The 137915-nt window shown below is 39.3% G+C and overlaps 1 protein-coding gene and 2 non-coding genes across 7 annotated transcripts; 2 read left to right on the forward strand and 1 right to left on the reverse strand.

Annotated features, from left to right (window-relative positions):
• The first annotated feature begins 6888 nt into the window (after positions 1–6888).
• Positions 6889–83568, forward strand: Arhgap5 (Rho GTPase activating protein 5). 5 transcript variants are annotated; one of them, XM_036205773.1, is made up of 8 exons: positions 7151–7204; positions 8900–9088; positions 20139–24024; positions 50171–50318; positions 71494–71571; positions 74099–74230; positions 76231–76336; positions 80883–83568. In XM_036205773.1, exons 3-8 carry the CDS (start codon positions 20305–20307, stop codon positions 81208–81210), a joined length of 4512 nt encoding a protein of 1503 aa, XP_036061666.1. In that variant the 5' UTR covers positions 7151–7204; positions 8900–9088; positions 20139–20304; the 3' UTR covers positions 81211–83568. The 5 variants fall into 5 exon arrangements, with proteins under 5 accessions (XP_036061670.1, XP_036061669.1, XP_036061666.1 ...); XM_036205772.1 differs by lacking the exon at positions 7151–7204 and adding an exon at positions 7471–7604; XM_036205777.1 differs by lacking the exons at positions 7151–7204; positions 8900–9088 and adding an exon at positions 6889–6983.
• A 35385-nt stretch (positions 83569–118953) lies between these two features.
• LOC118595975 lies at positions 118954–119060 on the forward strand. Its single transcript, XR_004946645.1, has one exon. It is a non-coding gene; the product is annotated as a U6 spliceosomal RNA (small nuclear RNA).
• Positions 119061–119712: 652 nt separating this feature from the next.
• Positions 119713–119819, reverse strand: LOC118595976. The gene has a single exon (XR_004946646.1). It is a non-coding gene; the product is annotated as a U6 spliceosomal RNA (small nuclear RNA).
• Positions 119820–137915: the final 18096 nt, after the last annotated feature.

Consider the following 137915-nt stretch of genomic DNA (forward strand, 5'->3'; position numbering starts at 1 on the left):
GTGGAGAGGGATGCAGCAAGAACAAAACTAAAAAGGAAGCCAAAGCCAGGAGCCACAGCTTCAGCCAAAGCCAGGAGCCACAACTTTGTCCTGGGTGTGGCAGTGGGTGTGGGTGAGTTCCATTCATAGTAAACCAGGAAGAGCTGAAGCCTGGTCTGTGGGTTCACTGTTGAAGATAACGTCACCAAATAACACCAGAATGGATAGACGACTGTTGCCTAGATAAGCACAGATATAGCCAAAGACCTCTGAAGATCCCAACAGCAAGCAGAACCTGAGCTACAATTTGGCTTTTTATCTGAGGTCTTCTGCTTTTCCAGTTCAGTGTTCTTTCATGACAGATTCGTATAATCCTTTTGCACTGTAGTTAAGACCATTTTTTTCTTTTCCTAAACTGGCGCTGTGTTCAGGAGCATGCACTAGTACAGAGAGCTGCAGAATAGCCTCAGCTTAGAAGAGCAGCCCTCATTGACATGGGGTAGTGGAATGCAAAAATAAACTATATGTAACAATTCATCTAAATGAAATATATTCTGTGGTAAATCCTTCGTTCCAAAAGAGAAAGATGGAAATTCCTGGAAGGATCCATTTTTTTTTTTTTTTTTAAATCAGCATTTGTGTAAACTATCTAGTAGATGTTCCAAGAGATCATCTTCAGTCTGGATAATGCTATTCTTGAAACAGGGTCTCATGTAGCCCAGACTGGCTTTAAACTTGATGTATAGCTGAGGATAACGTTGAACTCCTGACCCTCTTGTCTGTGCCTCCCAGGTGCTAGGATCACAGACACTGACTGCTTATGTGGGGCTTGATCTTGAACTGCATACATACTAGATAGACTAGCACTCTACCAACTGAACCACATCTTCCACCTTGGATAATACTATTGAGTTCAGAATTTAAAAATAGAGTTGAATCCTCAAATATAAGCATGTCCTTTGGTTGGCATAGTGTGTTCTGTAGAAACTTAAAAAAGCCATCAAAGCAATATTATCTAGAATCAACATGTGGCAATAATGTGCTTACCAAGGCTGTTTCATTTTGCTAGGAGTTACCGTAAATAGAACCAGAAAATGCCCCAAAGTGGCCAGCCTGTAAGAGACAAAGAGAAAGATGGAAAATCTAAAAGCTAGAAGACAGAAAAGTGGAAGGAACACCTAGAAGCTGAGTAAATGGATAAAAAGAAAAGAGAAGACCAATGAGGAAAAGAAGGAAGCCAACACTAGCTACAATTCCCCAGTGTGGATTAAATATTAACATATTGGTCAATAATGTTGCCTTCTTGTTTGTGAACCTTTTCTATTTACACAAACCATTATGGCATTATTGCTTTTTAGTGAGACTTCACTCTTCATAAAATACTGTGGTTATTTTTCTCAGTGAATATATGCTTCTAAAATATAATTTTAAACATCTGCTTGCAGGGCTAGGTGTATAGATCAGTGACAAAGTGCTTGCCTAACATTGTGAGTCCTTGGGTTCCATCCTCAGCACTGCAGAAAAGATGATGATGATGATGATGATGACGACGCCGACAACGACAATGATGAACTCCATTTAAACTTTTTTTTTTGAGCTGAGGATCAAACCCAGAGCCTTGCACTTGCTAGGCGAGGGCTCTTACCACTGAGCTAAATCCCCAACCCCCATTTAAACTTAATCTTGTAAGAATTTGACTTATTTGATGTAAGGGGCACATGAAATGCTTCATTTGCCATGTTAAAAAAATCTCAGAATTAATAATGTAAATACTTTTATGGGAAAAACAAAAAGCAATTATTTAATATCCATTCCCATATGAACAAGAGTTAGAAACAAAGTATGTGACATGGGCCTGTTCTGGGCTCTGCTAAGGAGGGATGGAAAGCCTGATTATGGAAAGACTTTGATTAATATTCCTTACTGTCTAACAGTACTAAGGAGGAGGAAGTATTCAGGGATAAATGTAGGATAAGATATGAAATCCTGTCTCAAAAAAAGCATTTAGAAATATATAATAATAGAAGAATCATACTATTTTTGGTTTCTTTTTTTCCTCAAGAAAATGCATAAGCATGGGCAGGCGAAGCAAATATTTACCATCTACTGTGGTTTATAATAAGGAGAACTGATAGAGCCTTAATTGCAGAGTGATTAGCTACCTTATTGTTGATTACAGAAAGCAAGCTCGTATGCTGTACCAGTTCTTTAGCATGGCCCTTGATGTTTCAGATTCAGTTATCTGTTGCCAGTGACTCATACTTACCTGCTAGAGAGATGTTATGTGGAGAGGTGTGGGCTGTACACTGGGTAGGACAACTAACTCAACTTGTATAGGCCTTTTCCCCCGTTAAAGTGATTATCTCAGCTGGTACTTCAAAACATCATCTAAATCCTTCTGTCAGTAACAAATCCTAGAAATCCATAAAACCTAGGGTGTTTCATATTAGCAAATATTTACAAAGCTTTGGACCAATAATCATGTATTTTATTATTGTATAGAGCCAAACACACATTCATAATTCCCATCTGGAAGAGCTCACAATCTGAATTTGGTCTACACTAAGGATGAGAGAATTCACAAAAACTAAAATGTGCCCGTGATCAGACTGTCAAGCAATATAGTTTCTGCTTCTTACTTAAAGGATTTGGGAATGACAGAAGAAACAACCTAAAAGAAAGAGTGAACCCTTTCTTTACTCACCTTTTCACTTATTTTTCAGCTTTATAGAGTTAACCTGATTGGGGTTGATTAAATTCAAGCTGCGCTCTTTCATAAAAAAACGCAATGGAGGGTCCAGTTGGCCTAGCAATACCCCGTTTGTGACGGGAAATAACTCGAAGACCTTTTTGTCTAAAGTATTTGTGCTGGTGGGACCTGAGTGAATTATTATCACCTTAAGAATAGGTCTGCATTTCAAATACTTGTTAGAAAATAGTGATTGTTTTATAGTAGAGTGCTATGTTGACAATTTCAGTTATATCCTTGGACTAGAGTGTCAGGAACATGACATTTTGAAGCTAGACTCTGATGTCATCTTTGGGATTTCAGTCTGAAATTATGGTTCTGGAGAGTCAACCGGACAAGGCTCAGTGCAACACAAGGCCAGGAAGGTCATTGTATTTACTCCTCCTCTGTTCCATCCCCATACTCATGATTACCTTAACTCTTGTCAAAATATTTCCTACCATAGCAGCCAAGACATAATTAGCACTCTTTCTTCAACTATCATTGGGAGCAGTAAACCAAACACGAGGAAAGCCCTATGCATCTTAACTCATCAGAGGGCTCCCGGGGCTTCATACGCCATCATTTTCCAGCTGCAGGAGCAAAGCCCTATCTTGCCATGTCTTTCCGAGTCACCCGCCTTAACTGTCAGAGACAGAAGATTCTAGTGAGCAGATGGGATTAGGTTAGGAGGGTTGGAAACAAGTTGAGAAATGCAGCAGACACTATTGCATGTGCTTTGGATTGGCCGTTTGTATCATTAGTCTCCATCTTCTTCGTGTATTTTGCCTGTAAGCAAGACAATATTCCGAGATAGGCTCTTCTCGGAAAACCCATCTTGTGCGAGCTAGGCAAAAATACTGGTTACTTGCGTCACGGGTGGAAAAGTCCTGTTTGACTTTTTGTGTGTTCTTGGCAGAGGCTACCAAAGACAATGGTGTTATGATCAAAGATTCCAGCAGGGGGTGTATCTATAGGGTAAGTTCCTGTGAGGACATCATAGTTCACGCATTTCCAACAGAGGTGGAATTCTGGTAACATTTTTATGACTGTCTTACCTTTTGGTCCAAAAACAACAATGCAAATTAATACTCTGTTAGGATATGTTGAAGAACTAGATATTGTACAGACCAATATTTAAATTAAAACCCTAAAATGCCCGACTGGAATGTTATTCTGCCTCCCCCTCCCCCAAGTAAAAAAAAAAGAACAAAGCTCTGGATGATTTTAATTATCCACTACAGCAGAAGAAATGTTTAAAATTTTAATTCCAGATAAGAAGAGTAATAGATTTAACAAAGCTGGGTAATATTTATTCCAGCTCCCCCACAGTACCATGAATGAGTTTAAAGACAATTTCCTCATGTTTCTGGAAACAGTCACTTTTGGGTGGGGAGAGTGTTTCAAAGCTCTGGTTTACGGGAGGGCACCTCGCACACACTATTCAATGCCTCTCACTTATAAATAAATAGACATGATCAATCACAGAACTTTGGCCTCTAACCCCCACTTTCAAATTTCTATGGCATCAGAAGACCATGCTTCATTTTTTTAGAGAGAAATAAGTAACAGAGAGACAACAGCAGTGGTAACTTATGTAATTAGTAAATCATTTACTATTAATAATAGGCAGAGTTTTACATTTCCAGATCTAAGTCAAGATGGATGATGCAGGACTAAAAATAATGTCAGCTATGAAAATTATTGCTTGAAAAACCATGGCAAAATGGGTGGGTGGGGTTTTCTAATTAAGAAATTAGATTTCAAGTCCTTTTCGCACCTAGTATCATATCCTACAGCTGAAAAATTACACCCTCTTATACTAATATTTTCCTTTATGAGTCCTGATTTATTTGACTTCAGATATGCTTGATAAATACCCACGGTTAAAGATTTGTGTGGTTGTTTAAAAGTAATTCCAAAATTTTCTCAGTATATGGGTACAGTACTTGATATTTTATTCAGGTTATGTTTTTTAACTGGCTCCGTTCATAAGGGCTTTCACTACAAAGATAAAAAATACACAAAACACATTCAGCGCAAGCCTACAGAACTTCTGTGTTCCCCTCTAAGGCAAACACTCCTCAGCTCTCTCCTGTTGCAGTGTTTGTAAGCATCGGCAGACCACAGCCTACCCGTACCTTCTTGGTAACATTCAGATGCAGCAAGGGATGGAATCAGATTTTTTGAGAGGAAGGAGTGAATTATACACAGAGAAATTAAAGGTCGTTTCTGCCTTTAAACTATTTTAACTTGAACCTTTGAGGAATTTGGACAGTGGAAGGACACGGGGAAGGAACAAACGAACAGATCTTTCTGCTAGAATATTCTGACAGAAACACTGACAAATATTGTCTAACAAATGTGTACCGACAGACAGCTTTTGTTTCCTTCCCTGACAGAAAACTGTAAATATACTTCCGGGTGGTAGCAGCTATGCCATTATAAGACTAAAGCGACCTTGGCTAGCTTCAGTACCTTATGTAGCGTAAGAATAACTTGAATTTTAAAGCATCTTTATAAGTTTACTGACGATAAACTATTTTCAGTGCAGGAAATAAATCTTTCCCCAAAGAGAAATTCTTCCCCAAATTACTTTACATGAACCAATGAACTGGAGCAGATTTGTGTTTTTCCTTATTCTTTTATCTTCTGGCAGCTCCTGTAACATCCCTGTATAAACTTGGGGTGACCTTGGGAAAGTCACAGATAGCTTTTTTCAGAGATTAAAGGCCGAGATTTCTATCGTTCATTCTATCTTTCTATGCACAGAAGAAAAAAATACATGGAAAGCTCAACGTACTCCCAAACTTGTGATATTTCTAGAAGTCTCAAAAAAAGACTGCATACATTTTAAAGCAGTATCAGGAGAGCCAGGAGGCAGATAGTTTCTGAAGTTGAGCTGGTTGTGAGCTGGGGCCCTTGGGGTCACCCTAAACCACCCAAATCTCGGCGTCTCACTCAACTTCCCTAAAAATGGCCAGGATCAAGGGCCTGTGTCACTAGGTCGTGCCCGCGGAGACACACAAACACACACGAGGCAAGTCCTGCCACACACACACACAAGGCTTACACACAGAGATATCACACACACTCACACACACACACACACACACACAGCAGCTCCACACGAGGCAAGTCCTGCCACACACACACAGAGCTTACACGGAGCTATCACACACACACACACACAGCTTACACACAGAGCTCACACACACACACACGGAGCTATCACACACACACACACAGCTTACACACACAGAGCTTACACACACACACAGAGCTTACACGGAGCTATCACACACACACACACACACACAGCTTACACACAGAGCTCACACACACACACACACACACACACACACACACACACGGAGCTCCACACGAGGCAAGTCCTGCCACACACACACACACACACACACACACACACCACACACAGGGCTTACACACAGAGCTATCTCACACACACACACACACACACACGGAGCCCCACACGAGGCAAGTCCTGCCACACACACACACACCACACAGAGCTATCACACACACACACACACACAGCTTACACACACACACACACACCACAGAGCTATCACACACACACACACACCACAGAGCTATCACACACACACACACACACACCACAGAGCTATCACACACACACACACACACACACACACACACACACACACGCAGCTCCGGGGCATTCTTTCCTCCTTTGCATTCCTCGGGGCTCGGGGAGAGAGAGGAGAGGGACCTTAGCCTCCAAGGCTTGGGGGGGACATAATCGGGGAGCGGTGGGCTCCCGGGCCACGGCTCACACAAGTTCCTCCGCAGGACTCGGAGTTAGCGCCGGACGCCGGGAACGCAGGCCGGCGAGCGGGCCGCGGGGAGGCCCGGCCACGGTGCACGGCGGCGTGCGGGCGCCTGGAGCGTGGAGGAGGATGGGACGGAGGAGGAGCAGGGCGGCGGAGAAAGGGGAGCGCGGCGGCTGAGCGCTCACGCCAATGGGTGACCGGGAAAAGGTGAGAAGGAAGGGAGTCGGAGCGGGAACCAATGGCCGGGAGAGGCGGAGACGGCGCGGGGGAGGGGCCGAAGCCAATGGGGAGCGGGGGCCGAGCGGGGACGCGGCCGGCGCGCCCCCTCCCTCCCCCCTCTCCCTCCCTCCCTCCCCACTCCCCACTCCCGCCCGCGCGGCCCGCTCGCGCCTCCCCGGCTCCCGGGAGACCAGGGCAGGGGCGGGGCCGGCCCGGGAGCGCGGTCCGGGAGGCGTCTGGAGGTGAGCGCGGCGGGGCGGGGCGGGGTGGGGGGGTGCAGGGGAGGGGGCGGGAGGTTCTGGGGCGGGCACGCACGCGCGCCCCCGTGCTGCCCGCGCCGCCCCCCGGCCGGGTGTGAGTGTGTATGTGTGTGTGAGTGTGTGTGTGTGTGTGTGTGGCTGGGCGCGCGCGCGGGTGCGCGGGTGCGCGCGTTCCGGCGGTGCGCGCCGGGAGAGATGCTAAGGTAAAGTTCGGGAGAGAGAGGGAGAGAGAAGGAGAGGGAGCCGGGGGGAAGAGATCCGCCAGCGCGAGGGAGCCCGAGTGGCCGCCATTACTGAGCCGAGCGCGACGGCGGGCGCGGAGGGACCGGGGGGAGGGTCGGGGCCGGCGCTGCCGGCGGGCGGGCGGGTTACCAGGCAGCGGGAGCCGCCGCCGCCGCCGCCGCCGCCGCCGCGGGGCTCGGGCTTTCGGGGCGTGTGCGGCGGCGAGGGCGGGGGGAGCGCGCCGGGCGCGAGAGGCGAGCCGAGAGTGGAGGAGGCGGCGGCGGCGGGAGCGCTCCCCAGGAATGTCGCTGCTGCCGCCGCCACCGCCACCGCCGGGGCCGCTGCCGTTGAGGAGGCGACGGAGGAGACCCGCGTTGTTAGGTAGGAGCTCGGGAGCCGGCTGCGCGGGGCCTGCCGCTCCCCTCCCTGCCTTCCCTCCCTCCCTCCCGCCCGCCCTCCCTCCCGCCGGGGACCCTCGCTCGCCGCCGCCGGTTGTAACCAGTTCAAGGGGCTGGGGCCCGGCCGGCTCGGTGCTCGCAGGGCCGGGCCGCGGGGAGACGGGCGGCTGAAGGGCAGAGAGGCCGGGGACCGGGCCGCCGTGGCCACAGGTGACCGGGCCGGGGTCGGCGGAGGCCTGCTGCTGCTGCTGCTGCTGCTGCGGCGGCGGCGGCGGCTGCTGGGCGCCGAGCTCGCGCCGGCCCCGCCAGGCGTCCGCTCCCCCGCGCCACCTTCACTTGTCCGGGGCTCGGAGGGTGCGCGGGGAAAGGAAGGTGGCGGGGTCTGGCGCTGGCGGCCAAGGCTAAGGCTAAGGCTAAGGCTGCTGCTGCTAACGAGTTCCACCTGGAAGGGCGAGCGCGGGGGCCGCCGAGAGGCGCAGCCACCCGAGCTGTGGGCTGCAAAAACTTCACCGCCTTTCCCGGGGATCGGCCCTTGCACTTTTTCCTCCTCATCTCCCCGGCTCCTCCCTGGGTCCACCGCCACATTCCCATCTGCTCACAGCTCGGGGTAGGGAGTGAGAAGTTGCACTGCGCAACCCAAACACAGGACTCCTTCCTGTGGTGGCTGGCTGGCGTTGGGCTGCTTCCCCGGGCCGCGGCTTTGATCCCGACTTTTCTTGCGCTGGAATAACCTCTAAAATTTCCCTCGGTTCCCAGCGAAGAAAAAGTATCGGGGTGGGGGTGGGGAGCGGCTCGGGAGCGCGCGTGCACTTATCCACACTGAAATACACTCGCTCACACCCTCCCTCTCCGGCGTTATTGGAAATGCAAGGGAGGTGCAAGCTGTGTGTGTGTGTGTGTGTGTGTGTATAGCTGAGGCTGGAGGGTGCTAGAAAGTAAGGACAAACTCTTAGGGCGGCAGATAAAATTCCGAGGAAGTTGCAGGGGAGACACGTTCATACTTTTACCATAGGATGGAAATCCAGTTTGGGCCAGCGCTTAGTAAATCACAAGTAAAATGTACCAAATCTGAACCAAAAGAGTGAGACGAGTGGATTTTTTTTTTTTTTTGCAAGCGTTTCTAAACTTAAATTTTATCAGTCTAGTTGTGTGTGTGTGTGTGTGTGTGTGTGTGTGTGCGCGTGTGCGCGGAAGCAAGGGCAATTTTCAGAATGTTCCAGTGTGAAACAGTGACGTGCCTCTCTGTTTACTAGTGTTTGTGCATGTTGTCTTCTGCAGGTGTTTGAGGTGGGAATTGCCCATTCTCCTTAAATCCAAATCCATATCCAGTTTGAACAGGATGTTAGGAGATGTTTCCCTGCATCGAGGAGACCACTCACTTCATGGACTAATTATCTCAATCTCCACTTAAAACGATTCTTCCAGCAACCATTTCTGAAAAATATTTTGGTTTCAATATGGACTTAGGTAAAATGTCTTTGGAGATGTTTTTGCTGTCAATTCCAGTTTATACTGCATGATACTCCTTTTCAGTATTTTTACATATTGAGGTTAATAGTGTAGGTAAACTGCAGCTTCCAGAGAAATTTTGCTTTGATTTTAAATTTCTCATTTTGTGCTCTTTTGTCTTTTGTAATTGCCCTACATTCCTCTCACCTATAGAAGGTGGAGCAGAGGGAGAAAGTTAGAAGTGTGGGTCGCAAAAACCTGCTAAGGCATTAGAGAAGGTTATATAATTTGTGGATTGAAAGGCTAGGGCTGTATGGGCTTTTTAATGTCAAGAAATTGATCTGATTGATTTGAAGCAGAATCCAACAGTATAGGTAATTAGATAACTATTGATTTGGTTGTCTTCTTTAGGCTACATTCTTTAACCCAGGTCAGCATACCTATACCATTCTTTGCATACATATTCATTATTAAGAGCATTGAGAGTGGGCTTGGTTGCATGTGGATAGAAAAAAAAACTGTCACAAAATTGTGCTTATTAGTTTTCTAAAGTACCTTTTTCCATTTAACTGTTTTGGCAATTAGATTTTTTCTTCCTGTGGTGCTGGACATTGAAACCAGGACCTTGCACAATGCTCTACCACAGGGCTACATCTCCAGCTCCTTTCAAAATCATCCCAATATCTGAATATCTTAATTCTCTTACATGGTATTTACCTTGACTATTTTGGAGACCCATTAGAATAGCAGATGTAGCACACTTTTGTTGGAGACAATAATTTTCACCTTGAACGTTAAGGTTTTTGTTTTTTTTTTTAGGAAATAAAATGCTGTATTTGCTTTTTGGGGGTTATTGAAAGTTATGTTTCAGCTTTGAATAATAGTTATGTCTCAACCCCCTCCCCCCCACACACACTCTGCTGGGAATTGAACCCAGGTCCTTGAGCATACTAGGCTGTCACTGCCAACATCCTTAGGCCTTAACTTTTTAAATTGGACAAAAGTGTGTTTCGTGAATATTGTACTAAACTTTTCCAATTGTTTATTTGGATTACTAGTTTTTTCTTTGCAAATCAAGAAGGCACTGTGGTGAATTGACTCAAGAAGCATTCTGTAGTATTTCATGTTTCTAATATTAAGTACAAGAAAGAAATGTGTCTAAAAGAATAGTGAAGAAATTTTAATAAAGTCATGTCATCCATTTGCTAATTTGTATAATGAACCCTTTAAGTGCAAGGCTTTGTTGATTATATCAAACTGGGGAAAAATGTTAGATTGTGTTGGGTTGGTGTAGAATACTTATCTAGCAGGTATGTGCAGGGCCCTTGGTACATTCCCTAGTACTGCAAACATACTAGAACGAAAGGCTAGACTTTGAGAAAAGTCAACATATGAATTTAAAATATGCTCTTTGAATTTCATACCTTCCCCTGCATGCCTTGAGACTTCCTCTGACAAGTCTCCCTCCCAAACTAAGGCAGTTTCTGTCTTTAACCCATTTAAGTAGTCTGTATTAAGAAGTGTTAAAACCTCTGGTATATTATTTAATAATCTGATTATTTTTATTTAGCACTTAATTACGTGCTGTGGGGATAAAATGATGAATTAGAGGTTAGGATTGTTCAAATTTTGTTAAGAGGTAGAGACTGAAAAGGACTAACCAGATAAAGAACCTGAGGTACAGAGAAGCGGACAACTCGTTCTGTCATTGTCTCTGGGAATCCTTCACAGAAGATAACATTGGGAGTTCTTTTAACCCCGTCTGTGTTCTGGAAGCTGACTCTCCACAGGCTATGCAGTAAAACACTTAACTTTTCATCTTACCCTCAGAATTAGAAGTTAGGAAAAGTTGTATGTAACTCTGATTTCATGATTAAACCATGACTAGAATTGGTCACATATTTTTCCTCCAGCTTTTTTGTCATGCACAGTTACTGTCAACCATGAGTTTGAATTTTACCCTTTAACTTCAGGTTAATGTTACTAACTTCAGCAAATATGTTGAGCGTCTGGGCCCTGTCAGTAGCACGAGAAAGGGCTTGAACTATAGCCTTACCTCCTTTCAGAGCTTGCAGTTTGTTCACTCTTAATTTTGAAGCCCCCCCCTCCCCTCACGTGTGTGTCTATGCACATGTGCATGCAGATGCCCTTGAAGGCCAGAAGAGGGCATCAGCTCTCCTGGAGCTAGAGTGGTGGTGAGCTTCTGGGAACCAAACTCCCAGCCTCTGCAAGAGCAGTACCTGCTCTTATCTGCTGAGCCATGTCTCCGCCCCTAGGGCTTACAGTTTTGAGGGAGAGAAGGAATTTGAGACATGAAGCAATATAAAGATAGTGAAATGTGAGTCGAACACATTACAGGTGAATTTGGCTATAGAATAGTACATTGCTGATTTAAAATTTGCTATAAAGGGTTAAAGATTGGGCTTAGCAGTAAGAGCACTAGCTGCTCTTCTGGAGGATCTGGGTTCTAGTCCCAGCACCCATATGGTAGCTAACAAGATCTGTAACTCCAGTTCCAGGGGAATCTAATGACCTTTTATTGCCTCCCTGGGCATTTCATCCACTCAGTACACAGACATACATCCAGGCAAATTACCCATACACATTAAATAAAACTTAAAAAAAAAAACATAAAATACGGTATAAAGAAATTTCTATAAAAGAGGTACTGTCAGCCGGGCGATGGTGGTGCACGCCTTTAATCCCAGCACTCAGGAGGCAGAGGCAGGCGGATCTTTGTGAGTTCAAGGCCAGCCTGGTCTATAGAGCGAGATCCAGGAAAGTTACACAGAGAAACCCTGTCTCGAAAACAAACAAACAAACAAACAAAAACCCCAAACAAACAAAAAAGAGGTACTATGTGCAAGTAGTATATAGTTAGGATAGTGAGGAGGAAAAAAAAAGACACTGAAGTAGTAATGAAGGTGTAGGCCAGATTGGTAAGTGAGAAGAAAATGCAAGGTAAAAGTGTAAGAACATCAGTTTGAACCTCATGAGTAAGTTGAAGTGTTAGGAGAAAATACAAGAGTAATAAAGAGATTGTGGAGAAATAAGCTGTCTATTCTCACTGTATTTGACATCAGATTGCCCTGGGGAAGATAGACCACGTTCTTGGCTTCTGGTTTGGTGTAGTTTGTCCATTTTCTTATTGATTATGCCCTTTTACTGATTAAATACTGTGTTTACTATTTCTATTACTTTTCAAAGCCAAGGTGACACTTCTTTTCGGCTGTTGACTATTTAAAGAAATGGCTGGTGTATGGGATTCTTCAGATATTTCTAAGAATACCAAGGAGGTCTTAAAATTTTCTGAACTTTATGGTCTTGTTAGTCATCTTGCCCTTACCTCATTTCATTACTAAGTTCCGTGTCTTTGGAGCTAACACCTGAAACTCAGGTGTTATCACCATCTGTTGCTAAAACTGATTAGCTTTTCATTGAGAAACGTTGACTCATTTATTTCATGTCTAGTGCCAGTCATGCAGCCCTCTGTCTAGCATTGTTCTCAGTTTTGCTGAGATGGTTCCGGTGCTTAAGCGTACAATATTTATCCGTTTTGTGGACTTTGTAAGCCCGTCAGATTCCATCTTGTATTCTACTTTCAGACTCTTCTGTTTCCTTTTACAAGGTCTACCTCCTGTTTGCCCTTTTAAAGGATGCTTTAAGCATATTTTGTATCTAACTGTGTTTGTCTGATTTCCTATGTGGTTGCTGTGTTCAGTTTATTCCACATGAATCACACTTCTAGAATGTCTTCTCTTTGAAAACCAAACCCCATCAAATCTTTTATTCACATCTTTTTTGGTTACAAAAATTCTTCATCACAGGGCTAGAGAAGTAGCTCAGTGAATAAGAGCACTGGCTACTTTCGTAGACGACCTGGGTTGATTCCCAGCGCACACATGGCTGCTTACAGTTGGCCTGGCACCCTCTTTTGGCTACCACAGGCACTGGTACACATGTGGTGCACGTACATACATAAGGCAGAATGCTTAAACACATAAAATACAAATAAAAAATTTATCTAAGACTTACAAACTTTGGCCTTTGGGTCAAATCTGCCTATTTATTTCTCTGTAATGCCCTTTTACATTGTGGAATAGCTGTCAAAATTGTAAGAATAATATTTTGGAGTGTATGAAAATTATATAGACTACAAATATCTGTCTAAATAAAGTTTTATTATAATATATCAAGATCACTTTCTCAAGTAGTAGGACAGACTTTAGACAGCATGCAAAACCTACTTAGTGCCTAACTCATTATGGAAAAACATTTTCCAAACATTGGCCTATTATAGCTTGTAACTTACCTTCATTATTTGAATTTATACTGCATTTTTCAACTCCTTGATCTATGTCATTAGTTTTATCTCCTTAGCTATAGTAATGTATATGTGTTTGTGGGGGGGGACGTCAGTGTTGTTAGTGGTATGGGATTTTGTTTGTTTGTTTATTTTTAAGACAAAGTCTCATGTATCCCAGGCTGGCCCCCAGGTCGCCCTTTAGCCAAGGATAACTTTGAGTTTCTGACCCTCCTGTCTTTGCTTTCTGTGATTGTGTTATGACTACAGGTACATGTCACTGTGCTTGTTTATTTGTTTATTTTATTTTATTTTTTCCCTTGTTTTTTTAGAGTTACTGAGGCTATTCCAAAACTCACTATGTATACAAGACTGGATGTGCCTTCTGCCTCGACTTCCCATGTGATGGAATTACAGGCATTGGGTCACCTTGACCAGCAAAAGTCTGTATCTAGTGTGGAAAATGTCTTTTAACTTCCTGACCCCTTTTTAGAAATGTCCACCATGTCCCTTCCTATGATTATCTGGCTTGCTACTGTTCCCTTTGTCAAGTTTCCCTTCTTTCCCAAAAAAATGATGACACCGAGGACCACTTAGATGGCTCAGTGTTTGTAAAGGTACTTGCTGTCAAGAATGACAGCCTGAGTTTGATCCCCAGGGCCCATATGATGGGAGAAGAGAACTGACTTCTGCGAATCTTCCTCAGATCTGTACACACACCAATGGCATACATACCCACACACACACAAAATGAATGCAAGTTTAAAACATTGTGGAATCTTGTTTACAGTCATCCACATAATGGGTCGTCTTCTGTGTAGCATTACAAATACAGAGAGTAAAAGTATTCCCTTCTCCCACTTTTTGGTGTTTCCAGGAGGGGTGCGCCTATTCATAGTACTGGCTTTAGTGGATTTCTAGAGCCTTTGGACCTTCTGAGTCACTGCCATAAGCTTAAGTAGATAGTGGCTAAACTTAGGCAATGCAGCTTGTTCTCTCAGGCTAATAGAAATGAGATGGCCTTGTATGCTTTAATTTCCGCTCTAGAATAAGGAAATAGACTAGTATAAATGTGGAATAACTTTCTTTTAAAGGCATAGGAAAACATGTTATCAGAGAAAGGTAGATTAAGTAGTAAGGTCCTCAGTTGGTTGGTTTGGGAATAGTTTACCTGGCTTGCAGTTGCTTTCATCGATGAAACCTCTGTTGTGTGAAGTACTTTTAGGCTTGTGGGTTAGACTAGTCTAGTGAACATAGATTTGTGCCTTTTTGGCTCTTTAGTTAAATCTAGAATGAAATGGGAGAAGGGTAGAGCTAGTGACATGTAATTATTATGTTATATAATAGTTTTGGAAATAATAGGGCAAGTGCAAAGGCAAGAATGTGTTAAGCATGTTGTGTGCCTCAGTGGGACTGAAGCAGAATGTGAATTTAGGGAAGTGTTATTAGAGTAGCTCAGGTATGAGAACACTCTGGAAGGCAGAAAGTGTAGTAGTAGAACATTAAAGATTTGGCTTTTCCTTTGAAAAGTACTGGAAAGTTTTGAACAAAAGGCTCTGGTTTATATTTTAACAAGAACCTGGCTACTCTGATAATAACAGATCAGAGAAAGGGAACAGAAATTATGCAAGGAAGTGAAATTGGAGTAATTTACCAAACCTGATAATGAATAGAGCCTAGGTTGTTGTAGTAAAGGTGTCAGGAACTGCTAAGTTCTATGTGAACTTTAAAGATGGGGCCAATAGGACAAAGTGCGACAATGTAAAGGCATAAACATTGTGAAAATTGACTTCTATTACTAATTGCAACAATTGTATGAAAAGGGATTAAAATTTTATTTAAAGGTTAGTGGTTATAGATTTGTGTGTGTCTTAATTGACAGAAATTGTGTGTATATGGAATCCAGTGTGGCATTTTAGTATACATGATAAATGATTGGTTCATGGTAATTGACGTATCTTTGCCACTTTAGGCTTTTTTTTTTTTTTGGAGAATAGTTAGAATCTCTTGTATTGGTTTGCTGCTTAATACTGTTATAAAATGTGGTCTAAAACCAACTTGAGAAGAAAAGGATTTATTTGGCTTATGCATTCCCGTCACAGTCCATCACTGAGGAAATCAGAGTAGTAATTCAAGAGGAACAGAGGCAAGAACCATAGAGGAAACTTCTAGGCTTATTTCCATTGGCTTGCTCTGTTACCTTTCTTATAAAGTCCATGCTCGTTGACAGTCTAATGGAGGCAGTCCCTCAGTTGTGCTTCTTTCTTAGGCATGGCAGGCTAACAACCAAGATTGGCTGTCACAGATGTGTTACTTTGACAAACACATCACTGTGACATCTGTAACCCTTCCTTTCTTTGCTCCCTATGGCTTATGCTAATATTAATATCATAATATAAAACACAGTCCAACTTTTAACGCTCAATCTTTAAAATTTTCAACATATTTAAAGTCCAGATTCTCTTTAAAAATCCCAAGTCTCTTTTTTTAACTGTGTATTTCTGTAAAATCTAAAATAAATGATGTAATTTATTTTAAGAGGAAAGAAGAACCTGAACATAGTTTTAATCAAATAAAAGCAAAACCGAAGTCCAACGAAAGCTCTACATCTTAACATCTGGGATTCACTCATGAGCTTCTGGGCTGCAAAGGGCTTGGATAGCCCCACACCTTGATTCCACCATTCACAGCTCCTGCAGCTTGTCTCCTAGTCTCAGGCCAAGTCTACTATGCACCTTTCACTGTCCTTGGTCTTCATCCTAGTATCTAGTCTCTACTGTATACTAGTCTCTACTGTAACAGGCTGTGTCTTTTACCAGTAACCTCTCTTGGCTTCATACAGTGTTAGCCACAGCTGTTGTCCATGACTCTTTCAGTCCTGGGGTTTCTACTGCAACTGAGACTGAACTTTCACCAATAGCCTCTCCTGCCTCTTTTCAGGGAATCTTTGACCTTCCCATCTAGTGCCAGGCCTCAGCTGGTCTCTGTGACCTCTTCATGCCTTCAAAACCAGTACCATATGGAAGACTTACACATTGTCACGTCTTCTTTCAGCTTGAGATAGAGCTCCTACCCCTATTTCAACTGTGTGCTGACCCTGAGGAACTACTTCCCAGATTTCACCTCAGTGATGCTGGTCTCTTACTGATTGATCATGGCTAATTTTTCAGCACCAGCTAACCAGCACTGATTGTCCCAGTAAAGGAAAGATTTTTACTTATATAGATTCTTTATTAAAATATCACAGGAACAGTAGTAGTCTTTGAGAGACTCCTTCCTATGAAACGTCACAAGCCAGGACTTGGTCTGCATTTCTGTCTACATTTGCATCTTCTAAGCTCCAGCAACAGTTCAGTAAGTTCTGAGCACTCAGTGGTTTTTCTAGCCAAAAGCTCCCAAAAGAGCCACAGTCCTCCTCCAAAACAACATGGTCAGGTTCATTACAATACCCCACTTTCTTGGTACAGTTCTGCTCAAGTTAGTTTCTTTGTTACTGTGATAAAACACTGCCCAAAGCAAACTTGAGGAAGAAAGGGTTTATTTGATGGACAGGTTACAGTTTATTATTGAGGTAAGTCAAGGCAGGAACTGCAGAGGAAAGCACAATAATGGCTTATTTCCCCTGTCTTGCTCAGCCAGCTTATACAGCTCATGCCCACCTGTCCACAGTAGGTAAGGTCCTCCTGTGTCAATTAACACAGTGTCCCTCCGGTATGCCCACAGCCCAGTCTAAGGCAGTTTATTGAAGTTCCTTTAACTAAAATTAGCTATCACATCTCTCTATTAGCTATTTTAAAATACGTAATTGTCGATTCTTATTAATCTGCTGTAGTGTAGAACATTAGAAGTTATTCCTACTATCCAACTGTATCTCAATACCCATTAACTGTCCTCTGTCCATTTTTCTCTACCCTCACACTTTACCCAGGCTCCAGTTAATAGTATTATAGTCTCTAAAAATATTTTAGGTTAAATTGTGAATTCTTAAAAATCTTTTTCATTTTTTTCTGGATTTCTTGTATAGCTTTTAATTTGTAAAAAGCCACTTCTTGTTATTCAGCCTTACTTAAAAGTGAATGCAATCTATGAATGCCCTAGTAAACTTTTAGAAAGCTTAGTTCCAGGAAATGGCTTCATTTTAACAGAGGTATATTTCACCCAGATATATGTATTCTCATTAAATTCTGTAAAGATAATTGACTTTCTTGACATAAACCTAAGTTTCTAAGATAACCTTAAAGGAAAAGGAGAACGCTCACTATGTACTACTAAAAGCAAAACTGATTGAATGTGTAAAAACTGATCCAAACTGTATTTTTCATGCAGGCCATTATTATTTTCTTGCTTTCCTCATAAGTAAAAATAAGTTTACTAAATGTTATGAGACAAGTTACTGTGTATGAAAATAAAGTTTCATAAGAAATAAAGATGCTATATGTGTTAGTGACTCAGTAACATTATTACTGGTCATATTTGAAAGAAAGCTTCAAATTTAATCTAAACACCACCTTCATAGTTGAAGAACAGTGTGTTTGGATCATTAGTTTATTAGAGACTTTGCTCTTTGCCCTTAAAAATACCAAAATCACATTGACTAATTAATGGAGGATAATTTTGATCTGGTTATTAGAGGTCAATGGAATTCAGATGATAATACAATTTTATTTTCTAGACAGCTTTCTCAAACTAAGATTTCTGGGTTAAACTTGCTAGTCAGTAAAGAAGACTGATGAGGATTGAGAAAGGGAGGCCTACTTGCCTAATGCTATCCCTAGGTGAGTTCCTAGATACTATCCCTAGGTGAATTCCTAGGTGAATTTTTTCAACCATAATTTAAAAACCACTATATGATGATTCATGTCATAAGCTCTGGAGTTGACTTCAAAGTAGCTTACCTGAGCTCTGCTGGAAGGGTGGATTAGGATGTTCCTCACTGTGTCTAATTGGCAGTTTTACTCTCGAGAATTGTTGTGAAAACCGTAAAAGTTATGGAGACTTCCTTATTTTAATATAAATTTTATATTTATGATTCAGAACTCGTCACTGTGAAATTAAGTAGGATATGCAGAAGCTTTAAAATTAAACCCCAATTGATTCAGCCTCAATATAAGTTTTATTTACCTTTTAGATAAAAAGCTTTTCACTTCCCAGTGACCAATGAATGATGTGATGGCATATATAAAACTCAGATATACTCATTTTCATTTAATATTATCACCCTTTACTTTTTTTAAAACTTTCAAAATACCTTTTATGGTAATGCTTTCTTCTGTTTCTTAACTTTTTCATTTTAAGCTATAGAGTACACTCATAAATGTAAATATGTATATACATATATATATGTACACACATGTCTATGTATATGTATGTATATTAAGTATGTATGTAAATATATTTACATATATGTCTACATGTATGTGTGTGTATATTCATTGTTTTGGGGTTGCTATAGGAGAACAAAGTGAATTTGCTGTTTGGGGCATCAAAACCAGGGACCCATAAATATTAGGCAAGTTGTCTACCACTAAGCTATGTCTTCCAGCCCCAAGTCTGAACTCTCAGTAAGCCATGATATCCAGAGTTACACTGTATTTGGATAAGCACATGTAAGAGATATTACTAAAAAGTTTAAACATTTTGATAGAGAATAGGTTGGAGCTGGAGTTTTTCTGGTCCTGCCTGGCCCACCGTCAGGATAAATCTTTTTCACCCACCAGTCCCGCAGCCGCTCAGACCCAACCAAGTAAACACACAGAGACTTCTACTACTTATAAACTGTACGGCCGTGGCAGGCTTTTTGCTATTTGTTCTTATATCTTAAATTAACTCATTTCTTTAAATCTATACCTTGCCACATGGCTTGTGGCTTACCAGTGTCTTACATGTTGGTACTCATGGCAGCAGCTGGCAGCAGTCTCCTGTCTCGGCCTTCTTCCTTCCAGAATTTTCCTCCCTTTTTGTCCTGCCTGTACTTCCTGTCTGGCTACTGGCCAATCAGCACTTTATTTATTAACCAGTCAGAGCAATACATTCACAGCATAGAGAACATCCCACCGCAATAGGTTTTAGTTAGAAGTTTTCTGCATTATTAACTTGTTCCCTTTTCCTCTCCTCTTTGCTCTGCTATGCTCTCTCAATTTTGGGAGGAACATGAAATCTAATAGACTTCACAGAAGCATTGGAAGTTACTGGGGGAAAAAGAAACCTAAAATTCAAAAATGTTGGGAAAGTAGATTTTGCGAAATTCTGTTACCTGAAGCCGGTTATTTCACACTTTGAAGTCATGAGGCTGGAGAGACAGCTTTAAGAGGACTTGCTTAGAGCATGCTGGAGTTAGGGCCTTGGTTCTGTTGCTGACACAGTCAAAACAAAACTGAGTAAGGGTTGTAAGGCAGTTGATAAAGCAGCACAGTGTAGTTACTACTAACATGTTAGTACAGAAAGAAGGAAAATTTATTTCCTCAAATCTATAGGATAGAGTAATTAGAAGCAGAATTCATGTTTGGTTAATAGAGGCTGTAGAGAGTTCATTTTAAAGTTAGTGAGCCATCAGCTTTACATATTTAATAATTTATTGTTAGCTTTACCTTAAAATTTGAGGCCACTGTGCATTTATAAAAGTAAATTATAAATTGTTTATGTGGTTTCTTTACATAGATTCAACAGTATTACAATTACTGGTTTCTGTAATACCTTGTTATGGACATTTTTACTTTGTGTACAATAACTCACATAAGATTTTTTTATCTTTTTTTCTCTTTGTAGGAAGATGATCCATATGATCTTGAAGACCTTTCTTTGGTGATGAAGGAATTACAAAGAACCAAATATAATTCTGAAATTCAGGATCTGTATTTTGAGATGGTTTTATTTTCAGAATGAAAAATATATATGGTTACCTTTATGAATGTAGAGACATGAGAAAAGAGTTATGATGGCGAAAAACAAAGAGCCTCGTCCTCCAGCCTATACTGTCAGTGTAGTTGGACTCTCTGGGACTGAAAAAGACAAAGGGAACTGTGGAGTTGGAAAATCTTGTTTGTGCAATAGATTTGTACGCTCAAAGGCAGATGAATATTATCCAGAGCATACTTCTGTGCTTAGCACCATTGACTTTGGAGGCCGAGTAGTAAACAATGATCACTTTTTATACTGGGGTGACATAACTCAAAATGGTGAAGATGGAGTAGAATGCAAAATTCATGTCATTGAACAAACAGAGTTCATTGATGACCAGACTTTCTTGCCTCATCGAAGTACAAATTTACAACCATATATAAAACGTGCAGCTGCCTCTAAATTGCAGTCAGCAGAAAAACTAATGTACATTTGCACTGATCAGCTAGGCTTGGAGCAAGACTTTGAACAGAAGCAAATGCCTGAAGGGAAGCTCAATGTAGATGGATTTTTATTGTGTATTGATGTAAGTCAAGGATGTAATAGGAAGTTTGATGATCAACTTAAATTTGTGAATAACCTTTTTGTCCAGCTGTCAAAATCCAAAAAGCCTGTGATAATAGCAGCAACTAAATGTGATGAATGTGTGGATCATTATCTTAGAGAAGTTCAAGCATTTGCTTCAAACAAGAAGAACCTTCTCGTAGTGGAAACATCAGCACGATTTAATGTTAACATTGAGACATGTTTCACTGCATTGGTACAAATGTTGGATAAAACTCGTGGCAAACCTAAAATTATTCCCTATCTGGATGCTTATAAAACACAGAGACAACTTGTTGTCACAGCAACAGATAAGTTTGAAAAACTTGTACAGACTGTGAGAGATTATCATGCAACTTGGAAAACTGTTAGTAATAAATTAAAAAATCATCCTGATTATGAAGAATACATCAACTTAGAGGGTACAAGAAAGGCCAGAAATACGTTCTCAAAGCATATAGAACAACTCAAGCAGGAACATATAAGAAAAAGGAGAGAAGAATATATAAGTTCCTTACCACGGGCTTTCAATACTCTCTTGCCTGATCTAGAAGAGATTGAACATTTGAATTGGTTGGAAGCTTTGAAGTTAATGGAAAAAAGAGCAGATTTCCAGTTATGTTTTGTGGTGCTAGAAAAAACCCCTTGGGATGAAACTGACCACATCGACAAAATCAATGATAGACGAATCCCATTCGACCTCCTGAGCACTTTAGAAGCAGAAAAGGTTTATCAGAACCATGTGCAACATCTGATATCAGAGAAAAGAAGACTGGAAATGAAGGAGAAATTCAAGAAGACTTTAGAAAAAATTCAGTTCATTTCACCTGGGCAACCATGGGAGGAAGTGATGTGTTTTGTTATGGAAGATGAAGCATTCAAATACATCACTGAGGCTGATAGCAAAGAAGTATATGGTAGGCATCAGCGAGAGATAGTTGAAAGAGCCAAAGAAGAGTTTCAGGAAATGCTTTTTGAACATTCGGAACTTTTTTATGATTTAGATCTTAATGCAACACCAAGTTCAGATAAAATGAGTGAAATTCATACAGTTCTAAGTGAAGAACCTAGATATAAAGCTTTACAGAAACTTGCACCTGATAGGGAATCTCTTCTACTTAAGCATATAGGATTTGTTTATCATCCCACTAAAGAAACCTGCCTCAGTGGCCAATATTGTACAGACATTAAAGTGGAACACTTACTTGCCAGTAGTCTTTTACAGTTGGATCATGGCCGCTTACGCTTGTATCATGATAGTACCAATATAGACAAAGTTAATCTTTTTATTTTAGGGAAAGATGGCCTTGCCCAGGAACTAGCAAATGAGATAAGGACTCAATCCACTGATGATGAGTATGCCTTAGATGGAAAAATTTATGAACTTGATCTTCGGCCTGTTGATGCCAAATCGCCTTACCTTTTGAGTCAGTTATGGACTGCAGCCTTTAAACCACATGGGTGCTTCTGTGTATTTAATTCCATTGAGTCACTGAGTTTTATTGGGGAATTTATTGGAAAAATAAGAACTGAAGCTTCTCAGATCAGAAAAGATAAATATATGGCTAATCTTCCATTTACATTAATTCTTGCTAATCAGAGGGACTCCATTAGTAAAAATCTACCAATTCTCAGGCACCAAGGACAGCAGTTGGCCAACAAATTGCAGTGTCCTTTTGTGGATGTACCTACTGGTACATATCCTCGTAAATTTAATGAATCACAAATAAAGCAAGCTCTAAGAGGAGTATTGGAATCAGTTAAACACAATTTAGATGTGGTGAGCCCAGTTCCTATCAATAAGGACGTGTCGGAAGCTGACTTGAGGATTGTCATGTGTGCCATGTGTGGTGACCCATTTAGTGTGGATCTCATTCTCTCACCCTTCCTCGAGTCTCACTCCTGCAGTGCTGCTCAAGCTGGACAGAGTAATTCCTTAATGCTTGACAAAATTATTGGTGAGAAAAGGAGGCGCATACAGATCACAATATTGTCATACCACTCCTCAATTGGAGTAAGAAAAGATGAACTGGTTCATGGGTATATATTGGTTTATTCTGCAAAACGGAAAGCATCAATGGGAATGCTTCGTGCATTTCTGTCAGAAGTTCAAGATACCATTCCTGTGCAACTGGTGGCAGTTACTGACAGTCAAGCAGATTTTTTTGAAAACGAGGCCATCAAGGAGTTAATGACTGAAGGAGAACACATTGCAACTGAGATAACTGCTAAATTTACAGCATTGTATTCTTTATCTCAGTATCATCGGCAAACTGAGGTCTTTACTCTGTTTTTCAGTGACGTTCTAGAGAAAAAAAATATGATAGAAAATTCCTATTTGTCTGATAACACAAGGGAATCCACCCATCCAAGTGAAGATGTTTTCCTCCCATCTCCACGAGACTGTTTTCCCTACAACAACTACCCTGATTCCGATGATGACACAGAAGCACCACCTCCTTACAGTCCTATTGGGGATGATGTACAGTTGCTTCCAACACCCAGTGACCGCTCCAGATACAGGTTAGATCTAGAAGGGAATGAGTATCCAGTTCACAGCACCCCAAACTGTCACGATCATGAACGTAACCACAAAGTGCCTCCGCCTATTAAACCTAAACCAGTTGTACCTAAAACAAATGTGAAAAAACTGGATCCAAATCTTTTAAAAACAATTGAAGCTGGTATTGGTAAAAATCCAAGAAAACAGACTTCCCGGATGCCTTTGCCACATCCTGAAGATATGGATTCTTCAGATAACTATGCGGAACCCCTTGACACAATTTTCAAACAGAAGGGCTATTCTGATGAGATTTATGTTGTCCCAGATGATAGTCAGAATCGAATTATTAAAATTCGAAACTCATTTGTAAATAACACTCAAGGAGATGAAGAAAATGGGTTTTCTGATAGAACCTCCAAAGGTCATGGGGAACGTAGGCCTTCAAAATACAAATATAAATCTAAAACGCTGTTTAGTAAAGCCAAGTCATACTATAGAAGAACACATTCAGATGCAAGTGATGATGAGGCCTTCACTACTTCTAAAACAAAAAGAAAAGGAAGACATCGTGGAAGTGAAGAAGACCCACTGCTTTCGCCTGTTGAAACCTGGAAAGGTGGGATCGATAATCCTGCGATCACATCTGACCAGGAGGTAGATGATAAGAAGATAAAGAAGAAAACCCACAAAGTAAAGGAAGATAAAAAGGTAAGTTTAGTTTATCTTTATAAAAGTGCTTGCTTTTGCCTTAAAAGGAATACATACATGCATATATAAGATAGTGAGTTTGCTGTTAATAAGAACTTAAGACCAGTAAGTAAATATAGTATCTCTTGAATTTTTAAAAATTTAAAATATTTTTTAGGAGCAGATTTATTTTTTTAGTTTTAGTACATTTTATTTCTTTATACTTTATTTGGAATAGAAGTTTGAGTTTATATTCTTCAGTGTGAAAATTGTGGGTGGTTGTTTATTTTCTTTTTTATATTTTCAATAACTTAATTCATCTAATAGTATTAAACATTAGACCCTTTATGTGTATCAGATTTGTATTAAAGTTACATTTAATGCTTTCTACTTGTTTTTCACAGTAGTATTTCAGGAATTTCTATTACTATGTGATTTGATTTCATATAAGCCTTCATTCAAGGATTTTATGGTTATTAAGATAGTATTCAATATATTTTTATTCTATTGTATTGAGCATTTCATCAGTTTGATTTATGGTCTTGATTTAAATTATTAATGTGAAGTTCCTACATCTGATTGCTATTTATCAGACCCAATTAAGGATATTTCTAGTAATTATAATATTCTATTTTTTCAGCATATAGTAAACTGCTCATTATGCTTTAGATAGACGAGGCAGGTGGATCTCTCTGAGTTCGAGGCCAGCCTGGGCTACAAAGTGAGTTCCAGGAAAGGTGCCAAAGTTACACAGAGAAACCCTTTCTCGAGAAAACCAAAAAAAAAAAAAAGACTTGGATAGACATTTTAAAAGTTTAAGCTATAGTATTTAGTTTCTTTGTTTTGGTAGACTAAACATTTAAATTGTCTTCTTATGTAGCCTAGACATGTAACAAATATTCTTATGACCTCATGACACATGATACTGACTGTAAAAATCTCCAGCATCTTACACACACCACCTTTTATTGTTAGTCCAGTCTACAATTCTGAGGTGGGTGTTTTTGTTTGGGTTTTGTTTTTGAAATAGGGACTTATGTTTCTCAGGTTAGCCTTGAACTGTGTACTCTTCATGCAATTTAAATAAGAAATACTCAACTTTGTTATTCAGACTTTCATAAACACCAAGAATCTATAGCGTTGGTTCTCCACCTTCCTAATGCTGTGTGTGACCCTTTAATACAGTTCCACATGTTGTGGTGACTCCAACCATAAAATTATTTTGTTGCTACTTCATAACTGTAATTTTGCTACTGTTATGAATGTAATATAAATATCTGACAAGCAGGCTATCCCCACTACAGGTTGAGAACCACTGGTTTATAATCTTTCCACTTCAATAGTGTCTTTAGGTGTATTTTCTGTTTTGATTCACAAATTCTGATTGTTTTGCTGTCTTTTGAGAGAGAAACAGACTATGTGTGTGTATATGTGTGTACATGTATGTTTGTGGAAGCCAGAGGTTGATGTTTGGTGTCTTTCTGGCCTGTTTTCTGTCCTTTAAGACAGGTCTCTCACCTGGAGCTCACCAGTTAGCTAGGCTGTCTAGTCATGAGGCTAGCTTTTATGTGGCTGTTGATCAGAATTCAAGTCTCTGCTTATGCAACAGGCACTTTACCAACTGGCCCAACTCTCCATCCCCCAGTATAATTTCAGCTTAATATTATTGCAGGAATAGCCAAAAGTTCCTGTATGCCCTTCATCGGCTTTCCTGGTTGTTTACATTTATCCCTTCTTGCTTGAGCATGAAGTGCGGGTATGTTTGTTTGCTTGTTTAAGCATTTGGAGGTTAAGTTGAAGGTACTGGGATCTTTGCTATTAAGTACTTTATTGTGTTTTCCCTATGCAAAAATTTCTCTACCAGCAGCAGTGTTTCAATGTTTTCCATGTAGTAAATTGATTAAAACTGGCAAGTTAGTTTTCCAAGGTTTTAATTTTACCATCTTTTTGTTCCTACAATGAATAAGTCATTTTTCACAAAAGTTTGTTCTAGGCTTGTCTTTCAGAATACATTTGTAATCACTAGATGCAAAAGACCTATATTTTAGTGATTCAGTATTATTCAGTTCTTTTAGTTACATTCTCATGAGCGCAGGGTAAGAATATACCAAATATATTCTGGAATTTATAACATTGTCTATTGTGCCAACTGAATAATTATACAACTCCTTGGATTGAGTGTTACTTCTTCAGTTTCATTCACCTATGTAGTGCTTCTTCAGCTGTCTAATTATTTGATTGTTAGTCCTTTTTTCCCCCTTCACTTCTCAAATCTAATAGTGGTCAAGAGTTTGAAAGTCTATCATAACTGAAATGGTGTAGGAGTTTCATCTTTTAATAGTATATAAGATAATAGTTTTGTTTATAATCACTAGCATCTTAGCAAATAGGATACTTTGCCTTTAATTTTTGTTATTTGCTAATTACCTCCATTGAAGTCAGTCTTTTCTACACTTGCTCTATTGTTGAATTAGCTTTAAATTATACCTTTACTCTCCTTCTGTTTGATTAAAGTCACCTCAGCCATCTTTCAGATTTCTTTTCCGAAATGTGTTAGACTTTGATGTAACATTGCTTTAATTATTAGATCCATAGGGTGTGTATTAGAACTTTTAAAAAGTGAAGAAATTGTTTTTTTAGGTTTGTAATGTTTTTAGTTATATAAGTGGTTCTAGTGCATAGTTTTCAAAAGGTAAATATAGGTTATGCAACTTCAGACAAGAACAGGTGCAGGCAGTGTGGTTTTCTGTAGACCCAGACTTCTCTGGTTTTGAATTCAGACTCAACTGCTTACTCTTCAGCCTCTGCATTGCCATCTAGGAAAACAGAGACATCATACTTAACATTGCTGTGATAAAAAGAGCAATATGTATTTCCAACAGTAGCGAGGATACATTACATTTGTTGGAGAGGAAAACAAAGAATTGTTATTTTGTGATACTGCAGTCTAAACATTTTTTTAAATGTGTACAGAGTAGAAAAGGATCACCATAGAGTGCCATAGAGTAAATCAGTGGTTTTCTTTTTGATATGTTTTAAGAAACAGTTTTAGATGGAGAAAAATTTTCAGTTATGCAGAAGCATCAAATTGTCTGGATAAAGTGAAAGATGATATAGAAATTGTCTTAATTTTGGGGTACTGAAATATTAATAATGCATTTATAAGCTTTTATTGAAACTGTAGCACTAGTTTGGAGCCAAGCAAGGCCTGTGATCCATAGGATTACAAAATTACCTTTGGACTATGTGAAACAAGTATAAGGTATATGTGAAACAAATGACTTTGATGTTTAGCCTTGAATCTCATCCTCAAGATAACTGCAGATACTACAAAATTAGAAAAATGTTGAGATGTGAAACACTCTTGGTTCCAAGCATTTCAGATAAAGAATATTCAAGGAATTGCTGTTAGGAAGAGATTTGGATCATATATGTAGATAGACTAGGTAAGAGAAATATGTAAACATTTCATTATAAAGTGATCCAGATTCAGAGACCACATGGGAAATCAACAGCTAAAAGTTGATTCTTTAGAAAGACTAGAAAATAGATAAAGTTAGCAAGATTGGGAAAATACAGAAGCCATAAATAACACTTCAGAATAAAAAGGATGGCATAGGTGAGTATCAAGACAAGTACCAAATGCTCAATGAACTAATAAAAGTATACTTTAAAAATTTTAAAATAAACCCACACATATAAAAAAGGATATACAATTAGAGGTTCATGAAAATAAAAGATACCTGAGAGTGCTGTCAGTAGTGTTGTGTATACTACTTTGAAAATTTGAAACAAACATCTAAAAGCTACAGTTTGATAATTTGCCTAAATAAGAAAGCTTTGATTTAATTGTGAGGTAGCAGTTAAATTTTTCCACCAGAGAAATATCTGGTCTATATAATTTTATGGGACAGGTAATTGTGGTGTTTACAGAAGTTACTTCAGAGAATAGAAAGCAAAGGAATATATTCTTCATTCTTGTATTTGTCCTTAATTTTATAACCAGATAGCAAAGGTATAAGAAAGAAATTTTGTTTATACAAAATTCTTAAAGTAATAGGTCCACAGACCCCTTTCCTGTAAATTTGACTTTCGTTTTGAGACAGGGTCTTATTAGCAATGGCTAGTCGTGAACTCGATCCTCCAACCTCTATCTCCCAAGTGTTAGGATTAAAGGTATGCCTCACAATGCATGGCTGGCTTTCAGATGAGGGATTAAGGACCTGTTAGTGACCAAAAAACATTTAACAATATAGAAAAGGAAAATCTTAGTCTATTTGGATTTATATTGCATATACAGAAGATAGCTTAATATTAAGAATTCGATTTATGTAGTTCCTCTATAAACAAGGGAGAAAAAGTATCATGATAGTGGTACATGGGGGAAAATGCTTGATAAAATTTTATCATGGAAAGACTACTAATTTAGGAATAGATGAGAACTTGGCAAAGTACATGCTTTAGAATATAGTAAGTCATAGCTTTAGAAATAAATGCCTTTAGAACCTCAACAGTCTTTGTTAAATAAACTGCCTTTTTAAAATAAATACTATTGGACCTGAATACGTTCACATCAGATGGGGTCCCAGCACTGAGTGGGAAGTAGACAAGGGGGTCTCACCCCTAACCAAGAAGCTTTTTGCAATTGATACCCACTTGCAAAGAAAAAAAATCAGTTTTCTATAATGGAGTGTCACACTGTATGTCATACCAGAGGGCAGGCCCCATTCCCACGAGTAGTTAGCTAGCACAGACTCCATGATTTTTGTTTTTGCTTTTTGTTTTATTGGCTGTTTGTTTTGTTTGAGCTCTTCCCCCATCTGGGAGGGGGAACAGAGCACACAGAAAATGGAGTGCGTAGGGAGGTCGGGGAGGATATGGGAAGAGATAGGAGAGGAGAAAATATGATCAGACTATACAGTATGAAAAAAAATTTTAATGAAGTACTTTGTTATCTCAGTGAATCTCAGTCTAGAGGTAGAAGCTGCAGTTTCCAAATTTTTGTGCCTCTTTACAATGACTTTTACAGAGACTCATAGATAGTTAAAGGAAAGCATTACTTTATTCAGGGAAGATAACAAAGGAGCTGGGAAGTACACTATATTCCACCTGCCGACTGTCACCCGGAGGACAAAAGGGGAAAGGCCAAGGTGCCCCTCTCACATTCCTGTAATGTGGACTTTGCAGAGCATGCTACCATGTTTGACTCAACAGCGGATAGACTGAGCTACCAGTCTAAGAAAGAAATGCTGTGCCATCTGCTTTTGATGCTAATTTCTAGAACCTACCACCAGGGCAGCCACCATTTTCACTTGACATGTAAATCTTCCTTTTTAGGTATAAAGGCAGTAAACTATATAAAATTTTTCAAGTTTATATCCAATACAAATTTAGGCACAGCTTTTAGTCTGTCAGCTAACATCCTGACATCTGACGAAATTAGGGCCTTGAAGGATGTATCTCATTTATGTTTTTTGTTTTGTTTCTGGTGGGGCTGGGAATTGAACTTACTGCAGGTCTTCATTTAACAAAACTTTGAAACTGTTTAAAGTTTATTTTTCTATTAATTTTTAGCCTATTTGGGGGAATATTTATTCCTAAATTACCAGTTGAGGAAGGTATCAATTACTTAACCATTATTACTTTGAAGTTCTGCTCTTAAGGATCCAGAGTCACCTTTATGAAGGACATATGTTCAGGAAAATGAGAAAGGTTTGTTTTTTTCCCCCCATCAACCCTCCAGCTAACATTGTTTTGAGTCTTTTTTGTCTTGTATTGAGTCAGAGGAATACTAAGTTTGTGTCTGAGTTTTTATCCCAAGAGCACTGAGTAATTTCTAAAGGATAAACTATAATGCCTACTATGGGAAAAATTGATACCATATTTACAATTCATGTCCCTGACCTAATAATATATTGCAGTATGATCAGCTGAATTCAGTATAAGTGGAAGTTCTTATACTTTGTGTCATAGTAAAACACACGCACACGCACACGCACATGCACACGCACACACACATACACATACATATATTAACAAAAGAATCTGTTTAGTAATTATAATTTATTTTGAAAGAGGATAGTTATTTTATCCAAATAGGTTTTTACTGAATACTTTATATGACTTACAGTACTAGAAGCTAATACAGATGCAACTTATCCCTTGGCTGTTTCTCAAGGAATTAAGTCTAGTAAAATTGATTTTAAATTTTCAACAAAGTGTATCGGTGTATCAGAAACTGTAAATTCTCCTCCATCTTTGTCTTACCTGGAAAACATTGGCTTTTGTTATTATTTCTATTTTATACTGGTAAGCTAAAATGAGCTTTTGAATCATTAGCTAGGTGTGTAGGGTTTATAATCTGCATAAAGCTAAGAGTGCTTTATTGCCATGTATGAGGGCACGCATGTGCCTGTGTTGCCTAGCTACGGGAGACTGAGACAGGAGGACCTCCTGGGCCTGGAGTTTGAGAACATCTGGGCAACACGAGTGGCAAGCAGTCTTAAGATTTGTTTCTTTAATAGTATTTCAGTGCTGGTATTACATGAGTTCAGTTATATAACATAGTTTTACTTACATTTTGCCTTTTCTCATTTCTTGCACGTGTTTGTTCTATACTATGTATTTGACTGATTTCTTTTCAGATATAGATTGAAATATACTTAATTAAATTTTAAAGTATATTTCTAATTCATATTTTACTGAGACCTATAAATTAGTTGCTTATTTCTGCATCAGATTAATTGTAATTGTTAAGAACATAGTCTGTGTCAAGGAGGTACTTTTTAAATGCAGGATGCTATGCTCTAACATATAGATGGATAGACAGGTGAATTTATAGCATTTCTGGTTTACATACTACTAACTTCAGTGTATTATAAATGATTGTATTCAATCCTAGAAAAACAGTAGATACATTTTTTTTTTTTTTGAGCTGAGGATCGAACCCAGGGCCTTGTGCTTGCTAGGCAAACACTCTACCACTGAGCTGGAGAGATGGCTAGCCCATTAAAGGCTAGGCTCACAACCAAAAATATAAGAGTAGATACATTTTTATGATTTCTAGCTCTGAAGTTTTCCTGATGGCTCAGCTGAAATGATGAAGAGATCCTCAAGTAAACAGAAATTATTTTATGACTTAAAAACCAAAGCTGGATAGAGAGACACATGCCTACCTATGAGATCTCCACACTTCAGAGGCTGAAGCAGGACCACCTTGAGCCAGCTTTGTATGCATAGGGAGGCTTTGTTTCAAAACGAAACAAAGCTGACTCCAGTAGAAAGAGGCTTTTTAGTTAGAAGTAGTGTTCATGTTTCCAATACTTAACACAGAATACATGGGTATAAAAAAGTGATGTTGTGATTCTGTTTAGTGTTATCCAAGTATGAGGAACAATTTTTATATTTTGTATAAGATAATTGTTTTGAATTTTTGGAAATTGGTTTTAGTCATTAAAAATGTGAAGAAAGATTTGAATGTTTCTCCTGGAAAAGTACATATATAAAATTTTACTGGAGTTCTAATATTTTCACTTATTTTCTAAAGACCTGTGGACTCTAGCTTAAGAGTTCTTGTTATAAAACGTGAGAGAGATGGAAAACACTCAAGTTTTTCTTTATTTCTTTATTCAGTTTTTTTTTCCTTTTTCATTCTTTCTTCACTAATACATTGACTGGCAAACACTGGAATTAATTCAACACTGAACGGTGTTGATAGGTAAGATGAAAGTCAAAGGGATGTCAGTGGTTTAGGAATGGAATTGTATGTGTTCTCTAAAACCTAAGTTCTTGTGAATGTAGATATTTGAAGAACCCCGATAAAAATACCCATTCACTTGTAGAACTAGATGTGGCAGTGCCTTTTCCAGGTCACTCTTGGTTTACATTTTATTATTTGTTGTTGATGGCATTACTAAACCAGTCTACCAGGTGGCTTAGAGACGTTGAAACCATTTTTTAGGAAGATACTATCTTACAGAAAGTTTTCTGAATTAAAGTCAGAAGCTGTTTGTCTAACTTGTGTCTATAAGAACCCTCACTACAGTTATTTCTTCTTTCATTTTACTTGGTTAGCTTGAAAAGTGACCAGTTTTCTTAGAAGGCACACATTCTTGGTTTTCATTACCTATTTGGACTCCCAGCCAATACCCAGAACTACTGCATGTAGACTTTTAAATGGAGTTAAATAAACTTTCACAGAGTCCACAGTCCACAAAGAGTTCTTATACTGACGTGTCATTGGACACCTCCCTTCCCATGTTATTGTTTTTTTAAATATTATGGCTACATATTTTTCCTTCCACTGTAGCATTTTAAAGGCAGTTAAGGTTATCATGTATCTTTGTATGCATCACACTAGAATTCCTCATTTTGATTCACGAATACACTTTATTTGTTCTCTTCTTTTTGACTTCCTGTGTTGCCCAAACTGAGTTCACATGTTCTTCCTGCCTTTGCCTCCTGGGTGCTGGGATTACCGTGTTTTTTTTTGTTTTGTTTTTTTTTTGTTTGTTTGTTTTTCTTTTTTAAAGTTAAAATCTCAGACTTCTCAGGAATGTTATCTGTAGCCGTTTATCATACTTGAGATCTTCATTCTTATTTTCACTAACTTAGACTAGTGGTTCTCAGTGTAATTAACTGCTTTTCAGGGACCTATGACAGTGTCTGCCTGTCACCACTGGGTTTGAGTGTTGCTTCCAGTATATATGTCAAGGATGCTGCTAATATTCTAAAATTCGTAGGCCATTTCTCACAACTATGGATTAGGTAGCCCAAAATGTCTCCAGTGCTGAAGTTTGAGAAATACTGGTACAGCTGAATGTAGTCTTTAAGGAGATCTCTGTGAGGTTCTAAGAAGGCAGCTATATATGGCATGTTTGTACCTGTTTGGTAAGAAAGGCAGGTTTTTCCTCGTAGGTCATAGCTTTTGCTCCTCTGTCCTCATCATGATTGAGCAAGAATGTGTTTTTAGGAGCATGCTGCTACGGATCAGAACTACATACTATTGCTATTCATCATACTCAGCTGCTCTTTATTCTGCTATCAAATGTGTTGCTTCTGCTCCATTGTTGCAATCCCAGTTGAGTTTTTATTGCTTCTTACTTGGACTATTGCCATGTTTTTTTATTAAATATTTTATTTTGTGATAATTGTAGATATTATGTCATTGTAAGCCATATAGAGATCTCAGGTTTGCTATGACTATAGTACAATATCACAACCATTGCATTGGTATTAGTTAGATGTCTGCTTTTTTAATTCCCCAGTTTCTGAATTGTTTATATGTGTATTTAGTTCTGAAAATTTTCACATGCATGAGTTTGTGTATCTGTCACTAGAGTAAAGATTCAAAACCAGTTTCACCCCCAGCCAGTCCTTCTATTGTTCTTCTCTAACCAGATCTACTCCTCCTCACCCTTTCCCAGTCTTAACTGCCTACAGATTCTAGCCTGCTTGCTCTTTGGGTAGTTTTGTGACTCAAGAATATTACAGGAGGCCGGGCGGTAGTGGCACTCGCCTCTAACCCCAGCACTCAGGAAGCAGAGGCAGGCAGATCTCTGAGTTCAAGGCCAGCCTGGTCTACAGAGTGAGTTTTAGGACAGCCAGGGCTACACAGAGAAACCCTGTCTTGAAAAAATAAATTAATTAATTAATAATGATAATAATAATAGTAATAACAAGAATGAAATCAAACAGTAGGTAACTTTCTAGGACTGACTTTCATTTAGCATAATTCTCTTCAGATTTATTCAAATTGTTGCATCTTTCAATGATTTGTTCCCTCTTATTGCTGAATAATATTCTACAGAATGAGTATATCCAGTTTTTAAATTGATGAAGGACACTGGGTCGTGTCTTAGATTTAAAAAAAAAAAAATGAGTCTTTGTGTTTCTAGAATAGGACTATAATTGCTTGGTCATAGGATAATTTCATATTCGGTCTTGTAAGGAAACTGCCTTACTATCTTCCTGAGTGGGTGGACCATTTAGATTCCCACTGGCAGTGGATGGTCTATCCAGTTTCTCCACATCATCACCAGTATTTACAGTGCAATTATTCTTTAATTGAGTTTCTCTGTTCCAATCAGCATTAGTTCAGACTCTGTTTTACTTTATAATGGAAATGCCTCATCTCTCTTCCTACAACTTGTTTGTGGTATCTTTACACTTCAGACTCCTCAGTTAGGCTCCCAAAGTTGTTTGCAGTGTGACTTTTGTCTGCTTTTCTATCCTTGTCAATCATTCCTCTACAGTTGGAAAGTCTAAGAATATCAGATAGTTACAACATATAATTGTATCAGTGCTGTCATGAAGGTTAAGATGGTACACTTCATTTGAACAAATGTCTAATATACAATAAGCAGTAAATAGCAGTTTCTGATTTCTCAGTCCTTAACCTAAATATAACAGGCAGTCCGATATTTTGGGGCAAAATGACTTAAGAGACTAGATACTTAAATTTCTGGACTCTCTGACGTCTTATCGTGTATGTAAAATTCTGCCTTTTGGAGTCTGGTTAAGCTTTGCATCCAGTCATTTTCCCATTTAGTAAACTATTTTGTATGTACTGTAAATAACTGGTAGTGAAGTGTGGGTTTTTCCTTTTTTTCTTCATGTAGATTCGATGTTTCTTGAGGGCATTAAAGCCCTTAATTTTTTCTGTCTTTCACAGTAACCAGGAATGATACACAGGAAAATCCTTCAGTTTTTATATGCTGTTGTGTTCAAATGAATTAATTTAGGGTTGACTTACATCTTTACAAGTAATAATTCTTTGGTATGATTCAGATGGGATCCTTAAAATTAGGAACAGCCATTTAGTGACAATCAAAAGAATCTGTAATTAGGTAAATAAAATGGTTGACGGGGGATGGTGTTGGAGAGAGAGCTCAGCAATGGAAAGTACTTGCTGCTGTTGGAGAGGACCTGGGTTTGGTTCCAGCTAGTTCCAGGGGGTCTACACCCTTTTCTGGTCTCCACATACAAAGCACAGACATGATGCATGGACATATATGCAGGAAAAACACTTATGCACATAAAACAAAAGTAAATCTTAAAGTTCAATTAGCTGGTGAATAAACTGACAATACTTTATGCATTTACTAACAAAAACCTTATGTAGTAGAGAGCCCTTGTATTGCTGCCTATAGTTTTATATTTTTCTGTTAGTGATTAGCCAAATATCCATTATGTGTTATTGTCCAATACACATACTAAAAAAAGAGAAAGGTTACCAGATTCTAAATAGTGTTCTGAAAATGGTGCTACCATGCTTCTGATTTGTTCACTAGGAAGAGCCGAAGGGAAGGGAAATCAGTATTGACTCTTGGGTTTGGGCTTTGAGCGACTGGATGGTTTTCCTCGGAAGACACTTATTCCTTCTTACCTTTTATGTTGTGTTTAAAGTATCTGTTAACATCCCAGGGGACACAATCAGTCTCAAGTTAGATTTATGAGTTCTGGTACTAAGAGAAGGATTTAAAACTGGGATTAGATTATTCACTGAAGGGTGTGGAACAGCTGGAGGACAGAAGAGCTCAGGGTGAGTTTATGGGGAAGAGTAGTTGTGAGCAGTGGAGCAGAAATGGAAAGCAAAGAGGAGTGACCTACATGGAAGTCAAAAGAGCAAGTACTTAGGGCAGAAGTCTAAGAAAGAATGTTGGTGAGAACTTAAGAAGGATGAAAAAGTCTTTAATAGCATGTTAGTAGAGTGGTAAGAGAAGCCATATATAAGGAGTTGAGAGAGTAGGATATATTCTTGGAGATTTGTTGACAGTTTTTGGGGGGAATTGCATTTGAACACAATTCAAGTGGTATGTGTTGAATGCATAAAATATATATAGATAATAGGTTTATTATTTAATACTATTAAATATAACATCTATATAAATATAACAGCTAATCAGGAGCAGAGAACAAACTCCAGAAAGTTCTGAGAGCTATTTGCTTCCCAGGCTATGATTATACCATGGAAGAAGTACAGTGTGTCTAATGGCTGCAACCGATCCACTCCTTCCATTGCTTCCAGCACCAAGCCCAACACCACAGTCATCAGTAGACGGAAGGGAAGGATAAGTACAGTGACAAAGACTAGAAGGTTATCAGGAAGGTTTGGAAAACAACAAAATGGTTCGGTGTAAGAAACTGATCAGGTATCGTACCAAATTGATACAAAGGAAGCTTCAACATCTGACTAGCCCCGGGAACACATTTACAGTGTAAGAAATGGATAAACTGGAGTTTGGTGTTAAAAGAAGAAGAAATGTGGAGACAGTACATGTTATAGAGCCTGGCGAAGTACTGGTCCAGGACTTTAAATATGTTTCAAAAATGTAACCATTATAAATGCTCTCTATATCCTAAGAGTCCCCCATACAATTACCAGCAGAATTATTAGAATGGACAGTGGAGGCACAAATGCCCCAGAAGTCCAGAATCTGCAAACAGCAATCTTAATGTAGGGGAAGGTTCTTAACACTACATGTAGAGATAACTGTGAATATAGACAATACTATCTCAGTTCTGTTCAGGGAGGAATGATGGAAGATTCTGACATCATAAAACAGAAAGGTAGCCACAGAACAGAAAGATGGAATCATGGCCACAGTTCTTTGGTGTTTGCCAAAGACTGCCTGAAGAAGGTAAGAATTACCAAAATTAAAACCCAAGGTCAGCAAACATTTCAGTGGTGGTACTCAGCAACTTGATAACTGACACAATTTCCTATCCCACAAGACAAAGAAACAACTTTAAATGTCTTGAGTAGAACAACATTTTTACCCAATATACCTTTAATGATTTTCAAATTGCTTCATATCTAAGATTTTTATTTTTAAATTTCATTTGTAAACCGTGTTGGCAACTCCCACCCCCATCAAACAAATAAACAAAAAACCAAAAAAACTAAACCAGCAGCCAGTAAGATGGCTTCGCAGGTAATGGTACTTGTTGCCAACCCTAGATGACTTTGATATTTGGAACCGGGATGGTGAAGAAAGCCAACTTCTGCAAGTTGTCTTTTGATTCCCACACATGTGCTTTGGCATGAACGCACCCACCCGACACACATATGTGGGTGCTCACAAACAGTTGCTTTTAAAAAGCAAAACTACAGGTGCCTGGTAATAAAGGTCTTCATTTTTGTAAACTTAAAAATGTGGGTGTGGGTATATGTATGGAGGTCAGAAGATGTGTGTGCCAGGGATAAACTCAGGTGGCTAGAGCTAGCATTATAGGCATGCACCACCATGATCAGCTTTTTACTTTGGTCTAGGGATCAGTGCTCTGGTCCTCATGCATGTGTGGTAGGCACTTTACCTACTGAGCCACCTCCCCAGCCCTGTGAGAGACAGTATTTTATTGTTTTTGATTGCATTTCTCTGATAGGCAGTGGTAATAATACACTTTTTCTTAAAATTCGTTGGGCTTTGTATGGCTTCTTTTAAGAAATACCTGTTCAGATCATTTGCCCATCTTAGTTGGTTTGTCTTTGTTTTTTTATTAAGTTTGAGTTCCTCATACATACTGGATATTAACCCTCTATGAGATGAGTAGTTGGCAGATTCCATTGTATAGGTTGTTTCTGCTCTGTGTTCTTTGCTTCTTTTTCTGTGCAAAGGTTTTAAACTTTTAAAATATAATCCTGTTTGTTGGCTTTCACTTTTTAAAAAATTCTGTGCTTCTGGGGTTCTTTCTAGGAAACCATTGCCTACAGTAATGTCTTGAAGTGTTTTTCATATATTTTTTTTACACTGATTATGGTTTCTAGACTTAACTACATTTATGTCTTTAATCTCCCTTGAATTGTTTGTGTACAGGTTGAGAGATGGGGGTTAAATTTCAGTCTTCCGAAGAAATCAGAAGAGCTTGTCCTTTCTGCAGTGTGTATTTGTCCCACTTTGATTAGAAAATAACAGTTGGCTATAGGAATGTGTGTTTACTTCTGGGATCTCTGTTCTTTTCCTTTGTTCCTTTGTTTCGTAAAGCATGACCTTATCCATATTACAGTGGACTGTGTGGGTGCTGTGTCTCTTGAAGTCAAATAGGATTATTATGCTTCCAGCTTTGTTCTTTTGGACCAAGATTGCTTTGACTCTTTGAGATTTTTTGTGATTCCATACGAATTTTAGGATATTTTTCTAGTTCTGTGAACATCATTAGTATTTTGATGGAGGCTATATTGAATATGTAGATACCTTTGTGGAGTATAGATATTTTAATAATTTTTCAACCCAGAAACCTGTAAAATCTTGCTTCTTTTAGTATCTTCAATTTCTTTTTCTTTTGTGTTCAGTAGTTTTTTTTTAAAGATGCTTTTCATTTTCTTGGTAACATTTACTCTTAGATATTTTGGTTTTTTATAGGTATTGTGGTGGAATTATTTTCATGATTTGTCCTCAAAAATTTATCAGTGTATAGAGAAGCCATTGTTTTTTTAAATGCTGCTACTTTATTCAACTCATCAGTAGTCTTTGATGGCATCTTAGGTTTTCTGTGTGTCCTATCATCTCAAACAAGGATGATTTACTTCTGCTCCTCTTTGTGTGTCCTTTATTTCTTCTCTTGCCTCCTTGGCCTCACATTGTTTCTCCTTGTGTATTGAATAAGGAGTGGTGAACACCTTTCTTTGCTTCCTGATCTTAGAGGAAGTCTCTGTTCAGTATGATACTAGCAGTGGGTTTGTTGAGTGCAGTTTTTATTACGTTGAGATATGATCCTTTTCTACACTATTTGTTGAGTTCTCCATTTTAAGGCTTTGGATTCTCTTTAAATGGTTAACTAGGTTTATTTTTGTGCTTAGTCTGCATGACTTAAAATAGCTGTTCTTACTCTATTTATAGTTACTTTTATGTTTCAGTTTGCCTTTTTTGTTTTCTATTTTGTATGCATCTTTAGGAAAAACAAAACAGAATAAACAAAAACACGCACACACACACAAAACTCTACAAAAAAATCAAACTAGCCACATGCATGCTTCTTATTTTTATCTTTAAGTTATCTTTAATTATGCCCCATTTCAGTTTATTTTTAACTCAGCCACCAATATATTTATTCTAATACTCGACCATATGTGTGTTATATTCATAAATATGGTATACCTAATAAATTCATATGTATATTTATACCTTATGTATTAGGGTTATCTCCTTTTTAAGAAGTTTTAAATAGCAGATTAATATTTTTGTATGTATGTATATGGGCATGTACCCATTGGCATGAACACACAGAAATCAGAGGATAACCTGCCAGAGCTAGTTTTCTCCTACCATGTAGATCCCAGAGAGTGAACTCAGATCGGGTTGGGTGACAAGAACTATTACCCATTAAGCCATTTCTTAGGCCCTATGATCATTTCTTATATCTTACTATATTACTTTTAGAGTAGGTTGAGGCTTTTTAGTCTTTTTAACAAAAATTTTTGTAGCTTTACCTGAAAAACTAGAAATCATATTTGTCTTCAGTGTTTATTTTTTTTGTATATGAGTGTGAGGAGGTCAGAGGAAAACTTTCCAGAGTCAGTTCCTGCCAAGTTTGTTGAAGCAGGGTCTTGTTTCTGCTACTCGGCATATTCCAGGCTAGCTGGCTATGAGATCCCTGCCAGTTCTGTCTCTCTTACCCATCTCGTAGTAGAAGTGCTAGGATTACAGGTGCATGCCACTGCATCCAGCTTTCTACCTGGCTACCAGCGAGCAAACACAGGTACAAGGCTTCTTCTATACTTTGAGACATTTCTCTAGTCCTGTACACAGTGTTCATTCTTAGGTTTTAATATAGAAAATCTACTATGCTAAGTTCTTTTATTGATATTTCGTTATATGTTTATAACTTTTAAAGAGATTGATTTATTGGATCAAGTTCTCACTGTTTAGCCCAAGCTGTCCTTGAACTTGGAGCATTCTCCTCACCCTAGCTGCCAAATGCTGGAGTTTTACAAGCATGAGCCACCAAGCTCAGATGACTATAGAATTCTTTTATACTCACTTTTCCTGTGTATACTCTTGTCAGAGAATCTTCTTAGAGTTGTCTTGAGAATTTTGAAGCTAGCTGTATATTCCTCCCCATCTCCACTATTGGTGGTTTATTTATTCTGTCTGGGTACCTTTAATATTCTTTGACATTTGTTGAGTTCAGCATGACTCTATCTCCGTGATTCACCTGGGTTTATTTATAAAAATTAAGTTTGTTAGTTTAGAAGAAACTTTTTTTTTTGGATCATTTGTACTAGTTTATTTTACAGTGTTTCTGATTTTTGGGTGTTTATCAACAAACAAAACAGGTGAAAATCCCTTTCCTCAGGTAGAGCCTGTATATTGTGTCCAGGGTAAGTCTTCTCCTCCCACATCCTCACCCCTCCCCCAAAAAGAAGGAAAAATAAGATATGACTATTATATAGTATTGGGATATGAGTGAGTTATATAGTGTTGTGGGGATTAGTAGTGGAAGAAGGCTGGGGAAGACTGCAGCAGGATTTCAATATTTAATGGCTTTTACGGTGGGCTTCCTTGAGGATACAAAGAGAACAACCAGTGCAAAAGTACTAATGCAACAACATTGTTGACATGTTAAATTGTTGAAGAAGCTGTGTAGCTGGAAGGAATAAATAATGAAAATAGCGGAGAATGAGGTCAATATAAAGTGGCATTGCAAGGCTTGCAGGCCATCTGTTGGGGAGTTCTGGTCACTCTCTTGAGAATGGCCTAGCTTTATAGGGAATACCAGTTTGTTTAGTAATCCAGATACATAATATGATAGCTTTGTGAACTCAAGGAATTAACAGTAAAGATGGTAAGAAAAAATAACATGTATTTCTATACTTTTGCTTAGCAACTGGAAGTAAGGTGTGAGAGGAAAAGAGAGATAAAGGATTATGTTGAGTAAGTTTTCCTGGGGAGACATGGAACAAACCCGATATGTCACAGAGAGTAGCACAAAGAACTGGTTCCACTCTATTCTAGTTTGGTGAGCCAATGTGCTTAATTGGGTTTACTTTTTTATCAGGAGCACAGATGGGAGGTTACTTGTGGAAGCACAGGCAACTACACCACCAGAATCTCCCTTAATCCCAGAAATGTTAACCACTTATATATTCTCAGGGTTAGATGAGCTACCTTGAATGATTAGTGAACACTTTGTAGGGCTGCCTTGTGACCCATCTCATGTGCCACCTCATCTACAAGAGAATGTTAGTAGGCCTGTAGGTGGAGACCACCTGCCAGATCCCAAGTAACTAACACAGAGGGATAATATTAATTATAAACGCTTGGCCAATAGCTCAGGCTTGTTACTAGCTAACTCTTACATTTTTAATTAACCCATATTTTTATCTACACTTTGCCACATGGCTTGGTACCTTTTCTCAGTATGGCATGTCCATCTTGCTTCTTTCTGTGTGGCCGGTAATTCCTCTGACTATACCTTTCTTCCCAGCATTCTCTGTTTGGCTCTTGCCTTAACCTTATCATGCCCAGCTATTGGCCAGTCAGCTTTTTTATTAAGCCAATCACAGCAACATATGTTCACACAGTATAAAGGAATATTCCACATAGGCCTAATGTTACGAAAGTCTTCTGTGGGTAATCACAGTTACAATGACTTAGAGATGGCAGTGGCCATATCATACCCAGAGGACAGGATTCCACAACAGACGTCTTAAGTATTTTTAGTTTGAGCACTTGAAGTGGAATTGCCAACCATTGACATGTGTAGAAGTAGTTAGTCTTCGTCCGCCAGCCAGCTCCCGAATCGCAGCACAGACTTATTAATTATGAACGCTTAGTCGATGGCTTAGGCTTGTTTCTAACTAGCTCTTAAAACTTATATTAACCCATTTCTATTAATTTACTTTCTGTCTTGTGGCACATGGCTTGTTATCTGATCTCTTACATGTCTTCCTCCATGTCTCCTTGTGATTCTGCCCTTCTTCCTAGTATCCTCTGTGCCTGGAAATCCTACGTAGCTATTGGCCATTCAGGTCTTTATTAAACCATTCAGAGTGACATATCTTTACACAGTGTAACCAAATATCTTGCAACATATAGTTTATTTTATGGAAAATATCAGGAATTTTGGACATGTAAAAAGTCTCTCTTTGGAGTAAAGTTATTTTACATTATTTATAGTTCAGGAGAAAAGGTGCATTTGACTATTCATTTGCGTTCTCAGTATGTAGATGGCATAACCAAGAGGGTGAGTTTATATGGAGAAGATAATCAAGGGTGAGGTGTAAGTCATTCATACCATTATTACAGAGTATGCTGAAAAACATGCCATGAAGTAATAGGGTGGTCGCCTTGAAGTCCACTACAAAGACTGCTGAGAAGTCAAGGAAGGTGAGAACCGAGAACTGCTACAAAGCAATCATCTGTACTTTAGAAGATGGAGTTAGAAGCATGTTGAGTGTCATGGGGACTAATTTGAGTGCATGTTTAAGAGTGAAGGAAGGAAAATTGGACCCAGCTAGTACAAATGATGTCTGTGTGGTTTGTCTATCAGAAGTGTACCCAGTATCTTAGATCAGCAGGTAACAAGGAGAGAGACTTCTTTTTTAAACATGAGCAACCCTACTCCTAGATGAAGAGCTATAGACAATTAATGACTTGAGATGGAAAATCCATCTTCCCCAGGGATGAACCCCATAATTGGTTATCTTATATCAAATGATCAGCCCTAAAAATACACACATGAGTAAAAGCTAAGTAGACTCAGAAAGTTGTATATATATATTAATTTGTGTTTATATGCATGTGTTTGTATGACAAAAGTTTAAAAGAGGCCATGAATTTGAGAGAGAGTAGTGGGTGTGTTTCTAGAGAGGAAACTGGAGGGGGCAGGGATGTTGTAAATAAAGTATATATACATGAAATTTTTAAAAAAGTAATTGAGAGCAAACTCCCATGTATTTGGGTATATGTAATAGGAGTGATCTGGTAAAAAGGTAGCATGCTAATGGTCCCTAATGTTTTATTCTGGTGTTTTCAGTCATAGTCTTTGCTGCTGCTGCCAAAAGATTTTTCTTTACATTTCTTCATTTATCTCGTTTTGCATTTATTTTTATCTCAAAAATAATGTCTAAGAGAGTTCCAGATTTTCTTGCTTTCTTAAGTTCTTTGAAAGCCTAGCTGTGCTTAAGTTTTGTTCAGAGTTTATGTTTATAAGGTTTTAATATTATTCACTATAATGTTTATATGAGTATGTTGCTGATATTGCTGCAGAAAGGGGGAGGGGAGAAAACGATTTGTCTTCCTTGTCTGTTCATTTATTCTGAGAATTTAAACTATCTGCTATACATTTAATTAATAACATAGTTTACATTATTTGCAAATATATTATAAGCATGTTTTTGCAAACAAAATTTGTTTTAAGAATAGCAGTATAAATAGCATAAATTTTTGCTTATGAAGGTAGTGAAAATTAAAATTGGGTCATTGTAAATCAGATCTTGTTTTTCATTGACAGTTTTTAATTGGAGACTTCATTTCTCACTAAATGTAAAAAAAAAAAAAACAAGCTATTTATATAAACAACATATATCCTTGTTTTTCTCTTATTTCAGAGAACCAGCTAGCAATTTATAAAAGTTGTAATTATCTAGTCTTAGTTTATTGATTTTAAATTATATGTTATTTTGAGTTAGTGTGAATTAATGGCTTTATAGATCAGTAACTCTAGCCAAGGGATGAATCTCAATGTGGAGAGCTTAAAATCCTACACTTGTCAGATATGTAAATCCTCGTACTTGGGAAGTGGAGGGAGACATATGTAACAAGTCTGTCTCTGTCCTGCCAGCAGCTATCAAATAATGACACAGATTTATTACTAATTGTGAAAGCTTGGCCTTCCTTAGGCTTGTCCCACTAGCTCTCATAACTTAAATGAACCCATTTATTTCATGCGTGTTCTGTTGTGTAGCTGGTTACCTCATCTCTTCATACTGCCCATGCTGCTTTCTCCGTGTCTGGCTGGTCACTCTGCCTTCTTCTTCCCTAAGCCCTCTCTGTGCTTGTAAGTTCTGCCTATACCTCTTGCCTGGCTACTTAATAAAGACATTCAGCTCTTTATTAAACCAGTCATAGCAGTATTATCTTCATACAGTGTACAAATAGCCCACAACATCCCCCCGCCCCGCCAATTTTGTCTAAATAAAATGGAAAGGTTCCAGGACTGTTTCACAGAGAAACCCTGTCTGGAAAAAACCAAATAGGAAAAAAAAGGGGGGGGCAGGGGGAATTTTAACTCTAATACAGTAAAATCATATACAATAAGGACAATCAAGAAAGAAGTAAGTAACATTTACGATGTTCAGACTATCTGTATTTGGCAAATTTATCTTTTTAGATCTCAAAACATATTCTTAGATAAACAACTTAAGCTTTTATGTTTCTCAATCTTATAAACTTTACATCTTTTATATAAGTTTCTTTTTTGAAACTGTCTAGTCTTCAACTCTGAGACCCAAGAAGGATATAATATTATCTGAGTAAACAGGAAGTAGAGAGCAGACAACTTCCAGAACTATAGAAATGACAGAAACAGCTAGCTGGACAGTTACCCCTCACCCCAAAGTTTCTCTGCAACTTTGAGGCATCCATCTTCACCCTTCAGGCCTAGGATATCTGACAGACTTTTCTGTGAAGCAGGAATTTTAAATGACTGTTCTACCTTGTCTTGGCAAAGTGTATCAGTTGCTTTCTTTTGTATCCTGCTTGTTCCATTTGGGCAACATACTGTCAGCAGTTGATGCAGTGCCTAACTTTTGCCACAAAGAAAGTAAACTTGGGGACTGGAGAGATGGCTCAGTGGTTAAGAGCATTGACTGCTCTTCCAGAGGTTATGAGTTCAATTTCCAGCACCCACATGGCAGCTAACAACTGTCTGTAACTACAAGATCTGACATCCTCACACAGACATACAAATAGGCAGAACACCCAATGCACATAAAATAAAAATAAATGAATTATTATTTTTCTTAAAAAGGAAAGTAAACTCCATATGGAGGTTCTTTAATGCCTGTCGTTCTTTTTTAAAGTAAATTGGTTCTGCCAGGAGCAGACATGTCTCACTGTCATGAAAAGCCTTAGATTATTGAAACATTTTAAATGTCATATTCTGTAGGTCTTTGAAGTGCTTGAAAACCATCTATCTATTTAAAATATATCTGTTTAATCTTGAAAACATACCTAACATGACTACAAATTTGATTATTATTATAGATGGCTAACTACTAACCTGTCTTAATTATATATTACATTTTTTTAATGATAATAGTCCATTTTTTAAAAAAGATTTATTTATTTATTATGTATACAACATGTATGACTGCAGGCCAGAAGAGGGCACCAAATCTTATTACAGATGGTTGTGAACCACCATGTGGTTGCTGGGAATTGAACTCAGGACCTCTTGAAGAGCAGTCAGTGCTCTTAATCTCTGAACCATCTCTCCAGCCCTAAATTATATTTTTTAATGAGCAGAATAGATACAATAGGAACATATATACAGTGTAACAAAAAATAACCTTAAATTTGTATCTATACCAAAATCCATACCAATGTAAAGTATTTGAGACTAGTGGTTGTTCAAAAGTAAACTCAACAATCCACCCTTTTAATCCCATCATTTCTATACTATATGCCCCCTTTTTCCCTTCAGAAAGAAATCCCTGAATATAATCTTCTTTCAGCTTTTTTCCTGATTGTGGCCAATAACAACTTGTTACCAACCCCCTAAACAATGACAAACATCTGTAACCCATCGAATGACCAAAAACCGCACCTCTTGGGAATGTGGACATCATGTTCTCTAGACTGCTTCCTGTTATTTGGGAGGCAGTGGCATCTTTAGGGGACCCTGAGAAAATTGGGATACTGCTCAGGTCCTGGGAGAGTTAGCTGTATAGTTTGTTGTACTGTCTCTGGGTGATGGGGAAGTATGGTGCATATCTTATCTGAAGTCCTGGATTGGAATATCACTTGAAGCTAGACCTTCTCAGCTAGCACCTTTCAAGTTGTTCTGGATGCAGATTTTGAGAAAACTGCAACAGAGGCTTTCTGAGAGGCTGGATTATCTGGGCTACTTGTTTTCATTGGTGTCTGTTTTTTTCTGAAAACACACAAGCTTTTAAAGGTACATATCTGCATTAACACAAGTATGGAATGTGCGGTGTGCACAAGTCAGTTAAAGATGTTTTTTTATTCTATGTTTGAGCAGGTAAAAGGTACCTGTCAACTTTATAAGTTCATTTGGACTATATAATCAAATGGATATAAATCTTATCCATGTCATATAAAAGGATGGCTTGTAATGAGTCATGAGGACTCTAGCCAACAAGATTTATCATGTTTCATCTAGTCTCAGAGCTGTTCCCATGTCAAGGGATCAGCTTATACACCATCTGTCCTATTGTCTTTCTTGTTTTTCCCCCTCATTTCTGTAGCCAAGATCCTTATTGGTTTTGAAGAGAAGCATAACTTTTTGTTTCCTATGGAACCAAGGCATAACCTCTCCCCAATGCAACATATTTTCTGACTTCCATTTTGAAGTTAAGACATTCTTAAATAGGTTGATTCAATTTAGCATTTTGCATAATCCAATATCTCTCAGCAGCTATCGTGTTTTTTAACATGAGCATTTTAAAATTTCAGTCAACGAATTACTGTATAGACCCAGACACCCTGTTTTGTGGTTTAGTTTTTTTATATTACTTTATTCCTTTTTTAAAGACTTTATTATCTTTAAACTATATTTTTCTATGACTATCTATAACCATTTTCATTAGCATCTGTATCTGTTCAGAGATTTTCTCATTCTGGACCTGACTTTATTAAGTGCTAGTAGCCGCTCACTTGCAGTGTACTCTGATGTGTACCAAACCTTAAACTGCTAAGTGGCTGCTGAGCAGCTCTGGCTGTTGGCTGCCTCTCCCCTCTCCCCTTCACTGAGGACCTAGCCTCATGTCAGCTTCAGTGCACTGGATAGTACTGCATGGTACTGCCCCAGCTCTGGATATTTTCTGGGTTCCAGTGGCAGGCATTTTTACCTAGCATGCCAGTTGCTCTGCCACACAGCAGGGCCTCTTAAAAGAGCCTCACCTCTGTATGCTGTGAACAGTGGGTTCTGTGTACATGCCCCAAGTTGTATGTCATTTGTAATGAGTCTCTGTCCCACCAGCCAGCTCCCAAATAACGACATGGAGACTTACTATGAACACTTGGTCTTAGCTTAGACTTGTCCCACTAGCTCTTATAATTTAAATTAACCCATGTATTTTAATTACATTTTATTTTATCTTATTATTTTTTTCTTTTTCAAGACAGGGTGTGTCTGTGTAGCTTTGGAGTCTTTCCTGGAACTCACTTTGTAACCCAGACTGACCTGGAAATCACAGAGGTCTACCAGCCTCTGCCTCCCGAGTGCTGGGATTAAAGGCATGCGCCGCCACCACCTGGCTCTACATTTTATTTTAATCTACATTCTGTCATGTGGCTCATTACCTCATCTCTCCATACTGTCCATGCTGGTTCCTCCATGTCTGGCTGGCGACTCCACCTTCTTCCCCGAGTCCTCTCTTTTCCTGGAAGTCCTGCCTCTACCTCTTGTCTAGCTATTGGCCATCTTTATTAAACCAGTCATAGCAATATATCTCACACAGTGTACAAATAGTCCACAACTTGGGGACTGCCTTGGGCTACAGAATGGAACCTTATCTCAACAACAAATTCCTAAATCCTTGAAGAACTCCCTGGAGTGATTCTGCTGGCTAAGAACTATGAATTATAGACTAAAAATAATTGTATGCATTTTAACTCATTTTGAAAGGTGTATCTGATCTAAAACTCCTTTGCTTTCTTTTTTTTCCTATAGTTTAGTTTATCTACATACCGTAGGTCGAGTTCACTTTGTGACCCAGACTGACTTTGAACTAGCAGCATTCTTGCCCCAGGCTACTTTTTAGCTGGTAAACTTCTTTGTGGCAGTATCCTTAGGAAACAGACTGGTCATATAGATCCTCCCCTATAACGATTAGCAGAGCAGACTTGTATTAAAGTGTCCCTTAGAGCTGCTGAAAAGTCCTTGCTCTAAGATCTTGCCTTTTTATTGTAGTAGATTACTAGCACCACATCTGGTGGTTTCAGAATTAAATCCCCTGCCTCATTAACTTAGGGCCCAGAAGTACACTTTTGAGCTTATTCCAGATAATCTACCTCATTTTGATTCCTTTTATTAACCCACCAAATTTAGTGAAATATTCAGGTGTTCTAAAACAAAGTTGAGACTTTACTTTTTTCTCTCCCCAACCTCAAGTGGGGATATAATTACTTCAGTCGTCTCAGAGTTTAAATTGGTTTTGAATGGCCAATAATAAAATGTGATCTCTTAACAGTGAATTGCAACATTTAAGACTAACTAGATAGCTTACTTTTAAAAAATTATTTTTAATTTTATATGTGTGTGTGTGTTTGTGTGTCCATGCATATATAGGTATGTGTATATGAGTACAGGTGCCCGTGAAGGCCCGAGACATCAGATCCTTGTGGATGGGTGCTGGGGACCAAACTCAAGTTGTTTTCAGGAGCAATACATTCTCTTAATCACTGAGCCATCTCTCCAGTCCCAGATATCTTACACTTTAAAAACAAAAAAGTAACTCTTTAGTGTTGTAGACTGAGTTCTTTACCTTTTCTGTTATACTGTTATCTCCTAGACATTGCTGTTGACTAGAGGTGCAGTTTATTTAGCAATAAACAGACAAAAAAAGTTTTGCTTCCGGTTGTCCTTTCCATCAAATTGTAATGCAGCTACTAGTTTGTAACTTGAAAAGGACCTTACTTCCAAGAAAAAAGAACTTAGCCACTTACCTCTACCTGGCTTTTAAGTACAGTTTCTGCTACTTCCTGGACATTTGGTGATGGTCAGTTGGAGAATAAGATAACAGACTGTTTAATTAGGTAAGTTAGGTTTTGAGCCAGAATACTAATGACCTATTGTAAGTAGTCTTTGCTTAGTAAAAGTTGTGTATTCTCTTTCTTACTAGGAAGTGTTAGTGACTGAGGATTTGAAAGTTAGATTTCATGAGCTCTGGCAGTTTGCTAAGTGAAAGGACTGAAATATTCAAGTTGTCCCGTGTAGGGACTAAAACAAGTTTCCTGTAGAAAGAGTGGGGAAAATGAGAGATGTTTTGGGCATTAGATGAGATGATGGTGTCTGTGCTTCTCTTCCCCTTGCTCCACTTTTCTGACTACAGTGTGGTTTTGTCCTATTTGTAAGTCTGCAACAACACTACCCACTGTATGAAAAGATTTGTGTTGGGTTGTGCATGCTGTTATTTCTTTTTGTTTGGTTGGTTTGGTTTATACCAGGGAAAATAAAAAATTTGTATATGAGGTTAGACTGAAAGAATCTAAGGTTGTCAGTAAAAGTGCTCTAACATTCTCTTTTTGTGTTTGAAGACTTTAATCTTCCTATACTTCAGAAACCCGCAATTGGGTGTTTGCAACAGCATTGTCTATGGAGATAACATCTAATCCAGAAAAGTTGAGTTAGTATCTCCTGAACAGATGGTTTTCAGACAGTGTTCATTGTGTTTTTAATATGTTCACTTCCAAGTAAAGAATCCATTTTCTCTCTAATGTTAGATTTTGTTTAATTTCTTTAGTTTTCTGAAGATGGTGTGTGTGCTCCTTCAGAAAATGATGTTAAAATGTAAAGGGAGAAGATAGGAAGAAAATGAGATGAGAGAAGGATGGTGGTGACATTGAAAGTGTATAATCAATCGAGCATAACTTGTTCTTACAAAGAAGTTCATACGAAATCACAATTTACCTCAAAGGCTAAATAAAGTTGACAGACCACATATAAAACACGGAGGGATGTTAGTTATTGTCCTTTGTGTTAACATTGAGAAATTATTTATTTCCAATCTCTTATTTATCCAGTCCATTTATTTTCCAAAGAGACCATTTTCTTCTAGTCAGCCCCCCCCCCCCTTATTCCTGTCTCTGTTGTTCAGTTTACATCCAGCAGAATTTATCAGGGCAATTATTACTGGGCACTTAGATTGGAAGTGACTTTTAAATACTTCTTTTGGTCCAAAGTATTTATTTACATTGCTTGGAAATATTCTGGAGAAGATAAACATTAATAGTTTTAATTTGAATATGTTTTCTTGTAGCAGAAAAAGAAAACTAAGACCTTCAATCCACCAACACGTAGAAATTGGGAAAGTAATTACTTTGGGATGCCCCTCCAGGATCTGGTTACAGCTGAGAAGCCTATACCACTGTTTGTTGAGAAATGTGTGGAATTTATTGAAGACACAGGTAGGCTAGAAGAATCAGTACATGAGATTTGATTTATATTCGTGTTTTTGGTACAATAACAGTTTGTCAGATGTTTGTGATGTGTTAAAGCTTTATTTGAGCCTTATAGTTCCCATTAGTGTCACCTTGAAGGTAGTTATCTGATACTTTATTGTTGATCAGTAGTAATTTTGAAGATCTACTTGAACATAATAAATATGTTGAAAGTTAAAATATTAAACTTTATATTAAAATATAAAATAATTCTAAAATTTATAATAGCTTCATTACTATAATATTGAGATTACTTTTATAATTTTTTAAAAATATTTTCAACCTAATACTATTTATGTTACTTATTTTACACATGGGTAATTTTCTTCTAAAATTTATAATAGCTTCATTACTATAATATTGAGATTACTTTTATAATTTTTTAAAAATATTTTCAACCTAATACTATTTATGTTACTTATTTTACACATGGGTAATTTTCTTCTAAAATTTAAAGCCATAATTACACATTTATAAATGGCAGTTCATTCTGTGTGTGACTTACTATTTATTCAGCAGTTCTAGCTTGATGTCATTTTATATGGTGTGAATTATGTTTATAAGGAATGTATAGATATCTTCACAGTTCTAAAACCAAGTTTGCATTTATGTTTGCTTTGCTGTAATATAGATCATTAAAACTGAAAAAAATCAGAGTTGGGGTAGTAAGTGTTGGGAAATAGATTTGAAAAAAATGTGCTTGAGTGTATTTTATTTATTGTTTTTGAGACAAGGCCTCACTTTGTATCTGTGTAACTGTGTAGATCAGTTCATCCTCAGACTCACAGAAATCCTGCTGCCTCTACCTCCTGGATGCTGGGATTAAAGGCATTTGCCAACATACCTGACTATTGAGCATATTTTAAATGAGCTCAAAGTTAACTGTGGACCTGAGTGATTGAATGAACTACAATTATAAAAAAGTTTAAAAACACGAGCTACATCAGTTTTAGCTTTATTTGCTTGTAATGCTCTTTTTGACGTATATAAGCTTTTGGGGTTTTTTGTTTGTTTGAATTAGTAAAGCCATGTTTTATCTAAATAATCATGCTTAGTTTTGCTCATGGATGCCCTACCTTTTATTTCAATTATCAACTTATGTCTGTACATAACCAGTTTGTTTGATGAGGAACGGTGACTTGTGGTTTAGTAAGGGATAGAATATAGTAAAGTACTGTTATTCACTAGTATCATGATTAAAAGAATATATCATCTCCATTCAGTTGGTACATGTTAATTTTTAGAGTTTACATTTGATGTGAACTAACTTAAACATTTTCTTTCCTTCAACAAACAGAAATGAGTGGTAGACAAATTTCTTGTTCGAAGTTGAAGTTAAGACAGGAAAAATGAATGCAAAGATTTTTCTAATACTACTCTCTGCTTTGGACTTACTGACTTCTCATTTTCTGTAATAATGTATTTAGGCCTTGTGAATACAACATGTTTGTTGTTGTTTGGGGGAAGGGATCTGATGTATTCTAGGCTGACCTTGAACTTGTGTTACTCTTCTACTTCCCAAATGCTAGGATATAAGGCATGCACAACTAGATTCTGTTTTATCTGGCTTTGAGGATCAAACCCAGAGCTTCCTGAATACTAGGAAAGCATCTCTACCAACTGAACTGCATTCCGCCTGTAGGCCTGTGGATATGACTGAGGATTTAGAAAATGATTTTCTTCAGTGATTGAAAAATATTAAAATAACAGTGGGTTTAGCATTTACCAATAGAATGAAAATTTATTAATTTTAAAATACCAGTTTCTTGAGTATTTTCATAGTAATCGAGTGACCTGTCTTGAGGGAAGTGACTACGCTTCTAATTCAGTTTTTAACTTGAATTAGTCTAGATCAAATAATAAGCAAAGTGTACGTTATTATTATAATAAGTAATGTGCTTTGATAGAAATATACTGAAATATATGGAAATCCAATACCTATAGAATAGAAGAATGAAACTAGAATCGTCTTATGTATTGCTTGTTTTTATTACTGATTTTTAAACTGATTATCAGTTTGGCACCGCTTGTCAGTTGCTTAAGAATTCAATTTATGTGGTGGTGGTACCCTTACTCCTCAACTCATGAAGCTGTGTCAGGTCAGCCTGGGCTAAATGGTGAGACCTTGTCTCAAAAAAGAGAGTTCAGTTTACAGCTCTCATGTGACCTACAACATAGTAACCACCATAAAGTTCAGCTTATAGTTTATAATAAATGAAGATATAGAAATGGTAGTCATTATTTTAAAATTGTATTTTAGCCATTTATAGATTCTAAGCTCTGTTATAAGTCATGAGCATTCATTATAATCAGCTCTCTTGTTTAGAAGATTAAATGTTGTTGAACAATCTTGTTAAAAACATGATGGGTTTAAGAGTCAATAATTCAACTTTATTGTCAGAATTCACATGTATTATATAGACAATTTCCATTTGCCTCAAATAGCATCTAGTGTTCTATAATTATATATAATGTTAGCTGTTGTATTTTTATCTCTGATGCTGAAGGTCAGACCTGGTGGGGTCCTGTGTGTGCTAGGCACATCCAAGTCCTGTTGCCATTTTTAAATCTTCTTTTAATGCTCTGTTATGTTGAGGAAATATTCTAATGTTCCTAGAATTCTCCCCAATGGATGTTGGGTTGTTGTTTTTGTTGTTGTTGTTGTTGTTGTTGACCAGTATATTTTGGGGGGGGTGTCGAGACAGGGTTTCTCTATGTAGTTTTGGTGCCTGTCTTGGATCTCACTCTGTCGACCAGGCTGGCCTTGAACTCACAGAGATCCTCCTAGCTCTGCCTCCCGAATGCTGGGATTGGATTAAAGGCGTGCGCCCCCGCTGCCCAGCTGTACACCAGTATTCTAATAAAATAGGTATTAATTGTCCTGTGTTTAAATGTTCTTGCAGTGATATGCCTGCATCCATAGAACCCTTCACACATGACACTCTGGATAGAAGTAAGGACGGGAGTAAATAGAAGTGCTACTGAGACAGAGTCATTTTAGTCATAGTCTCCCTGTAATCAACACTTTTTCAAAGTGGGGCTTAACGTTATTACAGTTAGATCAACATCCATAGTGCCTGGATATCCTGGGCAAAGGGCACATTATGATCACAAGACATTTCTTTGTACTTTCCAAATTATGTGATAGTTTAACTGTGAAGGTCAGTTACTACAATGCAGCTTGTTCGTACCAAGAAGGATTTTATGTCTGTTCAGAGTCTTAGCCCTTCAGGCCGGTCCACTAGCAAGTAGAAGAAACTGTAACTAGATTCGTCATGTCTTAGACTCCCAGTTTTCATACGCTGTCTGATTTTTTTAAGATACACGGAGGACTTGCACCAGGGCCATGTAAATGAGGGTATTCTATATGAAGGAGATCGCATGCATCTTTATGCATCTTGTTTCATCTCCATAGAGTCCAGTTTTGATGAAAACTCTTCAGTTGGGCTGGGTGTTAATTTTTTGACACAGTTTCTCTGCATCTTCAGAGATGATTATAATGTTTTTATTTGGTTTCATATAGTGAATTACATTGGTTGATTTTTTTCAAGTAAACTAACCTTGAATTCCTGAGACAAATACCATTGGGTCATAATGTTTTATACTTTTTTTAAGTTGCTAGATTAAATTTGCTAAAATGTTAAGGATCCAGAGTACTGTTTAGTCTGATACATAGTAGAATTACTTACTGTAGCAAGAAGATTTTATTTAACTCACTATTTATTAAAAGATACTTTCAGGATAATTTTTAATTCCTGGCTGCAGGAACTTTCTTTTCATACATGTGTAGTTTTCAACCAGTTTGTAGAGATTTTTGTCCATACATGTATGGGGCTCTTAACTGTGTATCTCCATTTCTGATGCTGTGCTCCACAAATTAGACTTCAGTCTTTCTGACCTCTTCTATATAGCTGCTAAATTGTCTTGGCCTATTAGGTTTCCACCTCTGTTCACTATCATCTGAAGATTCTCTAGGCATTCACATGGCTTATCTCATTAGTTTTCCCTGTGGTTAACAATTGGTTTTATTTTACTTTATTTTTTATTTATTTTATTTTATTTTTTATTTATTTTATTTTTCTCTGTGTAGTTTTGTTGCCTGTCTTAGATTTCACTCTGTAGACCAGGCTGGCCTTGAACTCACAGAGATCCACCTGCCTCTGCCTCCCGAGTGCTGGGATTAAAGGCGTGTGCACCACCACCACCCGGCTAGTTAACAGTTTTGAGCTGAGTATTTAGCACTCTTTTAAAAAATGTTTATTTTTTTCCCCTGTTTTTAGTTATTTACTATGGGAGGGTAATTTTCATGCAGTTAATTCCTCATGGTAGAAGCAATGCCCATATTAATGTACATAGAATCATAGTAAAATAAAACTTTTCAAAAAATTTGGACATGTTGCATCTAATGTGCCTGTGGAATATCCTAGTAAAAGGCCAGACTCTTGTTGAATATGTGGCCAGAGAGCTCAGGAAAGTGTTTTGAGTTTCAGATGCTAATTTAATAATTGTCAGTTTATAAATAGTAATGTAAGGTTTATGTTAATGAAATTCAGGATCAACGTTTAGAGTGAGAAGAAAGGTTCAAAATGGTAGCAGACTGCAAAACAGCGAAGAAAATAAAGACCTGTGGTCATCAGTGTTAAGTGACTTAATTCTGTTACTGTTTATTAAGGTAAAATTCACCAACTTAAAGCTAACTTATTAAAGCGTACAGCCCAGTGATCCATATTGCATTTTAGTATTGTAAAGCCACGGAGAACATTTTTAAAACCCTGAAGAAACTCTTACCCTTATAAGAGTTCCTTATTCCCCACGTTGTCCAGCTTACTAATCTGCTTTCTGTCCCAGTGGGTTATTCTGCGTATATCACATAAGTAGATGGTATGTGAATATTTTTTCTAGTTCTTGGTGTTAACATGTTTTTGTGATTCACCTATGCTGCAGCATGTATATTTTATCTCCTTTATTATTTGGTGGACACATTCAGATGGCTTCTACCTCTTGCCTGTTGTGAGTAGTTGTACTGCAGACATTCATATACAAGGATCTGCTCAAGTGTTCTCTACTTCAGCAGGTTTCTAGAGGAATGGAGTGCTGTGCCACCCAGTAACTTTCACTTTTTAAAGGGCCATCGACTTTCCACAGCAGATACTGTGTTACATTTGCCCAGCAGTGTATGAGAGATCATCACGGTTTACAACATCTCAAACACTCGTGTTCTGTGTGCTTGTGTGCCTTCATTCTCACTGCTATTTCCCTTTTAATAGGGATTGCATTTCATCTGTAGATTATTTTGATAGTATTGCCATAAGCAATATTGTCTTTCAATTCATGAATGCTTGGGTATTTTTTCACTTGTTTAACTGTTCCTTGATTTTTTTTTTTTTTCCAAATCCTTTGTACAAATATTCCTGAGCATTTTATTGGGTACTATTCAGTTGTAATTTTTAATTTTTTTTTTAGTGAAATGCTGGCATATTGGGTGTTTTGTATATTAACCCTGTAATTTGGCTGAATTATTTTTATTAGCTCTATTAGTTTTTGGTTTGTATGGATTCTTTGGAATTTCTCATGTGTCTCTGTGTGTGCTTGTGAGTGTACATATATTCATATATATAGAGATATATATATAAAATGTTTTCTAAGTAGGTGTAGCTTTATTTTGTGTTTTGTATGACTTTGTTTCTTTGTACTGGATTTTTAACACATTGGTGAGTTCTAGTGTGAAAGCAGGGCCTTTGTCATATTCCATATATGGGGGATAGATAGTTTTTTGTCGTCTTTGGGATTTTATAGCTATTACTTACCCTGTTGAGGAAGCTTCTTCTCTGTTAGTTTCCTGAGGCTGCTATATAAGACTTTTAGTGGGTGGTGGTGGCTCATGCTTTTAATCCCAGCACTCGGAAGGCAGAGGCAGGTGGATCTTTGTGAGATCGAGGCCAGCCTGGACTACAGAGCGAGATCCAGGAAAGGCACCAAAGCTACACAGAGAAACCCTGTCTCTGTGGGGTGGGGGAGGAAAGACTCTTAGAAACCGGCTAGAGTAAAATTACAGTTACGTGTCGTGTCTGAAGGCTAGAATTCTGAAATCATGAGTGACATCAGCAGGGTTTTTGCTGTCCTAAAGTCGGGGTAGAATTCCTTTCTGTTCTTGACTTCAGTTATGATTCCTTGATTTACAGGTGTGTCACTTCAGCCTCTGCCTTTGGCGTTCTCGTTGGGGGTTTTCTCTTTTTACTTATTTCTAAAATAATTTTATTTATTTGTTTATTTGTGTGCGCATGTGGAACTCAGAGGACAACTTGGGGAGCCGTTTCTTCATCTCTTGTGTGGATCCTAAAGCATCTTTGCCCACTGAACCATCTCACTGGTCCATTTTCTCTTTTCTTGTTGGTATCAATCACATTGGGTTATGAAATAGTCACCCAGCTTATCTTATTATCTTGAATAGTTATATATGCAATAATCATATTGAAGGTTTATTGGTTAAGCCTTATTATGTTACTTTTCTATTGCCATGAACCAAAAAAACAAAAACAAAAAACAAAGAACAAAGGTATTATATTAGTTTATGGTAACAAAGGGATAGATTCCTCATGGCAGAGATGGCACAGCATGGCAGCTTTATGTGTCTTGTCTTACACTTTTGAGCTCTGGAAAACATTACAAGAATTATTCACCAGGATCCATTCAGGGACCCTCCATTATAGTTTTTGGTACGCTTTTACACTTTTTAAATAACTTCTTACTTATGTCTGTTTTCATGTTATATATGCTTCTGGTTTTTGTTGGTTTTGGTTTTGGTTTTTTTGTTTGTTTGTTTGATTGGTTTTGGTTTTTGTTGTTTTGTGGGTTTGTTTTTTTTGGGGGGGGGGACTGAATTTTTTTTAATTTAATTATTTGTGTGTGTAGGGCTGAAGTCCTTCAACATATCACACAGTATATGTAGGTGACACTTGTTAAAGAACTATTTCAATTGCATTTAAAAGTCTAATCTTTAAATAACCCCAACTCACTGTCTGGTAATTGTCAGAAGCTGCTGTTATTGACACTTGAATTTAACAAGGCAGGTGCTGGGCCTAAAAGGGTGGCTCAGCACTTAAGAGCACTGGCCGCTCTTCCAGAAGACTGGGTTCAATTCCCAGCACCCACATGGCAGCTCACAACTGCCTGTAATTCTAGTCCCTGGAGACCCAGTGCTATCTTCTGGTCTCTGAGGGTACCAGGCATACCTGTGATACACAGAAATACATGTAAGCAAAACACTCATACACAGAAAAATAAATTAGTTATGTATTTTTTTTTTTAAAGGATGGGGTTGGGGATTTAGCTCAGTGGTAGAGTGCTTGCAAGGCCCTGGGTTCAATCCTCAGCTCCAAAAAAAAAAAAGGAATGAGCCACTAAAAACATTCTGTGTATTTCTTTCCTAGCACAGAGAAATTGTAAATTAGCCCTGGAAACATTTCTTCAGATTGTTTTTAAATGCTAATGTCCAGCAACAAATTCCTTTAGGCCTCCTGGTATATTTTACCTTTTTTGGTTTTCTACCTCTGGGCTATCTTCTTTTTGTTACAAACAACACTGTCTTACTGAAATACCTGATCATTTAACTGGTTGAAAAGCTAAACTTTGTGTGTTTTTGTTTTACCCACCATCCATTAGAATGTACGCTGGTGAAAGTAGTGAGTGGTACCTGGTCTGTGCAGAATTAATCCTTTATGTTTTATAACCAAATGATTGCCCTTGTGACATTACACGCAGATATTTTTTTTTTTAATTTCTGCTTGGAGAGCTGGAGGGATGGCTCATTAAGAGCATGTGCTGCTCTTGAAGAGGATTCAAGTTCAGTTCCTAGCACCCGTGTCATCTCCACGGGATCAGTGCCCTTTTCTTGCCTTTGCAGGCACTGTCACATAAGTGCACACACCCTACACAAACACACATACATACTATATAATTAAAACTAAAATCCTTTTTTAAAACAATATTTTCCAAATTAAAATCAGAATTATCCCTTACCCCCTCATTAAAAAGAGAGCCAGGTATGGTGGCATTCACCTTTAATCTCAGTGCCTGGGAGACAGAGGCAAGTGGACCTCTATAAGTTTGAGACCAGCCAAGGGCTATGTTGTAAAACTCTTGTCTCAAGAAATAAAATTAGGTAGGTAGATAGGTAGCGTGGTAGTTTGAATGTACTTGGCCCTCATAATCTCAGGGCGTGGCACTGTTAGAGTGGGTGTGGTTTTGGTGGAGGAAGTGTGTCACTGTGGGTGCAGGCTTTGAGAGCTCTTGTTCTAGCTTGACTCAGTGTGATACTGAGACCATTTCCTGTTGCCTTCTGATCAAGATGTAGCCAGTACCATGTCTGCCTGCCACACAGCCATGCTTCCTGCCATGATGATAGTGGACTGAACCTCTGAACTGTAAGAGGCCACCTCAATTAAATGTTTTCCTTTATAAGAGCTGCCGTGGGCATGGTGTTTCTTCACAGCAATAGAAGCCCTAACTAAGACAGATAGATAAAAAGAGGAGACAGTCTTTGTGGAAGTTCAGAGAGTAGAATCAATTGTTACGGTTGAAGTCTGTTTTTGCCAAAGAACCATGTGGTAGAAGTTTTGCAGGCATTGGTGGTAATAGGGTTGAACATAGCTGCCTTTTAAATGTTAGAAGCTTGGTCCTTAATGTGGCAGTGTTGAAAAGTAGTGTGGACTTAAGAGATGAACGCTGTTTCGAAGTGATTAGGACAGTTTTTGATAGAAGATTATAAAAGTCTGAGCTTGGCCCCTCCAGCTCTCTGACTTCCTTTCTGTTAATATTATATTTCTACTGTAATGATGCAGCTAAGAGCTGATGCTGGTACTAAAATAATCTTGGTTATAAAGTTAAATGTCCTTGACTATTCTATTATAGTAACAAAAGGCTAACCTATTTGTGCTATAGTTTTCATAATTTAAATTCATATAAACTTGAGTAATTTGCTTATGCTGGCTTTGTTACAATATTATAAAAACAAAAATTTGTGGTTTTTCTTTTGGGATGGCTTTATAAATTGATATAACTGTACAGAATTGCTGTTTCATACTTGATGATCAGATTGTGTGTATTTTGTAACACCTTGTTTTCTTTTGTTAAACAGTTGAGTAACGTACAGAGTGATGGGCTTCATGGCAGCTTCTTGCATTCATGTCATTGTGCTTTGTTCTCATTCCCCTTCCATGCTGCACCCACACGTTTTAAAACCAGTCAATCAATTCTGCTTTGTGGCAGGATCTCACTATGTAGCCCTGGCTATCCTGGAACTCAACTCTGTAGGCCTACCTCAAGCTCAGAGTCTTTCTCTACCTCCTGAGTGTGGGATGAAGGTGTGTGCCACTGAGTCTGGCAGAAATTTTGTTTTTCATGATAGAATTTCTACAGGAAAAGGAATGTTGCCCAATTCTGATGAAACACTTGATCCCTTACCCTTTTAAATGCCCCAAATGAAATTATTGATAATAGAATCAGTTTTGCTTAATGTTCACTTTTGCATAAACCTTCATTGTGATATGAAATGAATCAAATGTGTGTGCAGTTACATTGAATTATTAGAGGAAGAAAAACCCAAGAACTTATCTGACATATAATCGACTCTAGTCTAGACTCACAGCTGTTAACTGTTTACAGGTGGGTTTTTTTTTTAAGATTTGTTTATTTATTATGTATGTATACAGTGTTCTGTCTGCATGTATGCCTGAAGAAGTGGGGGGGGGGCAGATCTCATTACAGATGGTTGTGAGCCACCATGTGGTTGCTGGGAATTGAACTCAGGACCTCTTGAATAGCAGTCGGTGCTCTTGACTTCTGCACCATCTCTCCAGCCCCACATGTGATTTTGATAACCAGAAGTTTCTAGGAAAGTAACAGAATAGAAAATACCAATTAATCCATAAAGAGTAGTCTAAAAGTCACCTATGATTCCATACAGATAAGTTTTCTGTGTGATTATCTAATACATGACACACATTTAAACATTCATGCTTTTTTCAAAAAGGAAAACTAAACTCACTTTTTAAAAAATATTTGTTATACAAAAGTTTTTAATGATACATGGCATTGATCTTTGGAATTTATTTTATGACTTATCCTATCACATTCTGATATGTTGATAATTTTAGTTTATTTTAGTAACTTCTTATGTAACTCTTCAAATGCTTAGTATTTTTTGGTAGTTATAAAATTGCTATCTGGGTCCCAAAGATAGAGAAACCTTGTAGAGAGGGGAAACCATTCACTCATATTATTGGACAGCATTTCAAGAAGATATCTCGTATGCATTGAATAGGACCAACTAATGGTTTTAGCTTGTTCATCATGTGACTAAAGAATTTATTTTTACTGTGTTAATCATGTGTCTTTAATAAATGCTCTTGTTTTTAATAATTTTTGTGTATTCTTTGAAATGTCCACATATTTTTATACAGTGTATTTTTTGATAATATTTATCCACCACTCCCTCCCTCCAAACTCCCATTAGTGAACCCTGCCTGCCCCATCTCCCAATGTTCCGTGTTTGTTATTAATAACCCCCTAAGAGCAATTAGTGCTTTCCATATTCAGGTGGGGTTGGAGCCATCTACTGGAGTGTGGCCAGCCAACCAGAGAAAATCCCCCAAATAGAGTGACTTCCTCCTGCTTAGCAGCCATTGCTTGCTAGTAGCTGTGTGGCTGAGGGTGGAACTTTGGAGTCCCCTGCACCCTTTGGTGCATGCTGGAATTTTGATTGGCTTGCTCTGTGACTTGATGTATTCAACAGCCATGTCATTTCTAGAAGTCACCCCCACCCCCATGTACTGACTCCTAAATTCTTTCTGCCTCTTCTATTGTGATGTTCCCTGAGCCTTGAGGGTTGGGGGAGGATATAAAGAGCACTCAGTTACTTACACTCGGCACTCAGCATTTGACTAGCTACGAGTCTCTATTAACAAGTATGGGCTGCATGAAGAAACTTCTCTCACCAAGTTGAGAGGGGCACAGATTTCTTCCTTGAGCTCAAGACTGGCACCCCAAGTTGTGGGACTCCCGGCCATAGCCCCTTTTTTTTCAAGATTGAATGAAAACGTACATAATATATGCCTTGTGAAATTTTAACTGCATGTAATGGAAATAACAAATGTCGATAGCCACTGTTATTTTTAATGATTATCAGTGAAATGCCTTTCAAAAAGTAGGGACATGGGGTGGGGATTTAGCTCAGTGGTAGAGCACTTGCCTAGCAAGCGCAAGGCCCGGGGTTTGGTCCTCAGCTCTGGAAAAAAAATAAAAAACAAAAAGTAGAAACACATTTTAGTTCAGTAAAGTAAAAATAATTGACATGGACTCCTGGCCCTGTGGCATTAAAAAAAGAAAGAAACTTGGACTTGACCAACTGGGAAAGCACTGCCTTTAGTCTTATTCATGTAACAACTTTCTGCCAGAAATGTCACATGTACTGCTAGGAATTCTTCCTTAATATTAACGTCATCAACTGCCAGCTTTTAGTAGATGAGAAACCTCACTTAGTTTGAGTGAGTTTTATTGTTAATATAATTAAAAACAGCTTGAACATATTTATTTCAGTCCGTGTTCTGACGCTCAGACTAGCTGGCCTCTTGAACTATATGCTATGTGATACCCAGGACAATACATTACATATCTTGTATCACACAAATATCCTTTTACATGGCACACAGTGGGCATTTGATTAAGAAACATTAAATCCTATTTTAAGTAAAAACATATTTCTGCATATGACATTTCTTTAATTATTTTTTGCTCTTACTAAAATACCTTCTTACAGCTTCAGTAATTTATAGCCATCACCTTTATGATGCCATTTATGCATATCTGATTGAAACTTGCTTCTTGGCTGGGGCCATCACATTTATAAGAATTACCCTCTAGATTTTTGGTTTTTGTACTTCAAATGTATTAATATTCTGAACTACCTATTAAACATTTCTAGTTAAAATGAGATGGCTTGTACTTGACAAAATTAAGATGTAATTCATCTCCCCCCAAACTACCTCCCTTTGATTTTGTTTATAATAGTGACAGTTGTGTTTTCCTAGTCCAAGTTGAGTTATCTTTTAAATCTGACTTAAAAATACTGGGTTTACGGGGCTAGAGATTTAGCTCAGTGGTAGAGCGCTTAAGGCCCTGAGTTCGGTCCTCAGCTGGGGGGGGGGGGGAACGACTGGGTTATATAAACCATTTGCATATGTGTACATAGCATACTTGAGCAATTCTCCCTCATTCCCCACTGCCCTTTTCTTTCTTGCCCCTTCTTGGTCTGATTTCTTCTCCATTGTGCCTATACTATTAATAGATAAGCCTTGCCTGGTGTTTTTGTTTTTGTTTTTAGTTTTTTGTCTTCTGTCAGATTTTATATCAGTCTATTAAATCACATTTGTATTACTCCTTATCTAGCTGTCTCTTCGCTCTCACTTTAAAAATATCCAAGTGCAGTTGTACTTTAATTCCCGCCCTTGGGGAAGCAGGAGCAGGCGAATTTCTCTGAGTTTGAGGCCAGCCTGATCTACATAGTGAGTTCAGGCCAACTGGGGCTGAAATTTCATAGCCTCGTACTTGAAGCTTTTCTTTTATTATATGTGTATATTTATATACTCATGTATCATTTTCAACCTTACTGTTGAGCATACAGAGAAAATGTATTTTCCGAGTCAGAATATTTTGTTTAATGTCTTTCCAGTTCCCTGCAAATGATTTCATTTTTCTTTGCCTCTGAATACCCTTGTTTATATGTATGTATCACAGTTTCTGTATTTGTTCATCTGATGATAGACATCTAAGCTGGTTCCATTTCTTGGCTCTTATAAGTAGTGCAGCAGTAAACACGGATTGTGATATTTCTTTGGAGTGTTAGGAGCCTTTTGGGTGTATAAGCAAGAGTATAGTATTGCCTACTTCTTAAGAATGCAGGAGAGACTGGACCAAGGCTGGTTTCAGACTCACTCTGTAGCTAATATGTGCCACCCTGTCCCATTATGCAGTGCCAGGGAATCAAATCCAGGGTTTTGTGCATGCATGATAAGCAAACAGTCTACAAACTGAGCAACATACTTAGCCTGAGGAATTTATTTTCTGATAAAAGCCATTCTGGCTAGGGTAAAGATGGATTCTGAAAAGTTAATTTGTTTTTCTCTGGTATCAAAAAATACTGCACACTTTTTGGACATCTGTGTTCTTTTGAAATTTGTTGATTATCCCATGAGTCAATTGGATATTTTATTTTTGTGTTTATTTTGTGGTGTTACTTTCCTCCATGTCTCCACTCCCAAACACTGAGATTATAGGCATGTCCTATTATGCCAGGCTTTGTTTCATTTTATTTTGAGATTTCCTTTATTTTTTTTTAATTTTGTATATCTTTGTGTTTTTGTGAATGTATGAGTCCAAGTACCCATGGAATCCATAAGAAAGTGTTTAGTACCTTGAAGCTAGAGTTATGGGTGGTTGTTGGATGCCCCATACGGGTGCTGGGAACTGAACTTGAATCCTCTACAAGAGTAGTACATGCTCTTAACCACTGAGCTCCCCCTTCGGACATCATTTATTTAATAATTTATTTATTTTAGCATGGCGTCTGAGAAATTGAAGTCAGGTCCCCATGTCTGCATGACAAGCACTTTCAGAACTATGCTGTCTCCCCAGCCTGTTAGTAACATTTTATGTTATATGATGGTATTTGTCCCTTTCTCATGTGTGCGTGTAGATGGCAGAGATTTTCTTCTGTCCTGTAGCATGTGTCTTTTCTGCTAATTTTTTTCTTTGCTATGCAGAAGCCTTATAAATTTGTATGATCCCATTTTCTAATTCTTCAGGTTATTTATTGTGTTAGTGCTTTTTCTGAAAATTCTTTGCCTATGCCTATATCTTGAAGTGTCTTTTTCCTCTAGCACTTTCAGAGCTTCATGTCTTAGACTAATTTTGAATTGATATTTCTCTAAATAGAGTTAAGAAATATGGATCTAATTCCTTCACCTTTTGGTACAGAAACTGCCTTCCCGCCCCTGTATATGGTTTGGGTTTTTAAGAGAGGGAGAGGGAGTGTGTTTTAGAACTTTATGAAAAATTAGGTGTTTGTAACTGGGGGGTTATTTCTGGATCCTCTCTTCTCTTCTACTGATGAACATGTCTCTTTTTGTGCCAGTCCTGTGCTGTTTTTAGTCCTATGAGTATGTGGCATAGTTTGAAATCAGATACCATGAGCCCTGGTCATTATGATTTCTTTGTCATCTACTGGCTCTGAGTTTGAATTGTCTGAGTTTTGTTTTGTTTTGTTTTGTTTTGTTTTGTTTTGTTTTGTTTTGTAGCTCTTGTGATTCATTATTAGGTTGTCTATTTGAGGTCAGTGTTACTCTGCTGCATCTGTGATCACACTCTTAGAATTCCTGTTGCTGTGATAAAGCACCACTACCAAAAGCAACTTCGGGAGGAGAGGGTCACTTCATCTTACAATTTTCAGGTCACCCCATCACTGAGGGCAGCCAGGGCAGGACCTTAAAGCAGGAACTGAAGCAGGTGATGGAGGAGCGCCTCTTACTAATCTCCCAAGGCTTCCTCGGCCTGCTTTCTTACCTGCTCAGGGATGGCACTACCCACAGTGCCCTGGGACCTCCCACATCAATCACTAATTAAGAAAGTGCACCACAGGCTTGCCCACAGGCCAGTCTGGTGGGGCATTTTCTCACTTAAGGTTCCCTTTCTCAAACAACTCTAGCTTTTACCAAGTTGAAATAAAATACTCAACATAAACACAGACCAAAAGTGATGCATGGGGCAGTTTCTTCTGGCTTTATGTTCCAGAGGCATGTCAGCAAGTAGCAGGTTCAGGACCCCAAAGTTGACCCTGTCAGTCGCAAGCACAGGGGGTGGGGATGGGGAGGGTGAACTTAAAGTGGCACGAGGCTTGTAATCTACAAACTGGCTTCCAGTGATGGACTTCAGCTGGGCTGTACCTCCTCAACCTCTCCCAACAGTGCCGTCCACCAAGGACCGACTGCCCAGTTGCCTGAGACTACCACAAGGTCTTTCTGAGTACTTAATATAACTACTCATAGCTATAAAGGCTCCTCTCCCAAAACGTCCTTAGCTATATTCCCAGTGTTCTGGCTAAATTACCCTTGCATTGTAATCTGATTCAAGGAAAGCTTTTAGTTTCAAAATGTTTTCCCCTCAGTAACCCACAGGTCATTCAGATGTTATTGTTCAGTCTCTGTATTTGTGTAGTTTCTGAAGTTTTTCTCACTATTGATTACTAATTCTCTTGCCATATGTTTGAATAAGATACTAAGATACTATTTAGATTCCATTGATTTGTGTCCTAGATTGTGGTCTTAGAGATTCTTGGTTTGTGGGTGTCTTTACCAGTGAATCCTGTTTCATGGAGACAGTGGTTGGATTTAGCTTTTTAATCTCAGTAGAGGGAGGGAGGGAGGGAGGGAGGGAGAAAAATTTGAAGCTATTTACATTTGAGTTGTTTTTTTGTTTTGTTTTGTTTTGTTTTTTTCCCCGAGACAGGGTTTCTCTGTGTAGCTTTGCACCTTTCCTGGAACTCACTTGGTAGCCCAGGCTGGCCTCGAACTCACAGAGATCCACCTGGCTCTGCCTCCCGAGTGCTGGGATTAAAGGTGTGCACCACCACCGCCTGGTGAGTCTTTTTTTGAGAGATGTTTACTCATTTCTGTGATTTTAGAGGGTGGGATTGCTTTCTATATGATTAGATTATTGATTGATCATTGATTTCTCCCCATCAATATTAAAGGTTTTCTTGTTTGATATTGAATATGATGAATTCCTACCACTTATTCCTCGAGAAATTTTTTCTTGTGTGCTTATTATTGAGACTTTCTTCTCAGTCTATAGTACTCCTATTAAGTATTGTGTAGTACTGGCTTGTTGTTACTGATATGCCTTAGTTTGTGCTTTTTTTCAAAAGTCCTTATTTATCCATCAACTTAAAAAGACAGCTTTGCTGAATATAGTAATCTTGGTTGGCTGTTATTTTCAGGGCTAGAAATAAATCATTCCAGGCTTTCTTGGCTTTCAGGGCTGCTGATTTCTGATGTGTTTGCCTTTGTGAATTGATGTCTTTGCTTTATCATTTCTTTGCTTAGTATTCGTGACACTGAGTGTACTTTAGGGCAGCGTTCTCTGATTGTTTAAGATTCCAAGTGCCTCTTCTGTTTGGATATTAATTTCTTTCTCTAGATTTGGGGAATTTGTTATAATTTCATTTAGTAGATTGTCTATGTCTGTAGTATTTAAATTTTTGTGCTGCAGAGTCTTGGATGTGGTCTGTTGATTGTATTCTAGAGTTCTTAGATGTTAGTCTTATTTTTCCCCTTACTGATAATTTATCATGAAAGGTGTTGAATTCTGTCAAATGCTTTTTCTGTATGAATTCAGATATTCAGGTAGATTTTTTTTTCTCCCTCTTGTGGTCTATTACATTAATTGATTTCTGTGGGTTGAATTTGTTATCCTTGAATAAATCTTGGTCTTGATGTAATAAATGTAATATGCTGGTTAGATTGCTTTACTAGTATTTTGTTGAAGATTTTTTTGTATTTGTATTTATAGGGATATTGGTCCATGGTTTTCATTTCTGGTGGTTTCTTTATTTTTGATATTTAGGATAATCACTTTCTCTTACAAAAAGTTACAGAATATTCCTGAACAATTTTTTTTAATAATTTGAGATTAATTCCTGTTGAAGGGATGAATAGTATAATTAATCAATGAAGCCATGTGGTTCTGGATTTTTCTTACTGCCAGGTTTTTATGATCAGCTAGTGCTTATTACTAATAGATCTTTTCAAGTTTACTGCTTCTTCTTTAGTGAATTTTGTTAGTGTGTATTGCTAAAAAATATACCCACATAACTTTGCTTACATGTTTGTTGGCATAAATTTCTTGTATTTTCTTGTTTCTAGGTTTTCAGTAATATCACTATTTTTATTTCTGATTTTGGTAATTCGAGTCTTCTCCTTCCCCTGATCCCTCTTGGTCAGTCTATTTAAAATCTTGCCCAGATCATTGATCTTTTCAAAGAACCAACTTTTTGAGTTGTTGGTGTTGTTTTTCTTTTTTTTCTTTTTTTATTTTCTATTTTATAATTCACTATTTTTCTTGCTTTGGATATAGACTTGTTATTTCTTCTAGGATTTTAAAAGTTAACCTTAAAATGGAATGCTTGATTATTTTTTCTGTGTTGCTGGTGATTGGACTTAGAGTCACACATGCATGGTCTCTGCTGTTGAGCTACAATTCTAGCCCAAGGACCTATTTGTAGGTACGTAGCTGCATAGTTCTGTCTGCAGACTGCTTTTGCTGCTCATGTAGGATTTCCATTCATTCATCTCAAAGTAGTTTCTAATTTCATTTGTAATTTCCTTGATCCATATGAGGATGCAGTTTACTTTCTACTTATTTACAAATTTCCCTTTGTTGTTGATTTATACTTTCTGTTCTTTGTGGTCAGAGAACAAGTTCTATATTCAGACCTTTTAAATTAGTTTCAACTTGTTAAGTGACCTAATACATGATATGGTTTGTCCTAGAAACATTCCTTGTGGATTTTAAGAGAGTGTATGTATATTGTGCTGTTTGGGTGTTGTGTTCTTGTTTGGTCTAGTTGGCTTATGGTGTTATCCAAGTCTTGTGGGTTTTTGGTAATTTCTATTTGCTTTCATTATTGTTGTTCCTGTGCTGTTGTACTGTCTCTTTTATACTTGAGCTTAGTTTTGTGTAATTTGCTCTCACATTTTGGAATGCTCATTAGGCATGTATGTTCATGGATACTAGATCACCTTGATGGACTCCCTCTGAATTTTTTCTGACAGTCTTATTATTTTCTGAGAATTAAGATAACCACCCCAGCTATCTTTTTGTTTCTCTTTGCATTGATATAATTTTCAATCCTTTTAGGTTTGTTGGTTGTTATTTTTGGTTTTTTGAAACAGTGTCTTCTCTATTACCTAGAACTCCTGGGTTCAACTGTTCTTCCTTTCTCAGACTTTTAAATAGTTGATACCACAGGCACAGGCACTAGTGTCTTGATAAGTCTCCATCTCTTTACATTCAAATATTTGTGTCATTGGGCCTGTGATGGTATCTTAGAGACTGCGTCTTGTTTTTCTTTTTTAATCAATCTGTTAAGAGACAAAAGGTGAGTTTAAATTAGCTTTTTAATTGTTACCAGGGGTTATAAAAAACATCGTAACTTTTTTGATGTTTTTCAAAATGGGGTCTCACTATGTAGCTCTGGCTGTCCTAGAACTTACTATGTAGGACCAGACTGGCCTCGAACTCACAGAGATCCTCCTGCCTCTGCCTCCCAAGTGCTAGGATTAAAAGCTTGTACCACTACACCCAGCACATCTGAAACCTTTAAACCATCATGTTTTATTTCAATTTAACTTTTGTTTCAAATTAAATAAAAACTCCTATACAGATATTTTCCATCCCTTTATGGTATTGCCAGAAATTACATCTTTGCAAATTAGGTGTCTGTTAATATAAATTTGTTAAATTTGTGCATTTGCGGTATAAATGTATCACAACAAAAAGAGGAGTTATAAGTCAGCGTGAAAGCAGCTAGTTGGCTTATGCACTTGGCTGTATTTCTTTGTTGTTGTTGCTCTGTGCGTTATTATGTCAGAACTTCATTAGGTCCCCTTGATGCTTAATATCGCCAAGTTGATTTCATCTGTAATCACCTACGAGATAAATATCTGAACGTATTTGTGGAAATTTCTACGTGAGGTCGAATTGGGTGGAAGCCATTCTGTAGGCGAGGGAGAGCTCAGACTGGGCCTTACTCTCCCAACAGTGGCCCACAGATACCACCCATTTCCTTAAGTTAGTTACTCTCAAACAAACAGTGGCCCACAGATAATATAACCCATTTCCTTAAGTTAGTTACTCTCAAACAGTGGCCCACAAATAATATAACCCATTTCCTTAAGTTAGTTACTCTCAAACAGTGGCCCACAAATAATATAACCCATTTCCTTAAGTTAGTTACTCTCAAACAGTGGCCCACAGATATAACCCATTTCCTTAAGTTGCTTATGTTGGGTGTTTTATCACAGCAAGGACAAAAGAACTGATTTACTCCTTCCTCCAGTTATCACATCTAAAAATGTTTGTAGGCATTGCCAAGTGGTCCCTGAAATACACTGTCTCCCCTGAGAACCACTACAAGGTGTGAAGGACCTTGAAGATGACAGGGCGTTGCTAATACTGTTAACATCTACAGCTGGTGTACAAGAGTCTGTTCTACTCTAATAAAAAGTACTTAGTGGTAATAGTTACAGTTTTACAGTGCTGTGGGAATTCTAAAGAAGTTGATTCTAAGTGGAAATAGCAAAGAAGGTGTCAATGAGGAAGAGGTGTTTTAATTGGTGTAACGATCTAGAGAATGTTGTGATACAATTCATTTGGTAGGTGTGTGTTTGTAATGCAAATGAAAGTAGGAAAAACCCACTGGCACTAGACCTTACAGAAGAGTTGGACATTCAGTCATTAGCAGTAAGTAGCGATGTGTTCTTGAGAGTTAGTATTTCTTGTTTTATGGTATTAGCATGCTTGAGTCATAAAGGAAAGATGATAGCCATGTTTCTCTCCCCTTCTTTTATAACTTTTACCTTTTCAGATTTCTACCAGAAAAATAACCAGTAGGAGATAATACAGTGATTTTATTTATGTGTGTGTGTGTGTGTGTGTGTGTGTGTGTGTGTGTGTATGTATATATATATATATATATAATTTGCATTTGTTTCAGTATCAGAAGGCAAGCAGTCAAGAATTGCTGGTAGCAAGCATTAACACTACATCCACATGTGATATTTCTTCATTGGGGAAACTTCAGTTTTCTTGATTATTTCTAACTGATAACTAGAGTCTACCCAAATGATTAATTCTAATATCACCTGGTTGTGAATGAGTTTTTGATTCGGGGTGTGTGTGTGCGCGTGCATGCGTGCCTGTGTGTGTGTGTGTGTGTGTGTGTGTGTGTGTGTGTGTGTTCGTTCACTGGTATGTGCTCACGTGTGTGGATGCAGAGGCTCAAAGTTAATGTCTAGTGTCTTTCTCAGTTACTCTCTGCCTTATTTATTGAAGCAGGATATCTCACTACACCCAGACCTTGCCAACTGGCTCATCTATCTAATCTATCTAGCCAATTTGTCCTAGAAACCCGAGTTCTACCTCCAGAATGCTAGGATTATGGGCGGCTGCCACACCTACCTAGCCCTGAAGGTTGGAACTCTGGTCTTCAGAATGGCTTGGCAGGCACTTTATCCACTGAGCCATTTTCTCAGCTTTTGATTGCCAGAGTATTCAGTATTTGCTTGTTTAATTTTTTATGGACACGAGTTACATAGAGCACAGTATATTGATCTTACAAGTACAGATCTATGCATTTATGACAAATACATATTCCTGTCAAGAATTAAACCATCTTCATCACATTTTTGTCCTTTCATAACTGATTTTCTAGCCATTAGAAACAATTGCTTTTTAGAAAATTTTGCTCATAATATAGGTAAGAATTCCTTGTTGTAGCATGTTCTATAAGTTAAATATATTCTTTTGTTCCTGGCTCCCTCCCATTCATGCATTCATTCACTGAGACACACTCGCTGTGAACCTCATGTCTTCCTGCCTCGGTTTCTTAGGGCTGCGATTGTAGGCATGTACTGCCACATCAGACACAACCCAGTTTCTCTCACATGCCTGAGTTCTTACGAGACTAATTCATGTGGTTGTCTCAGTGTTGACTCGGAGTTTTTATGGATGGGACCTTGTCCTCATAAATTTTATGACAGTAAAGTTTTGATCATTTTATCTTCACAGATTTCTGAGAGTTGAAATTTTTTCCCAGTATAACACTTTGTAAAGCATGAAATACTTGTAACCAGACAAACAGAGAGAAATGTTTCCCTATGCAAAGGCCCTGACATACTGCTCCTGGAATGATACTAGACAGGAATCAATTTTCTAATATTTCTGTAAACTGTGACAGGTTGCTAAGGATTTAGAGTTAAGCATGTTCTGTTGTGGATATATGTGTTTGTAAAAACATTTTTTAATTTCTTAGGATTATGTACTGAAGGATTGTACCGTGTTAGTGGAAATAAAACTGATCAAGACAACATTCAAAAGCAGTTTGATCAAGGTAATTACAAAATAAAATTATTATCTTACTGTTTTCCTTATTAGAATTTTATGGTAAGAAATTTTTATTTGAAACTCCTTATAAAAGTTGATGAGGAGCCGGGTGTTGGTGGTGTACGCCTTTAATCCCATCACTTGGGAATTAGAGGCAGGCAGATCTCTGTGAGTTTGAGGCCAGCCTGGGCTACAGAGTGAGTTCCAGGAAAAGGCGCAAAGCTACACAGAGAAACCCTTCTTGGGAAAAAAACCAAACAAAACAAACAAACAACAAAAAAAAGAAGTGGATGAGGAGAGGAGAGCATTTAAAAGTGTGATTAGAAATATTAAATATATGGTAGTTGCCACAGTAAGGAAATAGAAGAACTGGGAGAGGACTGTCTTGGTACTAACAAGACAATCCAGAGCCTGGCATGGTGGTACACACCTTTATTCCCAGCACTCAGGAGGCGGAAGCAGGAGTTCAAGAACAGCCAAGGCCGAATAGTGAAATTTTGTATCAAAAACAAACAGGATGGAAGGAAGGAAAGAGAAAGAAAACGTTGATTCTTTTAGAGTTGTCTTAGGAAGGTGGATATTAGGAAACAGGAAGAGGAAGTTGGAAATATTAAACTTTTAAAATACATTTAGAATAAAAAAGATTTGACACAATTGAAACAGATGGGCTCAGAGAATACAGTATTGCATCTGTATGTTGGTATGTGAAGGCTAGAAGACAAGAAAGAACTTACGGAAAAGAAGGATACTCAGAATTGAAACAGAGTATTATAGGCAATAAAATTTATAGGTCTTATTTAGAAATGAGAATTTTTTTATGTGCTGGGACTGTGATAAAAGCGAAGCAAACACTTTGAGGTAAGCTATGATAGATTATGGACAGTGGGATGTTTTTGCCCTGTTTTATATTTCTGACCCAATAAGCAACTACAAATAAAAGAATGATAGAATCTATACAGCCAGTGCCAGAGTTAAAAAGGAAGTAAATTTACTCATGATGACTTAGCAACATTTATATCAGAAATGGCACTATGTAATGTAACAGATAACTAATATTTAGGAGTAAATTCAAAAGGGAGCCTGTACTAGTAAGGAATTCCATGTGTGATCAAAGATCAAAAGAAAAAATGAAAATCAAATTACTAGAAGTAAGTCAATATTTTTATAGTCTTTGACCGGAAAGGGCCTAAATTTAGTAAGAAACCTAGAAAGCATAAATGAATAACAATCTAGGCTACCTAAAATTGTAAAAATTCTGAGTGAAAATATAAGAACAAAATCTTGAGAGTATAGAGAGACTTATTCAGATAAACCATTAGTATATATTTGAAAATATACTCAGCCTCTACCAATGACAAGTTTTTATTTTAAGATTATGTTTATTATCAGTGAAAAAGATTGTGGTAATGTAGGCAAACATATTTTCTATATCTGTTGTAGGTACATTTTGAGAAGCAGTTTGTGAATATTAAAATTCAGATTCCTTTGTTTTAGAAATTCTACTTCAAGGAATTTGTATTCCAAAAGCCTTTGCATGATCTTGTTAAAGGCATTTGTTGCAGTATTTATAATTTAAAGAGAGGAGGGAGAAGTACCTATGTCTCGGTGAATGTTGTATATGGTAGTGAGGTAGAATAATTGTTTATGTTTGTTAAAATGGCAAAACATTACCTGTTGGAATGTATATTCCTGTGTAAAAGAATGCCGTGTTGCCAAAAGTACTCTACCATATTTTTAAGAAATATTAGAGAAACTGTATTCTATGTCAAATTGGTACAATTCCACTTTCAGTGAGGAGGGCAGAGTAATAGTTTGGGCTCTTGGATTCAATTTAGTGGTTTTATTTTTTAGTCTTGCCACCGTCTATGCCTCAAGCAAGTTAATCTTTCTAGATCTAATTTTTTCATCACACAGTGGAGATGAAAGAATAAATAAAAGGCTAATGAGATAGTGCTTGTCCAGTAAGATGTGTAAATGGGTCATGTTTTCTTTAAGTGATCATGAAAGGGCTCAAAGGAAGAATGCTCTAAAATCATAATAACTGTCTCAAAGTCATGGGATGATTTTTTTTCTCATCTATATTTTCACTTGTAAGTGACTTGAAACACTTTTAGCATGTTCTACTTTTGTTCTTTAAATCAGCCCTTTACTGATGAGGTAATTATTTAACCTGTTTACTTAAAATACTACAAAGTAAAGTTTAAAGGTCCAAATTAGAATTGTTACACATTATTTGTATTGTTTGTCTTTCTGTTTTCTTACAGTCTTTTAAATAGTCTGTGTATAAACAAGTAATTAAAATAACAGTGTAATTAAAATTCTTTAATGAACTCTGCTGATATATACTATACCATACAGTGTTTGTGAATCAAATGCTTTTTGCATGAGGTTGTCTTCCTGATCTGTAGTTTGCTGGCCTGTGAGGAAAAGCAATTAATGAAAAATGTCTTTTGACAGAAAGATGCCTGTTCACTCTATCTCTGCAGGAAGTTAAAATTTCATTATATAAATTAAGTTTTGATTCTGTTTTGTAGATCATAATATCAATCTAGTATCCATGGAAGTGACGGTAAATGCTGTAGCTGGAGCTCTCAAAGCTTTCTTTGCTGATCTGCCAGATCCTTTGATTCCATATTCACTCCATCCAGAGCTATTGGAAGCAGCAAGTAAGCAGAAACTTCCTTTTGGGGGATGGTGATAGTGGTTTTCAATATTGGTTGTCAGAATCAACTATGCACTAGAATTTTTAGTTAAAAACTCACTTTATTTAAAATATGTCTTAAAGATTTCCACTAAATTTAAATAAAGTCCCGATGCCCATGGATGCCTTAGGGATATTTGTTTTAGCTACTTCCACAGATAATGAGGGGCAGGAAAAAGGTGCACTTTGAGGCCAGAAGAGAATATTGAGTGTCCTATTTTATTACTGTCCACCTCATTCCAAGATAAGTTCTCTCTCTTGCTCTGAACGTGGAGCTAGGTTGGCAGTCAGCAAGTCCTAGGATCCTCTGGTCTCCTCTTTCCCACAGTCCTGGGGTCACTTGGAGCTACCCATGCTGCTGCATTTTACATGGGTGGTGACTCTGCGCTTCAGTCCTCGTGCTTGCCTGCACAGCCCCTCCTAGAGAGTTAAATGCTCCAGAAGATAAGGATGTTTTTACTTACCAAGTACTTTGGAGTAAGGCAGTCCGTCAGATAGAGTACTTGATTCAAAGTGTATTCCTGCTTTGCATCAGTCACTCAGATGTTTCTAGTATGCACATATCATTTATCCTGAAAATGGAACCTAAAGTTTATTTGAGCATCGAGAAACCTAGTGCTTAATTTGCATTAATGGTTAAAATTAATGTAATTTCTAGGGTTTTCCTTTTAGTGTAAGTATTCAGGGTCTTTTAAATGGGATTATTTCTTTAGTTTTATTTTAAAAGTTCTCAGTTATTTGTTTTTAGTTAAAATACAGTTCTGAACCAGCAGGATGTCTCCTTAGGGAAAGTTGCTTGCCACCAAACCTGACAGTCTGAGTTTGATCCCCAAACATACATGGTAAAAGGACAGAAATAACTTGAACAAGTTGTCCTCTGACCTGTATTCCATGCCCTGTGGCACATGCCTCCCCCCGCCCATCTCTACACACATAAATAGTGAATCAATTTTAAAGTAAGTTTTAAAAGAGGTCTAGAGAGATGACTCACCAGTAAAGAGCACTTCCTGCTCTTGTAGGGGACCTGAGTTCAGTTTCCAGCACCAGTGCCAGCTCACAACCAACTGTAACTCCAGGTCCAGGTGATCCAACACCCTTTTCTCTACTAGTGGGATACCTGCACTTGTGCAGCATACCCCTCCTTACAAAAATTATAGAAAAATAAAAATCTTGAAAATAACATCTCTTTTTAAAAAGTAAAGATTCAAAAAAACTTTCAATATATTGTCACAAGGTATAGTTGCCTTATACATATTCCTAGGTGTTAATCTCTAGGTTATAAACACTAACCTTAGAACTTCCTACTTAGAAAGTTCATTTTAATGGCCTAGTTTAGAAGTAAAATGTGACAAATGAGAATTTTTAGTACTTGATAATTCTACCATGATGTAAAGTGAAAGAGAAAAAATAAATCTCTTACCTCTTGTTTATTGCTATACTGTGTTTTAGCTATCCTGTTTTATAGTTGCGTTAACTTGGAAAATAACTACATTAAATGTTTATGCTACTGGTAATGCAAGTCAGTGCAATGTGGATAGCTATGGATTCAGGACTACAATGTGCCTATCACTGCTTTTGGAAGTCTTTGAACCTGGGGGACATACTTTTATCAAAAGAAAAACTTAATGACACATTAAAATAAAAAAGTTCATGTTTCAGAAATATCATTGAAAGATACACAAGGCTCATTTACCAATATTGTGTGTTATTGCTTTTGTTGTTCAGCTCTAGGACTGAGTAGTTGTACACATAAAGCCTGAAATTCTTACAATCCATTGTGCAAATATTAAAAGAGACTAACGTACTTATAAGGAATTAGGTAATTCTAAATAAATTTGTAGTTGTATATATAGAAGTACAATATACCTCAAACGTGGTCTTAATTTTCGTAGTAAATATTAACTGGAAGTTTGTATTAGATATTTGAAAGTTTATTCATTTTATACAAAAATTTCTCTTTTATAGAAATCCCAGATAAAACAGAGCGCCTTCATGCCTTGAAAGAAATTGTTAAGAAATTTCATCCTGTAAACTATGATGTATTCAGATATGTGATAACGCATCTGAACAGGTACTTGCAGATAAAATGCACATTGAGTTTCAAACCTGTAACCTTTATAAGCTGGATAATTATAATTTCTATTAAGGGGAATACCGACTAACCAGGTTCTGTTTGGATCCTTTGTAATGGTTGTCTATATTATCTAATTCATATCTATAAAGCTTTGTGATAATATTTTGCACGTATAATCAGTGTTTCCTTAATTATTACACTAGGAATTAAACCCAGGGCCTTCCATATGCTGGGCAAGCACTCTACCACTGAACATACCCAGCCCAACAATATATTTTTTCTGTTTTCTTTAGTAGTTCTCTTGTGTGGAATCTTAGAATTATAGTTGAAAAAAAATGATAGTAACCAACATAATCAAATCATCATATTTGGAGTTGGAGACTTGGGGTTTGAAGACGGCAATTATAAGTAGAGTGCAGCTGTTGTATGATTCACTTCACCTGGTGCTGTAGACTGTGTTGTATAGTTTGCTTATTCCATATGTGGAAATTTTACCACAAACTAACTATCCTGTTACTCAAAATATGAGACACTACTTCTTGTATCATAACTCTATAAATATGTTACAGTTGGGATTTACATTCAGTAACAGGCACTATAGTGTTGATTGTGAAGACTTGCTCAGTGTAGTCAGACAGGTGTCAGTTTGCAATGTTACAATTGTAACCTTAGAGAAACTACCCATTTCTCAGTTATCAGATGAGAGACAATAACACTTCATTGAAGTTGTTCTGATGAATAAATGAGTATTTGGGGGGTTTGTTTTGAATTTCTGCAAAGTTTTATTTGCACATATACAAATAAAATAAACTTATCAAAAGTTTATTCAAAACATTTTTAGTGGCAATTTAAAGAATTCTGTAGGGTTGTGGTATGGCTCAGTGGTAGAACATTTGCCTAGTATCTGGGAAGCCCTGAGTTTGATCCCTCCACCAAAAAATAAACCTCAATAATCATAATAGGGCCCAAATGAAGTGTATTCTAATCTGTTCTTCTTAAAAGAGACTATTCACTAATATTTGAAGTTTTATTATTGCTGTCTGTGCAATATAAAATTAAACTGGCTTTAGAACCGTTCTTCCAAATCCCCCTTCTTCAAAAACAAAACAAAACTGTCAACTTGATAAATACAGTAAGATTTTTCCCCTTTTGAAAAATAATTAGTGGTTGATATTTTGTTAACAGAGTATGTGGAAGCTGTAAACCTTATTGAATATAGAGAATAGCAATATCTTGTGACCATAACAGGTTGAATTAACAATTGAACTTGATTTAAAAGATTATGAAAAAAGGATAGGGCAGAGCATACTCAAAGAATCATATACTATCCCACCTTCAAAGTTATCTTAAGTGCTATATTCTGGAAGTGGTTTTGACTATGTACAATAGTAAACAGCACAGGCAAAAGCTTGTTTGATAATGTGAACAAAGAGGGGGCTTGTTTGAGCTGACCAAAATAAGAATGGAGAAAGTCAAGAGTCAGAGAAACAATGCCAGGTTATATCAAACAGTATTGTTCACATTATAACTCATGGACTAGTTTTATAGCTTTATAGTCTTTATAATGGTAAGAAGTTTGTTTCAGAATATGTAAATCTCCTTTGTTATATGCTAGGAGAACCACATTCCTTATTGAGAAAGCATTATTTAATTTGCATTCTTTGTGGTTCTGAGAAATACTAGAGGTAGAGCAGAAGCTATTCCGACTTCAGTTTGAAAAGGAGCAATCTCCTGCACAGTTTAGTTTTCTCTTGCATTGCTCTGATAAATGCCATGGCCAAAAGCAACTTAGAGAAAGAAAGGGTTTATTTATGTGGCTTATGCTTCTCGAGTCTATCATTAAATTGTGATGGCAGGACAGGAGTGAAGCAGAAACCATGTGGAGGAATGCTGCCTGCTGGCTTGTCCCCTAACTCCTGCTCAGCTAAGTTTTTGTACGGCCCAGCGCTCCTTGCCTGGCGGCAGTACCACCCGCACTGGGCTAGGCCCCACTGCATAAATCTTCAAGCAAGAAAATGGCCTACAGGCATACCCACAGGCCAATCTGTCTGAGGCAGTACCCCAGTTGAGTTTCCCTTAGGTAACTCTAGACTATGTCAGGTTGATAACTGAAGCTAACTAGAAGCTACTGCTAACCCCCCCTACCCCCATAGCCTCTCAGTACTAGGGATATAGCAGTGAACAAATGGGCCTGGAATTCTAGTAAACAAATACATGTCATACAGCTCTTTGACAGACTGACAAGATTATGAAGTTATCCTGTGGAATGATTATTTGATCATGTTCTTTCACTCTTTTATGCAGTGATCATAAATCCATTTTTCTAATTATGTTTCCATTTTCTTTCCTTTACCACAACTTCATTTACTATTTCTCATTCAGGAACTACTAATGTTAACAGTTGTCTTTGCCAACTTTTCTTCCTACCCTCCACTGATTCTAATGTCAAGATGATCTTTCTAAAACAGCCTGGTCTACAGAGCGAGTTCCAGGACAGCCAAGACTACACCAAGAAACCCGGTCTTGAAAAAAAAAAAAAAGAAAAGAAAAGAAAAAAATCTTGGCTAAAGATATGTTTTAGATGTTTTTCTTCTGTATGATTTTACTTAATGCACGTCTGTGTGCTGCATGTGTTCCTGATACCTGTGGTGGTCATAAGTGGACAACAGTTGCCCTGGAACTGGAGTTCCAGATAGTTGTAAACCACAGTGTGGGTGCTGGGATCTGAACTCCAGTTCTTTGCAAGAGCAGCATGTACTCTTAACTGCTAGGCCATCACTCCAGCCCCAAAGATTCCTCAGAATTAAAATAGTGCTCTATCTCTTTAAGATAGACTCTAAACTGAGTAACACTAGTAGTTCTAAGTGGTTACGCTTCCTTTCTTTCCCATAAACAGCAGTTATGCTGTGGTAAACTTTTACTAGCAGCTATCCAGGAGTATCAGTTTGTGGCACATCTTAGCATGCCAGTAGTTTGAAAGTATGCTTCCCAAAACAGCAGCTATCTGAGAGTTTCTGAGCAATGTATGCTATTAGACTTCACCACAGACATAATAAACCACAAACTTCAGATAGTCACCAACAGTTTGTTTTAACAAGCCCTCCAGAAGGTTCTGACAAACGCTATAGCCACTGTTGTAACTCAGTTTCCCTTCCTTCCTACCATTCTTCCCACATCCACTGCCTTTGACTTTACCTTAAACTTCACCTTGTCCATGAAGCTTTCCCTGATCAGCCTAATTTCTAACAGATACAGTAGCTTCAGTTAGACTCTCCATACTGTCTTCTACTTTGTAGGTAGTTCTGAACCCAGCACGTCACTGCTACATGGCACACCACACTGTACGTACTAGCCACTGCTACTCATCAACAAGTGGTTGACTTGGTTCTCACTGTTCACTTGAGTCTCTTTTTCACTAGAAATAGTGACTTTTTCATCACAGAACACAATCTTAGGCTACATATTTTACTTTAGGTGAGTGATTTCTGTGTCTGGAAGTTTCCTTTGGTTTGTGTTTTTTGGTTTGCTTTATTTTCGTTTTTTTTAATCTTGAAGATCTTGCTGCTATGACACAGTCTCCTGGACAGTTTTTCTTCCTTTTCCTTGTGTGCTCAGGCTGACCTGTAATCTCTCATCCTACTGCTTCCGCTTCTGAGAACTGGGAGTACAGATGGACACTGCTATGCCCAGTTTGAAGTGTTCGTTTATGTGTAGAGTAAGAGGGTTGAATAAACGTAATATAATAATTTATAGTTTATAGTCTAAGGTTTGCTTCTTACATGTCGTGCTTACTAGAGATGGTGATAGAAGGTCTTGCTCAGGTATTTAAAGGACTGGATGAAAATCATTTAGTACTATATAATCACTTGTAAATTGGTGTTAAATTGTAAGACATTTAAAGTAGAATTTATTGAATGTTGTCTTTAAGATAAAATTTTAACAGTATACAACATAATGTTTTAAAAGGTGTTTATAGTGTGCTAGGTGCCAGATAGGTTATGCTAAGTTTTCCTAAGCTGGTTTAAAGGGATGACATACCCTGATTTTTGGTTTTCTCTGTGTAGCCTTGGCTGTCCTGGAACTTGCTCTGTAGACCAGACTGGCCTCAAACTCAAGAGATCCACCTTCCTCTGCCTCATGAGTTCTGTGATTAAAGACATGTGCTACCACTGCCTGGCCTTGATTTATTTCTTAATCTCCCACAGTAGTCTAAAAATTTGGATCCACAGTTAGAATTTGCTGTTTGGAAAGTCATTAATGTTTGCCAGTTGGCCGCCTTAACCTAGAAGAAAAGGATTTTTTCAAATTGAAAAGACTTGCATGTGTAAACCTTTAAGCCCCCCGGGGTGCAGCATCTTTTTAACTGTCTGGCATTCTTATGAAGAATAAGTATTCATTGCTCTCTTGTTTTAGAATATAGTTGAATATATACTGCTAAGAAAAAATTGAAATCTGAAATTAGCATAAATGATAAACTAGCTTTGGGGTTGTGTAATTTCAATGAGTTCTGATTTCTTTTTTCCCTCCCGTTTTATAATTTCAGGGTTAGTCAGCAAAATAAAATCAACCTAATGACAGCAGACAACTTATCCATCTGTTTTTGGCCGACTTTGATGAGACCTGATTTTGAAAATCGGGAGTTTCTGTCTACCACTAAAATCCATCAATCTGTCGTTGAAACATTTATTCACCAGTGTCAGTTTTTCTTCTACAATGGAGAAATTGTAGAAACTGCGAACACTGTGGCTCCTCCCCCACCTTCAAATCCAGGACAGTTGGTGGAATCAATGGTACCCCTTCAGTTACCACCACCCTTGCAACCTCAGCTAATTCAACCACAATTGCAGGCAGACCCTCTTGGTATTATATGAGTAGGATGTGATTGCCAATGGCCTGAAATTGGACAAAAGCAAATCTAGACATGCATGTTTCAGGGTTTAGTAGTATATTTCCTGTTTCCTACAGATAATCCACATTCAAAATGATGAGACATTTTCTCTTTGAACTATATGGTATTCCCTGTTTACTTACATTACGAATTCTAAAAACATGGTAAGCATGACTGGAGAGGGTTTAATTTTTATAAACAAAAAATAGTTATAAAAATGCAAAGCTGCTGCTGCATGCAACCTTATTGCAATCAGTATATCATTCCTGTGGCAATTTCTGTCACATTATATTGTGAATAAAATTTTTCTATAGAAATTAAATGATTTAAAAACTCATATATGAAACGTTTAATGCTTTCAGCCTGCTTTAGGGCTGGTTTTGTTATTTGATGTGCTAATTTGGAAACTTAATTTACATTCAAGCAGTCTGTATAGATAACTAAAGCCCAGTTAAGTATTTTATAATTTCAGGCTACTGTGCCGTGCTTGGGATGTTGTTTGAAAGAAAGAAAAAAACTACATGTAACATATTTCCCATTTCTGCACCTTCATCTTCTAAGTAAATCTGTGGATGATTTGATGAGGAGTGAATGAACTTGTTTCTTTTACTCACCTACCAAGGACACACTTGTGGTTCAAGTGAGCTGATAATGTGGTATAAAGGGTAGTTGTCACCAACTCAGTTCTTTCTGATCTCTAATGAAAAAATACATTTTGTATACGGTTAATTCTGTAAACAGATGCATGTTCAAAAGATCTATGATGGTCTTGTAATCTTAATCTAATATATTTTAGATATTTTAATTTTTCCCTCTTGGGGAATACATTTAGTATAGTGTAGAAAAATACTTCATGACATTTTCATATAAGGTTATATAACTTTTCATACATAAACATGAAATTTGTTGTAGAAAGTTCTTTAAACCAAACATTTAATCTAGGACTTCAATTTAATCTGTTCCTTGAATCTATTTTTATGTGGCCCTTGAGAATATATCCCAAAAAATTCCATTGCTAATACAGCAATAAAAATACTTTGGGTACTGACAGACTCCTTGGAGTATGTATATATAAAATCACAAACTTGTATTCCTATTCTTCCTGTGATGTGTTGTTCTACGATCCAGAATGGCTTTTGCACCATTTTTTAAACCAGTTTTCCCCCCTTTGATGTCGGTACCAGAGTTGCTATAAATGACTGCTGCTTTAGGGGTTAAATATTTTGTTAGTGAAGATTAAACCAGAACACTAAAGTATGATAAAACTTTCTGACTGGATAATAGGTAAATTTAGTTGGGCTATATTCAAAATTATTTTATTACCAAACCATACCATTTGTTTTACTGGGAAAAGGAAAGTGATTTGCTTTTTACTGCTGGGTCATATTTTGTGTAGTAAGGAAGAAATTCTTTGGTCAATATTGTAATCTTTATATTTCAACGTTAAGATTTCCTTATTTGTATTATAGTAAATTGATGATTTTTGAGATTCAAGGCTCCTAAGAGTTTGATTTGCTCCATTTTGTCTTAAAATAAATATTCTTTCCTAATTGTTATATCTTAGGTATTGTACTTCCAATTTCAACCAAGATGTCAACATGAACCAGGCTACTGTTGAAGTACATGTATATTATAAATTACCCTATTTGTGTCATATGCTTACATGTTATTATCTTTTCTAAGAGAACAAAGTCCCTATTATTCCTATTGCAAAGCACACAGGAATTAAGAAAGTACAGTAATTTTTAAAAAAGAATATCCGGTAAATGTAGTATTCTTAACTTGTTCTATATTACTTAATACCTATGTCTATATAGCTTTAATTTATAGCTGTCAGTTTAACATCGGCATGTCTGGCAAAGAAAATTAAACTTTAAGAGTTTTATAAACTGTTTCTAGGTTGCTAAAGAATTTATTTTTCTACTATAAATGGTATAGATAAAGCATCAACTATGTACAGGAAAAAAGCCTGAATATTTCTGTTGGAAGTAGGCTTAAAAGAATTTTCAGAACTGTTCATATCTTTGGTTTGTTCTGTCCTAACTTTACTATTGTAATATATAAGTTCCAGTTTATTTAAGCCTTTCTCTTTTATAATGTGTTAATTTAACATTCATTTACATTTAGAACTATTTTTGTTATTAAAGTTAGCATTTAGAAGTTTCCACATTAACCACCTTAACACCTTTCCCAAAACTGATCTCTTACTTTTCTATGTGTTCTATCATTGACTTGACACACTACTACATAGTGAATCACTTCAGTATTCTACATCTGGCTCATTACTAGTAGGTTATAGATACTGAATATTAAAGTGCGCTTTAAAGCTCAGTCTGTGACACTGACTTGTGTTTGTTTTTGCCCAAGGATATAGATGTGTTTTAAGTACTAGAAAAACAATTCTAAGAAGAGAATAACATAATTGAATCATTTTTTCCTTGTAAATCCCTGGAACATTTTACTGTTTAGGGACAGACATATACGCATGTGTATATGAGACTTAATGGGTTAAAAGAATAGTAGATAGTCTTATAATTATGGGTCAACATCAAGACATTTTACAATATTAAAAAATTACATCTGTACATGTTGCCATTGTTTCATTTAAAGTTCAATGCTTATTATTCCAATATCAGGTGTAGACGAATTTCTAAACAATCTTAGTAAATAAGAAACACAGAGCCAAATACAGGGGTAATAGTCGAGGAGATCAGAGAAATTGTGAAGAGCCACTGACTACCCTTTAGCTTACCACCAAGCTGTAGTTTCCCACACGAGAGAGCTTCTTCCTGCCTAACCTGCACTTATATTGCTTTCCTATTCTGCCTTCTCATTGGCTCTAAGCCCAGCCACATGACCTCCTCATCACTGCCCATCTGTACAGACCTCCAGGTCTCTATGGTTGGTACTGGGATTAAAGGCTCATGTCACCACACTTGGCTGTGTCCTTGACCACACTGAGACTCTGCCTGCCATGTGATCGAGTTAAGGTTGTGGGCTACCACCACCTGACCTCTGTTCCTGGCTCACTATGACCTCTGATCTCCAGATAAACTTTATTTATTAACATACAAATAAAATCACATTTCAGCACAATTAAAATATCACCACAATCAGGCTCAACAGTATTTAGATAAACAACATAAAGAAGCATAGAGGGTCTCTGTTTCACACTTTGAGTAGATTTTTTTTTTTTTTTTAAGAAGTCAAATTCTGTTTGATATGCGCTTGTCCAGGGTATACATATATCGTAAGAACAAAAGTCCAGGCACAATATATTTGTTTAAAGTGGTATTTTTAGTGGTACCCCCCCCCCTTAACATTTACAGTGTAAATACTGTAGGTAACAGCAATCTAACTTAGCCAAAAAAGCAGCTCTTATTTTCCATAGTAGATGTAAATATTAAAGACTTTCGGGTTGTTTTTTGTTTTGTTTTGTTTTGAGGTACTGAAATCTAGTTTCTAATATCTCCTAGATGTAAACAAAGGGGACATTTGAAATAAAAAACTTAGACCTTAGCTTCCATGCTTATTTTCAGTTTTTTTAATAGTGTAATAATTGTGATGCTATTTGTCAACTAGATATAAACATATGTATATATAATTTTAAGAATTCAAAAGTGGTTTGGTTTTTTTATAGTTAATATAATTTTATGCTTTATCTAGATGGTGCTGCAGTAATTTAAGTATCAGTAAAATTCCAATGTAACAAATGTTTTAAATAAAAGATTAAGAAGCTGTGCAATTTTAAGTTAAAGTTGCCTATTTTTACCATTTTGTTGGTAAAAATCAACTAATTTTAGATAAAACAGGATCAGTTAAAACTTTATATTAATATAATTAAAATGTTACTAGATGATTTTTTTTTATTGGACTTTCCTTATACCATGAAAGGAAATCAAAAACTCATTCTAGGTATTTGTGAACATAAGTATTTAAAAATAGGAGGAACTGAGGAGATGTAGCTTAGTTGATAGAGTGCTTGCTTACCTTGCATCAAGACCTCAATTCAGCCCCCAGCACTACATAAACCAAGCCTGCTGGTACATATCTGCAATCCTACCACACAGGAGATAGAGGCAGATGAATCAGAAGTTTGGAAAGTATCCTTTACTACATAATGAATGTGAATACAGCCTGGAACACATGAGACCCTGCCCTTAAAAAGGGTCAAAAAAATATGAAAACAAGATAAAATATACAAATTAAATATACATATGAGTCTGGATTTTGAGAGGCATTCTTTGGAACCACTGGATATAGTTTTTAAACCTGTTCTAGTTATAGCATAGCTATTAATATTGAAAAATACATGTTTTTGCTGTCTCATGGCTTAAAAATAACATAAGCCCAACTTTATGGGTATATGCTGTCAGATTCTGTGGACCTGGTGAGTTCTCTGAGTTGAATCTTTGTGCATATCTTGGATTTGAATTCTTAGCCATTTCCAGTCACCAAATATCTGAAGATGAAAATAATATTTAATTAAGGAAGACACCATTCTTCAAAACAATGATCTTGGGGCTGCTGAGATGGCCCTATGGTTAAGAACATTACTGCTTTTGCAGAGGAGCTGAGTTTAGTTCCCCACACTCAGATCAGGCTGTTCTACCACCTGTGACTCAGGCTCCAGTGGATCTGACACCCTCTTCAGGTCTTGACAGGCAACTGCACTCACATGCACATACTCATACAGATGCTATCGTTTATTTTTAAATCCATGTGTATGTTTTGCCACATATCCTTACATCCAGTGATTTACTGTGCTACAAGTACCGATAGTTTTTATAATACAGTTCAAATCTAACTTCAGTGAATTTAGAGAAATCTTCACTAGTAGTTGACTCATCCTATATACATGATTATTCCTTAGATAATCTGCTATTGTTACCTTCTGGAGGATGGAGATATGAACTACAGAATTTCATATTCCCATCTTAGTTGGATGATGTAGAATTAATTTTTATGAAAATCTTATTGGTATCCAGAATGATTTTAAAAAGCCAGTGAATGACAATAAAAGTTATTAAGTATTAAACAGAATGATAGTCCTTGAAGTTAATAAAACATTGACAAGTCTTGTTTACCAGTTGTTAGAAATGTTAGAACTTGTAAATGTATATTTGCATGTATATATACATATATACTTCATATGTACATATACATCTGTGAGTAGCTGTCAGAATTTGGTTGAAAACCAAACTTGTTCATCGCCATAGTGCAGATGTTCCATTCAATTCTGTTTTCTTGAAATAGTAAAGTTGCTGTAAGTGATGTAGTAATGGCCCTCCTATCATAACCCTTTGGTGTTCAGTTTACACTTTCATGTTTTAACATTTTTCAAATACATTTTTGTTTTATTTCGACATAAGTGATAACGGATTTAGCGACTGATTCACCAAATCTTTTTAATTATCTGTATATCCTCATTAGATCATTTTTTGTGTACTTGAATTGTGGATGCTGTAGTCAGTATGTTCGAAGTCTTAAAATATTCTATCAGTTTTACATTTGGAGCTCTTAGTTTACTTTTTCTCCTGATTCTTGTTATTTCCTTTTGTCCAAATAAATGTCGGTGTTCAAGAAGCAAATAGAACACTGGTTCCTTAAAATGATAACTAGGTTCAGAAACAATATGTATTACTCTTACTACTTTTGTAGGACTCCAAGTTGTTTAGAAACAACAGAAAGCTAGCCGTTATCTTCCCAGGTTTACTTCTTAAAAATTCTGCTTCTATACTTGGCATTTGTTAGCAGTCATATATGCCTGTGGAATGGTTTTTTTTTTTTTTTAAAATTGGAGTACTTTAAGTGAAACTTTCTACCAATGTACTTTTAAAATGCAAATTGGCTTATCTAGTACTTCACTTACAGAATAACTATTGGGTTATTATAACTTAAAATGACTATTTTCATGGCGTAGATTAGGAATTAACAATTTCCCACTTTAGGAAATTGGATAGTAAATACATTAAACTTTGCAGGCCAGTTGATCACTGTAGCACTATTCATCTCTACTACTTCAGTATATGAGTAGCCATTAACAAAATAGAAATGAATATGAGTGTTGTAATGAAGTTATTTGGCCAGTAGAATTTAGTTAACTGGTCACTGGCATAGATTGTAAGTAAAATTAAAGCTTCCAATCTGTACCTGTATGTAATAATTGATGATTAATTCTCAACACAGATTGAAGTAAAATTTTACAGGTGATAATGATACCATTTTTCCAAAGGAAATCGTCTTTTCAGTTGTACGAAATAAATAAGCAGAGCTGTGTATAAAGGTTCTTACTTACATTCTGAATGGTAACAAAGATTTTTAAGGATGATAATTACATACCCATATAGTATTCATTAATAATGACAACACAGTAAACATTATAGCATAGGTTTTTGGATAGATGAACATCAAGATCATATCTAATGATTGCAAAGGTGTATGATGATTAATGAGTGGGCTCCAGCTCCAGCATGTATACCTCACTCACCAGACAGTACTCAGTCCTATAGGAAATGGAAGAGACGATTGAGCAGAACATTTAGGAGGTGTGTTTTACTGGACATTAAACAGTCAAAAATGGAGAGGAATATACATGTAATCATAGGAAACTGAATTTGTACCTCAGTATCTCTAATCAGTAGAGAAATTATGTTGCATATAGAGGGAAAAATCACCAGGTCATATTATCTTCTTCACAACTATGTCTTTGCTGGTCGTAGCAAGAGAATTCACTCTTGGAAAATGAATGCATTGACCATGGAAAAGCCTTTACCCAGAAATCATACACCACAATTCCAAGGTCAAGAAGATCTTGCAAACTGAATGAAAATGGCATTAAACTACAAATCAGACTTCTTATAACCAGCCTCCAAAGCAATCTCCAGTGATGTCAGTTCTTGGGATTCACATTGTGTATGCTCCTATTTTGTTGTCTAAGGCTATTCTGTGTGACTACGGGCATCTTCTGTGGACATAAGGCACCAGTTGACTTGGAAACTAAGCTATATCTTTATTTAGAATTCAATGTCCAACAAAAATGCTTTGAATATAGCACTTTCAGGTCAGTAAGATGGCTCTGCTGGTAAAGGAGCTTGCTGCCAAGTTTAATGACTTAAGTTGGATCCTAGAACTCATTGGGTGGAAGGAAGGAGAAAATTCCCACATGTTATCATCTGACCTCTACCCTATGCCATCAAACACACTCCCACATACGCACAATTCATGCCCCTTGTGGATTAAAGGGTTTTCTGTATCAGAATATATTTTTAAGAGGTGCATACTGCTGCTTCACATGGTCTGAAGTACATACAAGAGAAAAAAAAAAAAGCCACTCTAGGGGAAAAGTAGGAAATACAAGCAGTCTGGGCCACATTAAATTGAACTTGTAATTCCAAGTTGATGCACCTCCATGTGGCTTTCAAGTGAGTCTTATTAAATCATATTAAATCTTTAAAGAACTTAAATTCTGATTCACTAGGAATATAGTTGTAGGCAGCTTAAAATATTTCATGAAAATTATAATTAAGAGTTGACTTAATTTTGAAAAGTTAACCAGAATAAAGGAGAATAAAAGAATAAAGGGGATTTTTGCAATTATGTCAATAGATAAGTAAATAGCATTTTATTTCATTTTGTGTGGGTATATAAATACCATCAGCTCTTGTTGCCATGCTCTTCTCATAGTCAAATGTAAGGCAAAAAGCATCACTGGATATGCAGGGCATTTGATCATAATAGGAGGTTCAGTTCAGCAGGACAATGCAGTTGTAAATTACTGTGACCTAAGTCAGAACGGGCCTTTTGAAATGTGCTGTATCTTTTGTCTCTTACTACAGAAAAGCACAGTACAGCATCTGGTGGACTTTTTACATGCTTTAAAGGCAAAACATTGTACACAAGAGCCTCTCAGCTTTGGCACTGTTGGCACTTGGACCAGATGCTTATTTGTATAGAGAGCCATCTTGTGCATTGTAAGATCTTTAGCAACATTTCTGGCCTTTAACAGAGGCCAGAGCATTATTAGAACTAATGCTATGAGCACTAGCTACCCCAAGAGCAAAGATCCAAAATGACTCAAGATTTTGTTCTTTCCAAGACAAAAATTAACCACGGTTTAGATCTAGTCTATTTCTACTTTTGAATTCTGCTATGACCTCTACTCCCAAGTAAAGATCCACAGCAGTCAAGGAAAGCTGTTCAGAAAACCCAAGTTTGTGTTCAAACAGCTCTCTTACTTGAGCTGTACCGATAGCCGGCCATTTTGGAGAGATCAGTGACAGGGATGATATAAATGAAGAACATATGAAAAGCCCCATGGAAACCTGCAATAAGTTTCTGAAACAAGGCCATATAATCTGGAAGACAGCTACTGGAATGTTTCTAGACACAAAGGAGTGCCTGACAACCATGCATCTTGAACTGCCAATATGAGTTTTGTAGACCTCAGGATATATATATCATTTGTACCTTTTCCACTCCACAACTTAACACCTATGGTTGTGTGAAAGGCCCTATATAACCAGATGGAGATTTTTTTTTTAAGTTTAATTTATAAACTAGAAGCATATCTTTGATATCCAAATTAATTCGGAGACATACTGCCTGTGGTTGGATAAATCAGTCCAGGAGACAATATACTTCTGCCAAAATCAAGCCAGGGCCCAGTTATCAGATAAGGAGAAGCCACTTCAATACTTAGAGGCCTCCAAATTGCACAGAGTACCCAATCCTAATCTGAACTTTGTCTTGTGTTTTCTTAAACACCAATAAAAGCACTAGCCTAATGCTTCCCCCTTGCTCCTGTTTTTGCTTCCTGGCCATCCCAGTGTTTTCCCTATGTACCATGTGTCTCCTGTCTGTGGATCTGTCAGTATGATGAACTTTGTCTTCCTGAGCTAGTTTGTCTTTCCTCTGCTAGTTGCATCTGAATGACCATTTAAAGAACTGAAAAAGAACAACACCCCTCAGGTGGTCTTTAAAAACAGTGATGAGCATCTCAACTTACCAGATCTAGTTCCTGTTCCTTCATTAAGCTGGGAAACCTAAAAGGAATGGATGACTTTCTAGATTTAGCCACACTACTTAAATTAAATCAAGAAGTAAAAATCCTAAGTGGACCTGTAACAAATGAGGAGATTGAAATGGTTATGGGAGCCGGTTTTCAGGTTCCTCATGGCTTTACTCAGCAGATCCGCATAAAGAGGATGATAGGACCACGGGCCTGAATGCAGGTGTCTGAGATGGTCTGCACTTGGCTGTGCTGGGGGAGGAGGTCTTTTGCTCCACCTCTTGGTGTCTATAAATACCCTGGGGCCGAGACAGTCAGGGCCTGTTGGAATAGGTTCCAGGCCCTCTCAAGGCTATCCTGTATTTTCTGTTTATCTCCGCACTATAAAACCTTCTATCTAATATTTCCTGCTGCTCATACTCAAGACAACTCTGGGGAGCTGTGGGGTTGGTGGGTAAACGCCCTACAGAATGGCACCTGAACAGGGACACATGATAATAAAAAATGTTCACACTAAGAAAAGTCCAGGACCAGAGAGATTCACAGCCGAATTTTACCAGGCTTTCAAAGGAGATATACAGCCAAACCTTAAACTGTTTTTAAAGAAAGAGAAAAGAGAAACAGAAGGAGCACTCCCAAACTCCTAAAAAGCCAGAATCACACTATTAGCAAACCAAGTAAACAACAACAACAAAACCCTAAAAAAGCATTGGCCAATATCCCCGATGAACACAGACTCCAAAATGCACAATAAAATACTTTCAAACCAAATACAGAGTCATATAAAAAATATTATACACCATGACCAAATTGGCTTCATTCCTGAATTGCAGGGATGGTTCCACATAAGCAAGTCAATAAATGTCATAAACCACATAAATGGACTTAAATACAAAAATTGCATTATCATTTCAATAGATTCAGAACAAGCCTTTGACAAAAATCCAACATGCCTTCATGATAGAAGTTCTAGAGAATGTAGGGATAGAGGGAATGTACCTCAGTATGTTGGAAGCTAAAGCTCTCTTTTTTGAGAAACCCATGGTCAATGCCATCCTCAATGGAGAAAAGCTTGAAGCAGCCCCTCTGACGTCAGGAATGAGACAGGGTGTCCACTTCCCCACTCCTTTTCAACACTGTGCTCAGGGTACTAGCTGGAGCAATAAGGCAGGAGGTGATCAAAGGGACACAAATAGGGAGAAAAGTCTAATTATCCCTGTTTACAGATGACACGGAACTACCATACGTTCGAGATCCCAAAAGTTCTATCAAAAAACTAGAAACTAAACAAACTCAGCAATGTGGTAAGATACAGAATGAACTCACACAAATCAATAGTGTGTCTATAAATCAACAGCAAACATACAAAGAAGGATCACGGATACATTTCCATTCACAACTGTCTCAGGGAAAATAAAACATCCCAGAATTTACCTAACCAAGGAAGTGAAGGGCCTCTACAATGGAAACTAAACCTCTAAAGAGCGAGCCATACAAAGACACTAGAAAATGGAAAGATGCCTCATGTTTATGGATTGATAGAATGAATATTTTGAAAATTACCATTTTACCAAAGCTATTTACAGATTCAATGCAACCCCAATCAAAATCCCTGTCTTATTTTTCATAGAAATAGGAAAAACTACTCTAAACTTATAAAGAGGCACAGAAGACCCTGGATAGGCCGAACAGCCCTGAGCAGAAAGAACAATGCTAGAGTCATTACTATTCTAGTTCTTAAGATGTATTACAGAGATATAGTAATAAAAACGATATGCTATCGACACAAAAAAAGACATATATACCAATATAATAAAATTGAAGACTCAAGCATAAGTACACATAACTTCAGCCATTTAATATTTGACAAAGGCCGGGTGGTGGTGGCGCACACCTTTAAACCCCAGCACTTGGGAGACAGAGCCAGTCGGATCTCTGTGAGTTTGAGGCCAGCCTGGTCTACAGAGCGAGATTCAGGACAGGCACCAAAACTACATGGAGAAACCATGTCTCAAGAAACAAAACAAAAACAAAATTGACAAAGATGCCAAAAACATAAGCTTGAGGAAAGAAAGCATCTTCAACAAATTGTGCTGGAAAAACTGCATGTCCACATGAATAATGGAATTAGACCTAATCTATCGCCTTGCATAAAAACTAACTCTAAGTGGATTAAAGGCTTAAATGTGAAACCTGGAACCCTGAAACTGCCAGAAGAAGAGATAGGCAGTACCCTACGTGATACAGATGTAGGAAAGGACTTCCAGAAAAGGACTCCATTTACTCAGGAATTAAGGCAACAATTGACAAATGGGCCTTCATAAAACTAAAAAGCTTCTGCATGGCTAAAGAAACAACTGAGTGAGGAAGAAACCCACAGAACGGGAGAGGTTCTTTGCCAGCTATATATCTGACAAAGGATTAATATCCAGAATATGTAAAAGAACTCAAAAACCAGTTTTTTAAAAAGTGACCCGTTTGAAAAATGGGGCTGAAGCCTGAACAGAGTTCTCAAAAGAAGAAAAGAAAAATGGCTGATAGATATCTCAGAAATGTTCATTGTTCATACCAAATAGGTTAATACAAATCAAATCAACTTTCAGGTTTCATCTGACCCACATCAGAATGGCCAAGTTCATCAGAACAACTGACAACGAATACTGTGTGGGGTGTGAGAAAAAGGGAACCCTTGTCCATTGTTAGGACTGCAAACTGGTGAAGCCACCATGGAAATCAGTGTGTGTCATTTTCAAATAGCTATAACAGCTGTACAACCGGGTATGAGGGCTACCAGCATTTTCCCAAAGGACTTGACATTCTAGCCCACAGATAATTGCTCAGCCATGTTCATTGCTGCTCTATTCACAATAGCTAGGGGATGAAAAAATCCTAAATGTCCTTTAATGGACAAATGGATAATGAGAATGTGATACATATACACTGTGGAATACCTTTCAAATGTAAAGAAAAATGAAATCTTGAATTCAGCGGGTAAGTATATGTGGAACTAGAAAAGATCATATTGAGTGAGGTTAACCAGCCCAAGAATGACAAAGTTCCCATGTTCTCTCTCATTAGAGGCCCTTAGCTCCAAATCTTCAGTCATGAGTATATTTCTTGGAGTAACTGCAAAAACCAGGAAACTAAAAAGGGACCAATGTCAGAATCGGGGGTGGGGTAAAAATAGAAGGGGATAGTAGTGTACAGGTGATCTGACTGAGGAATGGGAAAGGAGGATCTAATTACTGAGGGGAGAGGAAGATAAATACTGAAGGAGGGAATGGTGTAAAATAACAGTAAGGATGTCTGAAAAAGTCATAAGGAATCATTACCTCTTTACCTTAAAAACCTGTAGTACACGTAAGTCTAAAAATGTACGTATATAGTTTAAATAAAAGTTTCTTATCTGGGCTGACAATACTTCTAAGAGCCAAAGACTGCCTAACAAAAAGCCCAACACCTGGCATGAGAAGCCCCCTTTTGAGTTGTTGGCCAGAACTGTGCAAGGGACTCCCAAAACGTACAACCTATTTCTGCTGCCCTTTGTTATCACAGAGGTGGAAGGGGCTGAAGACACTATGCCCTTCAGGTGTAGGGCCCAAAGGACCCTGAGCTCAAACAGACCTGCCTGAGGATTACCTACACCCACAGATAAGCGTAGTCCCCACCCTCATTAAGGAGACTCCTTTTGGTTACCCGTGGAGACCATTACAGAAGATCACAACCAATAAAAATGCAGAGCTGTGGAGCCCAGTTTCAATGGATGCATCTACAAAACAGGTACCATACTTAAGAATCCAGGAACATTCCAGAAGAGGGAGCAGAAAGATTGTAAGTTCAGGAAGTTTGCTGTGAGATTGTCTCCTAGTAATGTCAGAAGCTATACCCATAAAATCTCACCGTTTCTATTGCTGTGAAGAGACACTATGACCATGGCAACTTTCATACAGGAAAGCATTTAATTGGGGCTGGCTTACAGTTTCAAAGGTTTAGTCCGTTATCATCTTAGTAGGAAGTAAGCAGCGTTCCGACAGATGTGGTGCTGGAGAAGTAGCTACATCTTAATCTGCAGGCAACAGGAAGTGAACTGTGTCCCACACTGGATGTAGCTTGAGCATATGAAGCCTCAAAGCCTGCTTCCACAGTGACACAGTTCCTCCAACAAGGCCACACCTCTTAATAGTGCCACTCCCTATAAGCCAAGCATTCAAACATGTGTGAGGTAGCTGTGGCTTGTTCTGTTTCTCTGATCTTCCAGCATTCACCCCAATAACTGGCCTCAGGTTTGATTTTATTAATAAGATCATTTAAGATTTCTGCTACATCTGGCACCCAACGTTCGTGGTATGAATTCACAAAAAAGCCTCTTGTCTGTGGCCTTGTGAGCCCCAGCTCAGGCCTGAGCTACACTCAGCCAGTTGTGGTGGCACACGCCGGTTGGATTTACTGAAGAAGGCAGAGGCAGGAGGATCCCGAGTTTGAGGCCAACCTAGGAGAAACTTCAGCGAGGGCTGAGCCACAAACAGTTGGGGGACCATGGAGGCAGTGGCTGCTGCTCTGAATTGCTGGCTTCCTCTCATGTTGGTGAGTGCAATGATGCTGCTACCTGCGACAAAGGGTTTACTGCTGCTTGTTCAGAGAAGAATTGCCTGGACCGTCGTGTTATAAGAAAGCATTGGCAAACGTCAGTTTGGAAAAGTTTGGCAAGATAAATGGTGGAGAGAAATTGCTGTGAAGATTTTCTTTTCTAGGGAAGAGCATTCAAGGTTCCGAGAGACAGACATTTATCAGACTGTGTTTGCTCCAAACCACAGAGGAGGAAAAAAGAAAAAGTCTTCAGAGAACCATGACCATACCTAACAGTGACTTTGAAATCTTCAAAAAGATGACAGGATCCCACAACATTGATTCTACATGGACTGTGGTAAAGCCATTAAGCTGATTAACACCACCAAAAGATTGACTTTGGACTACTAACTGCTTTGAGATGGCTAGCTGAGATGATCCAGCCTGACAGACTACTCGAATAAGGATTTGTGACAAGCTCTGCACTTTCCCATTATGCAGAGACTAGACAAATGATACAGGACTTGACAATTAACCCAAAAAATTTTCTTTTCAGGATCCCCTAAAGATGTCTTCACCCCCAGAAAGCAGGAAGTAATTTTAAGAAAACAACGCCCACATCCTCAAGAGGATTGGAAGTTTATTGTCGTTTAATGAGTTGTGGATATTGTCATTGTTTACCATGGTTGGTTACAAGTTGTTAATTGATAATAGTCAGGAAAAAAGCTGAACAAGGAGATTAAATTCAGAGTTTTTGTTTAAAAAAGCAAAAGGAGAATATAGATATGAGGTAGATCACTAAATCTACCCTGAGAAAAAAGATAAAGAAATAATAAATAAATGGGTAGATAATTGAATCTACTCTAAAAAGAAAAAGGGGAAGATATAAAAATGACAAAAGTTAGATTACTGAATCTATTATGAAAAGAAAAATACTTTTAAAAAGGGACTATTAATTTTAGACAAAACAGGGGAAATGTGGTGGTATTGTGTTCTCTGAAATATTGTGCACACTAATAAACTTATCTGGGGTCAGAGAACAGGACAGCCACAATATTAAACATAGAGGATAGGCAGTAGTAGCACACACCTTTAATCCTAGCATTCTAGAGGCAGAGATTTACCTGGATCTCTGTGTGTTCAAGGATACAGCCAAGCATGGTGACACGTGTCTTTAATCCCAGGGAGTGATGGTACAAAGCAGAAAGATATATAAGGCCTGGAGACCAGAAACTAGCAGCATTTGGCTGGTTAAGCATTTGGCTGGTTAAGCTTTTAGGCTTTGGAGCAGCAGTTCAGCTGGGATCCATTTGGATGAGAACTGAGAAGCTTCCTGTCTGAGGAAACAGGATCAGCTGAGGAACTGGAGAGGTGAGGAAGCTGTGGCTTGTTCTGTTTCTCTGATCTTCTAGCATTCACCCCAATAACTGGCCTCAGGTTTGATTTTATTAATAAGATCATTTAAGATTTTGCTACACATGTGAGTCCTTGGAGGCCATACCTATGCAAACCACCACACTTACCAACACAACAGCCTAAATATAAGCTGAACAAGGGCAGCAACAATAGATATGCTAAAATGGACAGGAGAAAAACCACAAGGCCTCAACCCTACACAAAGAACTCTGGGCAACTTAGGAAAGCTGAGAATGGGAGAAGTGGTCATCACCAGAGAAGAGCACACCAACTGGTTATCCAGAACCAAATGTCCGCCCTGAAAACATACAAGTAATATTACATAGGTTGGACAGATTATATTTAGGAAATTAAATATTATTTACACATACATATATGTATATAACAACAATCAATAAAAGAAAACAGGCTACAAAATTGAAAGAGCAAGAATGGGTATATAGTAGAGTTTGGATGGAGGGAAGGGAAAGATTTAATATAATTGTATCATACTCTCAAAAATAAAAATAAAAAATACAGTAACAAGTAGTACAATAATGCTATGAATGTCATGGGAATAACCAGCCATTTTCTGATTGAATCAATGGCCTGCTCCATGAGATGGAACCCATACCTGGCAATGTTGAAAGAACCAAGAACCTGTGGTTAGATAGGTCAAGATAGGTCATAGGACTTGGTAACCTAGGGAAGAACCTGCTACTATTATTCTGCAATATATGTATATATACATACATAGATAGATAGATAGATAGATAGATAGATAGATAGATAGATAGGTAGATTTAAAGTATTCTTAATCACTTATCTCTCTACCCAGAGATCAATGCATCTTTCTGTGGTGATATTTTATTTGTGCTCTAACAAATAAAGCTTGCCTGGGGATCAGATTCAAAGCCAGCCACTATATTAAACACAGACGTCAATCAGTGGTGGTAGTACATGCCTTTAATCCTAGCATTCAGGAGGCAGAGATTCATCTGGATCTCTGTGAGTTCAAGGCCACACTAGGAACAGAGCCAGGTGTGGTGGCAAATGCCTTTAATCCCAGCACTAATTAACCATAGAGGTCTAGAGGTCTGTACGGACAGACAGGAAGTGATAGAGCTGGGCGGAAAAAGGAAGTCATGTAGCTGGATGGAGAGAGGAAGTAAGATGACAGGGCACAGAAAGTTATATAAGCTGTGAGTATATAGGAAGTAGCTCTCTTGGGCTGAGAATTTCCTAGTGGTAAGAACTTGTGGCTGGCTAGTTCTGTTCCTCTGATCTTTCAGCTTTCACCCCAATATCTGACTCTGGGTTTTTTATTAATAAGACCATGTAGCATTTTGTGTTACATCTTTCAACCCTCATTACAGAATCTCGTCTTGCAGGAGATGGTAGTTAGCAGAGACCCTCAACTGGCCCACATACACAGAATAAGAAACTCTGGAGTGTTTAGTCCTTAAATGGAACATACATGTTATATACCACCCCCCAGCCTTAAAGGTCTTTGAGGATGCTGGAAGGATTATAAGAGCCAGAGGCAGTGGATAATTTCAAGAAAACCATGTTTTCTAGACACAGCAGAGCAGGTGCAGCCTATGAGCTCAGTGATTGTAATAACATGCACAAAGCCTGAACAAGCTCCAGCCAGAAGAATGCTTTGGAGGTGGCCGTGGAATCCCACCACTTGCTGAAGACTGTTGACGTTGATAAATCCTAGGAGAGGAGGAGTCAGCTTTCTTTAATGACGTGGCCCCTGCTAGGTTCTCCACACTCTGTGGTAGACCCCCTCCTAAGATTAGCTGGGCAATAAAAACTGGACTTCATGGGACTTGGGGAAGAAGAAGAAAGCTCAAGGTTGGGTGGGCTTGGGAGGGGAGGTACGTGATAAAACTATATTGTATGAAATTCTTAAGTAATTAATTTAAAAACTATTAAATGAGAATGGTCCCAGAACTCTTGGTTAACACTGTCTGTAGCTGGAGGTGACAATATTCACATACCTAAGTACAGCAGTAAACAGCCTGGCTAGCTAGTCAGGGACCTCAAGAAAACAGACTAGAAAATTGGGAGGTCTAGTTGGAAGCATGGAGATGAACATATGGGAATGAGTCTGAAGGAGCACTTTTTATTATTATTTAGTAATGTCCAAAAGCATCAACACAAGGTAAGTAGGCATGGTGCATCATTTAGTTATTATTGTGCAGCCTGTCAAACATCCAAGTGGCGTGATGAATCTGTGATCACAGCGGTTGCTGAGGCAGAGATGGAAGCTATATACAGGTTGGTAGCGTGACTTTCACTTAAAAAGGCTAATCTATGGCGTCAGGCTTATATGTACCTAATCTGAATTTCCAATTTTCTATTATGACCAAATTTTGTATATCTGTGCCTGAGTCTTTTTTTCAGGAAATATGATTTCCTGTACACATATTTAGGCAATAAAAACATGTCATTAATATTTATCTATTCTTATATCCAAATGAGGCACAAGAAGAGGTTCTGGAAGGATAGTACAAATTCATATAGAAACTTAGAAGGAAACAGTTTTTCTTGATTTGTTCAGGGCTTTTGGTTTTAGCATCGAAAGTTTGGCAACTCAAGAAGCCCCTGAGTCCATGGAAAATCAGTACAGTGGGGCATTCTAGTGGGCAAACATGGAGGAGAGAAGGCTAGGCCTGAGGTGAGGAACTTGAGCTGAGTTGGGCTAGCACTCACTAATAGTTACAGTAAACATATGAAGACCCCTTGTTGCGATTCATACTTGGAAAGTGTTGTGGGTTGTGTGCTGACCAAGCAGGATATAAACCTCAACAAAGGACACAACCATGGGACCTGGAATTCATGAGGATGGATGAAGTACCCCAGAGTATTACTGGGGCTAAAACAGGACCCTAAAATGAATAACAGAGCAAGAAATGAGGGTAATGAAACACCATGGTTATTTAGACACTGGGACTATTCGCAATTGCTACACACGTCTTTCAGAAACATTTGGGTCAGAACAACTTTTAAAACTGGCCTCATTCAGAACTATTGTATATTCATTATGTGATTCTTAATTCACCCATCCCTCAGTTACAGGAAACACTGACCTGCAGGAGAAGATATATGACCTGGCTTTAGGTTTAGATAACCATAGCAACTGCTAATGTAGTTCTTTCTAAATATACCCAGGATTAAATGTACCTATTCTGTGAGTGGAAGCTGAGACCCTAGCTTAGGTAATAAATTCTGGTTCCTAATTTATAAGGAGAACAGTTCAAAAACCCATTCTATCAATCACGATGAAGCTGTTCCAAATCAAAATGAATTCTCCATCTTGTAAGAAACCAGAAGGCATGCTATCTCTTTAAAACCATATGCTTTCTAACAAACCCAAGCCAGACTGAAGGCTTGGCAGATTTTTCATCTTTTTTTTTTTTAATCATTTTTTAACCTTCATAATTCCTTGCAAAAAGACACTTCAAATCTTTACACCTGACACTTGAATTTTCACTTTGTCAGTCTAGAATATTTCTAGTCAAACAAGTATATTTGTAAGTATCATTATGCAATGGTATTTTATGGTATTGTGTATAAATTGATAATCTCCTATATTAGGCAGTAGTCTTTTGACTCAGACACTTATTTTATCTGTGTTGAAAGAAAACTATGGGTTTCTCTGGAATAGCAAGCAGTGATAAGAACTAACTAATGGTAGTGGATTTGGGAAATGGTTCATAATTCATGCAGTATCTGTGCTCTTCCCATCACCCATTCCCATTGTCTCACTGTGAGGAGGAAGACTTCACAGAGCAGAAATGTGGGGCTCTTTTTGTGGAGAGAGAAGATCTTGTAAATCTTCTTCCTTTCACCGATAAGGCATCTAATTCCAGAGGTTTGACCGTTTTAACCAAAGACACCACCAGATTAGCGAGTCTCTCAACTCAGAAATTGGAAATGACCGCACTGCCCCTCTGGAGCATTGGTGCACGTGGTTTGCAGAGTGTTGGGAAGCATGTCGGAGGATAAGGAGGCATTCATGGGTTGCTTTGGCAAGTAGTTTTTCTTACCTAGCATAGGCTGAGCCCCTCAAAAGTAACTTACCACCTGGAACACTGAGAAGCCTTTACCGTGTGGGGTGATGTGTGTGGGGAATGTGTGTAGTTCAGGCATCCAAGCTGTAGGCAGCAGCTTTCAATCTTACCAGATCAAGACCCAGATGAAGAAATCCTCTAATACTGCAACCCAGTCCTCACATACCACGCACACAGTAACGTAGACATAGGTAGTTGCTTAAACTAAAATTACGTTTCCCACTAAGTGGGGGTAAAACCAGTCAGCTCATTAAAGTATCTGTCCATGTGTGTGTATACAGGAAGAGGACACTTCTTGTAGGCTAGCTGCTTGGAAGCTAGACAGTCAGTCACTCTGCTGATGCCCATGCTGTCCTCTTCTGTTACCGTCTTCTGAGGCCAGTTAAACAGCAGGAAATTTTCTTTTATATTAACACTAACTACAGTATTACTAAGTCTTCTTGGACAAGCAAGCCAAGTGTCTTAAAATGAACAATATTGGTTTTAAAAGTATGATTATTAAGTATACGATACTTTGAATTTCCTAAATCAGATCCCAGGAGAATCATTTTCATCATGTGTGAGTTGGATTCACTGGACCACATGACTCTGTCACAGGGAAAAGGAGCAAGGCAGAAAATTCAGTGTTTGTTATATAGGACCGCCACTTTCTAAACACAGCTCAGCACGTCTGTGAACGGTCTCATCTTACTCAAATACAAGATGTGGCCCTTGTTTCTCTGACGTCAAGTCCCATGTTCTTGCACCATCTCTTCCAGGTCTGTTATGTGACTTGTTGACTGAGGAGTGATGGCAGGAACTGAGTCATGTGAAAATATGTCCACAGTGTTACAAATTCCTACTGCCCCAGGCAAGTGGGGGGTGGGGGGTTAAACCTGAAAGCTGGTCGAGCCAGAACATGGCCAACTCCAGAGTCAAGGCTGGAATTCTGAGTTTCTGGGGTTCCACAGATGAAATGAGCAGTGGAGGTGCTCTCATAAGAGTCCCCAATATAATTTCAGGGTGTGTACAGCCTTCCACCACAGCAGGGCATCCTACGCCCCCCCCCCCACTCCTCCCCACTGCTGGTGTTTCCACGCTCTGCCTCCATACCCTGAGGCTCAGTGTGAAACCTGAGACTGATCAGGAACCCATTCAAACACATTTCTGAGACAAAGAAAGAGATACCATTTTTGGTGAGGGCTGAAAATTCTCGATGAATTTCCAGTTTACTCCATACTAGTGGCACGTTTATCTGCTATGATTGCTAATACTTCCCTATGAAATAGTTTCTTTCATATAAGTTCTGATGTTTATTGACAAAGTTGTTCAATGCTGTTATTATCCCTTTGTGATCCCCTCCTTTACCTTCTAAATATCATTTCTCTTTTTGTCTTGATTTTTGCTTTGCTGGAGTTTGACCAGTTTTATTGATGTTGTTCTCTGCTCTCCTTTGAGAAAAAGTTTTCCTATGTAGCCAAATCCCAAACCCCTGTGTATCAGCAATCAGAGTGCTGGGATTATAGAGCTTTGTTGCCACACCCACCTGTCTCTCGTTTCTTTAATACACATTTAAAGTGGTGCATTTCCTGGTGGGTAAGGAGACAGAGTTAGTGCCCGCTTCTCTGACGACTGAGACCTGGAGCAGTGTTTCCCAGCCCAGTTAAAGGCAAGCCTGGCTAACAGTGAGAAACTGCCTAAAACAAAAAGCAAAGGAAAAAGACCCTCTTTGTGAGTAACACATTGGCTATGTTCCATAAAAATTGACAGTGTTTTAAATCATTTTGAAATATTTCTTAGTTCTTGTGTCTTGTAAGAAATATTCTAGTATATTTTTGTTGGTACAGAAAAATAGTTGTTTTTGTATGGTTGCTAATTTAGTTACCTTTTTTAGAAATCACATTCTTTGTGACATCACTCCTTTAAAATTAGTTGTAATATAGTTCATAGAGAGTTTGCAGCCAGTTGTATTTCCAACCAAATCTGGAAGGAATGTCACGTCTATGATTCTTGGATGCAATGTTCTGTAATACTCATTACACTAAGATTAATATATCATGATGCTTCCGTTCCCGATACTTTTATTGACTTAAGATACCATCCCACTGTCTTTTGCTTCAGTGTGAGAAGTTGGCCATCGTCAGTGTATTAGTGATTCTTTTGTAGATAACCTGTCCCTTTATCTGACCTAAACCTCATTTCTTTATTTCAGGACCATAATTCTCTTCATTTATATTGCCTTGGATCTTAAAGTTAACCAGAAATGTGTTTTTAAGCTCTCTGTTACTGTGTTTAAATATTGTCTCTCTTATTCTGTTAGTCTTGCCTATTGTGGTGAACAGAATTGCATCCCACCAAAACTCATGCGCTGAATCTCCAACCACAGTGTACCTTTATTTGGTCACGAGGACTTCAGGTAGTTAATTAAGGTCAAGTGAGGACATTCGGGTGGGGCATCATTCAACAACTGATGTCCTCACAAGAGAGACCTGAGTTCTGTCTCCTCACCTACCACCTGATAGAAGGTGGCTGGCCACACAGGAGAAACTTCATCAGGAACCTGTCTTAGGCAGAACCTTAAGCTTGGCCTCTAATTTGCAGAACAAAGAGAAAAAAAAAAAAATCTGCCAGAAAGCAACAAACCTTTGGTGTTTTGTCTTAGCAGAATAATCTATATTTAGAGAACAGTACATTATGGATCCCTTTGCTTGTTTCCAATTATCTTAGGCCCTCTGTCTAGGTTTTAATAGCTTCATCCTACGTTATGTGTGCTTTCTATTTTATTTCCATTTTAGCAATTCTTTTTTCTGATTAATCTGATACTTGGCTTGATCTTTGAATTTTTAATCTTAGTTACACTTTTCATTTCTCTGTTCTCTTTGATTCTGTTTTCCTGATCATTATTTATTGTATTGTCTCTTTTGTTCCTGGAGATCTTTGATCTTCTTGAGATCTTCTTGTTTTTCAAACAGTCATGTTGAGTCTTGCTCAGCTCTAGGGACTGGGCCTGACTGGAGAGGCAATGGGATGAAGAAGAGGCAGAAGAGCTGAGGCCAAGGGGAACTAGACTCTCTGATGGAGAAACAGCAGCCCCCTGGGAGCTCAACGTGTTTGTTATAATATACAGCTGAGCAGAAGGTTGGAGCTTTTGCACACAGCTGAACATACAGTGGATGGAGGAGGCAGGCTTAGCTGATCTTGATAGGGGCAGTTGGTGGTGGTTGTTTTTGCTCTTTTGGGGGGCCTGCCAACCAGTTCCCAAATAAATCACACACACACAAACTTATTCTTTCTTATGAATGCCCGGCCTTAGCTTAGCTTATTTCTAGTAGTTTCTCTTAACTTCAAATTATTCCTGTCTACCTTTTGCCTCTGGGCTTTTCCTTTTCTATTCCTGTATACCTTTCTTTGTTTCTAACTCTGTGGCTTGCTGTGTAGCTGGGTGGCCAGCCCTTGGGTCCTTCTCCTTCTCTGGTACTTCTTTCTTTCCTCCCAGATTTCTCCTTCTATTTAGTCTCTTGTTTCTCCTGCCTCACTATTGGCTGCTCCGTTCTCTATTAGACCGTCAGGTGTTTTAGACAGGCACAGTAACACAGCTTTGTGGTGGGATGTCTCTCTGAATGCTGTGAATATGTGTGGCTCCCATTGGATAATAAATAAAGTTGTTTTGGCCTATGGCAAGAAAGCTTACAGTCAGGCGGGAAATCCAAACAGAGATACAGAGAGAAGGGCAGAGTCAGGAGAGACACCAGCTGCCGCTAAAGGAGCAACAAGATGCCAGCAGACTGGTAATATCATGGCCACGTGGCAACATATAGATTAATAGGAATGGGTTAATTTAAGATGAAAGAGCTAGTTAGCAAGAAGCTGGGGCCAGGCGGGACCAAGAAACTTCCGGCTACACAGTTTCACAGAGTTAAACAAATGTAACATAAAAGAATGAACCACATCTTTGCATCATTAAACCAATGTTCCACAGCATACACAACTGTAACACATGTTAAAATAATATTCTACAACAGATAGTCTCTATAGAAGAAGTCCTCAGGCTGTTAATATCCAGGGGGGAAATGCTGTGGTGGGCATTTTCTGCACACATTATCTTGTGGGAAAAATTTCCCTACTCTATTCTAAATAAGGCTAAGATGGCCATGTCACTCTGTGTGTCAGGAGTTTCTCCAAAGTTCACCCTCCTGTTAGAATGGTACCTTTCAGTGTCCCAACTTGCGTCAACATGTCATATCCCTTGGACTTCTCATGTGAGCATGTCCAGGTTCTCTCTCCTAACTCAAACAGTGTCAGGTAAAACCAGCGAGTCTGGCCGGGCAGTGGTGGCGCGCAGCTTTAATCTCAGCAGAGGCAGGCGGATCTCTGTGAGTTCAAGGACAGCCTGGGCTACAGAGTGAGTTCTAGGAAAGGCACCAAAGCTACACAGAGAAACTCTGTCTTGGAAAAACAAACAAACAAAAATCCCCAATTCTCATTATCTCTGTGGAGGTGATTGTCTTGGCATCTTCCAGCTATGTATTTACAGATTTTTTTTTACATTTTTTTTTACCCATTTTTCCTCCCTCCCTCCCTCCCTCCCTCCCTCCCTCCCTCCCTCCCTCCCTCCCTCTCTTCCTCTCTCACTTCCCCTCTCTCTCCCTCTCTCCTGCTTAGTACTTTGCACTGATAGAATTCCTTGAGGCATCTTATTCTCATATTACAAGAACTGAGTCTTATCAATACTTCCTTGTTATGCTTCTGAGATGCCCAATTTAATTGTATTGTTCGACTTTAACCACTAATTCAGATTTGTGTATTCATAGTTCATATCCTGGTACAAAGCCTTGTTTAATTAGGAATATGATGGGCTGAGTCTATAATTAATTCCTTTATTCAAGGACATAATTTTATTTCTGTGTTAACTTTATTCTAGGTAATATTTTATAGAATGGATTTTTTTTTAAATGAAGAGGCTTGGTCCTCAAGGTCCTCAGAATTTAAGAGGCAGTACATTGAAGAGGTGGTTTCAACTCCGTCTCATGGCACTATGAAAGGGTTTGCCTGGAGTCAAGAGAGCTCAGGGAAGAGCCTCTGCCCAGATTCCTGTAGAGGAGGAGCATTCTGAAGGCTGATGTGCACACAAGGGCTGTCATCGGTAAAATGCTTAACCAAACATTTGGTCAGTTGGCTAGCGTGACTAAGTGTTCGGAGCAAGCTCACATGCTCCTTTCTGCCGAAGCTTATCTTATCCATGGCATGTCGTCACAAAAGCTATTCCTCTTCTGAGCAGACTCCCAGGAATCCAAGTTAGCAGATGATAGCCACGGGCCTCCACCCCTGCCCTTACTGCACAAAGCAGCTGAGAGCCAATGCCTCCATGAGTTGTGTAGACGGAAATGTGGACGTCCCCAAAGGAGAGAGGATGTTTACTTTAGGGAACAGATGTCATCGGTAGGGTAGCCAGATGCGAATTTCATATATTGATAATTAAAGCATTGCCTTGCTGCTCCCTTTAACATCTTCACACAGCCAAATTGGAGGAATCCAGAAACAAATTCTAAAATTCGGAGAAACTAGTTTAAGAAGGGTTGTTTTCTACAGCAACATGGTGGAATCCTCACAGGTTTTGAATATTTCTCTCATGAATATAATAATAACATGATGAAGAGAGTATTGTTGGTAGGCAAAGGTGAGTCAGAAGTAATTGTTTGGTAATATTTTTGCTTAAAATTTCTTGTAAAGCTTTTTAATATACTTTTTTTTTTCATTTCAATGCAGTATTTATTAAGTGCCTACTACTATATGTGAAGTTTTTCAGGAAACCAAAGGACAAATAACACTCAGCTTCTAACCTCAGACTTCCAACCAGGAAAAGAGTAGAGAAAATGGTAATAAAGTAAATAGAAAAATAGAAATGTATATGTGCGCGTGAAAAAGGCTTTGGGGTGAAATGCTATTTATTGCAAAGTAGTTAGCTGGTCTTTTTTTTTTTAACAATGAATACTGAAGTAGAAAGCATATGAAAATACACAGATGAGAAGTGTGTAGTCTGTTTATTGAAAACTGAATGTGCTGGTGTATACAGCACCCAGGAACAGACTCGAATAGTTCCATAGTCTCTCGGTGTCTTGTCATACTCCCTACCATTCTTCAGAGACCATGGCCATCCCGAGTAAAAATTTCCCTGTTTTTGAGAAGTCACAAAAGCAGAACAGACCATTTAACAAAAGAAATACCTGTTTCTGTTTGGCCTCTTTTTATCAGTGTTTTGTTTTCGTATTGCAGTGTTTGGTTGTAAAGACATAGCTGTGGTATTGCTATGCACAGTGTGCATTTGTTCCTTTCTAACAGATCGTGACAGTTTCCAAGGGACTGTACAAACCTACACACTCCAGAATTAACGAGGCAGAATCCATACACCTTTCCAACAAAATGGGATTTTTTTTTTTTTTTTGAGAAACAATACAGTTGTGACTTTGTGGCGTGTACTTACTTACATAAGCCTCGATGGTGTAGTCTATGATATATCTGGGCTATATTGTACAGGCAACTGCATGTACTCTACGAATCTATTCGGCATGCTCTTTTTCTGAATACCATAGGTAAGTAAAACTTGAGGGTTAGTGTCTATATATGTGTGCATCCACACATAGAAAAGGTACAGAGTATAAAAGATAAAACCTGGCTTACCTGTGCAGCATGCTCCCATAAATGGAGCTTGTAGGATTCAGAGTTTCTCTAGCTGAGTCACTGAGCACATGAGTGGATGTGAAGGCTGAGGTCACTCCTGGGTCCCATGTAGACGTTTCACTTTGGCTACACTACATTTACATTTTTCTTTAACAGCAAAGTAACTTTTGCCTTCTTAAGGTGTGTTCTTTTTTTTTTTTTTTGAGCTGAGGATCGAACCCAGGGCCTTGTGTTTGCTAGGCAAGCACTCTACCACTGAGCTAAATCCCCAACCCAACTTTTGCCTTCTTAATTGAAAAAAAATTTAATTTAAAAAAATTATTTGTTACGTGTGTGTTTGTGTATGGTGAGTGCAGGTGCCTGAGGAGGCCAGAAGAGGGCGTTGGATCCCCTGTAGCTGAAATTACAGGTGATTATGGGCTTATCTGATGTGGGTGTTGGGAACCAAACTCAGGTCCTTTGCAAGAGCAGTAGTACACTCTTAACTGCTCTAGGCCTACTTTTTTTGAGCTGAGGATCGAACCCAGGGCCTTGTGCTTGCTAGGCGAGCGTTCTACCACTGAGCTAAATCCCCAACCCTAGACCTCCTTTTATAATTTTTATTTTTACTTTATAAACTTTGGCATTTTAAAAACTTTGGACTCTTTAAAAAATGCTTAGCTTCGAATATATGGATTGTTTGGGCTGGCCTCTGTGGGCATCCGTACACACATGTGTGCATAAACACACAGAGCTGCATACAAATACACATAAATAATAAAATAAATCTTAAAACATATATTCCTATTGCATAAAATATTCTTTCTCTCGATATATCACGACTCTATAGACCTTTTCTATTATAACTAATAAAATACTTTTTTCATCCAGCCTCGGCTGCTGCCAGGTCTGGTCCATGGTCCTGCTGCTGCTGGGGTGTTTTTGTGGGTTGAGGTCTGTACTGCCAGGAAGCCCGGGGTTGGGGCAGCAACTTGTGTCCTTGTTGGTGTCCTGGGGCCATGCCACAGCCAGAGCCATCCTGATCTGAGTGGCCTGCGCTTTCACCGGGAGCCAGGATATTGTCAGGGCCCGGAGCTGCTGTGAGCTGCTGCGAGCTGCTGCCAGGGCCATGCCTGGATCCATGGTCCTGCTGCAGCTGGGGTCTGTGTTGTTGTGGTCTGTGACCTATGTTACTTTAGGAGGCCATAGGAACCATGTATGATGAAATCAGAGGGCAACGCTGAGCCAGCCCTGCCCTTCACTTGCCCTGGGAAAGCTGGTCCTGCCTCTTGATGGACATTGCAGCCAGAGAGCTGACCCCTGCACTGGAGAGAGAGAGGGTCACCACAGGTGAGGGAGAACTGACCTAGAAGGCATGGGCATAGAGGACCACCGAGGCGGGTGGTCACAGTGGCCTGGACTGACCAGCTTAGTTTCAACCCGAGCTGGGGTTGGCCCACCCTAACACCTACCCCATCTAGGACCTGCTGGAGCTTGTGAAGGGACTGGTCCTGTGGAAGATACCTGCAGGATCTCTGTGACAACTAGGGGTAACCTGGGAAACTCCAACAGGAGTTTGATGGTGAGGGTCCAGGGATGATGGTGAACCAGAAACCAGAGGCCTTGAACCAGACCAGTGACTCACCACAATAAATGCTAGTAAAACTGATTGGACAAAGCCGGGTGGTGGTGGTGGCGGTGGCGGCGGCGGCGCACGCGCCTTTAATCCCAGCACTTGGGAGGAAGAGGCAGGCGGATCTCTGTGAGTTCGAGGTGCAAAGCAACACAGCGAAATCCTGTCTCGAAAAATCAAAATAAAACAAAAACAAACAAAACAAAAAGCTGACTGGACAAAAGGGATACACCTTGGCTCCCAGTGCCACCAGGAGGAATGAAAGAGGGTTGGAGAGGCCGGAAAGATGAAGAATGGAAGAGAGGTTTTTGTTTTGTTTTATTCTTATTTTTGTTTGTTTGCTTGCTTTGTTTTGGTTTGATTTCTTTTGAAGAAACAAACATGCAAATTAACCTAGGCTATTTAAAGTGGGGATGATCTGTATCACTGACTTCCACCTCCACATCTTGCCTTACTGAAAGGTTCAGGCAGTAACACAGATGGAGTTTTCATTTCCTGGATGACAAAATCTTCCATAACATTCCCCGAAGGGTGTGCCTGGGGCTTTTTGTGAGGAGGTGCCATTTCAGAAATGTGTCTTTTGTGGTTCTCTTGGGATCATATTTCTTTCCATTCTAGGCTTGCTTCTAAGTAGATAGTGCGGTGCTGAGTGTCCTCAATATTGAAAATGTTTCATGGTTGGCTCCATATTTTCTACATTTTTACAAAATTATAATTTCATTCATTTGTGTGTGTGGTGTGTTCATGCACGTACATATGGAGGCTAGAGGACAGCTTGCAGGAGTTCTTTCCTTTCCCAACGTGGGGATAAACTCAGGTGTTCAGGATCGGCAGCATTTAGGATTGGCGGCAAACTTCTTTGCCCACTGAGCCATCTTGCCGGCCACATTTTCACTTTTTAAAGGGTTCATTGAGGTCCGCAAACCTTCTTCTAACCCTGTCAACTGTAAGTTTTCTTGAGGTGGCTTTTAATTCTGCTAATTCCCTTTTCTCTTTGAATCTCCAGCTGTAAGTTCCTGATCCAGGCACTTTATAATCTTGTGAGACGCTTGCTGTGTGTGCGTCTCTCAGGGAAATGTTATGTAGCATGTGACTGGGTGGTGTCAGTGGGCAGCCATGCTAAAAAATCTGTTCCTGCAGATCATAGGTGTTCTGATGACGAGAAGAAAGGATTGCTTCTGTACTTCTTAGGTTAGGGTAAATGTGCATATCACAAGCTAATCAGAACAAAAATAAGCCTCAGCTGAATCGTGAAAACAGCCCACTCAATCCTCTGAAGTAGAAAGGATACCGATTTAATCAAACGGTCCAGAAAGACAGCTTAAAAAATAAAAGCTTTCTAGCTGGGCGTGGTGGCCAAACCTTTGATCCCAGCACTTGGGAGGCAGAGATTGGAGATCTCTGTGAGTTTGAGGCCAGCCTGGTCTACAGATCGAGTTCCAGGACAGCCAGGGCCATTACACAGAGAAACCCTGTCTCAAAAAACATAAGTAAATAAATGAATGAATTAATTAATTAATTTAAAAAATAAATAAAAGCTTCCCACCTAATGAAGAGGGAGCTCACTGGGAATTTAGGGATGGTTTTATTCATTAAAATGCTGAGTGCTCGCTGGGTTATAAAAAGTAACATTTAATGTCTAGTTTGTCAAGAGCCTTCTCTGTCTAAGGGCGATGTTCAGAGGAACAGAAATGAGTAAGCTGGTGTCTCCATCATTACAGAGGTTAAAGTCCAAAGAGGAGAAAAGATAAGACACACCCAGGTCCCTGGCTAAACAAAGCACTGGGTGATAAGAACCGTACAGAAAGGAGAGGCAATGAAACCAGTTATTTGAGTATCTTTTGTGAGCCAGGCACCCTGCGTGCACCATCTCACTTTAACCTTACAACAGTAGTCTGAGTTGGTTTATTCGCAACTCAAGGAACCATAGGCTGCTGGATACCACCATCTAATGGCTGAGCCAAGACTCAAATTCTGACACATCCAGCTGCAAGCCTGTGTTCCTAACAACCCTACAGATTAAGAATCATGTAATCGACAGAGGAGTTTTTTTTTTTGACCTTTCTAGTGCAGAGGATTGAATACAGGCCTCCCACATGCTAGGCAGATACTCAATCAAGGAGCTCCAGCCCAGGAGATACTTATTAATCTTGTCTCAGAGTATGGTGGAAAAAGAGTCCTTTTCCTTCTCTTCCCCCCCCCTTCTGTCTGTATAACTTACCCCTGTCTACTTTTTTCTTAACTATTAATATTGATGTAAATCATCTTTTACACATCTGTTCTGTTCAAGTGTCAAGAATGCACAGTTGTCTGCCTCAAGTCAATTCCTGGCTTTCATTTACATCCTTGCCTCACAGTTTCTCAAGAGTTACCGTCACCTCTGTCACCATTTCCTAAGGCAAATGAACACAAGTGTAGTCTTTCGTCTAGGACGAGTCAGCTGACATTCGTCACGGGTGTCTCTCCCACGTGAATTGTTTGGCTCGGAGGAAATGCTAGAAGATGAGCCCAGAAAGGACAACTCAGGTTTCCTGCTTCGGTGTCCATTCTTACAGGGAGGAAAGCACCCGGCAGATTGTGGTTGTCCTCTGCAGGTCTCTGCTTCTGAGCAGACAGTGACTAATGATGCTCGCTGTCCTTCCTGAACTGGCAGAGTTCTCTAAAGAAAAGCAGTGCTATTTTTTCTGGATAGTCCTGAGTCCACTGCAGGAAGCACAAGTACAGGAGACAGTTTCACCTGGCTTAGTTTGTACAGTAGCTGAATAAGAACAAAACTGGGTTTGTACACGCTCGCTTTGCGATCTTACCTGAGATTACCACAACTTTTGGCTTTTCACTGGTGTCCAACATAGCTAAAACTCTAAGGGGCTGAATTCTCTGTCCCTTTCTTGATGAGGACCAAAATAAATAGATTAAAAGCAACAATGCTATCATAGCAGTATACAACAGGTGCTTAAAAATTGGTGATCTGTGGATCACCTGAAGGACGGAAACCACTCCCATGTAGGAAGTTTTAGAGCATGAAATGTTTACCCCCTATCCTATGTCTGATGTGATGCATGCGGTTGGTATGTGGTCTCATTTTCATGGGCACTTCGAACTCACAGATTTAGAGATCCCCACATTTTTTGACTAGGGTAACACCTTAGATATTTAAACCCAGAGAAGAATTGGAAGTTTCGGTAAAATGGACATGGTGGATCTGCATAATGTCCTGTGCTTTCTCTCTCAATACACACTCCTGTGCTTTTAGTTTTTGTTTAATGATCTGAGGAACTGCCAACTTGTCCTTTCTAAAAGACTGTGAGGAAATAAATGTGTGCAAGTGAAACATGGCTTCATGTTTTGAAACAGTATTTTCACTGCACAGTGAGGGTAAAAGATGGGAGAGTTGGGCTTTGTGGTCACGAGGGAGCTAAACATAGGTTAATTTGACATGCACACACATGTGACTCACATACCCTGCCTCAGCCAGGAGTAAAACGCGATCACGGTCACGTAGTTCATTCTTTAAATGTTTTATCCTCACTGTGCTCTTGGACAGCTGGAGTTATCTACTCTTTCATTTGCATATCTTTTCATTGTGTGTTTCTTCTCCATACTCTGTGAGGCGAGAGGTAGGTATAGGGATTGATCATTGCTGTACCCTGGTCCTGGTGCCAAGAACACTGTCCACACATAAGTACTTTGTAAATCAAATAATTAACATCAGTTGCAAAGCATTCAGTTAACAGTCCCACGAAGTTACAGAGATAATTTTCAACTCAACTTGACTGAAATGTCTCCAGTCAAGATGTCTACCAACTGTGTGGAGTCAGTATGTATGTAGTGAGAGGATACAGATAAAGTTCCAGAAACCATGGTTTAACTGTTTGGAACAGGGAACGCCTGGGTTATAGACCTCAGCAGCAGTTTTGAGTTTGAATCTTTCTCTTTATCTAAGCATAGTGACCATGGCGATGTTTAGATTTCAAGTGTACGGTTGAAATGCTCTGACAAATTACATGCTGATGGAGATGAATAATTCTAAATCATTCTAGAAAGTTCCTCTCCCTTTAACTCTTTGTAGTCCAGACACCCTTCCTCCCTCTAACCATTTTATTTCAATTTTTATTGCTATTAGATTATATTTGCTTATTTATAGATTTCAGCCTGATTTGCATTTATTTATGCACGTGGGTGGGAAGAGGGGAATGCCCAGCATGGCCTCAAGTGGAGTCAGAACTGGTTGTCTCCTTCTGTCTTGTAGATCCCAGAGACAGAGCTCAGGCTGTCAGGCTCGGTGGCAAGTAAGTGCTTTTACTCACTGGAAGAAGGCTCACTGGCCTTGTTCATAGATGTGTGTGAATGGATTCATGAGACACAGTCTCTTTCAATGGCCTTCTTCTGTGTACCAGGCCTGTAAAATCCATCCACTCTGTGCATATCAACAGTGTGTTTCTTCTTACTGCTGAATAGCATTCCATTGTGTTAATATGTCACAATCTTTCCCCTTGTTATACGAATCCTTGTGGACTTAAGTCTTAATTTTTCCTGTATAAATATTTGGAAACTACTGGGTCACAGTATGCCTTTCTTTGTAAGAGAAACATATCTCAGTTTCTTATTGCTGTGATAAAATACTCTGGTGAAAGCAATTTAAGGAGAAAGTGTTTATTTCAGTTCACAGTTCAAGGCACAGTAAAGGTCAGTGCGGACAGACAGCAGGAGCCTGAAGTAGCCCGTCACATCCACCATGAGGAACAGGAGTGAATCGCTCAGTCTGCTTTCTCCATTTTACACAGTCTGAATCTCTGCTCAGGGAATGGTTGTACCCACAATGAAAATGGATCTCACATCAACTAACATCATCAAGATGATCCCCCACAGGAATCCCCCCAGAGGCCCAACTTCCAGAAGATTCTAGATTCTGCTAAGATGACAAATGTCACCTAGGAGCTGCAGTTGTTTTGCATGGTTGCCAGAGTTCAGTGTTGGTTATTCTTAGTTTTTGCCATTTCAGTACTGTGCAATGATATTCAGTAGACATTAGCAATTTTCTGATGATTAATGGTGTTGAATTTGTTTTCACTTGCTTGTTAGCCATTTATATGTCTTTTTTTCATTTTTTTGTTCTTGTCTTATTTTGATTTTCATGTGTGTGTGTCTGTATGTGTGTGTGTGTGTGTGTGTGTGTATTTAAAGATTTATTTATTTATTATGTATACAGGGAACTGGATCTCATTATAGATGGTTATGAGCCACCATGTGGTTGCTGGGAATTGAACTCAGGACCTCTGGAGGAGTAGCCAATGCTCTTAACCTCTGAGCCATTTCTCCAGCCCTCATATGTGTATATTTTTGTGAAGTGTTTGTTTAAACCTTTTGCCCACACTTTGACATATTTTTAATGTTGGAATGTAGAAACATCTCTGATTTATTATTTAACATATTTTATACTTATTTTATTGTACGTGTATGAGTGTTTTGCCTGCATGTCTGTCTGTCTGTGCACCACATGCCTGGTGCCTTCAGAAGTCAGAAGAGGAGGTAGATCCCCTGGAACTGGAGTTACAGACGGCTGATGTAGATGCTGAGAATGAACCTCAGTCCTCTGGAAGAGTAGCCAATGCTCTTAACTGCTGAACCTTCTGTCCAGCCCCATCTTGACCTGTTCTTGATACATTTCTGATAATGGATTCTTATTATTTTCTTCAGTTTTTGTCTTGTATTACAGTTTGACTCTGTGTTGATAAAGACCAGATTAACAAGTTTTTTTAGAGTCTTTACTTTCTGTATTTCATCTTAGAACTCTGTACACCCCAAGGTTGCAAAAATACTTTCCTATGTTTTCTTCCATAATCTATATTTCAAGTTAATTTTTCTCTTGACAGAAGAGATAACTAAGTTGTACCCACATACTTTGGAGTTCTCAGAAGTCTGAAACCCAGGCCCCAGGAGATGGCTCAGTGGGTAGAGGTGCTTGCCATGAAGCCTGAAGACCTGAGTTCGATCCCTGGAACCTGCTCGGTGGTGGGAAGGCTCTAACTCTCGCATGTTCTCCTCTGACCACCACACACACACACACACACACACACACACACACACACACACGCCACATCCACCCACACACGTGCACACAAAATAAGTAAATTAACTAAACAAAGTACCCAGTGTACCCTCATGAGGAATGTTGCGATGGAAAAGATGTGATTAAGACAAGTTCCCGCACCAAAATATCCAAAACATAAAGCGGGCTTGATGAAGCGTTTCATTCAATCAACTGAACATGGAGGCAAGTCTGAGTCACTTGTGTTCATGCAGCATAACATGGGAATAAATGACCTTATAGCTTTGAGTTTTTCCTGTGTTTTTTCATAACAGTCATAATAGTATGATTATGACCATATTATTACATTTTGTTTCATTCACAAACATAAGTAGTCTAAGTAAGGTAGCCCCCAAAAAACAATTTGAAAAACTAAAATAATCTAGAGTGAGATGGAAAATTTTTCCTTCATAAGCTACAAATTAAACAAGTAACCTTGACTGGAGTTTTTATTCCTACAATGCTCCATATATTGACGATCCAAGAACTTCATAATAGTGCATAATGATTTTCATCTCAATATTAACTTGATAAACCATATTTCAACGGGCAGTGTTTTTAACTGGGTGCAGTTGTTAGGCTAGAGTGTCCTACTATGTAGGCAAAGCATGGCCAGTGTCTGCTACTGTACTTATACCGAATTATTTGTCTATGGAGGCAAAACTTGTTCCTTTAGTATACATGTGAATTAAATTTCAGTGACCCAGACCTTTATTTTCTTGTGTTTGTGATAAACCACATCATGGAAATGATACGTCTCTGCGGGGGTTAATGAGAAACACACACAGGCAGATAAAACAATGCCAATAATGTGTTTGCACCAAGCAGAAGCCCAATGTTTTCAGGACGGGCTGCACACATAAAAGTTTAACATTAATTTGGATAACCCAAATTGAAACAGGACGGAAGCAATAATCATGAGATTTAGTCTATAATTGCTTTTGAAATGTTGCAAAAGAGTAACTTTCAGTATCTACTAACCGCCTTTGTGAAATCCTACCTTCTCAAGCTTCATGCATAGCAGACATGATGATGACTGGAAAACAGAACACAACACCCCCCCCCCAACAAAACCCCCAATAAATAACAAGAACCAAAACCACAGAGAGATCCCGCCCTCAGGCGGCTTTCCCTGCACAAACCTGTCTGCCTTGTTTTGTGGAGAAAGAGGGCATTTCTGAGGACATGGCCCAGTAATCTGTTTCTGTCTTGAAACAGCTGCTGAAATAATATCCAAACAGATATGTGGCCCCTTCCTTGTTTTCGACAGTCAACCTGGGCTGAAACCAAAAAGCACAGTTTAACAGATATTCGTAAGAATTTGAAATTAACTTCAGGCAAATATTCCTTTTCAAATTTCAGCCCTGTTTGAATTACGTATTTATACATTGACTTCAATAATGTATGCTATTTATTTATTTTGGCTTTTTGAGATAGGGTCTCACTGTATAGCTTTGACTGACTTGGAATTCACTGTGGACCCAAGCTGGCCTCTGCCTGCCCAGTGCCAGGACTAGAGGCAGGAACCACTATGCCTGTTTTATTTCAACTGTGTTATGTTAACTCCATATTAAGTGGTATAGCTTTAAAGACTTACCAAGCAGCATGTTGGTATAACTGCCAGGATTCTTCACTGGCAGTTTTAAAGTTAGAGGCTTGATCTTCTTAAATTATTTCATTCATTATTGTGTGTTAAGTCCTTAGGCTTAAAAGTCTTTTCAGTAGGAACTCGGCCCCAAACGTCATCTACTGCAATAAGTTAATAAATTAATGCTGGCACTCCTCTGAGCCTCACCCGAGGAAGCCTTCACCACTCCCATGGGTCTGAGGTATTGGGGTCTGACATGGCTGTGCCCATGTTAACAATACACATTCACTCAGGGTTTCTGCTCACCATAACTGTACACATTTGGAAAGATTCTCTACTCAATAGATTTGATGTTAACCTAAATGCTTTTCTTTCTGTATACAGCAAACATTTCTTGTCTTTTCAGAATATGAAGGGTTTAAAGTGATCTTTGGGGAGTGTAGCTTGACTCTGAAGGAGTGAACAACTTGGAGGAACATCAAGGTCATGACCTTGTAACTGACCATCCTTCTAACTGTTCTGTGATTCTGTATGAGACCATTCAGTTGTAAAGTGTTTAGGCATGTGAGAACATGAAAAGGTTTTGATACATTTATTCAAATCACAAAATTGAACATCAATTTATTACTTCTTAACAGCTTTGAGACCAGAAATAGCCTGTTGGAAAGAGAGTCAGTAGAAGTATATCATAACCTTTTTTAAAAAGCTTCTAATGGATGATTTAACAAAACAGACACACCATTTTTCACTTTTTTTTTTTTTTTTTTGGTGAAAGAACAAGTGTTTTTATTACTTTTCAAAAGTTGTGAAAGAAAACGATCTCCGCTCTAAACACAGGGAAAGCAAGCTGCGCTTACCAGCCGCACAAGAGGGCTTTCTATGCTCTGCCTCTGTCTCTGCAGTGCAGACTGACTTCACACGATTTCCTTTTCGTGCAGCAGAAAACTGGGTGCCAATTAAACAACTCTAGTCACATTAAATAAGATGCCTAGTTCCTCATTAATAGCACAATTAATTAATTAATAATTAATTAATTATATTTGGGAGACAGCTTGCCGAGGTTTTGTACAGGACTATCCTGTGAACCAAACGTCCTGCTACGATCATTTGGGCCTACTTCCAAAAGGTCATCTCAGCTGCGCTCCTTGACTGCTCCTAAAGGGGTGAGGAGGTCGCAAGACCCTTCCCTGAGTATCCACCCTACTACCTACATTGTTGTATGCAGCTCTCTCTATCCGTAACTACCCGCGGTGGGGGCTGGGGGGGGCTAGAATCTGTAAGCTGGGAAGACCAAGAGAGTGGGGTTCCGTCAGTCTGGCCTTGGGGAAGGAAGTCTTCATCCCTGCTGGGTAAAGGCTTTCCAGGTGCAGCCTTCTGGGGGGATGCGCACCTGTGACCCTGTGAGCAACTCATCAGTGTCTTAGTAAGGCAGAGCAACTCCCTGGTTCCCCAGAGTGAACTCCGGAGGAATCATTCTTTGCTTGGAAGGAATTTCAGCTGTACTAGCCCGGGCTGGGCGTGTATTCGCTGTGTAGGGCACTCTGGTCTTGATTCTTCTGTGTTTACCTCCCAAGTCCTGGGGTTACAGGTATGTGCCACGCCACAGCTGACTAATGGTGCTCATTCTAAGCACGCAGGAGAACCTTTGCCTCGACTTCATTCTGAGAAATCCTGAAACCACAAACTATGAAAGGCTCCGACCTTTGTCCCTCATTTCACAGCTCACAGAGTTACGACTTGAACAGGCTTTGCTGCTGTTTAAAATTACAGTAACTATTTCCTGCAAGTAGGTATGTTTTTACCCATTGGCGTCGTCACAGGCCTCACATATGGAGAGCAAATGTCATTTAATATGCGGGGAGAGAAAAGGAAGTACAAGAGCGACCGGGCTGTTCAACTCCAAAGTGAACAGTTGTGCATCCTCCCAACTCCCCTCTCAGGCCAAGGAGGTGGGCTTCCGCCCTTCCATCTGCGGTCCGGATGTTTGGTTACCAGGCAACAGGCCAGCGCCTGCCAGACACCTGCGAAGGGGCGCGGCCCTCGGTCCCAGAGCCGGGGTCCTGGACCGAGCCGGCGCCTGCGCAGACCTGCCACCCGGAGGGAGTGGGAGGGCGTGGTCGCCCAGCCAGGTTGCTGGGACTGGACGGCATCCCTCTGTCGTGGTGCAGTGGAGCCCTGGCGCCGTCCCTCCCGGACCGCGCCGAGGGCTCTGGGCTGAGCTCGCGAGGCATCACCTGGCCCGCCGGCCCCGCGCACTCGGAGGCTTTCCGCACGGGGCTCCCACGTCACAGGGGGATGTTGGTAACACATTCCGTATTTTGGCGGGGAGGGAGAGGTGATCGACTGGAGACTTAGCAGCCACGCGTGTCCCAAGCCCCCCACGGAAGTCAGAGAAGGGCGAGCGAGCCTCCCTCCCAGCGTGCCTGGAGAGCGGACCGCAAGGAGAACTCACCGCCCAACCTAGGACTCCGGAGGAGGCCTCTTACCCGACACGCACCGGGCACTCATTTGCATATCCCCAGAGGTCAACCACACGGTCCACGCTGCCACGCAACCTCCGTTCGGTAGCTGAGGTCACGAGCCTAAACACATAGTTCTGGTGAAGAAACTTCCTTTCCACTTTCGTAGAATCCAGGAACACGCTGGGGGCGGGGGTAGAAAGTCACCCTAATCAAAAAGTTTTACAAATCATCGGCCCTTATATAGTCCGCGGAGACACCAGGAGTCCGTGCTCGCTTCGGCAGCACATATACTAAAATTGGAACGATACAGAGAAGATTAGCATGGCCCCTGCGCAAGGATGACACGCAAATTCGTGAAGCGTTCCATATTTTGCAGCAGTTACACTTCTTTACAAACAGGGAGGTTGGCCAAAAACAAAAAGAACCGTGCAACGCTTGACCTCCCCCTTTTGCAGCGTCTCCTCCGGTCACAGCCTCCCGCATCCCCAAGGCAACAACACAATCACGCCACTCTGAATTGCCCTGCTTTTTTCGTGGATTTGGACCCGAGTGCAATCCACTGAGCAGCCCAGGCGCGTGTTCTCCCTAGGCTGCACGCCGAGAGGGAGGGCCTGGTGAAAACAGATCCCGACGGCTGGCTGCCCTGTAGCTGTTACACACAGCTACCAAACCAGGAGAGAGCGTCAGGGTGCAGGCCGAGAGACCAGTGAGGTTGCTTCCCCGTGCGGCCTCAACCGTGGATCGGTGTAAATCCAGAAAAGATTCGTCACGCCACTCATAAGCCGAGAAGTCTTCTACGTGAAAATGTTATACTCCCCGGGGCCTCCGGGTTTGGGTTAAGGAAGGAAAATTCTAAGTCAGTTTCCGAATTAGAGAAAGGTACATTGGTACATTCTTTTCACTTAAAGTGTTCCTAGTTTTGATGAAATTCATCCCCATTTTGTAAAGCCGTACACAATTTCAACCTTGAGCGCAAAACAATGTATTTTAACACTGCAGACTAATAATAATTGAAGTCCAAATTGCAAAATATGGAACGCTTCACGAATTTGCGTGTCATCCTTGCGCAGGGGCCATGCTAATCTTCTCTGTATCGTTCCAATTTTAGTATATGTGCTGCCGAAGCGAGCACAGATTCTGGGTGTCTCCGCGGACTATATAAGGGCCGATGATTTGTAAACCTTTTGATTACGGTGACTTTCTCCCCGCGTGTTCCTGGGCTCCGCGAGAGTGGAAAGGAAGCTTCTTCACCAGAACCCTGCGGTCAGGCTCGTGACCTCGGCTACTGAACGGAGGTTGCGTGGCAGCGTGGACCCGTGAGGGTTGCAACTGGGGATATGCAAATGAGCTCCCGGTGCACGTCGGGTAGGAGGCCTGCGCGCACTCTACGCCTGGGGAGTGCAGGGAGTTCTGGGCTCTCTGCCCGCGGGGCATGCCGGGATTGCGCGCCGTGGAGCCTGCGGAGCAGCGAGCCGCGGAGGGGCTAGCCTCCGACCGCCCAGCTCTGGAGTGCGTGGTTTCGCCACTTGAAAGTTCCCGGTGATGAGTCCTTGGAAAACAGACACCAGGGAACCAAACCGTCCCTAATTACCCGACCGCTAGGAAACACGCAGACGTTACCGGCAGTCCTTTGTATCGCCTAGTACTCAGCTCGCGCGCAAACTTACTTGGTGGTTTCCAGGATGCCCTCTTAGAAACTGCCATCAGGGGCTAACCTAGGCTCGCATTGTGTTTGATGACGATGCACTCCATGCACTCGGGTTTCTGTTTCCCAGTGGTCATTATTCGTTTCTTTTCAGGCTGTTGACTTCCTGAGGAACTACCTTGTTATGGGTTTGGTCCGTAATTTAGGCTGCTGATTTGCTTTATTCGCCCTGCTTCTGGAAAATGTATAGTTATGCACAGAGGCGGGGATTCTGATGGCTTTTATTTTTAGATTTTGTATGCAGCAGTGATGGTGGTCGCGCATCTCATCAGGAGCATGTGATGTTGACATGTGATGTTGACATGTGAAGAATGTGTGCCGGGGTCAGCGTCCTGACACCCCCAGTGTCACGCCTCTCCAAACCTTGCACCTAAAGGTTTTAGGCACTAATGAACATTTCCCAGGTAGAAGGCCTGGGGGTGTGGTTGTATTTAACCCTTGGTTCATGTGTAGTAAGGATGGTCTCTGGTGGCCAACTCCTGTGCTTCCCGCGAGAGAATTAAGAGAAAGAAAGACAAAGAACAGGATAAAAGGAGGTCGATTCTGTCTCTGGGTCATTGGATTCCTTACCCAGGTGTTTCCCGAAGTGCGTGCAGTTCCTTGAGCTAACAAATGATCTTCCTCAGCAAGGCTCGAGCTGTGTTTCCTCACCGAATGGTTCTTCTGGAGCCCTGCGGCGTGCTGGTTCCGAGTCCTGGATTCCAGGGCCGCCGCCCTGCAGCAGTGTAGACGCTTGTAGAACCCAGGGGACAAGCAGAGACAGCCGTTCTTCCTCTCCTGCCCTCCCTGGGGGTGATTCTTGCCTGGGTATTTTCTTCACGTTGTTTTCGGTCAGTCTATACGTTTACTGCCAGGGTTATTCAAACTTCACGTCTGGGATTTCCTTCCCCTTCCGTCCCGTTGTTACACGGCTGCCTTGGTCGTTCTCCACCATCCTTGTCCTTCCCCATCCCGCACTCCTCCCGTCTACACTGCACACGTTCCTAACTCACCCTGTTTACTCAGTTCATCTCGTGCTTTTGTTATTGTGTATTATGCTCATCTCTTACACATTTGCAACACTCAGACACTTAAAATACATTTAAGTTCTCACGTTAAAAATCCTGTTCTTTCACCCTTGATTAAGTATATGTGAATCTCCAGTCTTTTGGGAGGGAAATACTGTTTTTGTTTTGTTTTAGTTTTTCGAAACAGGGCTTCTCAGTGTGGTTTTCGTGCTGGTCCTGAACCTCGCTCTCTAGCTCAGGCTGGTCTCGAACTCACAGAGATCTGCCTGCCTCTGCCTCCCGAGTGCTGGGGTTATAGGCGTGCGCCACCACCGCCCGGCCCTGTTTTGTTTTGTTTTGTTTTGTTTTGTAATCACATCTGTTAAGAGGCATTTAGGAAAGTGATGTGGTGGGCGTCTTTTAAAGTAATTGTAATCGTGAGTTAAGATTTGCTTTTGTGAGAATGGAAAGTTTAATAGGTGTGATTAACAATTTAGCTTTAGCAGACATTTATTTGAAGGATTTTCTCAGATCAGATTTTTTTTAAATAAGGAAACATTTTATTTTTGTATTCTGGAACATTTGGACTGTATTGTTAGTAAATATTATTGTTGTAATAATCTTAATTATTCACATAAACAGTAATTCTGTTGTTTTACTCAAAAACAGCTACTTAAACCCAGCGGTGGTGGCGCATACCTTTAACCCCAGCACTCGGGAGGCGGAGGCAGAAGGATCTCTGTGAGTTCGAGGCCAGCCTGGGCTACAGAGTGAGATTCAGGACAGGCACCAAAACTACATAGAGATACTGTCTCGAAAAAACCAAAACAAAACAAAAACCAGCTACTTAAAACTGTTTAGCTTAGTGGTAATTTAACCAAACTGTGGTACATCGTAGAATCCATGACATTTTGGTGAGATGTTTTTTGTTTTTTGTTTTTTGTTTTTTTTTTTTCAGTGAGAGGAAACTGAAACTAAGTTCCCTGAACAATATTGAGTCTGGTCCTATCAATGTTTGAGGCCAACTCCGCTTCTCTTTCCTTCGCACCCTGGAGCGCCACTAAGTCAATACTTTTTACAGTAGGTGACAAAGGAGAGGAAAGACTTTTCTTCTGAGCCTTCATCCAACCACAGCAGGAGAGTACCCACTGATCTAGAAAGTCCATTTTGTTGCTTTCCTTTTTTTATTAAGCAAAAGGGGACATTCTGTGATTTGACACTCTTTAAAAACAACGACAACGAAAATCTAACGTCCACCACAAGTTATTTCCTGCCCAGGAATTTTGTTCTCGCTTACAAGGGAAGAAATTCAACCCCGATTCTCACGTCCTCTTTAGCAGGGAGAGCTGAGTCCCTTGACACCACGGCGCGCGCCTCTGACACGCTGCATCGCCGCCCGCCGGTGAAATTGATGAGCTCTAGCCGGAGACGGAGGTGCTCAAGCCGGGTTCCAGGTTGTAGCCCTGAGGACTTCGGCAACGCCAGTTCGGGAGCCAGCCTGTGGAGGGTCTGACTTCCTTGTCCCGAGTGGGGCTCGAGTGTCTGTGAGGTCTTTTTGCCTAGTTGTGGTTTCTCCTTGAACTCTCAGCCTCTGCAAGGTTTGGTTTGTATTTGGCGGTTACCTTTCTTTCTCTCCTCTCCTTTCAGATGCACTGTGTAGCAGGTCAGACTTGTCTTGAATTCCCCACCGAGCCCATGCCTCCGCCTTTCCTCCCCCCTCCCTCTTTGTGGCCGTATTTGGGAAGACTCCAGTGGTCCTGGAGGACTCCTGGGAAGATCTGTAGGGTTTTTAAAGGTATAGCAGTTTATTTAATTTCTGGCACGGAACTCCATAAACTAAAACATGCTGGAGGACTACTACCCAAACTTGCCTAGTAATAGAGTCCTTGACTCAATTTCTGACAGCTTCTAGAGGTTTGATCTATTGTAGTCATTCAAAGAATGATCCAGACTATCTCCCAGATGATCTGTGTTTTTAAAAGCTACTTTTAGGGTCCAGAGAGGGATGGCTGAGCACTTGCTGCCTTTCAGAGGACCCGAGTCCAGCTCCCAGTACCAGTACCGGCATGGTGGCTATACACAACTGTGAACACACACAAGAACAAGAAAATAAAAAGGTGTTTAAATGCCTTGATTTATGGCTTCTTTATTCTGTGAGTGTAAAAACTTGATAAAACGATGGCCATTTTGGAACATAATTGGCGAGACCTGAATTTGAACTCCTCAGCCATGGCCACTTACGTTTGGCTCTTGACTCTCTCCTAAATCCCTTGAGCTGAGAGAGGTGTTTTTCCTTTGACATCGTCGTGAGATATTTCTTGTGCACAGCGTTTACTCACAGTAAGCCGTTCCCTTAATTCATGGCAAATGTTTCACTGGAGGTGCCGGAGGACTGGGGGAAGCCATAGAGACGAACACCTTTAATTTCTTGGAGTCACTCTAAACCAACTTGTGCGTAAACTCACCTTTCCCCCCTCTTTCTTGTTTCAGAGGAGAGGTGACCCTTGTGTGTGGACAATGCGTGGGTGGGAAGCTTCCTTGTCTGGAATGTGATATCTAATTCCAGCTCCACGGGAGCTGTTTTACAACTTTGTAAGTTGAAGGTAAAATCAGCAATGCAAAGTCGTTTTCTTTATGGACCTCTAGGTGCCGGCCTGACCTTCAGTTGACCCTCTGAAAGAAGCTGGTCTTGGGGCCACTTCCTCGCACCTCCATCTCAACTTGGTTCCTTTAGCCTACACAATTTTAAAACTCCTCCTTTGAATCGGCTGTAACACCTATCATGTGTCTCTTTTGATTAATATATTACATAAAATCTCTGATGCATTTTATTGATCCACACAAGAGGCATGTTTTTAATTAAATTTGGAGTTCTTCCACTGAGTTTCCCAGTGGATTCAGCTAACAAAACAGTATATTTTTAATCAAAGTATAGTTTCTAATTAAAGCTCAGACATATTTTTCTTCATTTCTAAATGACAATAGAAATTTGATGACTTTCTCATTTAAATATTCTGTTAATTTATAGTTTTTGTGACTGTTGTATCAGTGCCCACTGTCGGTAGCAATTAACTGGGCATTTGGTGTTACGATTTATTGAGTACGCTCTATGACTAATGATTTTTAGAGATATATTCCCTGTTGTGTAAAATCCTCGAGAAAAACTTACCTTTCTATGACTTCCATCTGCTTCAGACTCAATCAGGTAGGGGTGTTGTGCTCAGTAGCAAGGACCTCTAAGATACCAGAGTTGCTAAGTTTAGGGGCTTCTGTTTACTCCTCATCTTTAAAAAATTTTTTAAATTTATTTTTATTTCATGTGCATTGGTGGTTTGTCTGTGTGTATGTCTGTGTAAGAGTTTCAAGTCCCCTGGAACTGGAATTACAGACAGTTGTGAGCTGCCATGTAGGTGCTGGGACTTGAACCCAGGTCCTCTGAAAGAGTGTGGGAGTCCAGCTTTGACCTGTCAAAGGGTTCTTGGTGGTGGTGGCGGAAGCGGGAGGAATGAGGAAGTATTAGAACTATAAGGGGAGATGGAGAGAAAAGACAGACCCAGAATAGCTTCAGGAGGTCCCTGGCTCAATAACCAACCAGCCACCTGGAGATTTATTCTAATGGGCTTTTTATACACTGCCAAGGGGGGAGGCAAAAGACCTCCCCCTTTAAAGATTAAGGCACAACGTACTGCCAAGTGTAGAGTCTTCAAAACACCTGGTAACCACACCCCTGGCCAAATCATCCCATTATGCAGCCCTGCTGGGTAAAGCAAGCTCAGATTCTCTGACCTTGAGTAAGGCCTTACTAGGGAGCCTCTGTGAGCCCCCATAAATGAGCAGTCAGTGCTCTTAACTGTTGAGCCATCTCTCCAGCCCTAATTCTTCACCTTTGCTTGTAATTTTGGGACTTTATGTCTGCATTTTTATCATTCAGAAAGGTATTTGCCTCTTGGTGAACATGTAATACTTTCCTAAAACCAGGTCATGCTACTAATTTAGACTGTGAAATATCCTAAAGGAACCCCGTTCTCATTGATTTAAGATGATTTAAATTATTTAGATTCTAAATCTCCTAAATTAAGATCTCTTCTCAGTTTATGAGATATGTAAGTAAATACTCCTATAATACTTTTATCTTAGTTAGGGTTACTATGACTGTGATAAAACATCATGACCAAAGGCAACTTGGGAGGAAAGGGTTGATTTCACTCACAGTGAAATATCTTGAAACATCTTGAAACTCAGTGAGGGCAGGAACTCAAGCAGGGCAGGGACCTGAGGCAGGAGCTGATGCAGAGGCCATGGAGGGATACTACTTACTGGCTTGCTCCCCATGGCTGCTCAGCCTGCTTTCTTATAGAACCCAGGACCACCAGGCCAGGGGGGATCCCTACCTACAAGGGGCTGGGCCCTCCCCATCAATCACTAAGAAGAAACCCTTCAGGGTTGCCTACAGCCTGATCTTGTGGAGACCTTTCTCAACTGAGGCTCCCTCCTTTCTGATGACTCAGCTTGTGTCAAGGTGACAAAACTGGCCAGCACATCCTTGAAAAACGGATCTAGAAAAATTTCAAAAGTTGTTCTAGTTTTGAAAGCATTCTCCCCCACTTTTATTAAAAATAGATTGTTTTCCTCATATATAATATATCTTGATTATGGTTTCTTCTCCCGCTACTCTCCCAGCTCTTCCCCACCTCCCCTTCCACACAGATCAACTCGATTTCTGTCTCTTACTAGAAAACAGGCTTCTAAGAGACAATAAATATAAAATATAATATGATATGATAAAACAAAAACTAACACATTGGAATTGGATAAAACAAACAGAAATGAGGGAGACCTGCTCCCTCTTTTCCCCCAGGGTACTCTTGAGAAGGGAGAAGGGAGAAGTATGTAGATAGAAGTATAGAGGAGAAAGACAGTAACACAGGACAGCCTCAGGAGGGCCTGGGTCAAAACCCACCAGCCCCTCTATCTCTACTAAAGGGCTTTTAAAGGAATGCCAAGGGGTGGAGCAAAAGACCTCCCCCCAGCACAGCCAAGTGCAGACCATCCCAGACACCTGGTGACCACGCACCACACCTCACCATGGTCAAGCCATCCCCTAATGAAGCCCTGCTGGGTAAAGCAAGCTCAGATCTCCCCAGGAAACCTTTGTGGGCTCCCACAGAGAAGGAAAAAAAGCCCAAGAAAATACACAAGAAGCAGAGACCCACTCATTCACATACTCAGGAATCCCATGAAAACACTAAACTAGAAGCTATATTATATATGGGAAGGACCTGTAGAGAGGATAAAAAAAATGTAAAAAAAGAAAGGAAAAAATAAATAAGTAAAATAAAATAGAAAAAAAAATAAGATAAATTTGAAAGCAAAGAAAGAGCCCTGATGCAACTTTATGAGACTGAGACCCTGCAAAGATGCTGTTAAGGGTGTGCTCTCTTGGCCGTCTACTGCTGGGCACGCAGCCTACCCTTAGGAGTAGTTTGTTTTCCAGTGAGACTCCCTTTGAGAAAGTGAAGTTTTTGAGAAAGTGGAGATTGCCTCTGGGTTAAGGATGGGCTAGTGTCAACTCCTCCTTTTAGCTCTAGAACCCTATCTGGTGCAGACCTGTGCATGCCCTGTGCATGCTACCTCAGTCTCCAGGAGTTCATATGTGCACCAATCACGTTGATTTAGAGTATATTGTGTATTCATTTTCATTCTGTTCTAGAAAGTTTTTGATTTCCTTCTTAATTTCTATCTTGACCCATTTTTCACTCAGTGATGAGTTGTTTGATTTCTATGAGTTTGTAAGCTTTCTGATGTTGACATCCAGTTTTAATCCATAGTGGTCAGATAGGATACAGGGTGTTATTTCAATTTTCTGCTTATCAGAAAATTTCAATTTATCTGTTGGGACTTGCTTTTTGTTGGAGTACAGTATATGGCCAACTTTAGACAAAGTTCCATGAGGTGCTGAGAAAAGGGTATATAAATATATATATTTTTTTGTTTGGGTGAAATATTCTGTAAATATCTGTTAGGTGAATTGGGTTTATAACATCTGTTAGCTCCAGCATTTCTCTGTTTAGTTTTTGTCTGGATGACCTGTCATTGGTGAAAGTGGGGTATTGAAGTTTTCCACTATCGGTGTGTAAGGGTCAACATGTGATTTAAGCTGTAGTGGTGTTTCTTCTACAAAGTTGGGTGTCCTTGTGTTTGTTGCACAGGTGTTAAGAATTAAAATGTCCTCTTGGTGGATTTTTCCTTTGAGTATGTAGTGTCCTTCTCTATCTCTTCTGATTAGTTTTGGTTTGAAGTCTATTTTGTCAGATACTAAAATAGCTATATCAGCTTGCTTCTTAGGTCCATCCGCTTGGAAAATCTTTTTCCATCCTTTTTCCTTGAGTGGTGTCTACCCTTGATATTAAGGTGTGTTTCTATGCAGTAGAAGGATGGATTCTCTTTTTGCATCCGTTCTGTTAGTGTCTATTGGGTGTGTGTGGGGCAGGAATTGAGACCATTGATGCTGAGAGGTATCAATGAGAATGTTGGTTAATTCCTATTTTTTTGCTGTTGTGGTGTGTGTGTGTGTGTGTGTATTTTTCCCTATGATTTGCTGCTTTGGGATTATTTCTTTTCTTGGATGTCATTAACCTCTTTAGGATGGAGTTTTCCTTCTATAGGGCTGGATTTGTTGATAGATATTGCTTAAATTCATTTTTTTTTTTTTCATGGAATGTCTGCTTTTCTCTATTGTGATTGAAAGTTTTGCTGGGTATAATATCTGTGGTCTCTTAAGAGTTTGTAGAATTTTATTCCAGTCTTTTTTGGCTGTTAGAGTCTCCACTGAGAAATCAGGTGCTAGTTCTAATTTTTCCCTTATAGCCTTTTAATATTCTTTCTTTATTCTGTATGTTTAGTGTTTTGATTATTATATACTGATGAGACTTCCTATTCTGGTCTAGTCTACTGGTGTTCTGTGTGTTTTTTGTACCTTGTTAAGTATCTCCTTTAGGTTAGTGCAATTTCCTTCTATGATTTTGTTGAAAATATTTTCTGGGCCTTTGACCCGAATTCCTTCTCCTTCTTCTGTTGCAAGGTATTTGATTACACTATGCAAAGTTATGTCACTCTGATTGATTTAATAAAAAGCTAAATGGCCAATAGCTAGGCAGGAGGTATAGGTGGGACTTCTGGACAGAGTGAGCTCTGGGAAGAAGAGAGGCAGAGTTGCCAGCAAGGCCCAGAGGAAGCAGGATGTGCAGTGCAGAGTAAAAGTAATCAAGCCATGTAAAAGAACATAGATTAAAAGATATGGGCTAATTTAAGTTATAAGAACTAGTTAGGAACAACCCTAACCTAAGGCTTTATATTCATAGTTAATAAGTCTCTGTGTCATTTTTTGTGAGCTGAAGGCCCAAAGGAAAGTCTGACTACATTCTTCTATTCCTATTATTCTTAGATTTGGTCTTTTCATAGTGTCCCAGATTTCCTGGATGTTCGATGCCAGGAGTTTTTTAGTTATAACATTTTCTTTGATCGAAGTATTCACTTCTTCCGATGTGTCTTCACTGACTGAGTGTCTCTCTTCCATCTCTTGCATTCTATTGTTGACGGTTGTCTCTGAGGTTTCTGTTCAAGTTCCTAAAGTTTTCATTTCCAGATTTGCCTCAGGTTGGGTCTTCTTTATTGATTCTATTTCCACTTTCAGGTCTTGCACTATTTTATTCATTTCCTCACGCTGTTTGTGTTTTCATAGATCTCTTTAAGGGATTTATTAATGTCCTCTTTAAGGACTTCTGTCCTATTCATAAAGGCCATTTAAGTCTTTGTCTTGTATTTCAGCTATGTTGCAACACACAGGGCCTACTGTGGTAGAAATATTGCCCTGGCTGTTATTGATTGTGTTTTTATGCTGGTATGTAGACATCTAGGTTAGTAATTTTAGATGATGATATCTGGTCTTGTCTTTGTTCTGTGTGTGTCTTGTTCCTTGGTTTCTGTTGCCCCTTCTGGTTCTTTGGAGGGTGTGGTGGGTGTGTGTTGTCCGGTATGTAATTCTGAGACCCTGATAGGTATGGGTGTTAGTTATTTGGCGGCACTCTTACCCTGCGAGGAAACATCCCCAAACACGACAAATCCACAGAAGAGTTTTTATTAAGATAGGAGAGAAATAGACAGACGTGAACAGGCCTGTGGGAAACACACGTGGTCAAGAGAAAGGGTGAGAGACCGGTGCAAAAATGGCGCCGGCTTTATAAAGGGTGGGTCGCACATGCGTACAGGAAGTCATGTGGCTACTCCATGCGTGTAGATCACATGGCTGCGCACGTGCTTTACATAACCATGCAAAGCCACGGAGTCCTAGTCATGCTAGATGTTTTGACTTGGAAATGGCTATTTTGAACTGGAAATAACTAGGCGGAAGTATCTAGGTCCACTGGGCATGCCCAACCATGTGGGCATGTTGTGACTTCATATCAATGGGGATTCTGGGTAAAATGTGTGTCTAGGTTTTTGGAGCTCACACTTAGGAATGGGCTGGGCTGGAGGGGGCCATGGGGGTCTACAAATGGGGGCAGTGGGGGACTTAAGACCTGCTTAGTTTCATGGGAGCAGGGACAGGGACTGTGGGAAGGCCACCACAAACAGTCTGCGACAGAGCTGGGGATGGGACTAGGGGATTGGATTTGGAGGAGAGGAGAGGAAGTGATCATCTGAAGCTCATCTACCTGCTTCTTTGGTCTGCTCACTTCTCTGGCAGGCTTCCGTGATCTTTAACATTCTGTGTCCTGGGGTTCACGGTAATTCTCATTGGAGAACATTTCCACAGGACTGGTGGGTTAGGGATGGATAATGTCTTGGCATTTCGTGTTGTTTGTAGTTTTGGAATGTGACATGGACATGTGGATTTCTATCATTGTTTGTGTGCCAGATATGAGGTTCTAACATGCCTGAGGCTGAGCCAGTGCTACGGGACGGCAGGGGCAGGCAGGACCCTGGAAAGCCCACCAGGCAAAGGCCATGCGAACTGTATGTCTAGGGCTAGGCCTGGGAATGTGGAGGCTGAGCAAGCTGACTTGCTTCTGAGGGAACTCACCAGGGAGACTGGCACAGGAGCATCTCGGCCAGAGCTAATCCATCTCGGGTGGGCAGTACTGTTAGGTGAGGTTCTGGGAAGTTCACCAGGCAAAGCCAGTGCAGAGGCTGGTATGATTATGAAGCATTTCTTAAAAATCACAACTAAGATCAGTCAGATAGTTTCAGTGGTTCTTTAAAATGCATTTAGAGTAGACACACAATTTATGTTTTACAAAGCCATGTTCCTTTTTAATCTTGTCAGCTGCACTTTATAATATTCTCTCTCTATATGTATATATACACATTTATACTACACACACACACACACACACACACACACATACACACACACACACTTCTTCTCTTACTAGACTAAAACTTCCGAAGGTCAAGACTTCATCTGTCTTGTTCACTGCTGCCTTTCACTTCCCTATAGCACACTGTTGCAGTCTGACCTCAATCCCATCTGAAGCCACTAATACATAGTAAAGCCATACAATAGCAACAGCACAAGATTTCCATGAGTCTGTCCTATTCGCTCCATGGCAAAGTACCCTGTGCCCACATGGGGGTCATCTCAGAGGTAACTTCTATACCCCAGTGTGCTCTCATATGGCTCTTCGGGACAAACAATACACTCTAAGAGGGCTGCTGTGTGTTCTCAGTGTCTCAGGAAGATGTTGAACAGTTTGTTTTTAACTTGCTCATTTTATCTTAGCCACCTCTATACTAGCCAGGACTTATTCTGGATGTGGCACCACCAACCCATATTCTGAGTCTGAATTCTCTCTTTCCTTGGCAGACCCGTTTGGTCTCCGCAGAAGATCACCTCTGTGCTCTGTAAGATTATTGGGAAGCCTCACTGCTTCTGTGAGTGGCTCTGACATTCCTGGATGCACATGTGTAGGAGTTACTTTCTAATGAAACACTTCCCTTTCATTAACCCCGCCCCCGTTCTGTGGCCTCACATCTCCTGTCATCTCAGTTCATTCACAGGCTGAGGTTTTTGCTCCTAAGCAAATATAAAGCTTAAGCTTGAATTTAAGCTTCAGTTCTACCAGAAAAATGGTGGCTGGTCCCGTTATTAAATTATTACCCATATCATTTTTGTATGTGCATGTTCAGCTTGAGTGTTTTTCCTCTCAAGCCTTCACCTTGTCTCTTACCTGGGGCGGGATGCTTAGGATAAACTGGCTGCCCTAGAGACCTGTTTCCCCAGCATGGGGCTTTTTACATGGGTGCTGGGGATCCAACTTAGGTCCTCATACTTGCATGGCAGACATTTTACCAATGAGCCAACTACCCCCTCATTACCATCATCATAGACTACAGTATTTGCTAATATCAACTGCACCAAAATTATTTATCAGTCAAGTTTTCCTCTCTGACTTATTAAATTTTTATTTAAAAATAATATTTAGTCACTTATTATATTTTCTTTTCCAGACAGGATCTCATTATGTAGCCCTTGCTTGTTTGGAACTTGCTTTATAGACCAAGCTGGTCTTGAACTCACAGAGCTCTGCCTGCCTCTGCAGCCCAGGTGCTGGGATTAAAGGAGTGTACCGGTAAGCTCAGCTCTGGCTCTTATTTTAAAAGAGGGGAAATGATCTGTTTTTAATCGACTATGGATTTTGTGTGTCTTAGAAAGAGATCAGGAGCTGATGGCCAGTTCCAACCCCAGCTGCAGGCCTTGGATTGCTCACATCTGGTCAAGTGGGGATGGTGATAACATCTGTGAGAACATCTGCCGAGAATGTGAGCATGTGCGTCACTGCTGTTGCGCACACAGGCGTCCCTGCTGTTGCGTGAGAAGGTTTACATTCTGAAGGCTTGTAGCAATTGCCTTTCTTTTGATTCAGCTCAAGAACATTTAGGTGTTTGTCTCCGGGACATTGACTATATCCTATAGAGAATTTCCCACAAACCCCTAGGACGGCCATAGCTGAGCAGCTCTTAACTTGTTACACTGTAAAAACTTTGGCCTTTAAAAAAAAAAAATCGCTGAAAAGGTATTTTAACTTTTAGGAGGAGCACACTTGAGGCTAATCACTCTCCCTACCCCAAAGCTTACAACAACAACAACAAAAACCCAGTCTCCTGTTTAGTTTCTCAGTCATTTTTCAAAATGTATATTTAAAATTTATAATGGTCTTAATGGCCTGATAACATACAGCATTCTTGGAAAAATATAACAAAACCAAATTACAAAATAAATAAATAAATAAATAAATAAATAAATAAATAACCAACTAGCCCTATAACCTCTAAAGAACTAGAACCAGAAATTAGAAATACAGTCCCCAAACACTGGATCCTGGAAGAAGCAAGTTCTGTGAAACATTCTAAATGAACTAACTTTAGGCTTGTAAAACATCTCCCACTACTGCAAATAGTATGAGAGTTTCAAAGAATAAAACAAGACAAAACAAAAAAACAATTAACAAAATTCTCCCAAGGGATAGAAAATTGAAGACCCGCCCCGTGGGGACCTGGCCAATATGCAAGCAGGGTCCTGACAACGTCATGTGTTCATTGCTACCTGGTCTCTCTGAGCATGTGCAGGAAGTTCCCTCTCCCTCCCCTTCCCCCTCCTCCTCTCCCTCCCCCTCTCCCTCCCCCTCTCCCTCCCCCTCCCTCCCCTTCCCCCTTCCTCTTCTCCCCCCTCTCCCTCCCCCTTCCCCTCCCCTTCCCCCTCTCCCTCCGCCTCTCCTTCTCCTTCCTCCTCCCCCTCTCCCTCCCCCTCTCCCTCCCCCTCTCCCTCCCCCTCTCCCTCCCCCTCTCCCTCCCCCTCCCTCCCCCTCTCCCTCCCCCTCTCCCTCCCCCTCCTCTCCCTCCCCCTCTCCCCAGCTCTGAGCTCCCTCTCCCTCCCCTGTCTCCCTCCCTCCTCCCTTCCCCACTAATAAAACTCTTCAGGAGATCGCTGTGTACATGGCGTGTCTCTCTGTCTCTTATCTGTGGTGGGGCTTTTGGGCTCCAACCCACCAAGGTCTCTCTCCTGCCGTTTTTAAAATACAACACTACTCCTTGGATTAGTCACTTATACCTGTGTATCCCTGATACACAAACAAGGTAAGCATTAATTATTGACAAACTGCATCCTTTAATGTCAAAATTTATATATATTTATATATATATGTGCCAGACAAAACTTGAGAAGCTCGTCAACAATGTGCAGGAAATAAGCACGTTTCTCTGTAGCACAGGAAACCCACTGAGAGCACAGGTTAGACATGGTGAGGATGGGGAAGTGAGTGAGGGGACCCAGGAACCCCAAAGTCACTTCTGGTGGTTTGCCTCAAGCCACTCTCTGCAGGTTTCCTCCCTTCCCCCGTTGAGCTAAGGAAACAGTCTGTAAAGGGGAAAGTTCTTTCCACATTAGAAAATAAGTAAGCAATTTCAATGTCAATGCCATGACTCTAGGTTTCTCTGCCTACCCCCACCCCCTTACATTGTCCTGTCTTGGTAGAGATCCAATAACCAGCTCTCTAGGTGTGCTTTGCTCGTTGCTGTGGTGTGGATGCTTTTGAGCTGTCATGTGATGTCCTTGAACACAGGGTATAGAAGACCAGACAGCACCAGTGGTGGCCTGTGTGGGCTCCTGCAGCTGGGTCCCACATATTGTTGCCTAAGATGACTGATACCCAATATCTTTGTTTTGTTTTTTATTTTATAGGGGGCACAGAGTCTCACTATGTATCTCTGCCTTCCTAGACTTCACTATGTAGACCAGGTTAGCCTTAACTCACAGAGATCTTCCTACCTCTGCCTAGCAAGTGCTGGCATTAAAAGGTATGGGCTACCATGCCTGGCCTAGCAGTATCTTTTCTTATGCAAGTATTCTGTTTGATTTTCCCTGTACCCATTTACTGCCTTCTGATACATAATTTAAATTTTGTTTTTTTAAGACAGATTCTTTCTCTATAGTTTAGGTTAGCCTTAAACTCACAGCAATCCTTACAGCCTCACTTTGTGTGTGAGTGCAGGAATTATAGGTGTGTGCCAGCATATGTGTGTGTGTGTGTGTGTGTGTGTGTGTGTGTGTGTGTGTGTGTTGAGTGCAGGGATTATAGGTGTGTGCCAGCACTCCTGACAGAATTCGTGTGTGTGTGTGTGTGTGTGTGTGTGTGTGTGTGTGTGTATGTGCATGTGGATATGTACATGAGTGCAGTCATCCTCAGAGATATCAGATTGCCTTGAAGATGGAATTATAGACAGCTGTGAGCTGCTTGGTGTGGCTGCTGGGAACTCATGGCCTTTAGAAGAGCAGCAAGTGTTCTTAACCACTGAACTATCTCTTCACCTCCTGGTGGAAAATTTTAAGTGTTTGTGCATGCACGCGTGTGTGCACACACACTTTCTGTCTCTTTCTCCCTGTCTCTCTGTCTCTGTCTCTGTCCTTGTCTGTCTGTCTGTGTCTCTCTGTCTCTCTGTCTCTCTGTCTCTCTCTCTCTCTCTCTCACACACACACACACACACACTGAATTTGGAGTAACTTAAAAAACCATTTCCTGGCCTGGAGATGACAAGTACTTGATAAAATACTTTCCAAGCATGCAGGAATCCCTATGTTTAATCTCTAGCTCTACACATGATTACTCGCAGCATGCCTGTGGTCACAGTATTGGGGAGGTAGAGGCAGGAGGATGAGAAGTTCAAGGTCATCCTCCAAAACATGGGAAGTTTGAAGCTAGATTTATTTATAATAGTTAAGCTGAAGCTTAGTTTTGACATGTCTTCAAGTTTAGATTTATTCATAAACTCATGAGACGTAGCCGATCCTTATGAAATAAATGTTTCATTCTTGTAATGCTTCAGTGTCCTTGGTCGACATGAAGATGCTTGTGTTGGGAATGATTTAAGCATGGAGGAATGGTCTCCTGCAGTCATTCAGGAATCCAGACTATTTCTGTCCAGTGGCTCTGCTCCTCCAGAGTCTGAGTTCCAAGGTCAGCATTGAAAGGGTGAGTGGAGAAGGCACACTTGCTTCTTAACACATTTGACAATACATCATGACACGTTTTGCTCACCTTTCATTGATGAGATCTACCTGGATGCAGGATGAACTTGGGAAATGGCCCAGCAGCCATTTCCTAACAGCGGTTCCTCATTGAGTAGAAGAACAAACCTTTGGAAGACATGTAGGTGCCTGTGCCACAGCTTTCCCTCTGCCTTGTTCTGTCTTTCTCTCCCTCCTCCCTTCCTCCTGCTCTTGCTTTTCCTCCTCACCCCCACTCCTGATTTCTGCAGGCTTGATCCTCACTTATTTCTTTGTATTCTCTCTGTTGGCTTGGAACACACACACACACACACACACACACACACACACACACACACACTTCCTCATTTTAGTAGCTGTCCTTGCAGTTCTAACATATTTCCTTAAGTTTTGAGATTTCCATAAAGCCGATGTTTATTTAGTACATCTCTTCTACAGATAAGAAACTCTTGACTCCTCTCCCCACAGTTAATGCAGCCTATATCCCTCTCATGGCAGTACACGACTTAATTCTAATTTTAAAGAAATGTAAAAATCGTCATGAACATGAAATAAATACACATCATGTATTTTCAGATTTCTATGCTCATTTCTCCTGAAATCTTTATTGACGAAGCCCAGACTTTGGTCACAGTAACATCCATGTGAAGAATGGTCTCCATGGTTTTTCCTCAAAAGAGAATGTGGCAGGTACATCATTGTGTCCACATAGATATGTGGGTGTAGTGCCAATTCTAATTGGTCTTAGCAATAAAAACTCAGAGTCAGATTTTGGGGCAAATGCTGAAAGATCAGAGAAGTAAAGGAGCCAGCCACTAGAGAGACTTCTTACCTCTACCAATCTTCAGACTGAAAGAGCTGAGATCCTCTCTCCACCACCTTGTATTCCCATCTCCACCTCCCTAGTGCTGGGATTAAAGGAATGAGCCTCCACCTCCTGGCCTTGTTTCTTTTTTAGACTAGATCACTCTCATGGAGCCCAGGGTGGCCTTGAACTCCTGATCTTCCTGCTTCCTCCTCCCAAGTGCTGGGATTAAAGGTGTGTGCCACCACTGCCTGGCCTCTATGGTTACATAGTGGCTAGCTCCGTCCTCTGATCTCTCGGCAAGCTTTATTTGTTAGATCACAGACAAAATATCACCACATCTGGGTATGGAATTCTCGTGTCTGAAATTTTCCTCTTGGTATGGGGATGATATTGCTCCTGATATTGATTGATATTAATGCTAAATCTATTGACAGTTTAAATGTCTTTTCCTTAGACTAATCTGTCTTTTCTTCTCTAGTAGCTTTTACAAAGCTTTGTAGTTTAACCACAATGTGATTTTTTTTAATTGATTCTTCCTATTGCTTCTGAAACTGTGTCTTCAAACTTTGAACTCATGTCTCTCCAGTTCTTAAAATTATGGCTCACACCCCCTCCAAATATTGCCTATCTTCCATTAACTCTATGTTTATGGGATTGATTACATGTATTTTGAATTGTCTCAATATATTTTTTATGTCTCTGAACTGCCTTTTATATTTGTTTGTTCTTACCAGAATATGTTCTTAGCACAGTTTTTTAAAATACTTTTTTGAGTGTGTGTAGACTGGAGATAAACTCTTTTTTAAAAAGAAATCAATTCTTTGGGAGTTTTGATCATGCTTCCACCAATTCTTCCCCAACTTGTCCTCACTTCTATGTCTACCCAACTTCATATTATTAAAAATAAAATCTCGAAAGATGAATTTGTGCTGCCCAGACTCTTGAATGTGTGGCCTTCCTTTGGGAAGTGTCTGACTTACTAGAGGCTATACTGCTAAAGAAAGCTGTCTTCCTCTCCCAGCAGCTACCCCGGCTTGGGGTAGATTGTGTGCCCAGCTCCTCTCTCCTTGCTGGGATCACTCTGGCTTGGGATTGCATGGTTCTGTACGTGCTCTTGCACAGGCTGTGGGTTCATCTGTGCAGCTGCCCGCCCGTGTCCAGATCATACGTGTTTCCTAGTGGTCAACCACGGTTTCAGGATTGTCCATGCTTCCTGCCTCCCTTCAACAATGATCCCTGAGCCTTGGGAGGGAGTTGAGGAATAATATTCCCTTTAGGACCGAGAATTCCTAAATTTCTTACTCTCTGCACCTTGGCCAGTTAATCATTATCTGCTTCCATAATTAGAAGCTGCTCAGATGAGGGATGAGAGATGAATTTGCCTCCATTGATATTCTTATGTATTAAGTTTTCCATTTTTTTATGCATTTTCTTTTTCTTTTTTTTTAATTTTTAATTTTTTTTGAGCTGAGGAATCGAACCCAGGGCCTTGCGCTTGCTAGGCAAGCACTCTACCACTGAGCTAAATCCCCAACCCTTCTTGTTCTTTTTTAAGACATAATTTCTGTATTGATTTTTTTTTTGGGGGAATTTCATATCGTACACCCAATTCCACTCATTTCCCAGTCCCCCCATATCTGCCCTTCACCCTTATAGCATCCCCCCCA

This window comes from Onychomys torridus, chromosome 14, assembly GCF_903995425.1.
Source record: "Onychomys torridus chromosome 14, mOncTor1.1, whole genome shotgun sequence".
NCBI classification, from domain to species: Eukaryota; Metazoa; Chordata; class Mammalia; order Rodentia; family Cricetidae; genus Onychomys; species Onychomys torridus.

What these genes read in the sequence shown, in the direction of transcription:
- Arhgap5 (XM_036205777.1), top strand. Translation starts at nt 20,305, where the DNA reads ATGATGGCGAAAAACAAAGAGCCTCGTCCTCCAGCCTATACTGTCAGT. An exon ending in AAGTAAAGGAAGATAAAAAG is followed by an intron (nt 24,025 to 50,170) that starts GTAAGTTTAGTT and finishes GTTTTCTTGTAG; the next exon opens with CAGAAAAAGAAAACTAAGAC. An exon ending in GTGATAACGCATCTGAACAG is followed by an intron (nt 76,337 to 80,882) that starts GTACTTGCAGAT and finishes TTATAATTTCAG; the next exon opens with GGTTAGTCAGCAAAATAAAA.